The sequence below is a fragment of the Delphinus delphis genome, chromosome 3 (genome assembly GCF_949987515.2).
Source record: "Delphinus delphis chromosome 3, mDelDel1.2, whole genome shotgun sequence".
Lineage (NCBI taxonomy): Eukaryota > Metazoa > Chordata > Mammalia > Artiodactyla > Delphinidae > Delphinus > Delphinus delphis.
In genome coordinates, this window is record NC_082685.1 from 87,576,251 (window position 1) to 87,720,429 (window position 144,179).

Consider the following 144,179-nt stretch of genomic DNA (forward strand, 5'->3'; position numbering starts at 1 on the left):
AATCTGGACATTGTTGGTTTATGGGAATAAACATTTATTAACTAAACTACATACATAGTTTTTTTTACATGAACTTTATCAAAATGTGAAATAATTTAATTAATGAAAACAAAACTTTATTTATAAGAAATATGGTAAGCCTTCCCCTAGTGTTTTCTTTAAACTGAGCAAACTATCTCAAAGTGATATGTACAAAGCTATAGAAATTTTAAATTTAGTTTTCCTTTAAAATCTTTTCAACATGTTAGAGAAAGCACAAGGTTGAAATTATTTAAATGTGATATTTTATCACAAACTGTATTTTTAAAAATTTACTATACTTCTCTTTTAATTTTTTCTTATATCTTAGCTCTTTGTTAGAGGACAAAGTCCAAATAACTCCTTTCCTTTAGCCATTCTTTTCCTGTTTAAGATAGACTGGAAATATTCCGTGAAAAGTGTCTGCAGCTGTGCCTGAGGAGGTCTGGGACTTGCTCAAACCTCTACTTTCCAAGTGATGTTGAGCACCTTTTTCGTGATTATATGCCATTCCTAGATCTATATCTTATTTTCTGACACATTTATTCAAATCTTTTGCTCAATAAATATGTCTTATCTGGTTGCTTTTATTACTGTGGAATTATAAAAGGTCTTTATATATCCTAGATGCATGTCCTTTATCATATACATATGCATATATAGTGCAAATATTTTCTTCCAGTGGTTTGCCTTTTTATTTTCTTAAGAGTGTATTTCAGAAAGCATTTTTATTGTACTAAAGGCAAATTTATCATTTTATTCTTATTGCGACTTATTTAAGAAATTTATGCCTAATTCAAGATCATAAAGAATTTCTTATTTTTTTTCAAAAGTTCTACACACCTATACACAAGTTCTGTACATTCTGTATACAGGTGCTTACATTTAGGTTTATGATGCACTTCATGTTAATTTGGGATTTCAGTTAGTAATGTTAGAAGTTAGAAGTTCACATTTTTGTTTGTTTGTATATGCATATCTAATTGTTCTAGTATAATTCATTGAAAAAACCATCTTTTACCCAATGAATTACCTTGGGACCTTTTTGAAAAATCAATTGACCATATATGTGTTCATCTATTTCTGGACTCCCTAATCTATTCCAGTGATCTATTTGTTCATCCTTATACAATACTACACTCTCTAAATTTTTGTGGCTTTATTGTAAGTCTTGATAGCAGATAGTATGAATCATCTATCTTTCTTCCTTTCCAAAGTTGTTCGGCTCTCTGAGATCCTCTGTCTTTTCATAAAAATTTTAGAAGCAGTTTGTCAATTTTATAGAAAAGAGCCTGCTGGGATTTTGATTGAGATTTCATCCTGTCTGATCTATGAGCATAATATTTCTCTCCATTTATTTGGGTCCTCTATAATATTTCTGAGCAATATTTTATAGTCTTCAATATACAGGTTATATTCATATTTCATTACATTCATCCCTAAGTACTTGGTGTTTTTGATGCTCTTATAAATGCTCCTTTTAGAATTTCAATTTCCAAGTATTCATTTCTAGAAATGGAAATACAACTAATCTTTGCACATTGACTGTGAATCCTGCAACTTTCCTAAATGCACTTCTAAGTTACAGTAGTTTTTCTAGATTCTTTAGGACTTTCTAAATAGGTGATCATGTTGTTGGAAAGTCAACAATGTTTATTTCTTCTGCACAATCTGTATGCATTTGTTTATTTCTTATCTATTGTACTGACTAGTACCTCCATTACAAGGTGAGTAGAAATAGTGAGAGCAAGCTTCCTACTCTCATTCCTGAGTGTATAGAAAAGTGTACAGTCTTTCATTTCTTAAAGTTAAGGTTAAATGTAGGCTTTACAAAGATGCCTTTTATCAATTTGAGTCATTTTCTTCTAAATTATGGAGATTTTGAAAAATCATGAATGGTCACTGAATTTTGTTGAAGGTTTTTTTTCTTATTTATTAAAAATTGTCACATGAATTCTCTTATTTAATCCATTTATATAATAATTTAATTTTTTCATATGTCAATGACAATTTTCCAACCTAAGATGAGCCTTAATTGCTGATGGGATATTATCTGTCTAATGTGTTGTGGGATTAAGGACATTTGCCCAGAGGGATATTAGTCAATAGTTATATTTTCTTGTAATGTCTTTGAAAGGTTTTGTTGTCAGGATAATGCTGGCATCATCAAAGTATTTTTTAGTGATCCTCTTTTATTCTATGGTCGAGTTTGTATAGAATTGGAATTTTTCTTTCTTAAATGTTTGATAAATTTGTACTATGAGGCAACTGGACATAAATAGCGTTGTTGTTTTAATGGGAAAGTTTCAGTTCCTTTAACAGATAACAGATACAGGCCCATTCTCGTTGTCTATTAGTTTTTTAATGAATGTTGGCAATTTGTGTTTTTCTTCAAAGATCTCAAATATATAGGCAATAATTTTTCATAATATTGACTTAGTATTCTAATGTCTATAGGCTTTGTAATTCTCTTATTCTTTTCTGACATTGGTAAGTTTTGTTCCCTTTTTTGTTTCATGATCAGTTTTCATGATGGAATTTATTAATTTTATTTGTCCTTTGAAAGAAGCTATTTTTGGTTTTATTGTTTTTCTCTATTTTTATTGTTTTTTATTTTCTTTAGTTTTCTTTATTCTCTCTATATATTTGTATATATTATATATAATGTAATATATACTTTATAAATATATGTAAGCTTAATATTTTTCTTAATTTCTAATTTCTTTAAATAAAAATTTGAGCATTTATTTGAATTCTTTCCTTTTTCTAACATAAGCATTTTATGTTATAATGTCATTCTAAGCATGACTTTAATGGCATTTCCCAAATTTTGACGTTATATTTTCAGTTTTCAGTTCAATTTTTTAAAAACAATTTTTCTTGCGACGTTATTTGACTCATGGCTTATTAAAATGTATAGTTTATTTCCAAATATATGGACAATTTTCAGATATCTTTCCATAATTGATTTTCAGTTTAATTCCATTGTGGCCAAAGAATAGACATATTTTTCCAAGTTTGAAACTTACTGAAGGTTTTTTATGTAAAATATTTTCTGTCTTAGAGAGTGATCTGTGTGTCATTGAAAAGAATGTATATTTTGTTATTTTCATGAGTGTTTTCTAAGTATCAATTAGTTGAAGTTAGTTGATAAAGTTCTTCAAGTCTTCTATATTCTTACTGATTTTCTACTTGTTATAATAATTATTCATACTGCAGTGCAGCAAAATCCAAGTATACCTGTAAATTTGTCTGTCTCTTTCATTTCTATCAGATTTTGCATATTGAAATTATTTATTTACCAAAATATTTAAGATTGTTATGTCCTCTTAATGAATAGAATTGATTATTGCTATGAAATTCCTTCTTTATCCTGGTAATATTTCTTTTTCTGACTTTTACATTGTCTTTTATTAAAAAGTCACCTCAGCATTCTTTGGACTAGTATTTGTATTATGTATTTTTATTCTATTTTATTTTTCAAGCACTTTTCAGGTAACGGATATTTTAATGTCTGTTTTAAATATGCCTTTCTATTGTCTTTTGGTTTGAATATTTTCTGACATTATGTACTTGGATCCATTTCTGGGTTATATATTTTGTTCCCACTGGTCTTGTGGCTATTCATGTGCCAATACTACACTATTTTAATTATAGAAGCTTAGTATGTTTTAAAGTTTGGCGGGGATAGTCTTTATTATTATTTTTTCTTTCTTTATAGTGGTTCCCCCTACCTCCACTCTACTCCCAGTAATTCCTTGGCCATTCTTTTTTTTTTTTGGCCATTCTTATATGTTTGTCTACCATATGAATTTTACAATCAATATGTCTAACTCCATAACAAAGTGTGGTAGTTTCTTTACTAGAATGATATTAAATTTACAAATTAACTCAAGGAGAACTGGCATCTTTATAATGTTGAACCATCCTATCCAAGAACAGGACATGTCTTTTCATTTGTCTAAGACTTTAGAGAGTTTTAAACTTTTAAAGTTTCCCTACATAGGTTTTACACATTTCTTATTAAAGGTTAAGAATTTTTTTGTGTGTAGTATTCGTTTAAATGGTATTTTTCATACACTTAGATTCTTTGATAATTTATTGTTTAATATAAGAAAGCTATTGGTATTTATTGACTTTATATGTTGGAACTTTACTGAATTATTTTATTGATTGAGCTAATTCTTTCATTGATGTCCTATATATTTCTAGGTGTACTATCATATCATGTATAAATAAAGATAATTTCTCTTCTGTGTTACAAATTTGTATGCCTTAGATTGATTTCTTTCACCAAATTGGATTAGCTAATACCTCTAGTACAATATTTGATAGTAACACAGTTAAGTGTGCATTCTTGCCTTGTCTCCCTGATCTTAGTGGATATATTTCTTGTTTCCCATTGTGCCTTGGAAGTTTAAATATGTATTTGTATAAATTTAATATATTTAACAAGTATATTTACATATTGTATTTATTTATATTTTTATATTTGCATTTATATATTAATTTAAGAAATTATCACTCAATTTCTCTCCTAATATCCAAATGGCTGTTGAATTTTTTTTGAAGGCTTAGCATCTATGGAGGTAACCATATAATATAGATGAAACTTGTTTTTTACATTTATTAACATTGTAATGATATGAATAAATTAGTCTTGGAATAAAATCCACTTGATCATATCATATTCTATTTTTAATGTATTGTTAGATTCTGTTTGCTGATATATATATATATTTTTTGTGGTACGCGGGCCTCTCACTGCTGTGGCCTCTCCCGCTGTGGAGCACAGGCTCCGGACGTGCAGGCTCAGCAGCCATGGCTCACGGGCCCAGCCGCTCCGCGGTATGTGGGATCTTCCCGGACCGGGGCACGAACTAGCGTCCCCTGCATCGGCAGGCGGACTCTCAACCACTGCACCACCAGGGAAGCCCTGCTGATATTTTATGTAATATTTTTGAATCAGTATTATTGAGTGATTTATATGTGTGTTTTTCTTTTTTCTCCTTTCTTTAGCAGATTTAGGTATAATGCTATTCCTATTTTATAAAAGTATTTAGGATGGTTTCTTTCATTTTCAGTGCTATGGAATAATTTATAGTACATTGGGACAGTACCATATTTGAAGACTTGGTAGAATCCCTGTTGAAAATATTTGAACCTGGTTGTTTTTTGTAGGGCAGTTTCTTCATACTTTCTCCATTGATAGTATAGCAGTTTCTCTGTTTAAGATGTCTAAATTTACCAGGATCAGTATGGTTATCTGTGTTTCTCTAGGAAAGTGTTCAGTTCCTAAATGTTTTCAAATGTATTTGCCTAGTTTTCTGCAGATTAACTTTTCTGATTTCCTCTGTTTTAGTGATTATTTGTGCCTGATAATTCTTATTTAGATCCAAATTTTTATCTTATATTATTTCTCTTCTACCTGAAGACATTCTCTTAAAAATTTCTTGTAGTGCATTTCTGCCAGTAATGAAGACTTTCAGCTCTTACATGTATCAAAACCTTTAATTTGCTTTTTTGAACTATTAACTATTTGTAATTATAAAATAGAAAAATAGGATAATTTCTTTTTATTTTGCCTTTTCAGTTTATGAAAGATATTTTATCTTCCAGATCATATTGTATTTGATGAGAATGCTATTGTTATTATAAGCTGTGTTCCTTTGTCATTTTTCTATGGCTGCTTTTAAAGTAATCTCTTATTGGTTTTTAATAATTTGATTGCATTGTAATTTGGGGTAACTTTCTGTTTGTACTACTTGGTGTTTGTTTAGCATCTTGAATCTGTGAAATAATAGTTTTTATTAAATTCAGAATTTTTTTACTATTATTTCTTCAAATATTGTATTCAACAACTTCTTCTGCCCATTCTTTGTTTTTAGGTCTTTATTCACAGATTTGTTAGACTTTTTGATATTTTTAAGTCTTTTCTCTATATATTGAATATGATTCTTTTTGGATAGTTTATACCACCATGTCTTCAAGTACACTTATCTTTTCTTATCTGTACTGTCTAATCAGCTGTTAATCCCAGTTTGTGCATTTTTTTCCTTAATATATTTTAATTTTTGTCTCTACAAGTCTTATGGTCTTCAAGAAATAGTTCCATTTTATATTTTCTATTTCCTATTTTTTTCGACACCTTTTCCTGGAATATTACTTTGCACCTCTTCACATTTCTCCAACATGAGGCTTTTTTTTTTTTTTCAGAAACATATTTGATCTTTGATTCTTATTTAGCTTTCCAAGTTCCTGTGCAGTCTTCCAAGATGCTTAGAATTGTTTAGATTCTTGTTGCCTAACTTACTTGCCTATCAGTCTTTTTCTCTGTGTACACTCGCCCTATAATCTTTTTACTTTCTTCTCTGTGATTCATGACAAATTTCCAGGTTTGTTCTCCAAATTATGATTAAAACTTCTATAATGTCAATATTACTCCTTATTGCCTTTTATTTAACTTTATTATTGTAATTTAAGTTCTTTACTTTTTGTATTTTATTCAATTTAATTCTATTATAATTAATTTTCTTAGGTTGCAAGACACTGTAGTTTGGTTAGAGTAATTTAAATTTCTACCCACCTTATGCTTTATGTGCTCTTACTATAGAAACTGGATAAGTTAGATTAATCTGTTTTCTTTGTAGCTAGATGTGACCATAGGGTACAATCTTAACCAGTGAGGTGATGGCAGAAGTCTATTGTTGCTTCTTGATGTGCAAGGAAAAATGAATCTGCATCAATCAGAGTGAGAAATTAATCAGGAAACAAAAATTACAGCACATATTTTAAAACATATAGAGAAGTAAAATTAATTTATTAACTAGATATAAGTCTTTGTTAACTGGTCATCAAAAAACAAAAAAAGCCAAAATGTTTTCATGGAGGTATTAGCCTAAAGCAAGTAGCTACCATCCCTATGGGTGAGGAAGTAAAGGGAATAACCTTGAAAAGCTGAAATTCAGCCTACTTGGGTGATTCTGTTGTCTCTAAGGGGACACAGGGAAGTTGGTTCTGTTTGTAAAGACAAAGTCTGCTCTCTTCACCCACTGCTACAGGAACAAATGGCTACTCTCAGATTAATAATAATAATAATTTTAAAAGATCTGAAGTAATGCTGAGAAGAAAGAGAAAATCTCTTCTTTCTCAGCCATTCAGTCTCTCTTTAATGCCCTCATTGGTAGATTATGATAGGGAACCAGTTGACAAATTAGAAATATGTTTTGCAGAGTTCTGGTCCAGCATCACAATGCTGACTAGATAAGTGAAGTTTTGGAGCTGTGAAAAAAAAAAAACACCTTATTAACTGGCACATCAATAAAAATTATTGAGAATGGCAGGGTGCTTGTTCTCATCCAGATGTAAAATTCAGAGCAAGTTTCTATGTAGTAACTAAATCTATATCTATATATGTACACATCTATATGTCTATCAATCTTAATTTCAAAGCAAAAACATGTAGTTAATATTTTTATATGAATTGGAAATAAAATAATACTTTTTTTCCTCATAGAATTTCAGTATAATATTGTTGATTTGTATGACAGTATTTACTGACTTTGCCAGTTAATTTTTATGGCAGATACTTTCTTTAACTTGAGTAAACTAAATCTGCAGAACTGAAGTTAGTTTTAATATAGGTATACACACACACATGTTTACAACATTTTCTAAATATATCAGGGTAAAAAAGTTGCCTTTAAGTGAAAGAGTAATAGAATCAATATATACTTGTTAAAAGCTTTTTTTGTTTGTTTCCAAAAACTCAGAAAATTAATGAATACAATGACTGGTAATAAATTGTTCTGAAAGTCAGTTTTCTTCCAATGGTTTAATTTTAACAGAATTGAAAGAGGATCTAATTGAGTTTGCAGCAGATATATTTGAGACTATTTTTTGGTCAGATAGGTCACTATGTGAATTTTGGGCTCTAACTTATTATGGCTTTAAAGAATTTTATGACAAAGATTTTTTTTATTCCACAAAACCACAATTTCCATCCAGTTATTACTGTGCAAGAATTCTTAGAACTTATACTTGTCACATGAAAAATTAAGGATCAAAAAATGGACTCTTATGGTGGTGCCAAACTCTGCTTGATGGTCAGTTTTATGTGTCCACTTGTTTAGGCTAGTCTCCTGTTATTCAAAAGCTAATTTGGGTTTTGCTGTGAAAGTGTTTTATAGATGTGTTTAAGGTCTATAATCAGTTAACCTTAAGTATGGGAAATTATCTAGATAGTCTGGGTGGACCTGATTCAATCAACTAAAAGGCTTTAAGAACAGAGCTGAGGGCCTCTCTGAAGAAGAAAATTTGCCCAGGATAGCAGCTTCAGCTCCTGTCTGAGTCCCAGGCTGTCTTTCCTGAGAGCCGGCCTTTCGGAATGGAATTCCCACTTGCCTAGTCAGTCCCCACGATCCTGAAACCAATTCCTTGCATTTAACCTCAATATATGTTGTCTGTTGTGCTTGTTTCTCTGGTTGAACACTAACTAACACATCCTATCTCCTTTGAAAAAGAAGTGATTTCACCCATGGATATAGAAATTCACTGAAAAAAAATAGCCACTTTTATCTCATTAAGAATTATTTTCCAATTAAGAAGTTACCATTATTTCAAAAATGTGTAATGTGTTTTTTATTATTATATTTTAATACTTATAAATATGACTAATAAATAAGACATTTTTACATTTGTTCAAGTTATAGGGAACATTGAAAAATTCAATATAAAAATACTTTATACGTATTTATCTATTAATACAACAGATAAAGAAACAAAGATCATGAAAGCACAACTTGCCAAAAATGAAATTAAATATGAGAATAAACTACCTTTTTAACTAAAATTAAAGATGCACAAATCAGTGCAATACATATATATTAAATTGATAAAAATATTTCCATTTCTGCAAAGTATGATAGTGAGGTATAAACATAATGGGCCTAGATAGGCTAATGGTATTTAGACATGTATTTCAATGGCCTAAAAAAACTCTGACCCTGCCAACACCTTGATCTTGCATCTCAGGCCTCCAGAACTGTGAGACAACACATTTCTATCATTTAATTTACCCAGTTTGTGGTACTTTGTGGTGGCACCTCTATCAAACTTATAAACCAATGAATGTGAAATGTTTATATTTTTTTGTGGATGGTCAGCAATGTATGGTTTAATCTAATTCCTGATTTTTGTTCAAATAGTAAAAAACTTTGATTACTTATTTATAATACTAATTAAAAACTGTTTATTAAGCTAAAACCATACTATTTTATATTTCAATACACAAGATACTGAACATAATATATAATACTGCAATATTTCAAATTCAGAATTGTTTACTGATAACCACATTGTCATGGATCAATTCAGAACACCAATAAATGGTCTTCCTATATTTTGTAATTGTTATTACTTGCACACTGAGATGCAGAAGTAATCAGAAAAAGAGTAGGCAAATTATGAATGATTGTGGTGTACTTAATCAATGAGTGAGAATAATTTGAATCTTTTGGAGTAGAAAACTGAATACATCTCTGGAGGAGACTAAGAGATATAGTTTAGGAAAAAATGTGAAAAGAATTCCTGTTTCAGGCGTTTGGAAACTAACTGCTTGGAGTCAGGCAAAGTTAAAGTGAATGGTTAATATCACGCAGTTTGTATGGAGTGCTTACAACTTAAAATCTAAAGTTCACATTTAGTATCAAATATATATAGTCATACTAAAATGCTGATGAGATGAAAATAATGCAATCAGTCTGTATTATCATAAAATATATCTGTTTAATTTAAAGGGAGGATACCATCCTTAAATGTGTATATGAAGGCCTTACAACTTAAATTAATGAAATAAGTATAGACAGATAATTTAGCACCTATATTTGATGAAGAATTGATGAAGTGTTATGGTAAATTACAAGTAAGAATTTAAGAAAATACTTAGCAATGTATTTGGAGGTAATGAAAATAGATGTGTAAATTTTAATTATATAAAGAAGTAACATTTAACATGAAGTTAAGCTTCTTAGCTATAATATTATACATTATTATAAAAGACAATTTTTGTTCATATTCCTGTTGATTTGCATAACAACATTTTCTTCAAGTTTGGAGCCAAATGAAATCCAAACATCTGTCTTATGGCAAAATTTGGTCTTACTGTGATTCCAACCAAACCACAAAGTTTCTGTTGATTTTTGCACCTAACCACAGAAGAGTTTTGAAAATGTCAGGTTCTATTGTAACCTGAACTAAGTTTATTCAAAAGGTGTATGAACTTTGGCCTAAATTTTTTCCAATTCGAGAATGGATTTTATATGGTACATTGCAAATCAAACAAGAATCCTTGTTCAAGACTCTCCATTATGCCTTCTTCTCATGAAAGTTTAGCATAGGGTTAAAAATTGGAAGAAAGGGACAAGTGTAACAGACATGACCTGTCATCTTCATCTCCAGTAAGTGACGTATTTCTCTTAGGTCAGAGCCCAGATGTCACCATTCATCATACAGTTATAGAGGCTATACCTTAAAAAAGTGCAGAAAATGACTCATGAGAATTCTACTGGCATGAGCATAAAAATAACCTACTCTCTAGAGTGGCAAAACAGTTGGGATTTTTAACTTCCACTTCCAACTTTAAAAAGGAATACAAAAGAGTTGAATGTGGAAATTTACATAAATTTAAAAAATCAGTATGTTTTTAAAAACATTAATAGTGCCACGAGAAGGAAAAAAAAGGCTAAAATGATGGCCCTTCAAGAATTCCAGTATCTTAAAGCAAATGCAAGTCTGAATGTAAAATAAACATCCATCCTTTTACTCTTCTTTTGTTACAATAGTAATCTGACACACAGTAAGGAATATACACTTGTTAAAAGTGGTTATATATTAGGCCTCTCACTCAACCTCATTACCATTAAATGGCCTTTGCTGATGTTCCATTCTAAAAAAGAAAATAGGAGTTAATTAAGGCAACAGATTCAAAACACCCCTGTTTTGTCTCCATGATGCCTCTTTTAATTAGTGAGACATTAAATTTACCATTGTGTACCCATTTTACTTCAAAATTACTCTGAATTTTATTTTTTAATTTTTTTTGATTATTTGCCCATGCATTTGTTCAATTTTTTTAGCCTTTGAAGACCATAACAATTCTCTACCTTTTGTTAAGAACTACTATTTACACATACTATTAGATAAGAAATTAATTTTATTTTTGTTTTACATTCTTCTCTCAAGAGTGAAATACAGAATCTTATTTTTAATTATATTAAATGATATTGAGAATTTTCTTTGGGGAGTGTAGAGTATGCAAAAGCAATTTATTGCAAAGTCTTGTGTTAATACAAACACATATTCATACAGTCACAAGTGCTCTGGTTAAAATTAGCATATAATGATTATATCATGCCTTATGATTCATAGCTTTCCTGTAGTTAATGATGAAATCATAAGGCTAAAACGAAACATTTTATGGAGAAATCAATCATCCTTAATCCAATGTGTTTTTATATCTTCTAGTTTGTAGTCTAATATACCTACAAAAAGCATCTTACTAGCTTCACTCCCATTATTGTAATAACAATAATAATCTATATGTGTATGAATTATTATTAGCAGACCATTAATCATACATAACCGTTTTATTTAATTCTTATAATAAACATGTTATAAGTGTTGTTATTTCCCTTTTTAAGGGGAGAACTGAAACATAAGGTAGTTAATTAATGGCCCCTTCTATGCCCTCCTCCTTCTATGACATTTTTAAATTCATGCATTCATCATTTGTTCAACAAAAATTGCTGAAGTATTTAGTATCTGCCAACCATTATTCTAAGTGTTTGGCATTTATGTCTGAATCATGTAGGTGTTCTTTCTGAAATGAAAAGGAGGTGAATGTGCTTGATAAAATGAAAAAGATCCTTGGTATTATAGTGCATTAAACAGTAAATTTATTTATTTATGGCTGTGTTGGGTCTTCGTTGTTGCATGCAGGCTTTCTCTAGTTGCAGTGAGTGGAGACTACTCTTTGTTGTGGTGCATGGGCTTCTCATTGCAGTGGCTTCTCTTGTTGCGGAGCAAGGGCTCTAGGTGCCTGGGCTTCAGTAGTTGTGGTGTACGAGCTCAGTGGTTGTGGTTCGCAGCCTCTAAAGCTCAGGCTTAGTAGCTGTGGCATGCGGGTTTAGTTGTTCTATGGCATGTGGGATCTTCCCAGACCAGGGATCAAACCTGTGTCCCCTGCAATGGCAGGCGTGTTCTTATCCACTGTGCCACCAGGGAAGTCCCATATAGTAGTTTTATACTCATATTTAATTTGCATAGTACTCATGAAACAACTGAGGGAAAATAAGAGTGAAGAGCAGAGGCTCTGTAGTCAAACCTTCTGGGTTGGAATCTCAGTCATTCTTTCAGTGATTTTGGATTCTGAGTCTCATTTTTGCCATGTTTCAAGAGCGAATAATGATAGTAGGTTTTATGAGGCTGAAAATTGCTTGACTATGCCTGGCTTTTCCTACACATTGGGAAAACCTGTACCTCATCCCCAAAAGAGACATTCTCCTTCTGTATTCCCTAATATATTAAATACGGCCTTCTTTATCCAGTTACTCAAGCTACATTGAACGTTTTCAGCCAACTTTTATCTCTCAGTCCTCCGTTAGGCAGTCAGTCATCAAGTCTGGCCAATCCTACTTTCTATGTTTCTCTTAAATAGAATCTTTACTTTATTTTCTCATGGCCATTGACTTAATATAGATCCTTGCCACTTTTAATTGGACAATTTATTTAAATTAACCAATCAATAAACATTTATTTAACATCAACTAAAAAACTTAGTCTCTAGGATTATATGGGAAAGGAAGAATTTGAAGCTACCATTTCTACTCTCTTGGAGCTTAACATAAAGTTGGAGAAACTTGATACAAATGTTTGAAGTTGCAAATAATAGTGTTTTAAAAATAATCTTCAATGTATTGCTGCATTAGATTTCACAAGACATGTATGATTAATTGACAAATAGACAATACAGACCATAATTAACACAGGAGTCTTGAAAATCAGAGATAACCATTGATTAAAGGATTTTACGAGGGCTTACAAGTTAGTAGAGATCCGATTTAGTTATCTTTTGATCAGCCAAGAAAGGTGAGCATGTTATTACTAATTGTAGAACTAAATGAATTAAAGTAGCATTGCTTGATATATTTAAAATTTACATCTTTTTGAGATCCTCTTCCTTCAACCCTAGGCAATGAGGGCTTCATTTCTTTGGCTTTGGTATTTTTTGTGTCCTCTGAAGCAGTTTCCAGGAAATACCCACAGTTTTGGCAGCTGGCATGATGCATAGCCTTCAAAGTCTAGCTTAATCCATTGTACAGGATAATGGACTGTACCAGAAGTTATTTGAAATCATCTATCTGTTTGTCCCCTGTGTAAACATATGTTTCAAATAACTGAGTTTAATAAGATTTGAAATATATATTTTGTGCACCTGATAAGTTAATTAAATAAAATTTGAAACTAAAAAATATATATATACTGATGCTGGAGAACAGAATACTAGACTGTCTTGATTGCTAATTAGTTCTGTGACTGAGTGAAACTGGGGAGCCAGCTCAGAAGTGTTATCTCACGGAGGTCTTTCCTATCACTTCCAAGGCACTGTTGGCCATTCCCTCTTACACGGTACACTATACCTAGAATATACCTAGTTTTCAGTCTTGACACTAAATAGTATATATTTGTTAATATGCCTGCCTTCCCAATTTAAAAAACAGGAGTGTAAAGTCAGCAGCACGTTTGTATTGTTTTATTTCAGTTTTATTGAGATATAATTGACATACAGCACTGTATAAGTTTAAGGTGTACAGCATAATGATTCGACTTACATACATCATGAAATGATTCTCACAGTAAGTTTAGTGAACATCCATGATCTCATATAGATACAAAATAATAGAAAAATTTGTTTCCTTGTGATGAGAAAAACTCTTAGGATTTACTCTTAACTTTCATATATAACATACAGCAGTGTTAATTATATTTATCATGCTGTACATTACATCCCTAGTTATATATAAGATAAATAACTTATATTTATCTTATAACTAGAAGTTTGTACCTTTTGACTACCTGCTAGTTTTGGTTTTAATTTAGCACCAGGTAGCATGCATTAGTAATCACTCAGTAAGAGACTTTGACCACATAACTTTACATTGTTCATCACTCATATTTGCTTTATCTAGATGACAATATAGCAAAAAATTGCCTTTTTTTTTTACTGGACTGATTTTTTTTTTATTGAATTGAATTGATGTGTGTGTATTTACTAGGTATAGCTCTATTTTGAGTAATAGCTATACTAAGTTGGTTTCAACTGATAGCTGTTTTCCATGTCCTATAAGCATTTTGATTGATTTTTACAATACTTGGGTTCTTTAAATTTGCCTGAACACAATTCTTTCTCTACACACATCAAAAAACACACACAAAGAACTAGCCTTAGTTCCTTTTAGTGAAAAAATATATTCAGAACTATGATCTGAATGCTAGGTATCCCTATTTCTTTTTTGGGGGCAGTGCTTCTATTACCTCTCAGTCTACATAGCTAGTAAATACATGCACACACAAAAAAATATACACATATATACATCTATATTTATTCATTTATCTATCATTCTGTTTAAAATAGATCTTACATAAAATTAACAAATTTCTTGAAATATACAACAAACTGAAGCTGTGAGAAGAAGAAATTGAAAAGCTGGATAGTTCCAAATCTATTAAAGAATATGCATTTATTATAAAAAATTTTCTATAAGGAGAACTCTAGATACAAATAGCATTCTTGGTGAAAGCTTCTTAAAATGTAATGAAAATAACTCAACTTAATCTTAAACTCTTTCAAATATAAAAGAATGGGACATTTTCCAATTTGCTTTTTGAGGCCAGAATAACCTTTACTCTATACTATAAAAGACCTAACAAAAAAAGATCAAGAATGCTGATAAACTTAAATAGTAATAAATTTAATAAAAGGAAAAGTTAAAATTTTGTATGTAAGTATATTGTCAAATCAAGTTTTATATATATTATATGTATGTAATATATATATAAAACTCAGAGTTCTCAAGAAGCACAAAATTACATGTAAAATCTATGCTCAAGGCTATTTTTTATAGAAATTCTAATTGGATTTTAGCCAACATGCTTGTTTTATTTATACAGCTCTGTTCCTTCAATATTGTTTGTCTTTCTGATTTTATGCCTTAAATAATTAAAATATATATTATTTTCAAAATGTCTATTTTTTCATTATTTAGTGTATCAATTAACTTTTTTGTTAAATTTGTTGATTCTCCCTCAAAGTAATGCTTTTGTTGGATGTCTACTGTTGTATTTCCTCTCTGTTGAAGTCCAGTGTGCTCTGGGCTCTGAAGATGTTGCTAGGTAACAGTTTTGAATTGGTTGGTACTTCTCTGGTTTCAGAATCTTTTTTTGTTTCTGGAACTTGGGAGTTTCTCCTTTTGTCTATTGAGATCTGTTTTCTATCTATCCATCCATCCATCCATCCATCCATCTATCAATAGATAGCCTCAGTATTTCTAACTAATTGTATTGGAAAGGGACTCATCTTTACCAGCCCAGCATACAATTTTGCATTTCCAATTTTGAAATTATAATTAGAATTTTAGAACCCATAAATTCTAGACACTATTCTAAGCACATTGTTTCTACTGATTTAATGTGACAAAAGTCCTACTTATGAGATACTTACCAATATTATCTCATATTTAAAAAAATTTCCTCCTTTGCTCAATAAGGAATCTGAAGCAAAGAGGGGTTTGATAACTTGTCCCATATGACATTACGTATTAGAAACAGAGACAGAATTTTGGACTTACATATTCAGATTATAGAGCTTATACCATTAATATACCATACGTGTTTTCTAATTCTTTTTTACCTTTCTTCCCTTCAATAAGATTAACTGATTCTTATGGATAGAATTTTAATTGGAATTTTAAAATACACGTTACGTTTAAAAGAACTGAAATTTGAAATTTTCACTTTGTCTTCTCGGATTTCTAGGAAGTCGTTGGTGATAGATTTTGAATATTTTTCTTGTTTATGTAAAGTAGTATGATTATCACCATCTTGGTGCTACAAAGTTCAGATTTTGTTGCCAAATAATTCTATTTGTCATTTGCCCCAATTTGCAAATGAACAAAAATTTATTTCATCTTCTTTCTTACAATGACACCTATTTCCTCCTTCACTGGACAGCTCTGACCACTATCTCTCACACAAGTAAGACTGTCTTATATCTGTTGATATTTTTAAAAATGTCTGAAGAGGAAAGCCTGTACTTAGCACTTTCTCATATATGTCTACCTTAAATACTTTTTTAAGTGTGAATTCTGAAAGTAAGTTTAAACAATATATTGAGTTTGTTATACAGAGTCATACATCCCTAAGTTGCTGAGAATGACTTAATCAACAGGAACAGGTTAATAGAACATTGCAGAGCATGTCCACAGAGGAAAGACATGCTTAAAAACAGCAACAAACACAAACTTATCCAGCATTTAAAAAGTTTATTAATCAACTATTTATTTTCCATCTATTCATTCATTTGCTAATTCATTTATATATAAACTACTACCTACTACTACATGCCAGGGAATATTTTAAGCAGTAGGGATACAACGATGATCAAGAACCATAGAACATAGAATCTGGGCACACACGTTGTAAACATTTCTAGGAAGAAAACCAAATAAATGAAAAGTATATTTATAAACGATCACTACTAGAAAATTCTCCATGGATTTCTTGGCTTTGTGTACAGATCAAGTCTGAGCAGAAGATAACTTGGAAGAGCAATCAGCCTTTGAAGCTAGAGGGGATGTTTCCCTCTGGAGAGATTTAGAGATATACTTGCATGGAGATGTCCATGGTAGTAAAAATAAAGCTCTCTCTGTCTTCTTCCCCGAGACATTTGCTTATATTCCAGAATAGTAAATCTAGAGTGCTTTTCCTCTCCCTCCAGAATATATGTATATATCCCTGTGTGTGTTTGTGTGTGTGTATCTGTATCTGTAACATTCTGGCTGGCTAACTAGTTAGCAAGTAGGTTAAAAACTCAGGTCCTTTATGGTTGCTGATTTAACGATCATATGTGCTAGATAGAAATGATATAGGGTAAGATAAAGGAAATATATGGCTATTTGGGTGGGGATGGACATATTTAAAGGAGGTAAGAATACAGAAATACTGAGTGGGTTCAATTCCTTGGAAGTTTTTTTTTTTCCTATGAAAAGGTGCAAAGAGAGAAGTTGAGTGATATATAAGTTCAAGTGATTTCCTTCACATATTACTTTTTTTCAAGTTAGGGTTGTTAAAGAGGAGAAGGGACAATCATTGGGTGGTAATCTTTGACTGTTAAAAATCTTCTGGCTGTTAAAGGAGATGTAAATCTATGCGGTGGAAAAACACTGAACAATATGTCCAGAGTCCTAAACTTAGTTCTGGATCTTCTACTCATTAGCAGTGTTACCTTGGACTAATTATGACCTATCTAATACTCAATTTCTTCATCTGTGACATCAGAAAATATTTTGTACCTGCATAGATACTTGTTGTAAGATTAAAATGTGTTTAATGATGAAAACACATTTTCAAAACCAGTAGAATCTATATAAATATAAAGATTTATTTCACCAGTTTATGCAAAAACAAAAGAAAAAGTAAAACTACTTGATATAATTAATAATGCATCAAATAAAACCATAATATGCAATAGAATGTGCTTATTGAAGTTTTTAAAATATAATTCATTATCTTATTTTAGTATAGAAAAACGCAAAAATTATATAAGAATAAGGGCAATGCTATCAGCTCTTAGCCCATCTTCATTGTGTCTCCATGTTTGTGTATCTCCATGTTTGTCCAAGAAATTGGACGAAATACTGATTTAGCAACTATAATCTCTCTTAGATATGAAACATCAGAGATTCATAGTAGTTAAAATAGTTGAGAAAAGTGTAATGAATTGTGTTATATTTTTATACTAGGATAGAAAGGGTACTATTATTTTGATATTCAAACAAACAACTTTCTAGGCTACAAGTGTGCTTTATGAAAACCTGATGTTATATTTTACCTAAGTTTTTAAATGGCTTGCCATCCCTTTAAAGTGAATAAATTGCAAAGCATTTTAGAGAAAATGATACGAAGTACTTTTGGTAAAGCTGACTCTAACAAAAATAAATGACGACAGGAATCCATAGATTTGGAAATGTCTAAATATTTAACTATGTCTTTCAATATTGTTTAGTATTTTCTAGATGTAGGCATCATCTAGAAAATTGTAGCAACCAAGAGCTTCTCAAATTTCGTTGTGGGGTTATTGGTTCTTGAGCTTATCAAATTCAATCACATATGTTAATGAGAAGTTCCCAAACAAAAAGTAAAGAGAAAATATTTTTCTCTCTTTTTCCAATTTCAGATTACTGTCCTTTCCCAGTTAATTCTGGACATAGAGCACTGGTTTGGGATGAGTGGGAAAGGAGATTTTTCATATTTCCAAACTCTTTGGGCATATTTTGTTTCGTATCCATACAGAAAAAGGGCACAAATGTTCTTCCTCCATGAATTTATTCAAATGTCACCATTCTTTTCTTACTAATTTATAAAATCTTATTATTTTACAGTTTTTAAAGATGTGGGGTTAAGTCATACATTTTGCATATCTGTAAGGACAATATATCAACTCGCCTTTGGCATTGCTTTTCTCTCTCTTGCTATCAGTCTGCCCCTCCCCACTTTACTCTTTCTAAGATTTCTAAGATTCCTCCATAGTAGTGATAATAGCTGCAAAGTTTTCCCTTCAGAGACTCTATAATCAACACCCTTCCCCACTGCTCACTGAACAAGAAAAAGGGAAAAGTAAAGGACCTATTACAAGAAGAGATTTTAGGCATCTAATGTAAGTCATGCAGTTGTGTATTTTTTAAAAATACTTTGAAATCATTGATTGAATTGTTATAGTTCTAATCATGTATATGACAGAATATTTTGTTTCATTCTTCTACACAAAAATTAGGTAGCCCAAGCTAAACCTCAGGTTTTTACTCTGTCAGAATTTTCAGAATCTATTACGTCTATATTCACTGGTTTAAGGATAATACATTGGTCCCTATGGCCTGCTAGTCATCAAATTGTTCTTTTTTTTATTTCTGTCACACTTCTTCTGAGATATTAGATATTATATATTTGATTAAATACAGTTTTGGAGAAATAGAATATCTATTTGATGGAACTAAGAGACAGCTGTTAAATGTTTCCTCTCATATAGCTACTCTAACTTCTTTACTTAGTACTCAAAATTTTATACATGGAATACAACAGAATTTATTAAGGGTCCAGTTTGTGATTATAAAAAAAAAATTTTCCCAATTGAAGGATATTAAGTGTCTAACATAAACATGGAAGGTTTACATCTTTTATCTGCCATTAATTTTACTGCTGGTATAAATGGAAGTATGTTTTTCTTTAAATTCATGAATGTACTTGGCAAGGAAGGAGTTAAAGTGTCTGACCTGAGATCCATTTATTCACTTCACCAGCATACAACCCCAGGGGAAAAGAAAAGAAAAGATGGCAGGTGACCTGGCCTAATCTCCTTGTCAACTGGACTTCTGGGTAAATAGACTAATGATATTTGCTAGGAGGAAGAGGCCTTATCTATAGAACCCCTTAGCAGAATGTCCCCAGCTGAAGGATTACTTATAGTAAATAAAATTGCAATCACCAGATTTATGAGGAATCGTTCCTGGAGAATATCATCTAAGTCATGCAACTCTGTGGGAATAAAATAGAGATGCTATTTAACTTATATGCCTCCTGCTATGTTAGGTAAAACCACAAAAACTCCTTTGGAAACCTCATCTATTATTCTGGGTTAAAGAGTGTGTCTAATACTGGAAGAAAGGATCTAGTTGGGTTGCCAGATTTAGCAAATACAAATAGAGATGCCCAGTTAAATTTGAATTGGAGAAAAACAGTGTGTGTTTGAAAGTATGTCCCATGCAGTATTGGGGAGTTATTTATACTAAAAAATGTGTTTGTGTCTCTGCAACTTAAAACATGGGATGCCCAGTTTAATTTAATTTGTAACCCCATTCTGGAGAAACAGTTGGGATGTCTCAGACATTTAATGTTTATCTTCTTCTTTATCTTTGTTCCTGAATTACCTACACATTTTTGAAATCGTTAGTAAGTTTGATTCTGGGTGACATCTCTGATTCATGTCTTATTTGACAATTTGATCCTATGTATAAGCACAGCAGAATATATATACAGATACATATAAATCAGTTTTAGTCAGTGCATCACTACTATTTTTTGCGTACACGTGCCTTTCACTGTTGTGGCCTCTCCCGTTGTGGAGCACAGGCTCCGGACGCGCAGGCTCAGCGGCCATGGCTCACGGGCCCAGCCGCTCCGCGGCATGTGGTATCCCCCTGGACCGGGGCACGAACCCACGTCCCCTGCACCGGCAGGCGGACCCTCAACCACTGCGCCACCAGGGAAGCCCCCCATCACTACTATTTTAAATTTGCTGACATAATTGTTCATGAACCACTAACACATTACTCTGCTTACATATCAACCAGGAGCCATACTTGTGCTTATGTTCCTGCTACACAGATTTACAAAATTTGCATCCATATCGACTCACATGTTATTTTCACTTACGGAAATAAAAATATGTCCACATAGAAAAATATTATCTAACACTTAGAGAAAAATATGAATGCCTATTTCTTCACTGTCACACTGGAATATTATTATTAACATCTTTATTGAAGTGTAATTGCTTAACAATTGTGTGTTAGTTTCTGCTTTATAATAAAGTGAATCACCTATGCATATACATATATCCCCATATCTCCTCCCTCTTGAGTTTCCCTCCCACCCTCCCTATCCCACCCCTCTAAGTGGTCACAAAACACCCAGCTGATCTCCCTGTGCTATGTGGCTGCTTCCCACTAGCTATCTATTTTACAGTTGGTAGTGTATATAAGTCCATGCCACTCTCTCACTTCATCCCAGCTTACCATTCCCCCCTCCCCGTGTCCTTAAGTCCATTGTCTATGTCTGCATCTTTATTCCTGCCTGCCCTGAGGTTCTTCATAACCATTTTTTTTCTTAGATTGCATATATATGTGTTAGCATGTGGTATTTGTTTTTCTCTTTCTGACTTACTTCACTCTGTATGGCAGTCTCTGGATCCATCCATGCCTCTACAAATGACTCAATTTCATTCCTTTTTATGGCTGAGTAATATTCCATTGTATATATGTACCACATCTTCTTTATCCATTCATCTGTTGATGGGTATTTAGTTGCTTTCATGACCTGGCTATTGTAAGTAGTGCTGCAATGAACATTGGGGTGCATGTGTCCTTTTGAATTATGGTTTTCTCTGGGCATATGCCCAGTAGAGGGATTGCTGGGTCATATGGTAATTCTACTTTAAGCTTTTTAAGGAACCTCCATTATGTTCTCCATAGTGGCTGTATCAATTTACATTCCCACCAAGAGTGCAAGATGGTTCCCTTTTCTCCACATGCTCTCCAGCATTTGTTGTTTGTAGATTTTTTCATGATGCCCATTCTAACTGGTGTGAGGTGACACCTCATTGTAGTTTTGATTTGCATTTCTCTAATAATTAGTGATGTTGAGCAGCTTTTTGTGTGCTTCTTGGCCATCTGTATGTCTTCTTTGGAGAAATGTCTATTTAGGTCTTCTGCCCATTCTTGCATTGGGTTGTTTGTTGTTTTAATATTGAGCTGTATGTGCTGTTTATATATTTTGGAGATTAACCCTTGGTCCGTTGATTTGTTTGCAAATATTTTCTTCCATTTTGAGGGTTGTCTTTTCATCTTGTTTGGAGTTTCCTTTGCTGTGCAAAAGCTTTTAAGTTTCCTTAGGTCCCATTTGTTTATTTTTGGTTTTATTTCCATTACCCTAGGAGGTGGATCAAAAAAGATCTTGTTGTGATTTATGTCAAAGAGTGTTCTTCATATGTTTTCCCCTAAGAGTTTTATAGTGTCCAGTCTTAGATTTAGGTCTCTAATCCATTTTGAGTTTATTTCTATGTTAGGGAGTGTTCTAATTTCATTCATTTACATGTAGTTGTCCAGTTTTCCCAGCACCACTTATTGAAGAGACTGTCTTTTCTCCATTGTATATCCTTGCCTCCTTTGTCCTAGATTAGTTGACCATAGGTGTGTGGGTTTGTCTCTGGGCTTTCTGTCCTATTCCATTGATGTATATTTCTGTTTTTGTGCCAGTACCTTATTGTCTTGATTACTGTAGCTGTGTAGAGTAGTCTGAAGTCAGCGAGTCTGATTCCTCCAGCTCTGTTTTTTTCCCTCAAGACCGCCTTGTCTATTTGGGGTCTTTTGTGTCTCCATACAAATTTTAAGATTTTTTGTTCTAGTTCTGTGAAAAATACCATTGGTAATTTGACAGGGATTGCATTGAATCTGTAGATTGCTTTGGGTAGTATAATCATTTTCACAATGTTGATTCTTCCAATCCAAGAACATGGTATATCTCTCCATCTGTTGGTATCATCTTTAATTTCTTTCAGAAGTGTCTTATAGTTTTCTGCATACAGATCTTCTGTCTCCTTAAGTAGGTTTATTCCTAGGTATTTGATTCTTTTTGTTGCAGTGGTAAATGGGAGTGTTTCCTTAATTACTCTTTCAGATTTTTCATCATTAGTGTATAGGAATGCAAGAGATTTCTGTGCATTAATTTTGTATCCTGCTACTTTAACAAATTCATTGATTAGCTCTTGTAGTTCTCTGGTAGAGTCCTTAGGATTCTCTATGTATAGTATCCTGTCATCTGAAAACAGTGATAACATTACTTCCTCTTTTCCGATTTGGATTCTTCATTTCTTTTTCTTTTCTGATTGCTGTGGCTAACACTTCCAAACCTTGTTGAATAATAGTGGTGAGAGTGGGCAACCTTGTCTTGTTCCTGATCTTAGCGGAAATGGTTTCAGTTTTTCACCATTGAGAACAATGTTGGCTGTGGGTTTGTCATATATGGCCTTTATTATGTTGAGGTAAGTTCCCTCTATGCCTACTTTCTGGAGGGCTTTTATCATAAATCGTTGTTGAATTTTGTCAAAAGCTTTTTCTGCATCTGTTGAGATGACCATATGGTTTTTATCCTTCAATCTGTTAATATGGTTTATCACATTGATTGATTTGCATATATTGAAGAATCCTTGCATTCCTAGGATAAACCCCACTTGATCCTGGTGTATGATCCTTTAAATGTGCTGTCGGATTCTGTTTACTAGTATTCTGTTGAGGATTTTTACATCTACGTTCAACAGTGATATTGGCCTATAGTTTTCTTTTTTGTGACATCTCTGTCTGCTTTTGGTGTCAGGGTGATAGTGGCCTCGTAAAATGAGTTTGGGAGTGTTCTTCCCTTTGCTATATTTTGGAAGAGTTTGAGGGGATAGGTGTTAGCTTTTCTCTAAATGTTTCATAGAATTTGCCTGTGAAGCCATCTGGTCCTGGGCTTTTGTTTGTTGGAAGATTTTTAATCCCAGTCTCAATTTCAGTGCTTGTGATTGGTCTGTTTACATTTTCTCTTTCTTATTGCTTCAGTCTTGGAAAGTTGTGCATTTCTAAGAATTTCTCCATTTCTTCCAGGTTGTCCATTTTATTGGCATATAGCTGCTTGTAGTAATTTCTCATGATCCTTTGTATTTCTGCAGTGTCAGTTATTACTTTACCTTTTGCATTTGTAGTTCTATTGATTTGAGTCTTCTCCCTTTTTTTCTTGATGAGTCTGGCTAATGGTTTACAAATTTTGTTTATCTTCTCAAAGAACAAGCTTTTAGTTTTATTGATCTTTGCTATTGTTTCCTTCATTTCTTTTTCACTTATTTCTGATCTGATCTTTATGATTTCAATTTCTTTCCTTCTGCTAACTTTGGGGTTTTTTTCTTCTTTCTCTAATTGCTTTAGGTGTAAGGTTAGGTTGTTTATTTGAGATGTTTCTTGTTTCTTGAGGTAGGATTGTATTGCTCTAAACTTTCCTCTTAGAACTGCTTTTGCTGTATCCCATAGGTTTTGGGTCATCGTGTTTTCATTATCATTTGTTTCTAGGTATTTTTTGGTTTCCTCTTTGATTTCTTCAGCGATCTCTTGGTTATTAAGTAGTGTATTGTTTAGCCTCCATGTGTTTGTATTTTTTACAGTTTTTTTTCCTGTATTTGATATCTAGTCTCATAGCATTGGCTCGGTAAAGATATTCGATATGATTTCAATTTTCTTAAATTTACCGAGGCTTGATTTGTGACCCCAAGATATGATCTATCCTGGAGAATGTTCCATGAGCACTTGAGAAGAATGTGTATTCTGTTGTTTTTGGATGGAATGTCCTATAAATATCAATTAAGTCCATCTTGTTTAATGTATCATTTAACGCTTGTGTTTCCTTATTTATTTTCATTTTGGATGATCTGTCCATTGGTGAAAGTGGGGTGTTAAAGTCCTCCACTATGACTGTGTTACTGTCGATTTCCCCTTTTATGGCTGTTAGTATTTGCCTTATGTATTGAGGTGCTCCTATGTTGGGTGCATAAATATTTATAATTGTTATATCTTCTTCTTGGATTGTTCCCTTGATCATTATGTAGTGTCCTTCTTTGTCTCTTGTGACAGTCTTTATTTTAATGTATATTTTGTCTGATATGAGAATTGCAACTCCAGCTTTCTTTTGATATCCATTAGCATGGAATCTTTTTCCATCCCCTCACTTTCAGTGTGTATATGTCCCTAGGTCTAAAGTGCGTCTGTTGTAGACAGCATATATACGGGTCTTGTTTTTATATCCATTCAGCCAGTCTATGTCTTTTGGTTGGAGCATTTAATCCATTTACATTTAAGGTAATTATTGACATGTATGTTCCTATTCCCATTTTCTTAATTGTTTTGGGTTTGTTATTGTAAGTCTTTTCCTTGTCTTATGTTTCCTGCCTAGAGAAATTCCTTTAGCATTTGTTGTAAAGCTGGTTTGGTGATGCTGAATTCTCTTAGGTTTTGCTTGTCTGTAAAGGTTTTAATTTCTCCATCGAATCTAAATGAGATCCTTGCTGGGTAGAGTAATCTTGGTTGTACATTTTTCCCTTCCATCACTTTAAATATGTCCTGCCACTCCCTTTTGTCTTGCAGAGTTTCTGCTGAAAGTTCAGCTGTTAACCTTATGGGGATTCTCTTGTATGCTATTTGTTGTTTTTCCCTTGTTGCTTTTAATATTTTTTCTTTGCATTGAATTTTTGTTAGTTTAATTAATATGTGTCTTGGTATGTTTCTCCTTGTATATTTCCTGTATGGGACTCTCTGTGCTTCCTGGACTTGATTAACTATTTCCTTTCTCATATTAGGGAAGTTTTCAACTATAATCTCTTCAAATATTTTCTCAGTCCCTTTCTTTTTCTCCTCTTCTTCTGGGACCCCTATCATTCAAATGTTGGTGTATTTAATATTGTCCCAGAGGTCTCTGAGACTGTCCTCAATTCTTTTCATTCTTTTTTCTTTATTCTGCTCTGCAGTAGTTATTTCCACTATTTTATCTTCCAGGTTACTTATTTGTTCTTCTGCCTTAGTTATTCTGTTATTGATTCCTTCTAGAGAGTTTTTAGTTTCATTTATTATGTTGTTCATCATTGTTTGTTTGCTCCTTCGTTCTTCTAGGTCCTTAAACTTTTCTTGTTTTTTCTCCATTCTGTTTCCAAGATTTTGGATCATCTTTACTATCATTATTCTGAATTATTTTTCAGGTAGACTGCCTATTTCCACTTCATTCATTTGGTGAGGTGGGTTTTTACCTTGCTCCTTCATCTGCTGTGTGTTTCTCTGTCTTCTCATTTTGCTTAACTTACTGTGTTTGGGGTCTCCTTTTTGTAGGCTGCAGGTTTGTAGTTCTCGTTTTTTCTGGTGTCTGCCCCCAGTGGCTAAGGTAGGTTCAGTGGGTTGTGTAGGCTTCCTGGTGGAGGGGACTAGTGCCTGTGTTCTGGTGGATGAGTCTGGATCTTGTCTTTCAGGTGGGCAGGACTGAGTCCAGTGGTGTGTTTTGGAGTGTCTGGGAACTTATTATGATTTTAGGCAGCCTCTCTTCTAATGGGTGGGGTTGTGTTCCCATCTTGCTAGTTGTTTGGCATAGGGTATCCAGCACTGCAGCTTGCTGGTTGTTGAGTGAAGCTGGATGTTATCATTGAGATGGAGATCTCTGGGATAGCTTTCACCGTTTGATATTATGTGGAGCTGGGAGGTCTGTGGTGTACCAGTGTTCTGAACTCGGCTTTCCCACCTCAGAGGCACGGGCCTAACACCTGTTTAGAGCACCAAGACCCTGTCAGCCACACGCCTCAGAAAAAAAATGGGAAAAGAAAGCAAGCAAGAAAGAAAAAATTAAAATAAAATTATTAAAATAAAAAATAATTATTAAAAATTAAAAAGTAATAAAAAAAGAAAAAAGGGAAAGAAAGAAGAGAGCAACCAAACCAAAAAAGAAACTCACCAATGATAACAAGCACTAAAAACTATACTAAAAAAAAAAAAAAAAAAAATGGACAGACAGAACCCTAGGACAAATGGTAAAACGAAGCTATACAGACAAAATCACACAAAGAAGCATATTCATACACACTCACAAAAAGAGAAAAAGGAAAAAAAATACATATCGTTGCTCCCAAAGTCTACCATCTCAATTTTGGGATGGTTCGTTGTCTGTTCAGATATTCCATTGATGTAGGGTACATCAAGCTGATTGTGAAGTTCTCATTCCTCGCTCCTGAGGCTGCCGTGAGAGATTTCCCTTTCTCTTCTTTGTTCACACAGCTCCTCGGGTTCAGCTTTGGATCTGGCCCCACCTCTGCATATAGGTCGCCTGAGGGCATCTGTTCTTCGCTCAGACAGGACGGGGTTAAAGGAGCCGCTGATTCATGGGCTCTGGCTCACTCAGGCCGGGGGCAGGGAGGGGTACAGAGTTTGGGGTAAGCCTGCAGTGGCAGAGGCTGGCCTGACGTTACAACAGCCTGAGCACGCCGTGTGTTCTCCCAGGGAAGTTGTCCCTGGATCACGGGATCCTGGCAGTGGCGGGCTGCACAGGCTTCCAGGAGGGGAGGTGTGGAGAGTGACCTGTGCTCGTACACAGGCTTCTTGCTGGCTGCAGCAGCAGCCTTAGTGTCTCATGCTCATCTCTGGTGTCAGTGCTGATTGCCGCTGCTCGGGCCCATCTCCAGTGCTCGTTTAGGCAGTACTCTGAATCCCTTCTCCTCACACCCTGAAACAGTGGTCTCTTGCCTCTTAGGCAGGTCCAGACTTTTTCCCAGACTCCCTCCCGGCTAGCTGTGGCACACCAGCCCCCTTCAGGCTGTGTTCACGCCGCCAACCCCAGTCCTCTCCCTGCGGTCCGACCTCCGAAGCGCGAGCCTCAGCTCCCAGCCCCCGCCCGCCCCGGTGGGTGAGCAGACAAGCCTCTCGGGCTGGTGAGTGCTGGTCGGCCCTGATCCTCTGTGCGGGAATCTCTCTGCTTTGCCCTCTGCACCCCTGTTGCTGCGCTCTCCTCCGTGGCGCCGAAGCTGCCCCCCTGCCACCCCCTGTCTCTGCCAGTGAAGGGGCTTCCTAGTGTGTGGAAACTTTTCCTCCTTCACAGCTCCCTCCCACTGGTGTAGGTCCCATCCCTATTCTTTTGTCTCTGTTGTTCCTTTTTTCTTTTGCCCTACCCCGGTATATGGGGAGTTTCTTGCCTTTTGGGAAGTCTGAGGTCTTCTGCCAGCATTCAGTATTTGTTCTGTAGGAATTGTTCCACATGTAGATATATTTCTGATGTATTTGTGGGGAGGAAGGTGATCTCAACGTCTTACTCCTCCACCATCTTGAAGGTCCCCTCCTGGAATATTATTTCATAGATACACCAAGGGGTTATCTAACTCTCTACATGAAAGTATGTTTGACTTCCTACTTATACTTGAATAGAACCCAGACCCTATGGAGTTTCATGTTAACTTGTAGATGTTTTCCTGTAGAAATGAAAATAATATCTGTCTTATAGAAAAGGTAATCTTAAACTCTGTGTTATTACTGTCCTGTAGGAGAATAACTTGTTTTGTATTTGACCTAGACATCTTATAACTGCATTCTTTCTTTCAGGTGCATATATACTCACTCTCTCAAGTTCTCCTTTGAACCAGCTTTATCATCCTGCCTTTTCTCTCATCAGTGTGATAAATAACACATTGACCCAAGTTCATTCTATGTCTGTATGAAAATCACATTCTAAACTTTTTTGAAAATAATACTTTGACATATCTGAAACTAAAGAGATTATAGTTGTTGGGGAGACTTACAACTAAATAGATTCATTGTAATATTATGTTCTTCTGGCATTACTAGTTTATGTACTTCTTTCATTAGACAAGATGTTTGAGGACAGTGACTGCATTCAATTGTTTTTGCATTTAGGAAGTGACTGATCAAATCCAGCCAGTTAAACTTATCGTTCAGTGTGGTGTAGATGGTAGATGATTAATAAGTCAGTCTTCAATTGAAATATTTGGTGGTTAAATGATATGTTCCTCAACATACTGTATACAGCTAAAAGAGGACTGTGACACCAATAAATTCTGATAGCATCCAAAGATGCTCTGAGATGTGATATGTTAGATCAGTTCTTTAAAAAGGAAGAATGAATAATGACCTGTCTTTTTGTCTCAGACTACCTCTGTCCTACACAGCTTTGATTTTACCTTCTAGATCTACTCCTCACACTTCATTCTAGCCTTTGTCCCTTAAGGCTGGCCTGTATAGAATTCTTCAACCAGTTCACTTGTCCTCTGGATTTAGTTTGCTCTCAGCAAATGCTGGAAGGAACCGAGAAAGAAACCCTTTGCACTACCAGTGGCAGTAGGTCACGACATTATTCTTATGTGTATTAGAGTTAGTTCAGCACAGAACTGCCATTATATAAGATGATTTAGAAAAGATCTTAATTCCTTTAATGTCATATAATTAACTGATTGATTTATACCCTATTGTTTTCCAGAAGGATATCAGATTTTGTACTTAAGAAACATTAAAAAATTACAAAATTATACAATATAAAAGAGGTATATGAAAGAAAAGATAAAAATTAGAGTGAGGGAAAGTGATGTGAGTTTTGGGATAAAGATAAAGTACATATCATGATGATCTTCACCTATACAATTTTGGGGAGTCACAAATTTGTGTAAAAAGAATCTTGAAGAGGAAAATTGTATCCATTGCAATTCATTGTGTCTAAATATTCCTTGAAGAAATTCAACTGCTCATAGGACAAGAAATTAATAGAAAAATTTTCTCTAAAGCCTTCATCAAAATCTGTAATGTTAGATAACACATTTAACAAATCATTTTATATAAGTACAAGTTTAATAATGCTTTTGTTTTATAAGGGCTTTATTTTGTTTTGCTTTTGTGGTAGGTGCTTTTTGTGTTTGTTTATAACAATAGTACTGTTATAAGATGGACAATTTATATACAAGTGCAATTCCTTTGTAAGTACAAACATTTTGAGAGAAAGACTGAAAGTGAGAGAAGGAAGTGTAATAGAATGCAATGTTGTCACCCAGGGGAATATTTTAGAATAGGCGAACTGAATTTAACTGGATTTTAGGTAACTCTTGAGCTATGCTAAGCATGAGATTTAACTCTGTCAAATGCCTCACTCACCAAAGTTGCAGTTTGCCAGTGGAGAAGAGACTCTCAGGTATAGATGTACTACCGTCACTGTGGGAGAAGAGTGAAGATCTTTTTTGAGGAGGTTCAGAGGCTAATGATGACTTGTGCCTGCAGAGAACTCCTTCTCAGTCTGCCCTGAACTGAGTGCTGGCAAGGCCATGTTTCCTCTTAGAAAATTATTTTAAAACAACTTCACCACACAGTCAAATGGATAAGAAGGGCAGAAAAGTTTGACCCTTAGAGCCAAGAAGTTGTAACTTTGTAATTTGAACATAGCTCTATCAAACTACTCAGCCTCTGCTTTTTCTAACGCATCATTAATAACCTTTATTATTAGCTATTAGCATTAATATTAATATGAACATTATTATTGCTAAGGCATGCTTGTAAATACTGATGTTTCAAATAATGATGTGACAACCTTAATAAATAATGATGCTTTTCAATATTGCTCCAAAATGAAGTGGCTCTTGAAAATTAGATGTTTTCACATTCCCTACTAAGTGTCCAACTGCTCATTAAGAATGAAAATGTGTTTCACATATGCTGGTCTTTGACCTTTCTATTTGTAGAGGATTTTACACTTATGATTTCATTACATTCTCCAAATCCCTGGCAATGTTTGGCAAGCTTTACAAAATTGTAACATGATCAGCTTGCCTTAAGGCCACCCAGCAAGTCAAGAGCAGTCAAATAAGGGCAAGACCCCAGGAATTGTGACTCTCTATTTTCTCCTACATTGTATAACAATATTTACATATCAAAAATGTACTTTTTCCTTAGAAATATATTTCATATATATATGGATAAGCTAGTGTTATTAAGAAATTATATGAAGAAAATTTGAGAAAGTAAAACAAGTTTATAATGCTACAGATTCTGTTACTAAATATTTTAGCTATTAGTACCAGTAAAGTAGAATTTTCTTCCTCACAGTTACAGACTGAAACTCATGATTGATAAGCAGCTGCCAGAAATACTCAGTTGTAGAGGAAATATTTTACAACTTTTCCACTAAAAGTAATCTTTAGTACATATCTTCTTAAATGAATATTTACTTTTTCTGAAAATTACCCTGAAAAAGCTGAGGCTTATTAAATTAACTCCATAATTCATATGAGATTATTTGCATAACCATTGCAATGAAGCTTTCATTCCTCATGCTAAATCCATTCCAGAGATAATTGTAGAATAAAATCATAGAGCTTTACAAGCAAAGTGCCCATAGAGGTAATTGCTGTCCTTGCTTTGTGTGGAAAGAAGTTGAGGTCAAAAAGATTAAGTGACTTGTTCAAGGTCACACAACTAATGGGTGAGTAGAATTTAGAGATCCTGACATACACTCCATAATGTTGTGTTTATGATCTATTTAATAGCTTTCTGTGCAAGAGCAGTAAATAGCTTAATCACTTGATCACAAGGGTACATTGACTTGGCAAGTCAAATATGGCACAGCTTAAAAGGTTCATTTTATGAAAGATGTTTACCTTATCCTTGTTTACATAACAAGGAACTTTGAGGAGTTAATTTCAAAACTGTAAGCTGCATGAATCAACTCTGATGAAAAATACAGAAAACCAAAACAACCTCTAAATATTCTAAGTAGATAAACTTAATAATATAATTTAGAAACATGCCATATTATATTTGCAGCCCAATGAAAGCGAAGTTGATTTGAAATTCTTTTTTTTTAACAGCTTTATTGGAGTATAATTGTTTTACAATATTGTGTTAGTTTCTGCTGTATAACAAAGTGAATCAGCTATACGTATAAATATATCCCCATGACCCCTCCCTTTTGCATCTCCCTCCCATCCACCATATCCCACCCCTCTAGCTGGACACAAAGCACTGAGCTGATCTCCCTGTGCTATGTGGCTGCTTCCACTAGCTATCTATTTTACATTTGGTAGTATATATGTGTCCATGCCACTCTCTCACTTCGTCCCAGGTTGCCCTTCCCCCTCCCCATGTCCTCAAGTCCATTCTCTATGTCTGCATCTTTATTCCTGTCCTGCCCCTAGGTTCTTCAGAACCTTTTTTTCTTTTTTTAGATTCCATATATATGTGTTAGCATACAGTATTTGTTTTTCTCTTTCTGACTGACTGCACTCTGTATGACAGTCTCTAGGTCCATCCACCTCACTACAAATAACTCAATTTCATTTATTTTTATGGCCGAGTAATATTCCATTGTATATATGTGCCACACCTTCTTTATCCATTCATCTGTTGATGGACACTTAGTTCAAAATTCTTAATGTCAAATCAGCTTACCAAAAAAATCAAGAAAGTAGAAAATCCAAAAGTTTTTATCCAACTAACAACAACAAAAAAACCCCACTGTTGTCACTCTAAATAAAATTATATTTTTTTCAACTCTTTTTTTTCAAGGAGAGTAGTAAGGGAATAAAGTGAAAGATATGTGATCTAGGATAAAAGACAAATATTCTCATTTTACAAAGAGAGAAGTCAAGAAGTGCTGTCTATAGTTGATAGAAAAGGAAATAAAAGTTTAGATTATTATTCCATGTCAGATATTTGATCTATGGAACTAAATAGAATGATGAAAATATATAAATGAAAAGGACAGTTCAAGTGTGTAGTTAAGACAAATTCTCTTGAGCTACAGTATGTATTCAACAGCTAATGTTTAAACTTCATAAATTAATAAAGAAAAGCATAGTATATTGTTAGAAATAAAAATTGGCCACCAACAAAAGAAGAAACACTTTAAAATAGTTGCTAATAAGAATATGCTGGGGAATGGGCAAAATAGTTTTCCGTTATATCCTTTTATTTTGTAAATCATATCTATATGTTAATAATTTTAGGTTTGGTTGTGAGTTCTCCATTAAAATAATAATTATATAATCACTAGCTGTGACTTGTTGTTACTAAGATAGTATCTAATCTGTCACGAAATTTCACTAAAACTAATTAAAAGTATATGACCATTTCAAACTACATCCAGCTAATATATTGCTGCAAAAATAGCCTGGGCCTTGGCATAAACTTTATTGTGGAATTGATAGTCTTTAGTAATATTTCAAATTAAGTCAAATAGTTCACAGAGTACCATGGTTATTGGGAGCAAACAGCTTAAGTGCAAACTTAGTGGATGTTTGACTATATTGTTGAATTAAATTCCACTCTGCATTCTGTTAGAAAAGTCGTTCAGAATTGAAAGACAACATATTTCAAATCTAGTTGTAGACTATGCCTATATTTAAAGTTGATAAAAATGTTAGACATATTGGGAAAATAGTTTTATGTACTCTAATAATTATAATCTTATAAATCTTTATTAGTCCCTCACTGGGAATATTTAGTATTAGGAATGATATTTTTAAACCAATGAAAACAAATGAGAACCATATATTCTAAGCAATTAAAATTAACCATGTATTATTTTAACATTATTAATGGTATAATATGTCAGTATGCTATAGTCAGCATATTTAATGTATTTTTGAAAGGTAGGTATAGTTCAGTTTTGATTAATGGTTTTAGTAATGATAATATAAAGTTGTAGAATACATTTTAAGCCAGATTTTAAAATCAGAAATGATACCGCATTATAAAACCATCTTAGATTATTGGAGAATTCAAACAATGCATGTGGATTATTTTGTACTGTAGGTAATATAATCATACAAATATTTACATGGGAGGTACAAGTTATTACTTGAGCATCAGATACATTTCCTAAGCTGTGTTGGTTGTAAGAAATCTTAAATTTAATCTCAGCCAGCAGGTTATGCAACTGTTGGTGAGTCAGTAATTTCTCTGAGCTACAGGTTCTCATGAAGCTTACATTGCGAAATTCTGAAGAATGAATTATTTTTACCTTTTTAAGTTATCTCTTAGAAATCTTATTATCCTTCAACTTACAAATACAAGCAACTAAATTACAAAAGTAAAACAAATGATTATGTAATATTAGTTCTATTTTAGTGAAGATGACAGTAGGCTAAAGGATTCTCTAAAAAATTACAAGGGCTAAGTGAGCAGAAACATACTATAAATGAGTTGAGTAGGAAGAATGTGAAACAGTAACAGTTAGTGGGCTTTGTTGAGCTACAGAGAGCATTTTTCATCAAAAACGGCAGTCACCACATAGATTAACACATTGATTTTAATGTTTACATTACTTTCTCTTAGAATATTTCCTTTTTTCTTTTTTTTTTTTTTTTTTTTTTTTGCGGTACGTGGGCCTCTCACTGTTGTGGCCTCTCCCGTTGCGGAGCACAGGCTTTGGACGCGCAGGCTCAGCGGCTATGGCTCACGGGCCCAGCCGCTCCGTGGCATGTGGGATCTTCCCGGACCGGGGCACGAACCCGTGTCCCCTGCATCAGCAGGTGGACTCTCAACCACTGCACCACAAGGGAAGCCCAGAATATTTCCTTTTAATATTAAAATTAAAAGAAGTTATTCTTTAAAACATATTTAATGATTTGTCTTGCCTTAAATTAAGGTAATGTGTGATTGAGGCCCATCACCAGATTCTTGAATTTATAACTGCATTTTATTCCAAAGACTTTCACATACATTAGCTTTTAGCATGATCAGAAACCATATCATCTTTGAATCCTAAGGGAACAGAAAATTAAGTATAGAGTTAGTGAGGTAAATATGTTTTTAAAGTAGTTCTATAGGGCAAATGAAGAGTTGTAATGTAGCATAATGGAGTATGGAAGGTTTCCTGTAGTTCCATTTGAATATATTTGAAGTAGGAAAAATGAATGTATCCTACAATTTCTCATATTAAGGAATAAAAATGTAATATTTATAATGTTATTCAAATTTCCAAAAGCTAAGTTACTCTAAGCACACATACACACACACACACACACACACACACACACACACACACACATACTCATGCTAAATCTAAACATTAAACTAAGTTTGTAATGAGAAAATTTCGCTGGAAGCCACCACTGTCTTGGCCTCTGATACTGATAGACCCCTGTGGGTAGTGTGTGTGTGTGTGTGTGTGTGTGTGTGTGTGTGTGTGTTTATGTATATGTGGGCAGGGTGGGGTGTGGTTGTGACCCACTGTTATACCTAGTGCCTACAATATTGACTGATACATGATATGTTCTCAAGAAATATTTGTTTAATAATTAAATTATGTTGATGGGTTCTTCCTGGAACATTTTTCACAAATGTGGTTTTGTCTCCCATACAAGCATACATGTAAAATAGCAATATTAAAGAAATTATTTAGAATTGTAGTAGAAAAACTGCTCCCAGAAGCATAAGCACTGTGGTAGGGCAACAGCAGAAAAGATGGTCTCATAGGCCATCTGCACAGAAGGATCTGAAGGTGAAAGGAGTACACTATTTATATAAAAAGAATGAACCAAACAGGTCATGTGAATTATCTACACTAGAGAAATAGAACAGCTTTTCTATCAGTGAGCTTACTGTGTCTTCTATGTTTGTTTTGAACTAAAAGATTGAAAGAGTACTGTGTTATTCAGGTTCAAACCCTTCACTGACCTCTAAACTTTTACAAGATGCCTTAACAACTTTAGACTTTTTGTTATTGGTTCAAATATAAAATGTATGGGTGTGCACAGGGTTTGTCCCCTCAGTTGCAAATAAATTGAAGCAAAACTAAATTCAATTTAATTTTCCTCTGGCACAGTGGGTGATCATTGAGAATGGCCATCTGCAGTTCAAAGAAACTGAACTATGCTGTCTTTCTGTATAAAAATGTTTCTAGCCATATGTCTTCTATATGATGAACTTGTACCATGATTAAATTATATTTCTTCTTACTTCTAGTAGGATAAGGATTATAACTTCAGTATGATTTTGATATTCATGAATGAAAATGGTTATTTTCAGTACGATTTTTCAAATAAGATTGCAACATATCTTAACTCCTGCAAAGCTAGTGGTATCCACATTTCCACAGCTTTTTTTGTAGTTGTTAAAAATGCTAAATCCTTTCTTATCTACATTTTATTGTATTAAAATAGCCTCAATTTATCAGTTTTATCTTAAACTCTGGAAAAAGTAAAAATATTTTTAGTTAATAAAACAAGTTCACTGTCTAATTTACAAAAATCAATATTTCTCTATATAGAGTCCATAGTGTAAAATGTGTCTCTTGATTTCTCATCATTTCCTACTTTTGTCCCATACAGTGGATAATTGCCATATAACTTATCACAAAACAGGCATAGCAGTCATTAGAAAAAAGTTTGAATTCTAATTCAGGGAGTACAGAAATTACATTCTGTTACTTGCTATGTCAAACACCCAACTCATAGACCCTTATATCTGGCCAGAGACCTTGCATAGCATTTTGGATCAACTCATCATTTACATATTATAAATTTACCAAACCAATTCCTGGCTCATTTTATGAGGCCAGCATTAGCTTGATATCAATGCCAGACAGAGACTACAGGAAAATAAAACTATGGACCAATATTGCTAATAAGTATGAACACAAAAATCTTTTATCCATATTAGTAAGTACAATTCAGCAGTGTATTAAAAAGATACTGGGTTGGCCAAAAAATTCGTTTGGGTTTTTCTGTTACATCTTATGGAAAAACCTGAAAAACTTTTTGACCAACTCAATAATAAACCTTGACAATATGGAAGTTATTCCAGGAATGCAAAATTAATTTGACATTTAAAAACCAGTCATTATAAATCAGCCTATTAGGCTAAAAGTTAATGATTAGCTGCATAGATGAAGACAGATATTTGACGAAATTCAACATATGTACATTATACAAACTTTCAGCATCTAGTAATGGAGGAAAACTTTCTCAACCTAATAAAGGTAATTTATGGGAAATATACTTATTGATACATCGTACCTAATGGTGAGAGACTGAATACTTCTCCCCTAAAATCTCAAGGCAATGATGTTCACTTTCATTGCTTCTATTTAACAATGGACTGGAGGTCCTAGCTGGTGAAATAATGTCAAAAAAACAAATAAAATAATAAAGGTTGAAAACAAGAGCTAACACTGTGATTATGTGTGTGTGTGTGTGTGTGTGTGTGTGTGTGTGTGTGTATGTGGGTATGTGTGTGTGTGTCAGAAAGAGGGAGAAACACAACATGAACAACTACATAGAAAATCCTAAATAATCTGGGGGAAAAACGCAACTCACATACACTAGTAAATGGGCTCATGCAGGTTTCAGAATGAAAGATCAATAAAAAGTCAAATGTGTTCTAGTTATTAGCAATAATAATTAAAAGCAGTAGAAAAAAACAATATTATTGATAATGGTATTAATAAAATAGACTTAGATATAAATCTAAAGAAAATATGCAAAAGAATTGTATGCTTAAAATATAAAACATTGATGAAATCATAGTGAATCCAAACAAATAGATATTTACTGAGTTTATGGAGTTAAAAATTCAATGCAATTACACTTAAAATATCAGCAGGGTTGTTGTAGACATTGATAAGCCAATTTGAAATTTTATATGGAAGTGTAGAGGAGCTACATTAACCAAACCATTTTTAAAAAACTTACTATAAACTGCAATAATCAAGTTAGCAGAGACTTAGCAAATAAATAGACATCTAGATCAATAAAACAGAATACAGTGTCCAGGAATAAATCTATATAAATATTTTTTTTTACAAAGAGAAGGATGCTAGGAAAAATCTTTTCAACAAGCAAATGATGCTGGATCAATTAAATATTCATATGAAAATATACCTCAACTCATATGTTACCTCATATATAAAATTCAATTTCAGATGGATAATAGACCTAACTGTGAAACTTAAAACTATAAAGTTTCTTTAAGAAAATATGGAAGAAAATCTTTGTGACATTTGATTAGGAATTGATTTCTTCCATATGAAACAAATAGCGTAAAAATTTTTTTAAAAGTAATCAAATGGACTATGTCAAAATTTAATACTTCTCTTCTAAAAACATCAAGAAAATGAAAAGACAAGTCATAGACTTGGAGAAAATAATTGCTAAATATATTTTTGAAAAAGAAATTTTATCCTGAATATATGCAGAACATTTACAACTTAATTAAAAATTAATCCAAATAAAAATGAAGATATCTGAATAGACAAAGAAGCGATGATTGGCAAGTAATAATGTAAAAGTTGTTCATCATTAGTTATTTGGAAAATGCAAACTAAAACTATTGTGAGATATTATGCTATACCTATTAGAATGGCTAATATTCAAAAAACGGAAAGTGTAAAATTTGGCAAGGATTCAGATCAGCTAGAAATATTGTTCATTGCTAATGGAAATGCAAAATGGGACAACCATTATGGAAGAGAGCATGGCAGTATCTATCAGCTTACGCATATCAGAAGATCCTAAAATCCTACTTCTAGTTATTTACCTAATAGAAAGGAAAACATGTTCACACAAAGGCTTGTATGTGAATGTTTATAACAGCTTTATTGACAATAATCCTAGACCAAAAAAACCTCAGATGTTTATTAATTTCATATTGGATTAAAAACATTGCAGTCACTGCATACTCATTACAAGTGAGAAATTAAAAAGTAATAATGCTTTACTGGCATAAGCAACAACAGTGCTGAATATCAAAAACATGCTAAGTTAAATAAGCTAGACAGAAAGGTCTACACATTGCAGTTACATGACTTTCTAGAGAAGGCAAATTGTAGGGACAGAAATCAGTCAGTGATTGCCAGGTCCTGGCTGAGGCAATGATGGGGAGTTGATTGCAAAGTGGTGTTTGGGATGATGAAAATGTATGTCTCAATTGGGGTGGTGGTTATACCACTGTATAAATTTGTTGAAACAAATTGTAGTATACACCAATAGATGGTGAGTTTTATTGTGTGTAAGTTAAACCTCATGAAACCTTAGAAAAAGTAAATGGAGTCTCCTTAGAGATGTAAAAGTCATACATATTGCTGAATAATCCTATGGAAAGTTGGAAGTATTAGAGAGTCTGTGACAGAAGTTGGATTCTCTTCCTCAGCAATCTACTTCTTCTATAATTAACATGACTAAGAGATCTTTTAATTTTGACCTTGAGCATAAATATTACACTTACTTAAATTAGAATAATTAATTTATATATAAAGAAGTAGAAAATAATATTCTCTTCCTAGATTCAAGGAATGTAGCATAGATAGCTCAAAGAAACATATCTTCTTTTTGTTATTTACTTTGTTTTAATGACAAAATTAATATTAGTTAAAAATTAAACAAAATAATATAAATTAAAAATGAAATACTCCCCAATATCCCTTTACTATAGTCCTTCTGCCACTGCTTCTTAAAGGTATTTGTTGTGGAGACATGTAAACAGCAATTTTGGACATCTAACTCCATGTCTGCTCTCTACAGATATAATATGTTAGGTGTACCTTGTAAAGTCAACTATGTTAAATGTACTGTGTTCAGATTGAGTTGGTATCCTTGTTAAATGCACCTACACCTATCAAACCTGGAGTGATAAAGAGTGGCTTGACAAAGTTAGGCATCCATCTCTCTGACCACTTAGAGTTCATATGGGCTTTGAGACTCTCCAGATGTTAAACACTTCTTCCATGCCCATTGGTCACTCTTCTGTACCTACCTCCTTCATATCAAGTAGACCATTGATCCTGCGTATTTGAACTTAATTTATTGTATGTAATCCAGAAACCTAACATTACTTGTATATTAAAATAATAGCCCTCAGAGTTAACCATAGTTAATTAGACTTCAAGATATTTGGGGGGACAAACAACTATTAAGAAATCTGAAATATTTGAATAAAATTGAACTAAAGGTAAATTTTAATCTGGTATGTCTGGAAACAAATCACTGGCCCACACATTGAAATGCTAATGAAAACCAAAACATTTTCAAAAGGTCTTTTAATATTGAGGAAGTGATTTTTCTATATGTATAGAGATTTTGTTCATGCCTAACAATTGTAATTAATCATCTAAACTTTCATTTATCTTAAACAGTTTGAACTTGACCACAGTATTTTGCCAAAACAATTATTTTCTAAACATAATGAAATAATATGTATTTGACTCCAAAATATGGACTATTTTAAATAATTTTATGCATTAGATATATGGAAACTTCATATATCTAGATATTTAATGCACTTCTAAATTAGATATTTCATAATACGTTTATTATGAGAAATCCTTTCTGTTTATGAGAGAGTATTGATATTTTACTTTAATTATAGTTTGTTTTTTCTCTTCACTATGAATAACACTTCAGCAATGCTGTACCAAGTAGTATTTCATCTGATGTATGAGAAATTAATATATTCACTTCCAGATGTGTATGTATGGAGATGCCTTATTTTTCACTCAGACTTCTGGAAGTATGGCCTCATTCTCTCATTATACCAGGAAAAGCCATCCAGGTCACAAGCTGACATGCAGTTGTAGCTTTTTCACAGCCTTCTTGGCTCTGGGAAGGTTCAACAGCTTTCTTTGCTTACCTGAATCCATCACCAGGCCCGATCTCTTTCTAACACCCCACATAGCCATTTTACTCTACTGTTCCCACACTATTTGTAGTGAGACGGATTATCTTGAATTTGTCAATTCCCAGAATCCCACACAAAGTGTGGGCACAAGTCTTTTCTCCTAGAGTCTTAAATTTATTTGGAGATCCTACCACCTCAACTTCAAATTTGGAACAGAGTACAGAGAAGTATGCAGGTCCATGGGTGGGTAGGTGTCCAACATTCTTGGGGCATTCCCTTCAAACCTCTCCTTTAAAGAGTAGTGGTAGTGGCAGGGGGGTTGTGAGGTAACTGCTTATGCCTGATCTTGTCTTCCTTGCATATTTTATTTTTATTTTATTTAAGCTATATCTTTTGTGGAGAAAGTCTATTTTTCAAACATAAAGCTGTGACTTTGGCATTTTGATCCAATATTTACCCTAAGACCACTCCCTTCCCTCAGGCAATGCCATGGTCATATCTCATAAGCCCAAATAAGGAAATAAAAGAGTTAATATGGAAATTGGGAAGGAAATTAATACAACTGGCATTTGTTAGTACTTCACAAATTGTCCTACCATGCACTATTCTTTTCTTAGACATTTCTGTGGAAGTCATTATTGAGACTTTCCACTTCATGTTTTAGGTCAAACCTCCTTCTTAGTGTAGCCTTATTCATTACACAAAACACTTTTATTAAGCCATGAAGCTAAAATTATAACATGTCATTAATATGATAATGCTTCTTGAAAATGTAATGAGACTCTAAATACATACTGAAATAATATTTTCATTTTATTTGAAGAAAGCCTTAATCTAGCACTCTACAGTGTGAAGGATTTAAATCACACATATATGTGAGAAGTGGTAAAATATTAAAATATTGAACACTGTTCTGTAAATTATTTGGGCATGATTATTTTTATGTCAAACATGCAAAAGTGCCCCATGTTGTACTTGAGTTCACTCTACAGAAGACTTTTTATTTCTCAGTAGGTTCATTGATGGATTGGCACTGAGAATTAAAGAAAAAGGTGAAAAAGGCAAATTTCAGAAAAATAATACTTTTTTTGGTTAAATAATTATTAAATCACTAGGGATGAGATTAGCTAACAGCATGAAACTTTCCAGAAGAAGCTTGCCTAAAATGGATTTGGAAACATTCAAGGTGCCTCCCTGGATGCTATTATGAAGTAGTCAGATTAAAACGTACTAAAAAACAATTTGTCAGATATGTTATTAAATAACACTTACATTATGTAGCATGATTTTGTGATGACAGATGCAACAGTCTCTAAGCTATTGAAGCTGTAGGGAGAACTGATGATTTCTAGATCAATAAGCTTTTTTAGATAAAGGAAACTGAATCATCATTAACTACCTTAAAAGCTTAGAAAAAGAGGAAACTAAGAGGATCTCAGAATAATAGGATAAATGGTAAATAATTGTAACTATAACATTATAAAATCACCACATTTTTCTCTAGTCAATCATCAGGTGAGTAGAATCAGGATAGATTTTTGAAAATTTTTCCATTTATTCTTTTTAGAATTACTCCTTTCAGCAGGTGTTTACTGTATCATTTTACTTTTCACATTGGATCTTGGTTCGAAGGTAATGAGTCAGAAACTGGGGAAAAGAAAAAAAAATAAGAATTAATAGTTTGGGTGACATCTTTCCACATTATTCCAAGACTTTATTGACATGAAACCTTTTTTTTTCCTATTTAGATTGCTCTATTTTGTCAGCATTTGGGAGATGTAATAAAATTTTTTGGATATACCAACTTACTGTGCTAGAAAAATCAAATTTTAACATTAAGACTCATCAACCTTAAATAGACTGAAGAGCAATTTTTAAAATCTGTTCACAGTATATTTTTGGATTCATACTACCTTAAGGTGTATGAACTATAATAGATTGCTAAATTACTTAAAGTAGTCAGTCATTTAGTTTAATTGGTATTGTTGTTACTTAAGAGAGACTTGTCTTATAAGAATGTCTATCTATATAAAAACCTCTGCAACAACTGTACACATTTATATCTGTCTATATATAGACATACATATATATGTATATGTATGTCTATATATATCTGTGTGTGTATAACATAGAAAAAATTGGAACAAAGAGACAAATGGTTGGAAAGATAATTTATCTTTCTTTATAGAGTGTTTATTTAAAATTCACTTTGTAGTCAAGCCACATAAGAAGCTTTGATTTGAAAAGGTTTCCTTTTGAAGGTGACAAGTTAGCTTTCACTAAAACATTAATCCTCTGGCTATTTATCAGAAATGAGAGACTGTAAGGACATTGGAGACTAGAAATGTTATACTCAGAGAATAAAGAAAATCCTAGTACTTCTTGACCTTAAGGATTTTTTCACATTACACAAAGTCATTTAGAAAGTATATATTTGGAATTAAAATGGAAGTGTGAGCCTTCAATCATTTATAATGAATAGATTACAGAAAACTATCATTTAGTGGATTTCTCTTTAAATGTTTTTTAAAGCTCAAGAAACTGCACACACACACACAAGTGCAAAGAACAGCTTTAATAGCTATGACAAAAGAAAAGATGATTTAAAAGTTTTAATCATTATTTCTTTCTGATATCACTAAGTTAGTCCCTGGGGCAAAATAAAGAGAATAAGCATAGTACACAGAAGAGATGCTCTCCTGGGAAAGCCAGTCAAGGACGTTAAGAATAGATGAGTGTACAGCAGTAGTCAGATATGTTTCACAAATCTTGAGTCCTCCCTATTTATGTGCCCAGAGCTATAAGAGATTTCAAGAGAACAGACAAAATGTCATATCAGGAAGTCAGTATATTCATGAGGAAATAAAATCGTCCCTATGAAACAGATTTTCAAAATTGTTGCTTTTAGGTTTTTGAAAGTAGGGATTGTCAAATTCAGCTGTATCATCTACTATGTCTGCTAGTGAGAATGCTGAAATCCAGAATGGTGCATTATACAAGGTAACACAGATGCAAATGGAAGTGGCTGCTATGTTGTGGAAGAGGTACTGGCCACACAGTAAAAGGAACTGAATATTAATTCACTAAGTTAGCCTTATTAAATAAAATACTTTTCTCACCTTTCATTTTTGTAGTTGTGAAATTAAAATGGTTGGACTAAAAGGTAACAATTAAAAGGAATAAACAAAACATGTATCAACATGTCAAATCTTGAGAAAAAAGTTTTCAGAACAGCACACACAGTCTAATAGTATTTATTTACATTTAAAACCCTCAACACACTATTATATATGTTTATGGATAGACATATGAATGTAAAAATTAAAAATTAAATAGATGAATATACACCAAACTCATGCTAGTGGTTGCTTCTGAGATAAGGATAAGAGAAATGTGATTGGAGTATGTGGTCAAGAGAAACTTCACCAATATCTAGGCTTCTGTTTTTCTAACTATAAAGTGTGTATAATGATAGTAGGTACCTCATAAGGTTGCTGTGAGTATTAAATGAGCTAACATAGTAAAGTGTTATAGTAATATATATATATTTCAATAGCCAGCTATTTTCCAATAAAATATATATTATAGTTATCTTGAAAGAAAATTCTCCACTTCTATAATTTTAATGAATTATGAATGATGTTTATTTGAAATATGATTTTTAAATTCACTACTTCACTCTTCCATCCTCTTATATTTTCACTATACTTGCTCAGTTTTATGTTTATAACAGATATATTCATTAGAAGTAGGTGAAAATATATACTCTAAAGAAGCTTATTTCAATGTTGTAATAATTTAAAATCCTAGTCTATCAGTAAATAAATGAAAATATTATTTGCATTTCCTAGTTATAATTTAGAGATGTGTTTAATCAAATGAAAGCATTTTCACATTAATTTTTAAGATTAAGTTTAAGACTAATCAAGCAATGGTATCTTGATTCCTCAACAAGTGATATTATGGACTCCAGAGCAATTATTTAAATGTGGCACACAAATTGACAGTAGTTTAAATAATATATGCACCATTGCACATAGTGAAAAAGCAATAATTTTACTTTATAACTCCAAGGAATTGAATTTTAATGATCACTAAACTTTTAAGCAATTATTGTCTCATAATAAAAGATCGAGTATTTTTCCTGTTATTGATTTGAACAATAGTAGAGATTTTCTGGTTTTAGTCAAATTTTATATATAAAAGAGTGGTTCTGGATCTCAGCTTTTTGTACAAATTTAGAAACTTATAAAAAATACTTAAATTTTTCTATAATCCTCATTGCTGTGATTCATTAATTTAAAGGACCATGTGGTCCCTGTAGGCAGAGATAATTTAGGGATGTGTCTTGGTACACTGAAAGCACTAAACAAAAGTCTGTTATATTTTAATTAATGAAAAAATTAATTGCTTTATATATGTGTAGATTTGATCTATGTCTCTGAATTGTTATTGCTTTAAATGGAGAATTTAAAAGGAGAGAGAAAACACCTCTCCACATTTAAAAGGGGGCAAAAGAAATGATGGAATTGGACAATCAGATCCACGTTTGATCCAATTATACTCTACTATTCTCTGCATAAATCCTGAAGTTTTCTTTATAGTTGGCAACATATGAAACATGATGGGTGACAGAAAAGAAATGGAAGATGATATTCTGTTTCTGGTTAATATGAACCCTTCTTATTTTAGATATTCATGTATGTGGAAATTTAAATATTTATTGCTTGTAGAATAAAACCCAAGCTACTCAAACTATGCCAAAGTTCACAGTAATTAGCATCATGGATCCCATATCTTTTAAACAAGAAGAACATATTATTTGACTTAGATTAGTCATAAAAGACAAACTTTTTAAATGCAATATATTTTATGTACGTGGTAGACCAACAGAGAAACATCTTCCCCCAAACCCCTACCTACTCCTGGATGCACTGAAATATTGCTCTTATCACAAAAAATTCTCCAATTTATAAGAAATCAAATCTCATTGTATCTCTAGAAAGAATAAATGTTGTCTAGAAAAAATAACTCTATAATCTCAATTATAGAGGAGAAACCTCCTTTTTTAGAAAGTCCCTGTCATGTTGATTCTTAGAAACATGAAAATTCCTCCAAATGGTTTTTAGAACAGCAAGGATTAGGTCTGTGAGCAGAAACCACATACGTTTTTCATCTTTTTGGCAATAAAATAAATAACATATATGTGTCTAGAGGAAAAAAAAACTAAATATACTTGCAAATCTATTTTTAGTACCATGTTTGCTATATATTCATGGTGGGATTGGTCAGTGTTTCCCCAGAGACAACGGAGACTGCATCATTTCCACGAATCATGGCTTAATTTGGGAAATATCAGAAAACTTTGACTTACTAAATATAGAGCTGTCACACCTGGACCATCTATTTATATAACTGAATCACTTTGCTGTACACTTGAAACTAACACAACATTGTAAATTAACTACAACTTCAATTTAAAAATGGTTAAAAAATAATAAGAATATAGAAAAATACATACAATGCTAACACCAATAAAAGCAGCTGAAGTGGCTATATTAATAAGAGACAAGGTAGAATTTAAAGTAAGAAATATTATCAGGGATGAAGACAATTTTATAATGATAAAGCAATTTGTCAAGTTGCTATAATAATCCTATCAAGAGAGGTATTATAATCATAATAAACCTAATAAGAGAACTTCAGGATATATGAAGCAAACAATAAATAAAGCTAAAAGGAGAAATAGAAAAAGACACAATTATAGTTAAAGATTTCAAACCTCCTCTCTCAAAAAATGATGATAATTAATAGAAAGTAACTAAAAAAAAAGTGTAAACCACCCTAACCTAATTGACATTTATAGAAAACCCAACCCAACAGTAGTTCTCTTCAAGTACACATGGAATGCATACCAACGATAAACATTATTCTTTGACAAAAACAAAACAAAAAACTATCATGGCTCAATAGGTCTAAATGAAATAAAATGCATACAGATTGGGAAGGAAGAAAAAAACTCTCTTACAGAGTTCATGATCGTCTACGTAGAAAATCCTATGGAATCTACTCCAGCAAAAAAAAAAAACTATCAGAACTAATAACTGAAACACTATATCAATATACAAAACCCCCCCCCAATTTTTCATATATTAGCATCGAACAATCAAAAAGTAAAATCATAAGTACAATATTATTTAAAATACCATCAAAATATAAAATAAGGGATAAATTGAATAATAGATGTACGAGATCCACACAGTGAAAATCACAAAGTATTCCTAAAAGAGACTGAAGAACTAAAATGGAGAGAGACACTGTATCAACATGTTATGCAAGAATTAAAATCTGAGTAGGGCTTCCCTGCTGGTGCAGTGGTTAAGAATCCACCTGCCAATGCAGGGGACACAGGTTTGATCCCTTGTCCAGGAAGATCCCACATGCCACGGAACAACTAAGCCCGTGAGCCACACTACTGAGCCTGTGCTCTAGAGCCTGCTAACCACAACAGCTGAAGCCCATGAGCCTAGCCACAACTACTGAAGCCACCGCACTGCAATTAGAGAAAGCCCATGAATAGCAGCGAAGACCCAACGCAGCCTAAAATAAATAAATTTATTAAAAAAATAAAAAATAAAATCTGAGTAAATGTGATTAATTATACCTCAATAAAGTTTATTTTTATTGAGATATAATTTAGATACTTTAACATAACCCTTTTCAAGTGCAACTCAGTGATTTTTTTGCTATATTTAGAGAGGTTGTAAACCATCACCATTTTCTAATTCAAAAATATTTTCATCACCCTAAAAAGAAATCACAACTTATTAGCCATTCTCTCATTCTCCTCTCCCTCCAGTCTCTGAAAATTAATAATAAACTTCCTGTCTCCAGAGAGCTGCCTATTCTGGACATTTCATATATTAATACATGGAATCATATAATATGTGGCCTTTTGCATCTGGCTACTTTTACTTGTCATAATTACAATGTTCATCTATTTTTTTTTTGGACTTGAAAATGTATATTTAATCATGGATGCTGAGCACATAATACAGTGATATTAAAATATTTAAACTTTCAAATCAGCTCAATGCTGGGGCTGTATGTTCTAAATCTAAATGAAAACATTAAATACATGCCCAGACCTATATTATTCTTCTAGTTCAAATACCATAAATCTTGAAGAATTGAAATGTAAACAGTAAAGTTTATTTTTACAGTGCTATACACTTCCTCCAGATTCACAACTAGTAATCCATCACTGAATCATTCCCAGACTCTCCTTTTGACTTCTGGGTTCCTCTGGAACAGTCAGAACAGTAGCTCTGCGAGATCCTTGAAGACGTTAGAGGCAGATCAACCCCCCAATTTCAGGCAGGTGTCTCTTAGAATGTCCCAGTGGCTCAGTGGAAAAGTTCCAGATTTACAATCAGATGACTTGTTTGAGATGTGCTTCAGTCAGCTATGGGCTGGAAAGCCTTCGAAAAGCTACATAATCTCTCAGAACCTCAATTTATTCATCTGTAAAATGGAAAAGTTAGAAAGTCACTCTTTCTTTGCCAGGAGTATTTTATGCATACTTATAATAATAATTGTTTTATACTTTTGGATAGTTTTTGCTATATGTTCATTGTAGAAAATTTTGCAAATGCAGAATATTATATCAGGGAAAATTTCACCCTTAACACCATCCCCAAAGATAATACTGTTAATAAGTTGAACATTTTCTTCCTGACAAATTTTTTTTTGCATATCTGTATATATAGTTAAGAACACATATGTACAGGTTTATATAATTTAACATTGTACTGTTAACATTTTACCACATTATTTGAAATTATTTATAGATTCTTTAAGTGATTAAATAATATTACTTTGAAATGATGTACCATACTTTATTTAAAATCTCCTAGTATTTATAGTTGAGATGGTTCTAAATTGTCATCATTTTAAATAGCATGACAGTGAATTATCACATCATTTTGTAACTACAGAAGCATCACCCTTCTAAATTTTTTTTTTTTACATCTTTATTGGAGTATAATTGCTTTACAATGGTGTGTTAGTTTCTGCTTTATAGCAAAGTGAATCAGTTATACATATACATATGTTCCCATATCTCTTCCCTCTTGCGTCTCCCTCCCTCCCACCCTCCCTATCCCACTCCTCTAGGTGGTCACAAAGCACCAAGCTGATCTCCCTGTGCTATGCGGCTGCTTCCCACTAGCTATCTATTTTACGTTTGGTAGTGTATATATGTCCATGCCACTCTCTCGCTTTGTCACAGTTTACCCTTCCCCCTCCCCATATCCTCAAGTCCATTCTCTAGTTGGTCTGTGTCCTTATTCCTGTCTTACCCCTAAGTTCTTCATGACATTTTTTTTTCTTAAATTCCATATATATGTGTTAGCATACGGTATTTGTCTTTCTCTTTCTGACTTACTTCACTCTGTATGACAGACTCTAGGTCTATCCACCTCATTACAAATAGCTCAATTTCGTTTCTTTTTATGGCTGAGTAATATTCCATTGTATATATGTGCCACATCTTCTTTATCCATTCATCCGATGATGGACACTTAGGTTGTTTCCATCTCTGGGCTATTGTAGAGCTGCAATGAACATTTTGGTACATGACTCTTTTTGAATTATGGTTTTCTCAGGATCTATGCCCAGTAGTGGGATTGCCGGGTCATATGGTAGTTCTATTTCTGATTTTTTAAGGAACCTCCATACTGTTCTCCATAGTGGCTGTATCAATTCACATTCCCACCAGCAGTGCAAGAGTGTTCCCTTTTCTCCACACCCTCTCCAGCATTTATTGTTTCTGGATTTTTTGATGATGGCCATTCTGACTGATGTGAGATGATACCTCATTGTAGTTTTGATTTGCATTTCTCTAATGATTTGCATTTCTCTAAATGATTTGCATTTCTCTAAATTTTTAAGTATCAATGAAACCTTACTGATTTCTCTAAATTCAGTGCCCAGTATGGTACCTGGAATAAAGCAAGACCTCTAAAAACATGTGTTGAATAAATGAATAAGTGAATGAGTGAGGAAACACCAGTGAGTGTCCATTCTTCTATAACACTGTCTTCTCAGGGAGTGAGGGGCAAGTTCTCTAGCCAGACCAGACAGAGATAGGGTAGTGGTGGGATTCTCTTTCAAGGGAAATGGTTACCATCCTCCTCTCAAGTCCACCTCCTATACTTCTTTTTTTTTTCCCCACATGAAAACACTTTATTACCATATTAAATAACAAGTTTATCCTTTCTTTTTAATACCCACCCACCCACCCACCCCCACTTTCTCCCCTTGGTGTCCATATGTTTGTTCTCTACATCTGTGTCTCTATTTCTGCCCTGCAAACTGGTTCATCTGTACCATTTTTCTAGATTCCACATATATGAGTTAATATACGGTATTTGTTTTTCTCTTTCTGACTTACTTCTCTCTGTATGACAGTCTCTAGGTCCATCCACATCTCTAAAAATGACCCAATTTCATTCCTTTTTATGGCTGAGTAATATCATCTATGTTTTAGCATGTATTTTATTCCCTTCATAGCTAAATAATACTGCATTATATGGACATACTACGATTTTGTTTATCCAGTTATCAGTTGATGGATGTTTGAGTTGCTTTCACTTTGGGCTCTTATATGAATATTGCTTTGCATATTTGTGTGCAAATTTTGTTATGAACATATGTTTTCAATTCTTGTGGGAAGGAAAGGAATTTCTGCATATGATAACTATGTTTAAAATTCAATCTATTTACTTGCTATAGGTACACTATACTTGTTATTATTCTGTTCATGTCATTTCTGCTTGAGTTGGGTTTGGTAGTATGCATTTTTAGAGTAATTTGTCCATTTCATCCAGGTTGTTTAATTGTTTGCTTTGCGATTGTTCTTAGTATTCCCTTATAATCTATTTTATTTTTGTAGGGTCTGTATTCCTTCTTGCATTCCTGAGTTTAGTACCTTGAGTTTGTCTTGTTCTCTTGTGTGATCAAGCTAACAGTTTGTCAATTTTTTTCAACTTTTCAAAGAATAAAAATTTTGTTGATTTTCTTTATTGCTTTTGTATTTTTATCATTTATTTCTGCTCTAATCTTTTAAAATTGCCTATGCTTGATTTTCGTTTAGCTTGCTCTTATTTTCTAGTTTCTTGGTTGAAAAGTTAGGTTATTGATTTGCTCATTTTTCTCTTTTGAATAAGGCACTTATAGATATAGAGTTCCCTCTAAACGCTACATTGCTTTAGTTTCATTCCATAAATTTTGGAATGTTTTATTAATCTCAAAGTATTTTTAAATTCCATTCTGATTTTTTTGTGTATTGCTAAATTTATGTGTTTGCTGTTTAAATTCCACATATTTGTAAATTTCTCAAGTTACCTTCTGTTACTGACTTCTGATTTAATACTGTTTTCATCAGAGGAGATATCTTGTATTATTTCATCATTTAAAATGTATTGAGATTTATTTTGTTAATGGCTGCCCTGTAGATTACAATTAACATCTTAATATATAACAATTAGGTTAATTCCAACTTAATTCCAATAATGTACAAAATATTTTCCCTGCATAGCTCTGTTTGCACCTTCTCCTTTGTACTACTGTTATAAAAATTACATCATTATACATTGCATACCCTAAAATATAGAATTATAAGTATTGCTTTAGGCAATTGTCTTTTAAATGATATAGGAGGAAAAGAGTGTTACAAACAAAAAAACATTTATATCTTTTATTTTTATCAATGTAGTTACCTTTACTGGTTCTTTTTATTTCTTCATATAGTTTCAAGTTTCGTATTCACTAAACTGTAGTGAATTCAGGATTCACTGTTTAGTATTCTTTCATTTCAATCTGAAGGACAGTATTTGCTGAGAAGCTCTTTGTTCATGTTGGGAGCACACCTTCAACCTCACCAAGTCTGTTGACATCTGTGTCTTAGCCCTCACTTCCTGCACGTGAGAGCCTCAAGATTAGCCAGAGGTGAGAGTTTAGGGCATCCTCAGGTCTTTCTTGAGCATACACACCACCCTGGGTGTGTGCAGCCCCATATGCATGTGAGTGGCCTTCCAGGCTCCCAGGGATATGTCAGAGTTTTCCAAAGCATCCTATCTCATTCCCCAGGTTTTCATTTGAAGATTTTATTTAGCCTGTTTTTTTGCTTCAACTGCCATCCAGTGCCTCAAGTAACTCCAAAATGAAATAACTCCCTCTGTTTGTTTTCAACAACACCCAAAGGGAAAATGCTTTTCCTCTCACACCTTCTTTTTCAGAACTCCTTTATTCCTTTGTGAAACCTTCATGACTCTCACCTATTCCTCTTTATGACACTTCACTGCCCAAGAGATCCCTGGTGGAGAGAACTTCTATGGGTGTGATCTGTCTTCCATGAAGCACCAGGCTTACACATGTCTCTTTCGGCAACTTCACTCCTGTCCGTACCTTGGACCTCAAAGAATTAGTACCTGATATGGCTTTGTGGCAAGAAAGTTTTGGTTTTCCCCAGATTTTATCCCACTTCATTTTCAGCAACTCGTCTCCATTTCTTACGTCCCAGTCAGGGATGGATTTTCTTGGGAAAATTTTAAATTTTAAAAATCATTTGTATGTTCTTCCTCAGGGTTATTTACTTCTTATAAGATTGACTTTAAAATGAGGCAAATCAGAGTTCCAAAAAAATTCAAAGGAAGTTTTCTATTTATTGTTGCCAAAATTGATGTATGTTCTCTTTTGACAGGAAAATATTCTCAGAATCCCCAAGCCAAAGTCAATTTTAGTGGCCAGTGTACTTATATTCTCTGCACAGTTCTCTGCCGTCATTAAATAATTTCAATAGTAGCACAAACTCTTCCTTCATTTATAACTAAAAAAAAAAAGATTTTGGTTTTATTGTATCTTCATCTTTCAAATAATCTTTGGAAATAAGATACATTATACAACAAACACCATGTAATATTTCTCTTTTTTAAGCAGATATGTCTCAAGCACCTACTACATATTAAATGCCTGTTTAGGTACTAGAGATGAAGAAACAAATGGTAGTTTTTAAGAAATACATTTTATGGTTTGAATTTTAAAATACACATTGAGATTTCTGAAATGGAATCAAAAAGAGCTGGAGCAGTCTGGAAAAACAACATGAGTGAGTGAGAGAAGGAAATGAACTGAGCATTAAAGAAAAAGTAGGATTTAAGAAAACAGAGGGAATTCAGAAGAGTAATCATGCCCCAGAGTCAAATCATGAAGTCAGTCAAATAAATCCCAGACTACCAAGCCTGACAGACCCAATGTTTCTTTCTAAAATAAATGTTGAGAATGTGTAACTGCTGCTTCAGGCTGGCTATAAGGCTTTGTGGACTGGTATTCTATCATCTCTCTGAAATGGATGGTAAATTGCCCAACATCAAAGTCTTTTCTTGATCAAAAAGAAAAGAAGAATCCTTTCCTCTTCTCTCAAATGTATTCTGCCTTCCACAGCTGGCTGGATGAGTTTTTCCAGGTGTTTTATAAATACTTATCCTGTTCCCTGCTCCTGACTCCCAGGTCTCTAAGTACTCCAGAAAATATTTCATTAACTGGAGTGCTTTGAGAAAAAAAGATTTCTACCAAATCCAAAAAGATTTTTAAAAAGGAAAACTCAGTCCTGCTCTGGCCCATAAGATGATAGCGAATGTGACATAAGCAGAAGCTTGAGAAATGCTTGAAGAGAGGTTGGTTCTTATCTTGCTCCTCCCTTTTTCAGGAGAACTTGCTCAATGTAATCTGTTGGAAGATAAGAGATGCGAAAGAGCTGACCTGCCCCAATCAACCCAGCTGAGATCATCTTAGACGAGCAGATCACCTGTCAAGCCCCAGGTATATGTAAGTGAGCCCTGTCAATATTAGCATTGCTAACTGGGAAGACTCTTCAAAGAGCAACCTACCTCAGAGAGGCTTGAGCAATAACAGCCAAGCCCCATGTAAAGCAGTGGCAACCACAAGACCTGCCGGACTTCAGTGTTTATTGTTATGTGCCTCTGAGTTGTGGGTGGTATGTCAGGCAATGCTAATGTGTCAAGAGATAACTGATATACTCAGCTCATGACTAAAGGTACAGCCTTTCTACGTTCAGGAAAGGAAATGCCTTTTAGTCATTTCCTCAGGGTAGCTTGATTAAGCAAAAACTAGATCTTTCTGCTTGCTCAAAGCTGCTGCTCCCCTGTGACCCACTAACAGAAGCATTTTTCCCACCTGACCAGGGGAAAATGTCCAGGAATTTCCCTGAAAGTAGCAGGATTCCTCCTGAAATTAGCAGGCAGCCAAAAGATACGGCAAATTTTCTTGAGCAGGAACTGATTATTACTGGTTTGCTGAGGTTTGATCGTCTGTTTGCTTTTGTTGTTGTTGTCATTTCCTTCTTTTCAAATTGAAATGAAAGGAGGAAATAAAATTACTGCCACCTCCCTGTTTAATTTGAAGAAATAGTAGAACTCACCATTTTAAATACTGGAATAAAATGTTTTGTTTTCTTAAGCCTGGCATAATTCACTCATTCATGATATTTGGCAGGATCCTAAAGGCATGTGAACTTTTAAAGTATATTCATCAGAACTATCATGGAATGTCCACCACGTGTAATCACATTTTTATGATAGTGAAGTAGTAAGACAATTGCCTAGATTTTTCCACTTTTTACAATCTTGGAATCAGATTCCGTGTGTGTGTACAGGTACAAGTTATGCTCAGTTTTACAAATTAGTACAAACTAAACTTCCACCAAGAGGAAGGAGGTAGAGAAGGGATAGAATTTCCTACCATTAGGTAGAAATATTCTAAGTGGTCTGTTCATCCTGGTAAAGCTTTCATTGAAGCCTTTTCTGTTACTCTTTTCTGTCTTCTAAATCTACTCTCCACACTTCTTCATGTTTCTCTCTACCAGAGGCCATCCTGTCCTGACTACATCAGTGTATCTAGTGCCTTCAGGTATTCAGCCAATAGGGTAGCTCTGGCAGGAGATCATAAAGAATGGTACTTATAACCCACACCCTCTCTGCAAGATTTCCTTGGGTTGCCAAAGGTCACTTTTCTCTCAAGCAAGAAGACCCTATCCTACTTTTTCTGATCCTGTTTTCTGGTAACACACGCCTTACCTATATCCATTAGGGCATCAGGGCGGTGAACTCCTGGCCGCTGAACCATTCCTTGCTTCTCCTTACCCCACATCTTTGCAAATTATTGTAAATAAATCCTTCTAGAATTGTAAGCATCCTATATTGCCATCTGTTTCCTGTGGGGACACTAACAGGTAAACTCTTTAATCACATTCTTCAAAATTTTCTTTTTTCATGAAGCAGTTAACTTTTTGCAAGAGGTATGAATGTGTGTCTGAGATCTTGGGTAGATTAGAACTTGCTTGGCTATCGGAAGGGCATGTTGCAAGAAGAAAATAGAAAAAGTGTCTATATCACCATCCTGTGACTCACAGTAGAGAAAACAAACTTTACTGCCCAATATGCTATGGTATTGAAGTTACAGTAGATAAAATGAAAGGCCGAACCATGTTCTTACTGTATAATCTTGCTGTTAACCTAAGTCTCAGTTTTTCCATTTTGAGATAAACATTTGACTACTCTCTCTGTTCACCTTCAGCAGGATTATTGAGAGAATCAAATGAGGTAACAAATAAAGATATCTCCGTTAGAGGAGAAATTCAATTAAGCAGAAAGTTTTCTAAGACTAATTTCACTAAAGGCATCTAATGTCTGCAACATCATATTTTGGTAAATCCAGGTCACTTCCATGAGTAAATATGTAGAAGTCATCTAGATATTATTTAAAGTTGCTCACTGACTGTTTCATGGAACTAAATATCTGGAAAGCACTTTGATTATTTATCACTCACCTATTTATCTATCTATTTCTCCAGATTATTCAAGTAAACATAGCACATAGCATGGAGCATTATGTGTGGTCTATTGGTTATCATCCACTGCCAATGAAACCTTAAAAAGCAAGTCTTGCACTACTGCTCTTGCTTGGTACAGTGGTTGAGTCAGTGATTCTTATCATGTCTGAAGAAACACCACCCATCAGGGGTCACATTTACATGCTCTGTTGAAAAAGAACTTTAGCTGAAAGTGTTCTAATAGTTCAGATCCTGCTGTGAAACATATGTGAAGAGACATTAACCACCTACATGTGTTAGGAATGTAAGAAACAGAAAAACTGTGCAGTTTTACAAACTGGCAAAATAATTGAAACTTAATGAGGACGTTCTCTGGGCAGAAAATGAGCTCTTGTTGCAGTGTCACTGAGTTTCCACTTTGTATCTGGTGGCTGGAAAAATGAATGAATAAGACTATAAAGAGCAGTCTAGATCCCACTGAGCCCATTTTTTTCTCAACACTGATTACCTTCTAGGTGTTCTTTTTGCCACTTAGGTTTTCAAAACAATTTTTTTGCTTGACTGATTTGGATTTTTTTAAAGTTTATAAAAAGGCAAAGGAGAGAAACTTTCTTCTAGTGTTAAAAGAAGCCTAGTGTTTAGAGATTCCTGCTAATCCTGACTCAATTTTAGTGACACAGTTACGATTCTAAATCTGTTGAATTTGAACTGCTGGGCTCATCATTGTAACCTTCAAAACAATCCGCCTTTTTAGATAACATTTTTCTTCCACTAAGAAACCAAAAGATTTAGCTCTGTATTTCTCCAGAGAAAAAAAGGCTGTCTTTGGTTCTTTGTATCATGCTGTCCAGTCATCCAGGGTGTGTAGCCTGTCTCCAGACTCCCCAGGGTCCTCCACTCCTCAGAGCTCTCCTCCAGCCGTGAATTTTCTGGTTACCATGTGCTAAGTCTTCTTTCTAAGAAAATTTTTTGTAAAATCTAGTTACCCAACATTTTCTCTCATTTCTCATTTAGATAAAATTCCTTATTCCAGCTATAAACATATCTTATCATTTACCATAGTAATGCAAGTATTATATTAATGGAAGAATCTCAAGTTTATGTCCATTTGACTAGTATGCTTTTAAAAATTATTATTATTTTCCTACTTTCTGGTCTTATCTTTGAGATCTCCCTGATCTTGTTGGATTTTGCAACTTCCGGTGTTAGAAGTATAGTATAGTTCTCTCTTTTAATGGGCTAACATGCTGCCTCTAACCCCAAATTTCCAGAATTAGTAAATTGTAACTGTTGGAGAAAGTGATCAGGGTCATGCTTTATTTCAGATTACGTAAAGTGGAGCAACAGAAACTCTTAAAGCACTCCAAATGGAAAGTAAAATTATACAGTCATTTTGGATATCAGATTGCCTAGTTTTTTAATGATGTTAAGTGTACACATACTATATGAACCAGCCATTTGACTCTTAGGCGTTTACTGAAGAGAAGTGAAAGTATATGTTAGTACAAAATTGTACATGCATGTTATAGAAGCTATATTTGAAATCAGCAAAACCTTAATTAGAAACATTAATTGTTCAGAAATAGATGAATGGATAAAAAAGTCATGGTATATCTATACAAAAGAATACTACTCAGCAGTAGAAAGAATGAACTATTGTTACATACAACATATATAAATCTCAAAAAAATGATGCTGAGTGAAGAAATCAGAGAAAATGGTGCTTATATGATCTCATATATTTATATTTCTAGAAAATGAAAACGAATATATCATACAGAAAATAGATCGTTGCTTACCTGGGGTTGTGGCCAGATGTGGTTTAGTTGAAGAGATTATAAAGGGAATCAAGGAAACTTTTGGGAGAGATGTTTATGTTTATTGTCTTGATAGGAGTGATGGTTTCACAGTTGAATACGTAAGTCAAAACTTGAAATTTTATATGCTTTACACTGTATATTTCATTAAATATCCTCTATACTTCGACAAATCTATTACAAAAAGCAATACAAAGAAAACAAAATGGAATTCATACTTGGAAATATTAAGTTGTTGAAAGATTAGTGATTATGTTTTCAGAACTTGGCAAGCTTTTTGTGGAAAGGTACTTAAAAACCTGAGAAAAATGGAAGAAACAAACATTTTCAAGTTAATGGTTACAAAACAATGCACATTCCAGATATATTTCTGTTTATTCATAACATAATATCAATTTCAATGTGATTAGGGTAATAGTAGGTTGCTGTTGTCTCACACAACCAAAGGTCGTCTCCTTAATATCTTTAGGGAGAGTCTGTCCCTTCCTAGGCACTAAAAAGATAACCTGTTGAAGACATCACTCAAAAAAGTTTAGTGGGATTGAGGCAGGGTGAATGGAGAAGCTGTGATTAGATTTTCTCATATGTCATAACCCTGCCCTCTCAGATCCCAGAAATTTTATTCATCCAAATCAGGAAATCGTCCCCTTACCGGACTAGACAGTTTGCCTGGAAATTGCAGACACTCATCTTTCCATAAGCCACCTCCGTGAATGAGCAGTGATGGTGGGCTGGGGTTCTGAACCAATTGGACACTCAATATTTTTAACCTGTAGGCAGATACTAGCCAAGTATGTTGTGAGTATTTATTAATATTTTAATAAGAGTTTAAACTGAAAGTGAACCCTATGATAGACTTCTCTTTTTGGTGTCTTAAAATTTCCTTTTAATTGGAATTAAAATAATGCTTTAACCCAAAGTAAAAGAGCACACTTAACTTTGGGCTGTTGTAAAATTAACCAGATAATAGTATTTTTTGCTACACAAACTTCCTCAGAGGAAATTAGGGACAAATAGATTTTGCTCCAGTAACTTTTGAGTATCAGATAGAGGAGGTTTTGTTTACTCTGCAGAAAGCAGAGTTATTAAGCAAAAGATACGAGGCATTGTTCTTAAATTTCAAAATGAGTTAATAGCAAACCCATAGCTGTAATATAGCTTTCTGTGTCTAACCAGGAATGTTGCCAGTGATCTTTTATGATGTTATTGACTTGAACTGTGGACTGAACTGCTCAGCTGCAACTTCTGAGAAGTTCCTGGCTGAAATTTAAAGGAATTACCGCAACTTAATAACAGTACCACATTTATTTAGAAAATCCAGGGCACAAAATCAGATCATCTAAAAATTACTATAATTAGAGAAATAAGAGAGAGAGAGCTTGGAATTTTAAAAAGTAATCATTATATACTTAGAATCTTCGTAGACTTAAAATAACTATAAATAGCACTTAATAAGAAAAGAGACTCATTCTCATGTTTTTATAGTTATTAATACTAACAATGGAATGTATCTTTATTATCAACTAATTCCAGGGGTTTTATTTCCAGAAATTATAAAAATAACAACTACTAAACTAGTTTAAGCATCTAAATTTTCAAGATGAAGAAGAAAGTTCCCAAGAGTTGAGTTGGACAATGTCACAGACCTATCAGGGACTTAGACTATTCTTGACTATAGGTTCTCTGGCTCCTAGGTCATGCCTCTTTTACAACACACTCTAAATATTTACTCTTATTTGTTAGCACATGTGAGCAAATGGTAGTTTGTGCCCCAATCAAAAATTAACTTGAAGCTTGCTGCATTTCTTTCAAGATAGTCTTCAGCAGTTCCTTGACCTCTTAGGCAATAGTGCTTGGAAAAATAGGAGTTTCAGGATTTCTGTAAGCTCAAAATTTTGAACTCATGGTGTCTTAAGGGCTTGAAGACTGTTTCATATATTTTCTTACTTCTTCAATCCCCTAACATCAGCCTACTCTCCTCACTCTCAGCTGGTGACCTTGCTTTCTACTTTCCTGAAGAAATTAAGCAATAGAGGAGAACTCCGTCCACAGCTATCCATCTCCTGGCACCTGTAACCACATACTCCTGCACATAATGATGCCCAGAGATAGCACTTACAGTTGTGTTGGTTCCTTACCACATTTTGACAACTCAAAGCCATCACTACTCAATTCTATCCTCTCCTTCGCATATCATTTTTCTTCTCTACCTAATCGTTTTTTATCTAGTGCATTATGCCACTTTTTTTTCTATCTGAAAACAAAACATTTCATTGATCCCACTTCCCTGCCAGTTACTGCCCTATTTCTTTGCTATCCTTTGCAACATATTTCCTCAGACTTTTGTTATGCCAGTATTTTAGGTTATTTTCTCCCAACAACAAATTTATTTCCATTCCAAAGAGTCTTCTGTCCAAAATATGACTCTCATGTCAACATGACTAACCATCTCCTCAGTGGTAAATCCTTTGGCCATTATACAATTTTAATCTTTCAGAAACCATCAGCAGCTTTTTATCCAGTTGATTACTTATCTCTTCTTAATATATAAACCAGTCAGAATAAGCTGGGCTATGGAACAGTAAAAAAAAAAAAAACCAAACCCCAAGGCACACTGTGTTAAAAATCATCCATGTCTTTCCTTCATTCTATACATTTATCCCAGGTGGCTTGGTGTCTCCTCTTTCCCGGGCCTTCACTTGGCAACGAACACTGATGGAGCAACCACTATTTGGAAAAAGAGCTACTAAATGCTTAAGTCAAGAAATGACACATGCCACAGCTCATTGCCCAGGCCTCCCATGGCCTCACCTACCCTTCTCTCACAACCATTATCCAATCTGTCAACAACATTTTTCTTATCTACAAATATACCATCTGGTCACTTCTCTGTCTTTACTGCTAACATCCAAGCCAACATAATTTCTTTCTTGAATTATGGTAATGTGTTCATAACAAAAATGTCTTCTTACTTGCACCCCAAGAGTTTATTTTCAACACAGTAGCCTGAGAAATTCTCTTATGCAATAAAATGTTAAGCAACACTATTATGTAGCCTTAAAAAGAAGAAAATTCTGACACATGCTATAACATGGATGAATCTTGAAAACATTATGCTAAGAGAAATTAGCCAGTTGCAAAAGTACAAATATTGTATGATTTCACTTACATAAGGTACAGAGAATAGTCAAATTTGTAAAGACAGAAAGTGGAATGGTAATTTCCAGGGACTGAGGGCATACAGAGGGTGGGGAGTTATTGATTAATGGGCAGTTTCAGTTTGGGAAGATGAAAAGCATTCTGGAGAGCGCTGGTGTTGATGGTGGTACAACAATGTCAATGTACTCAGTGCTACTGAACTGTACACTTTAATATGCTTAAAATGGTAACATTTATAAGTAACATCATGTCACTCTACTGCATTCTTTTCTGAAGATTCCCAATTTCACTTAGAGAAACATATCAAAATGTTTACCTTGGCCTACATGGCCATGCATGATCTATCTGCTCCCAATAACCTCTGTGATTACCTCACCTACTATCTTTCCCTCGTTTACTTTGTTCCAGCTATACTGACCTTTCTATAAAACTAACACCTTAGGCTCTTTGCTCTAGCTATGACTAATTTTCTCTCCACCTTGTAATCTTAGGTAAATCCTATCTACTCAAAGAGTTACCTCAATCACACCGTGAAATGTCATAGCATCCAGACTTCTACTAACCATTAACCTACTATACATTTTGTGTAGTACCTAACATTTTCTAAAATATTATGTAATTTGCTTAGTTAGTATGTTTGTTTATTACTCACTGCCTCCACCTGCTAGAATGTAAGTTCCCTAGGGAAAAAACCTTGCTGTTTAGCTTGTTGTTATATTAAAAGTGCAATGGACAGTGTAAGACTCATAGAAGGTGCTTAATAAATATTTGTTGAATGTTGAATATATAAATGCCATTTTGCTACCCCAAACCAATATTCATATTTGATCTATGGGGCTTTCTAATCTCAATAATCCTTAAAAAATGTATTTGCTCTCTTTTTCTAGATAATTTTGATAGACCATAGTTATTTCAGTTTTCTTCCAGGCCCTCATATTCACACCAAGTAGTTGACAATTATTTGAGTTAGACTTTGCTTTTATTGTTCAATTGCTTGCTTTTTATTAGTGTATCTGCAAGAGTGAGAACAGTAATCTAAAAGAGTTAACTTTTACAATGCTTTCTCTTTTTTTCTTTTTTGCTCTTATTAATTGTTCTGAGAGTTATAAATTATTTTAGAGACAGCTATTCTTTATTTGTGGGGGATTTAACATTACTAGTAGAAATAGTATATGACTATCATCTGAAATTTTATTCTTCAATTCATTCCAATTAGATGTGTCATCAGTATTTGGTAACAACGCCAGGCACAAATTTTCATCATGTGTTTGAAGTTTGAATATGAATATCATGGACACTTAAAGTTAAAACAGAGAATTAATCATTAGAAACAACAGTAATAGTTTTCCATTTAAGGCTCTCCAATTGTTTTAGAAACATAGACTTTTTATGATTCAAAAATAATATATAAATTATCCTTCATGATTTAACATTTAAGACATTCTGTAAGAAAACTCATTGTTCTACCAATTGAGGTAAGTGCAATAATAATTCTACCTTGGATTTGGTGGCCATTTTAAGATTGTTGATAAAAAACAACAGAAACAAATATATGCCTATATATCAAGCATAAAAATCAATTAAAAAGTATTTGTTGAATGTTTTCAGTGTGTCCAACTCTATACACAAAACTGTATACAGAATACTCATTTGATTCTGTTTTGTATTTTTTGAATTATTGCATCTAAATAATTCCACAAATCCACTTGAACACCTGAAATTTGTATATAGACAGACTTTTTACACAATAAAATCAGATTAAATGTTAAAGATTTGGCCTTGCAATTATGTTTGCACTTTGCAATAATGGGCTTTTGAGCAGTGGTTTACCCATTTAACTTCCTCCTCCCTGCCCCATACATGGGCAAGTGTTGGCTCCCCTGCATGCTATTGCAATCATTTCCTTTGAGTAACCACAGGAGTAATTACTTGCAGCCCCTACATTTGTACCAGCAATCAATTTAGATTCCACAGAAAAAATTCTTATCTGAATTATACCAATTAATGATACTGTGCTGTAGCTTAAAAAATAATGCAGTCAGCTATATTTGAAAGCCCTGAATATTTTACAACATGCAAACATATACATGGTCCAATTCTCCAAATTCCATTCTTTCTATCATCCTTTTTCAAAATAAGGCCCATGATTTGAATGGGGGACTAGTGTTGGCAGTAGCTTTCTCTACCATTCTGATGATTCCAGGGCAAAGTCTCATACTTTTTGAGTATCAAACTCAAGGTTTATACTTTCGGTTTGTTTGTTTACTCGGTGGTATGCTAGCAAATGTTTAACAATGGCTTCTTCAAAAAGTATATGTATGTAACTGTGTAACCAAGTTTATTGGGACTTTTATAATGGATGTGTAGCACATAGTTAAGAAATAATTATAATATGTATTCTTATAAATTCTGTATAGTCAGTTGATTCTCACAAAAGCTCTCACTGATTTTTTCCAATTTTTGTAAACATATGAAACATGATTACACTGTTTAATGAGTGTAGTTCTAACATGAATAATGGTTGATATTTTGTTTACATTAATATCTAAGAAAATGACCAACTGTATGTTGGAACTTCACTTGTTCTTCGATGAGATGAGACATTTCTGCTGAGTCAGAGGATCAATTTTGAGTACTGGAAGAATATTTCCTGAATTTATTATGCCTTTTACAATGTAATAGCTATATACAAGGCAAACTTGTGTTTAATCTGCATTATTAACATTTTCTCCATCTCTTTCTTAAGCGTGGATATTCAAAAAAGTGATAAATGAAACCTTGATTTGTAGCATTTCTTATTCCCATTATAAAATCCACTAAGTGTGGCCAATTTCAAGATACTGATTTGACATCACTGAACAAAACTCTCCACCTTACAGATAGGATACACACATTATGCTATCTATTAGATCGTCAAACTCCCATCTTTAAAATTCTACTTGACTATTTCAGAGTTTTTTCACAGACTCAGCAACATTTGAAATTTTACCTTAGTCCACTAATGAAAATTCTAATTAGCTTATTCCCCTGCATTTTCCAATCTTTAACATACCACTCATTGAGATTTGCTAAAGGTGGTAATGCTATCCAGCTGGTCTCAGTGGGTTTCCTAGAATGGTATAATAAGCATGCTTTGATATTCAGGGTGTGTAGGTTGTTTAGGCCCATAATTGCTTTTAATGGGCTTTTCTCTTCAAAATCATAGTTGGCTACTAAACGCAGCAAACCAGAGTGAGGCCAATGAAAATCAGTGGACTTATAGGTTTACAATAAATGAAACTTGATTAAATATAAATAATCACTAGAATTTCTTTTTAAATATTGCAGCATACTATATAACATTTACTATCCTACGTATCTTTCAGTAATGGTTTGGAATACTGTCTGACAATAGCTGCCAGAATAATGCAACAATAAAATGCTCTTTTGTTTAATGATTCATTTAGGCAAAGGATTGTTTACACACACAAAGTGACTTCTGTTTAAAGCAGTCAATAAGGAAGGCTTTTCTATTTATGACAGGAATGATCTGGCTTGTGCTTGGCTGGTACTTGCTGTGTATTTCATGCACTTTGATAATCAGCTTCCCAGGAAACCCAATCTGGTTGGGCATACATAGAAAATAAGCATGTTGAAGCAACTCTTTTAAGAATTTTCAAGAAAATTAACTGGTAAAATGGAAAACAAATTACTTTAGGGTTAAATTAGGAGAAGTTTTGTCTTTTTTTTTTTCATTTAATGCATATATCTTAATACTGGGTATGTTCATTTGTCTGTATGGAAATAAAATGTAAACTTAGGACTTTTGGGGTGAGGTAAATAAGGAGGGAAATCATTGAAAAGCTCAAAAATTTGAGATGGGGAATCAATATTTTAGAAGTCCAAAGCTTGGCATTTACTATGATCATGTTACTCCTCCTTTCCTTTACAAATCTTTACCTTGGGTATGTAAGGAGAAATGCTGCCAGGTTTTGAGAAGGTTCAATGATAATCTGAAACTAAGTTTAATGTGTCTGAATTCATTTAAAATGAATCTGCTTTTCTAAGGATGTTTTTCCTAAAACTCTAAGCCTGTCTGTATTTTAAGAGGAAAATCCTTGCATGTGTTTCTAATTCTTTTATAAACATGCTATTAAAGTATACTATTGCAAAGTCCAGTAGATAGCCAAAAAGTGTGTAAACTCTTTTTCCTTAGAAACAAAAAGGTTTTCGGGCCAAGAATAAAGAAATGTGATTCCAAAATATTTGGATAGTTACAAAAAGAAAAAAAAAACTACATTCAATCTGTTCAGACTTTTTATTATACATCTTACTTTGCCCTTTCCAGCTATTTCTTTTGACTTCTCTGTATTTATTTTTTCTTTCTTTTTTTCTTTATTTTTTGCTGTACGTGGGCCTCTCACTGTTGTGGCCTCTCCCGTTGCGGAGCACAGGCTCCGGACGAACAGGCCCAGCGGCCATGGCTCACGGGCTCAGCCGCTCCACGGCATGTGAGATCTTCCCAGACCGCGGCGGCACGAACCCACGTCCCCTGCATCGGCAGGCGGACTCTCAACCACTGTGCCACCAGGGAAGCCCTGTATTTATCCTTTAAATATTTCTTCTTAAACCTCTTTTAAAAAAAGCAGTTGCCTCTTTCAGTCTTTTGTAAAACAAATGCTATGTAACCAACTTGGTCAGGAGAAGCAGAAAACTATAGGAAAAATAATACTACAATCACAGAGCTCATTATATATTTAGGTCATTATTTTAAAAAGGAAATACAGAGATAACACTATTTGAACTTAAAGTACAGAATGAATATTTGTGTAAAGTTATGCTGTGTCTAAAATGTTACTTCAGTAATTAAGATGAAATGTTTTGTGAGAAAGGGTATATTTTTCCTTAATGAAACTGAATTTGTTTCTTTAGCAGCCTGATGACATTAAATAAGTTTGTCTTTTACTTTTTTGTCATTCTCTGAATAGTACGAATTTGAGACCCAGAATGTTTCTGTTGGCTACTTGTGTGATGTGAATTAATCAGTTACTTGTCATACCTTTCCTTTGCTGTATGCTGCCAATTGCTGAACATGGGAACAATGGTGGATGTGAAACTTTTCAGGAACACAGAAGCCAGGACCATATCTATGTGTCCTCCGGACCTCAGCCATGAAGAGACAGAAATAATCAATGCAGTTTTCCAAGGCTATCAGCTTGATTTACTCAGAAGCACCACTGATGAATAAACTAGGTGGTGATCTGTCTGTGAACTGCACTGACCATTCAGTTTCTCCATGGTCCCTTAAGCTAGTTACAGACCTGTGTCTATGATGCAAAGTCAAATGGACAGTTGAGGCAATTATCTGCACAAATCTGGTGAAAAGAAAGCTTGTTACTAAGGAAAAAGTGAGTTGGGGGGGGTGCCTTAGTTATCCATATTGAATTTCTGTATTGATCACATTCATGAGACAATTGCTTGACTCACCACTTCATTTTGCTTGGGTAGACACGGGCTAAGATAATTGAAAGCAATTAAACAGCAATATCCGGGGAACCATAAGGGACAGCTTAGGTCAGATATTGTGGTGCAGGGTAGCTTCATCAACAAGTGTTTATCATGCCCCTAATGTGCTGGACACTGGGAAGATTACCAGTTAAACAGAAAAGAAAATTACTATCCACAAACTAATGGAAACAAGACATGTATCCCTGAAAAAATTACGTGGAGTGGGAGCCAATTCAACTGTGAGTTTCAAAATAAAAGAGCTGTGTTTTAAGTAATATGTTGGTCTCTTTCCAAGGCCTAGTGGAACTCACAAAGCTTGCAGTTGGACATCAAGTTGGATTTCTAAAAAGGCATGCCATTATTTGAGGAAGAGTGGGGAGATTTCTACTGAAATCTTTGAATAAATGAAACAAAATCACCCTGGCCATCCTTCTTTAGAAGACAAATATATCTTAAGTGTACTAAATCCCTGGACATTTCCTTAAGGAAAGTGAGTTGTTGCTTTCCTCCAGGGTGGCAGGTGAGAACAGCAGCATAAGACCATTGGGTGCCTGTGGGAAATAACTGAATGGGAAGAAGGGATAAGTAAAGACAGAAAATAGATTCTGCACCTATGTAGCAATTTTGCCTTGAGCCAGCTAAGTAGACTAGAAGGCCCTTTAGGACCAAATGATTATTGCAGTGAAAGTGACAACAAGGTTAACCAATCTTCACCTAGAATACTGAGGCAAGACTTAACCAATACATGTTTATCTGAACATTTTCTTTTTTAATAGGAACAATATTATTGGTAGGTCTATAGTAACTTTATCTAAAACCACATTTGTCTCTTGGAATACACACACACACACACACACACACACACACACACACACACACACACACAGAGTACCCGAGTCCTATATTATTGCAGAAAGGATTCATTCATTTTTATCATGTAGCTTTTTTAACTCTTTAGAATCCTAAATAAGATGCCTTTCTCTTTGTAATTTTAATGAATCTATGCAGACATATATAAGTAATTATGTAAGATAAAACTATTATATTTAATCATAGTATTGTGATATTAATAGAATGTTAAAATATAAATAGTTTCTGGACTAAATTACTTTGCCATCACATAACAATTGAGATTTCACTTAAAAAATAAAATGAGTTATATTTAAATCAGCAATTAACATTAAGACAAATAACATGCAAAATAAATGTGGATACTTTGTGGTAATCTTTGAATGATTTTTAAAGAGGAGATCAGTTTGTCATTAGAATCAAACCCTCCAATGACACCTATCTTTTCATGTTCATCTTTGTCACTGAAGTTTAGGACTGGTGCTGGAAAGGACAGTGACAGAAACATGTTCTAGTTTTCTTGGAAGCTACTTGTGCCAGTTTTACACCCACCCCCAGTACACACGCACACACTTGCTTAGTGTGTGCACTCATCACTCACTCCCGCAAACAGACTCACTCCTATTTAGAGCAATCACAAAATACTAGGATTCAGAGGCAACTTACAATAAACTAATTTCCTGCTTCAGACTTTCCTTATTAAGAAATTGATCTATTCCATTTGTCTCTCTGATTTAATCTATGACATCAATCAAATGAAAGATTTGTACAAATATACATAGAGGCTAGTGATTCTACTCAGCTCTTAAGATAAAACAATTGTTACCCTTTACCATAATTGTATTTCACCCTGAATCAACCTAAATTATAAATGAGAAACTGGAAAAGTTACAACTGGCTTTCCTTGCTCATTCAGCTGTTACTCTTCTAAAAGATCTGAACCTTCCCGCAAATCCTCAGAGACAATACAATTCTCTATTTTAATGAATTCACTTGCACCCCATTGAGAATTAATTGCTTTGGATGCAACCCAATGGTCTGACATGCTGAGAGGCCCACTGGTAGTTGTGTTTTGTTTGTTTGTTTTCCTAATAAAGAGCTCTAAGGAATTAACCAACCTCCTGACCAGGTATAATATCTACTTCTATTATCCCTTTCTACCTCTGTCTCTCTGCTCTGCCTTTATTTACACACACACACACACACACACACACACACACACACACACACACACACACACACGAGAGGATTGTGAGAACCCTGGTATTATTGACAAAACTTAAATTCTTTGTTGTATAAATACCACTGGGGGTGTTTGTGGTATGTAAATCTACATGTCAACACTCTACGGTCACTCTGTGTTTGTGAAGAAAACCAGCAACAAATTGTTCTTTGTGAGGATTTCTTGGGTGTTAAAACCTACAACAAAAATAGAATTTGCTATGCTTGTATATGATAGAATGTGCCATTCTGTGATTCCAATATGGGGCTATAATCTCTAATTGAATTACTTCACTAATTCATTAATCCAACAGATATTTATACAGCAACTATTGTATGTCAGTATTTGCCCCCAGATTCGAAGCTGTAATGGGAGGTTTGCTCCAGGAGGGTAATACATAGTAGTGCATAGAGCTATTCAGATACACAGGTAACTCAGATGACACACAGGACCTGGAGTATAGACTGCAAGAAACAGAACTAAAATATTGGTTGAATTCTATGCAAATACTACTTAAAAAATTATTATCTATACTTCCTAAGTTCCTTAAGTGTCTTAACAAAGAGGACAGATACAGCAGAACTATTGAAGCAAAGTGAATGTATGTAAGGCACAGATAAAAAATAGGGAGCAATCAGAAAGAGATATAACTGAAATAGGGCTCTAAGTTATAGTCTTGGCATTTCACCATAAAATTCACATCTCTATTCTTTGCAGCCCAGCCAGAAAAGGGAGAAAAGGAATGAATTGACAAATTATTGTCATGGAATTAAGAAAAGCAAAATAGTTTATCATAAATAATAGTTTTGTATTATGGAATTCTAAAAGATATTTATCACATAGCTTTTTAGTAAAGAACTTTAAAAGATAAAAAGACCCAATACGTTCCTAATGAGAATAATGCATTCTTAAATTCTTAATGCATTCTTAAAATGAGAGGAAATATTCTTCAGAGACTTCTAGCCAAGATGGAGTAACAAACCAGATTTACTCTCCTCCTTGTAAAAAATTTAAAAAAGGAAAAAAAATCACACAAAATAAAAGATTTCACTGGGCAACAGGCAACAAAGGATAGTGATTTTTGAAAGATGTGAAACAGATGAAGAGAGTTGTATGATTGTCCCATCTTACTGCCTGAGCAGTTTCAGCCTGAGGTATGGGAAGAGGGAATTCAGGTAGGATATGCCAGAATTGAGGGGATAGATCTGGGAATCTAGGGAGGTCAAGGTGGCTAGAGTAGTCGGGACTAAATTCTGGAGAGGAGAGTGCTGGAGGGAGGGAGAGAGAGAGAGAGACAGAGAGACAGAGAGACAGAGAGAGACAGAGACGGGGGAGGGGGAGGGGAGGCGGAGGGGGAGAGGGAGAGAGGGAGAGGGAGGGAGGGAGAGGGAGAGGGAGGGAGGGAGCGAGAGAGGGAGGGAGGGAGGGAGAGGGAGAGGGAGGGAGGGAGCGAGAGAGGGAGGGAGGGAGGGAGAGGGAGAGGGAGGGAGAGAGAGAGAGAGAGATCCAAAGATCAGAGGACGGACTCTGTCAAACCTTCAGGCCTTCAGATAACTACTGATCAGGACCACAGGAGGAAAATACCTGAGGCTGGGGAGTCACATGAAAAGATTTAAAAGAACAATGCTCACATCTCATACAGGGCAAGGTAGAATGTGTCTTTGGAACAGCAGAGGTAAATAAAATACTCATATTTTCTAGTCCATCAGGTAGAGCATTCTGAATAGCTTTGTTAGAGTAGTGGGGCAAACTTGACCCAAACTAAATACTGTTCTGGTCCTGACTTAAAATTCTTACATCAAGAACAAAAAGGATCGGGTTTCCCTGGTGGCGCAGTGGTTGAGAGTCCACCTGCCGATGCAGGGGACACGGGTTCGTGCCCTGGTCCAGGAGGATCCCACATGCCGCGGAGCGGCTGGGCCCGTGAGCCATGGCCGCTGAGCCTGTGCATCAAGTGCCTGTGCTCCGCAACAGAAGAGTACTGCAAAAAAAAAAAAAAAAAAAAAAGGACCAAAAGGATCAAATTGTTTTAGGTAACATGACTGCTTTTCTGATTAAAGCTCATGAATATTTATAGGAACATACCCAGCAAGGTAAAGTTTTAATATCTGACATTTGATAAAAAAAAAAAAAAATTAACAGGTATGCAAACTGTGGTGGTAAATCAGACTTCAGTTGTGGAAAAGGTTCATAGGAGCCAAAATAACAATGCTTGAGCATTTCAAGTTTATTGCAAGAAAAGTATAGAATACAACCAGAACATTAAAATGAGTACACATCACAGCTAAAAGCTGGTTCCCAACAGTTGTGCAGAAGCAAGATCCAGTTGTCCTTCCCTACAGAGGGGTATAGAATATGTTTTCTCTCTCTGTGGGAACCACCACCATGTTCACAGGACACCTCAGATCCAAGGAGCTCAAAATAAAATGTTAGCTTGGACTTCACACACCCTCCTGGCCACATTCTTGCTATGTGACCAGTTTTGACCCTCTGAGGATCTTGCCAAAACCAAACACAAACCATCAACCATGATTTTATCAGCAAACAATGCTGCCATGCTGGTTAAGAGACAAACAAACAAGCAAAACCACTCTGAATCTTGAGTCTGACCTAGAGGTATAAAACAATACCATTAATCAGTACATTTCATTGCCCTGTCCAGGAATTACTGTTAGACCAATACACTTCTTCAGGCTGTTTCCAGGTCTTCTAGAGTAAACTACGTTAACATTTCAGTCATGCAAAGAAAGGGAATCACTATTGATAATGAGAAGGAAAATCAATCAATATGAAAATGACTCAAATCAAACTTCTGAAGATGAAAACTGCAAAGCTTAGATTAAAAATATACTGGATGGGTTTACTAATAGAATAGATATTACAGATGAAAAGATTGGTAAATTTAAAGACCTAGTAATAAAAATGATCTAAAACTAAACACATAGAAGAAAAAACAAAAACAACTCAGAATAATCAATGGATAAAACAGTTGGGTATTCATGGACCTTCATCTAAATCTCATACCATGTACAAAATGTAACCCAAAATAAATCACAGATTTAAACATAAAATATGTAACTATAAAACTTTTAGAAGAAAACATAGGAGAACATTTTTAAGACCTGGGGCTTGGTGAGGAATGTTTGGACATGAAGTAAAACTTAATGCATATAAGAAAAAGTCAATAAACTGGACTTCATTAATATTAAAAAAGTTTGCTCTGGAAATACCTTGTTATGGGGATAGAAAGACAAGATACAGATTTTGATAAAACATTTGCAAACTACAAATATAACAAAAGAAACATGTAGAATATATCATCTAGAATATATCTAGACTCATCTAGAGTATACAAGAAATTCTTGAAACTCAACAGTAAAAAACCCGAACAGTTCAATTATGAAATGGGCAAAAGGCATTAGGAAAATGCAAATTAAGACCACAATGAGATACCACTGCATATCTATTAGTATAGCTTGAAATAAAAAAATGGTGACAATACCAAACATTGATGAGAATGTGGAGAAACTGGATCACTCATATATTGCTGGTGGGGATGTAAAATGTTACAGTCACACTGGAAAAAATTTTGGTAGTTTCTTAAAAACTAAATAAATACATACTTACCACATGACCCAGGAATTGCACTCCTGGGCATTTATCCCATAGAAATGAAGGCTATATCCACTCAAAAACCTATCCGCAATTGTTCAGGATAGCAGATTTATTCATAATAGTGCTAAACTGGAAATGAACAAAAACAATGTCCTACAATAAGTGATTGGTCAAACAATCTGACACATCCACTAATGTCTCATCTCTTCCATTCCAAAGACCTTTCTATCATATCCTGCGATACCAATATTATTGGGGAAAAGACTGTTGATTTGAAAAAATATGAAATCTTCTTTGAAAGTGCCAGCTACATGATTTATCTCTAATTTGGGAGAGATAACCATGTTATAAATAGAACAGATGACAAGAAGCACAGATGTTGGTAAATATACAGACCTGTGGCTAGAAGACCTGTGTTCATTACATGGTTCTGCTATGAGCTTAGCTGTACAAATGGCTTAATCTCTCCCAGATTCATATTCCTCACCTAGAAGATGGTAATAAGGACAGCTCCTGGAAAGGTTTTTGTGAAATGAAACCAGTGTAAATTGCCTACTATACAAGCATTTAATTAAGATTTTTTCCCTACCCAAACATGTATTTTTTTAAATTTTATTTATTTTATTATTATTATTTTTGGCTGTGTTGGATCTTCATTGCTGTATGCGGGCTTTTCTCTAGTTGTGGTGAGCAGGGGCTACTCTTCGTTGCAGTGCGCAGCCTTCTCATTGTGGTGGCTTCTCTTGTTGTGGAGCATGGGCTCTAGGCGTGAGAGCTACAGTGGTTGTGGCACGTGGGCTCAGTAGTTGTGGCTTGTGGGCTGTAGAGCGCAGGCTCGGTAGTTGTGGCGCATGGGCTTAGTTGCTCCACAGCATGTGGGATCCTCCCGGACCAGGGCTCGAACCCGTGTCCCCCGCATTAGCAGGCAGATTCTTAACCACTGCACCACCAGGGAAGCCCAAAACATGCATTCTTTTTATGGATGTTATGTAATGCATAGTTCAGAGCACAAAGTCAGATTTAAAAGAAACTTGGGTTTCTTTGTGTGAATTTGGGATATTTACTTTGAGCCTCAATATTTTCATCTCTGGAAAAAAGTAATAATATTGCACCACAAAGTTTTGTACTCAGTTAATGATAAGGTGATATATTATATGCATACTTTAAACACTGAATCTTCAATGTCTTTACCAAGTCTATTCACTTAGATATGTGGCAGTTTGGATTAAAAGTCAATTGATCTTTGTTGTTTTTGGATTAGAAATAATGACTTCATCAAATTCTAAGCAGTGTAAAGGAATTGAAATCACTAGAAGTGGGAAATAATTTTCATTTCTTGAATGGAGATAAGAAACAATCTTAGTCTAGGTGAAATCTAGATCTAACTATCTCCAAGATTTACACTCTCAATTTGTATTTGACATATGTATGTAAATAAACATAACTCTTGTGTGAAGATTCTGAAGACACCTGTCCTGAAGTTATAAATCATAGGGAAATAATTCATGATCCAAGGCTTCTAAAATACATTCTAAGGAAAGTACTGGAAGCCTAAGCACAGTATTTACATTTTCTAAAATTGCTATCAGTTAAGTTTTCTCAGAGTAATCGAATTAAAAAAAATTAGAATTGAATATGAAAGCCATCCAAGTATCCACTTGTATCTTGACAGAGGCAAAAGTGATTTTTCAATGAGTTAGCATAAATATAAAATACTATATAATACGTGTATATATGTATATTCTTTAGTCCTAATTGAGATTGATCATCTTTACCTCCATTAGTATTATGTTACTGAGTTGCTGCATGAAAGACAAAATTAATAAAGGGTAAAACATAAAGAGATTATTTTTCAAATATACTCCTCCAGTATACAAATAACATTAAAGAGAAGAAAACCATTTTTAATTTGTTTTATGTAACTAGATTTTCATACTGAGAAATTCCATGTTGAAAGTTTTAATGCCTATGTGGAATGTTAAAGTCCCCAGATCAAAGAAAGCACAATAGTTTTTCTCTTTATTAATTCAATATTTATATTTCTATAGTTGCTTTTAAAATAACCTAAACAGGATAGGGTTCATTTGTTTCCCATATTTATATTCTCATTTTTTTGAATTGGAAGAATCTATACACTTCTTCAGTTGGTCCATCTAAATAAGGGAAGATAACATGACAAAGAAGCAAAAATATCAGAAAAAATATAGTAAAATTTTATGTTGAGTTTAAACTAAAAATAACACTACATTTTTAATCTCTGACAAAGATGGAGTGACTTTTTTTTTTTTTTTTTTTTTTTTTTTTTGTGGTACACGGGCCTCTCACTGTTGTGGCCTCTCCCGTTGTGGAGCACAGGCTCCGGACACGCAGGCTCATCGGCCATGGCTCACGGGCCCAGCCGCTCCGCGGCATGTGGGATCTTCCCGGACTGGGGCACGAACCCGTGTCCCCTGCATCCGCAGGCGGGCTCTCAACCACTGCGCCACCAGGGAAGACCTGGAGTGACTTCTGAAAAGTAAAATTAACCCTATTTAAAATTTGGATTATTTTTTGTTTGTTTTTTGGTTTTCAGCTCTTTTTAAAGAGTAAATTCAATTTAAGTGTATTATTCGTGTTACTTATAAAGAACTTATAAAGATATTACATCATCTTTACATCGTGTTACTTATAAAGATGATATTACAACATTTAATTAAAGTGTTTATTTCAACAGTTTTATTGCTGAAATTATGTTTGGATATCAAGACCCTCAAGGGGACCTTCTGTTTTGTAACTTTCTGTTTCACCATAGCTTGATGTAGCTACAGTATCAAGAATGCTTCCCACACATAGGAAAATCTCAATACGCTTGCTTGGTGGTATGGGAGACAGTGAGGGGGATATATACACACACGCACACACGCATATACATACACATAAAACTGTTGTCATGTCCAACAATCTAAAATGAATTGAAATAAAAGCATAAAGTGTCTATTCAGCATCTAAAATAGAAATGCAATTGATAAGCATACTAAAGATTCATTCTCATTTCAAAATTCATAACAGCAACCTTTGGAAACTAATATATAGGAAATTAGGAAAGATCATGGCAAAGGATGATGAGAATTCTTTTTATTGGGGGAACAAGGAAAGACCAGTTCTTAAAGAGGTTCATAGACAACATATTTATTAAAATCTTCCCAGTACTTAGAGGTGGTTTTTGGTTAATATCATGAACATATAACTATAAGGAAATAAGACAAATATTACAAGTATGTCAACATGAATTTTTAATGATTTCAGACTGTATATGTTATGTTTCTATTAATTTTATCAGGCATAACCATCTTCTAGTTATAAATTCTATTTCATTTTAAAATAAACCCCAGATATTCTCATGCAATATCGACTATAAGACAAATTTCTGTGATTTCCCAGCAATGCAAAAATAAAGAGACACAAAGTGTCATTTATTGCCTGAGCACTGAAATAGCTCCAGTTTCTTCAAGTTAATGAGAGAAATAAAAACTCTAGAGGCATGGAAAGGAGATGTGGTAGATTCATTATTGATCTCCACTCTTTAATCCCCCTGGAATCTACAACTTTCGTCCTGTTATTACTTTGCACTAAAGCGTGGGTTTAATTTCCCACTCTTTGACTTTGGTCTGGCCATGTGACTTGCATCAGCAGACAGTTCTGATAATAAGATTTAAAACATCATACACATTTCTGCATGCTCTCTTGCAGCTCCACCATTATTATAAAAATAACATGTTCCAGTGACACAGCCTGCTAGTCCAAAAAGGAGGAGAAATGTGGGAAGCAGAGCTGCCATAGCCTATCCACCAAACTTCCCAAGACGAGAGCTTTGCAACAAACCCAGCACAAAACAGACAAACCCAGTAGACTTGCATATATGCAAAAATAAATACTTTAGTTGTTGTATCCACAAAGATTTTGTGGTTGTTTTTAAGTGACATTATTTTGACAGACTTAATTGGCACAACAAACTAAATGCAAAAGATGAAAAGTTCACAGGCATGTAGTTAAAGAAGGAGGGAAGCCAAACCAGAGCGAAGTTAGATACAAGAGCCTATGTCCCGATAGAGGAGGGGAGTGGCATTCCTCCCCTGATGTAATGGTCCCAAAAGAGTAATTTCTCTATGGCTAGTAAAACATTTTATACAAAGGTATCATGAGAAATGATTAATGTCAGTGATTATATTGGCAGATACACATGGGGAAGATTCTCCAAGAGTAATGTTTGTATATGAGCTTGTCCCATGTACCAAGGTAGAGAACACCACTCCCCACCTCAAAACATCTCAAACTCACACCTTTGTTATTAAAACCTGGCTATGCCTTTGTGTTGAAACAAAGATTTACAAGAATCACTCAATAAATTAATCCAAAGGGCTGTTTTTAATGTAAAGAAAGCTGATATAAATATAGTCCTATTAGAGAAGATCAATTTTAATGCAATTAATAAATGATATACATAATGATAAATGGTCAGTCATCTATAATTATTTAACAGGTATGTGTGTGTATTTAATAACATGCCTTCAATATGTAAAAAGCAGAAACTGACATAACTAAAAAGAGTTTAGAAAGACAGTGCATACTCACGAAAGTAGATATGAGTACATACTCTCTTGGGCTCGAGAGATCTTGGGATCTGGATTTAGTAATCTAGCAGAAGCATAGATATGAATATATTAAGAGGTAGACAGAGGATTCTATATGTATCCCTTCCTTTTAAAATATAATACTTTGCATAGAATTACCACCATGGAGGAATCACTGGATTAAAAAATTTATTAGTTATTAAGTGATACACAATGCTTAACTCTCTTCAACACAGAATTGAAAACCTTAAGTGTCACCTCATCTATCTCATACCTCCAGTCTTTTCTGTCAGTATCTTTTCATAGATGAAGCAAATAATAGCATTGGAAAACAATCACAGGTTAACTTTTGGCTTCTTGGACAACATGGTAACTGAAGTAGGTTTGATTACAGGAATATAATTCTATTATTGGATTTGTTTTGAATGTTTACCAAGATGAGTGAGTCAATGTCATATATCGGGTTATTCAATGTGGGATAATAGACTTTCTTTGTGGAAAAGTAAGAGTGGCAAAACAGAGAGCAAGAAGTATTTTTTTAATACTATCAATCTTACAGAATTGAAGACATTGAAAATTGTGTGCTTTGTTTTTTTTTTTTTGGTACACGGGCCTCTCACTGTTGTGGCCTCTCCCGTTGTGGAGCACAGGCTCTGGACGCGCAGGCTCAGCAGCCATGGCTCACGGGCCCAGCCGCTCCACGGCATGTAGGATCCTCCCAGACCGGGGCATGAACCCGTGTCCCCTGCATCGGCAGGCGGATTCTCAACCACTGCGCCACCAGGGAAACCCCATTTGGTTATTTTAGGATCAAAAAACTTGCATCATGTAGTAATGTGTTACATCATGTGATGTATTTCTTTTACAGCCATAGAGATAATGTAGCTCAATATTATTTTGGTTATGAAAGTCAAAGTTGCAAAGTAATTTGATTTCTCATGTTAATGAAACAGAGCGTATCTCTGGCTCTGTCCAAACAAGGGAAGTTGCTACATCTCCCCACCTGCCAAGTCTATGTTCATGGACATTTAAAAATGGCACCTTCTGTAAAGAACAATTTAATCTATGTGCTAATAGCTAAATTGTCTTATATTTAAGCAAGTTAGCTTGCGTCTGTTCTTTTAAATTTAAAATCACTTATTTAGGGCTTCCCTGGTGGCGCAGTGGTTGAGAGTCCGCCTGCCGATGCAGGGGAAGCGGGTTCGTACTCCGGTCCGGGAAGATCCCACATGCTCCGGAACGGCTGGGCCCGTGAGCCATGGCGCCTGGGCCTGCGCGTCCGGAGCCTGTGCTCCAACGCGGGAGAGGCCGCAGCGGTGACAGGCCCGCGTACCGCAAAATAAATAAATAAATAAATAAATAAATAAAATAAATTATTCAACTCGAGAAAATTACACGAAAAGTTAGGTACTAGTATCACGCAGTAAAGCTGTATAGAAAAATATGGCAATATGGTAGTAAAAATTATGAATAAACATTTTTCTAAACTATAAAATCTTATGGCTCATTTTCCGCTTCTCTAATTTGCAAATATATACCCATAATGTTTTCTGTAGGTGCCTAATAGTTACCTAAAGTGACAAGTTCATATTTCTGAGAACTTTCACAGGAACTGAAAGGCAATAGAATTATGTTTACACACTTCTTCATAGTAATAAGAACCATATATATGATAGGAAGGCTGTATGATATTTGACTATACAAACTTTCTGAAGGAGGCATCATCTTACATAGGGAGGGCAGAAACCACTGCAAATGACTTTACTCTGGTGCTTGGCAAAACCAGTTATTTTTCTGGATTCCAAAGATTAACATGGTTTGTCTTATAAACTCCTTTACCCCCACACACTGCCACAATTTAGCATCCATGTGTGGGTAAGCATGGGCTATGTGAATGGAGACATTATCTAAGCATAACATGCAGTATAATTGTGGATTTAGCTTTTCAATTGAATTGCTTTAAGCAATGTTAAAAAAAGATATTATTCTCTAACAAAGGAGTAATTTGCATTAGCAATATGTTTGGTTTTTGATGTTTCTCTGATTTTTACAGGTTTATTTCATTTAATAGAGATTCATGCAATTATGAAAATGTTATTTTTCAAGTGCTTATCAGTACCAGACAGTATGGCTAGTTTCAGCCTAGGGCCATTATCAGTTAATTTGGCATCTATCTAGTAGATTGGTTCCCAAATCACCAGGCTTTTGAGGCTAAATAGCATTTATTTCATGAGTTGTTCACAAGTGCTCATCTGCATGTATGAAATTTCCCCTCTGATTCTGGTTTCTGAATGTGCATGTTAAGCAAAATTATAGGGCTGAATCTGTTTAATGTTGCAGGTTCTGACTAACTTATTGTTTTCTGAACTCATTTAAAAAATTTTTAACTCCCCCAATTACTGCTTAATTATTTTGTAAGGATTCATATCTCTGACTCACTGCACTGTGCCTCAGTTGTGAAGCCTAAACCATGAATGAAAATGTAGGGATATTCTACTAAAAATTCTAGTTCATTTACACACAAACTCACATGTAAGGAAATAAAAGCAAAACAAAATAAAACAAAAGACCACCAGCAGTTGGTTTCTACAAGTTAAGAAAACATATATAGTTTAGCTGTCACTTTATATGATATGCTGAAGCCCAGAGAGCAGAGAGGTCTAAAAACGGAAGTACCACATATACATTCATATATTTATATACTATACTTTTCAAATTGTAAGTGCAGCAACTGAATTCACTCTAAGATTGTATATAATATTTTGTTCTTTAGCCACACCTTGGCAAAGCACATTAATAATTCATGGTAATCTAAAAAAATATGATACATGTTTCTTTTAATGGTAATAAAGATATTTAATATGTGTATGCATTTGTGTATGTCCATGGTTCTTAATATTTAATGAAAAATCAATCTGAGGTGTTCTCATTAGTTTACTAGTTTTTGTTTGTTCATCATAATTGTATAACCTGTAACATTGCTTTCTTTATATCAGTTTCACCCAAAGCAGTGGAAAATTTACTTAAGCAACACTGCCACCTTCATATATTATTCTTCATTTGTGTTACATATACAAGTATAGTTTCTACAAAATATAGTTTTCAAACTTATCAGTATTTTCCAAAAAGTCATAATGATTATGGAATGTACTTTTAATCAAAACACAATAAAGCAACACAAAAATTCTTCCACTTTGCCAGTAACCAGAGGAAAATTACTTTGAGTTTGATTCATCTTTTTATTCAGATTTTTAATAGATTTAAGGTGATTTGTCCATTTATTCTGCTTATTGACCATTGTAGTCAAAAGTGAGTATTTTTAGAATATTGAACAAGGGAGTATAGAGGTACTTAGTATGGTATAGTGGATCTTGAGAGAACTAACTTAACTACCTTGGAGTCTAACCATTTGCTTTGGCATTATTAGCTGAGGCTCAAAGTATATACTAAGCCACGTAACTAACAGTTAGGTGAAGAATTCATTTTGATTTTGGCACACAATGGGAGTGCAAGCATTTCCTTACTGGATCCAACTGAACTGGTTATCTACTGGTACACACAAGTACAGTCATTGTGGTTGTTGTGTTGTGTATACTCAGCATCATTTCTGATCGGCAAGGTCTTGTGCTACAGTGACTATAGATCCACTATTCATGCACTTTTAATATTCTCATTAAAAAGTGTTTTTAAGTGTTTCAATTCACATTTGTTTCATATTTAATATACTGTTTTTTGTACTATCTTGAAGAATATAGTACATCTATATGACAGAATTTCCAAGTTTTTGATTCATTCATATACCCATTGATTGATCAAACTTTTACTAGGCAGCTATTACACTGAACAATAGACACTCTCAGCTGGACAGTGGACACTTACAGACTAGTGGAAGACAGAGGCATAAGCAAATTTATTAAATGCAAAAATATGTGATAATAAATTATACACACTGCTCTATTGGCATATTGGAGTTTTTTTGTACTAACATCACTACAAATATTGGGTGAACTATTATATTTTCAAGGTTACATAATCCCTTCGCAGTTAATAATTTTCAAAGTTTACTGCCTATTTTGTGAAGTGTATCTTCCTTTTATTTGTATTATATTTACTATTCATTATTTTGAACAGGTTCACACACAGTTCAAAGTTTAAATAATTTATTGTATCTATTCACTAATTCAATTCTAGGTAGAGTAATAATAATTGTAGTTTCATTCAATGCATTACTGTTAATCACTTGTTTTAAAGTTGATTTGTTTCATTCCCTGATATTTATGGATTATCTCAAGATCTTCTTACAGTCTATTACTATTCATTTGGTATTGCACTGACCCAAAAACCTGAGGATCAACAGCCACTTCAGTATTTTGTTTGTGCCCATCTTTTTCAGTGTCATGTGTATATAGTTTTTTTGTGTGTGTGTGTGTGTATATACAATTGTACTATAATCTTTTCCAGAACAACCCACCATTTTATGCTTAGGAAGTTTCTTTTGTATCTTACGTATAAAAAGACCCTTTGTTCCATCGTTATTGTTATTATCAATATTATTATTATTATAATATCTAAACCAGTCTTCTCTTCATAATAGTTTCCTCTCTATTTCCCCACCTTGCCCTGGTGATTTAATTTTACTAAACTAATTAACCTTGCTGTAAGTTTTTCTTCATGTATCTAGCCCTCCTAAGTATAAGAGATTAGTTTCAATTAACATATTTTTCTTTACAGAAGTGAGGTTTCCTCTCATAAGTGTGCAGATCACAGCTATAACATATAGATGGTGTATGTAAACCAATCTCTCTGTGTCACTTAAAATATACAAATTCAATGGATAGCTAATACTTAAAGACCTGATACATATAAGGAGTTATGGAAGCTGGTGCTGTATCATGAATGGGGTACCAGTACACTGTTATTGGGTTTTAAAAGAATAAAAAAAAAATAATAGTTTTTCCTTAGTAGGAACAGATAGGAAAATTTAAATTATAAGGGCAACATTAACAATGTACTTTGAAAGTTGACTACTTGACATTCAGAGACCCTCAAAGACCAGATAAAAGAGAACAGCACAAAGACACTGGGGCATTATGCAGAGTGGCATTCTAAAGTATGAGGAAAATTCATTTTGGGCAGAGTGTGAAGTAAGACAAAACTTTCCTTTGGAAACTATGTAGAAGGTTAATTTGGAGGCATATTGCAGAAAATCTTTTATGTAAGGGTAACAGGATTTTAATTTTTTATCTGGTCAATTGGAAACCAATGAAAAATTGGAATCATAATAATAAAACATTGTAAATCATGTATTTTATAAATTTATATTAAAATATGATTTTATAAAAGGAAATAAAATACTAAGTATTTCTTACATAATTACATGTATGAAGTCATATCTAAACATGAAGTCATACCTAAACACGTAGCAGTATTCTGAGACCAAACAAAAATAGAGACAATGGATATGCATATGCATGGCCAAGACTTAATAGCAGAAGAAAAAAATGCATTGTCTTAAAATATTATGCACAAAACCAAGAAAATAGCAGTTGTTTGACTATTTTATACAATGTAGTGGGAAACCACAGAGCACAGGGGACAAATAGACAATTATAAATATTCAAGATAAAAAGATGGAAAGATAGATGTTAGAGATTTCATGAAGAGATTTTGATGTGTTAAATAGTGAGTCTAGTTAGAGTTGGAAGGTGTAACAGGAGACAACTTCATTTCATATTTTGACTTGCTTATTGAGTGAATTCAAGTAGTTCTGACTTAGAATGAAAACTGCCAGTTGAAAACCTTCCAAGATGTCTGTAGCTTCCCAACTGTGGATTCACTCAGAAGCAATAGCAGGGGCAATCTCATTGTATGAGAAAACAAGATAGAAAGATGGTACCAAGATAACAAGAAATTCTTCATTATTCACTGAAGTTTGTAGTAATTATGCTTGAAGAGAGAGGCTTTTATTCTACAGAATCACCTTTCTTGGCGTAGCCCTGTCCTTTTCTTAGATCTAAGGCCCTTGAGACTAACAGAGACGGATGTGCTCCCGTTTTGAAACTTCACTGATGTTCATTCTGCTTAGAAGTTTTATAGAGTCTGAGAAATCTTATTTCTTACAATCTGACTTACTTTAACATATATCATTTTATTTCATCTACATTTGACAGAAGTTTTGTTTTTAAGTGTTCATTCCTTAATTGGCATAAAGCCCAAATACATTTTATGAAAAAATAATACAGAGGCTCTTCAGAGTTTTTAATTAGGTCAAGTCAATTTTCTCTTCTTCTTAAGCCAAGGGCATCATTATTAGAAAGTGCCTAATGTGACACAGGATTTCAAAAGCAGCACAATCGATGGCTTTTCCGTTGTCAGGGAATAATAGAGCTGAAGCTTAATTACGTTTCAAAAATGAACAGCAAAAAATCTCGAGGTACAGTAGCCTTTTATCACAGTTTTTCTGAGACCAAAATTTATAAAAATAGAGATAAAAAATTGTTGATTTTCTCTGAATGTTTAGTATATATTGTAGACTCATCAGTCTTTTGCTGAGAAGGACTATAATGTTGTGATAGTTCAATGCTGTGAAGTCATTATGGCTTCAAACAGGTAGATGTTATTTGATTTTAAATAACAGTTTTTTCTGTTTCTTTATACACATAGAAAGCTCGGTTCACCTAAAACATTTTATTGCACTTTGTGCATTCCTTTTACTGCAGAAAACTTAAAACAATGTACTATAAAATCTTCTATGTGTGTTAACTGGATTCAACCACAGTTTTTTAAAAAAAAGGCTATACCTGGCTAAAATTCAGTTCACTTAAGATAATTTTCTAAATTGATCTAACTTAAAGCTCTAGTGATAAACTGCTGCCTTTTAATATTTGTAGTATTACTACTAGTAAAATCCTATATAGAAATCCTCTTAGTGTTTAAATGCACTCTCACCTACAGTATCTCACTTGCTACGTATATAACAGATTTTAGAGCCAGTGTAGTTATTCCTATTGTGTAGATAAGGGAATTGAAGCCAAGGATATTGAATGCCTTGCCCGTAATTATACAACATGATTAGTAAGACTGTGTCTTTGTGTGTGTATGTGTGTGCTTAATAGGAGAGATGAGAGAGATGCCTTAATAATTGAACTCAGTTATACTCCAATAAAGATGTTAAAAAAAAAAAAAGAATTGAACTCAGTCCCTGAGATACCAGCCTGTGGACATTTCAATCCAGATAGAATTTAGTGGCACCTTGGGGGGAAATGAAAACAAAAAACCCAAAAAAACCCAGAGGAGACTCTGTCTCTGATCTAAATGGAGAGACCTGCTCAGAACTTCCTATAAAGAACAGAGACAAGCCTTCCTGCTAAATAATGCCACAGCTAGAGCTGATTCTTCCAAATGGTGGTGTTTCTCAAGGTACAGAGGTAAACCAGGAGTTTGTACTTCTGCTTTATTGCAAAGATTTAAGTGTGGCTACTTAAAAAAAAAATAAAGAGACTTGGGTGAGCATCAGACTCTACCTGCCTTGCCATCCAACTTACTTCTTCTTCCCCTATTGTTTCCTTCTGACCCTTCTCAATTTCTCTAGCTTTTCTAGAAACACAGGCAGCAGAGATCCCCTTCCTTACATTATTAGAATCATAAAGTTATGTCTTAAAAATGGATTATAGTTTTCCAAAGGAAAGCTGTTAAAATTAAAATCATTTTCCTTAAGATTTTGAAATAATTATGTTTTTATGTTATTTTTTTAAGTTGACCCAAATCTTTTAATACATTTATAAAAGTATTATTTTCTTTTTTTAATTTTTTAATTTTATATTGCAGTATAGTTGATTAGCAATGTTGTGTTAGTTTCAGGTGTAAAGCAAGGTGATTCAGTTATACATATACATGTATCTATTCTTTTTCAAATTCTTTTCCCATTTAGGTTATTACAGAATATTAAGCAGAGTTTTCTGTAATGTACAGTAGGGCTTTGTTGGTTATCAATTTCAAATATAGCAGTGTGAACATGTAAATCCCAAACTCCCAATCTATCCCTCTTCTCCACCCTTCCCCCCGGTAACTATAAGTTTGTTTTCTAAGTCTCTGAATCTGTTTCTGTTTTGTAAATATGTTTGTTTGTATCTTTTTTTTTTTAGATTCCACCTATAAGCAATATCATATGACAGTAATCTTTCTCTGTCTGACTTACTTCACTTAGTATGATCATCTATGGGTGTGTCCATAATAATTTTAAATGTTAATGATTCAAGTTCAGAAAAATAGGCATATATACACACTTACTTTGAAGGATCCAAAATAAAATTGCTTACTTATTTTTATAATATATTTTATATGGTCCTACCCATGCAATTATTTAAAAACTAATTACACAAAATTCAGAGAAATAAGCAAAAATGTCTGCATAGAAATTGCAATCCTTAACATCTATGTTTATGGAAAAGACCTGTCAAACCAATGATCATAAGACACAATAAGAAATATTTTAGTCTCACATTGCCCTTTATAAAGCTAAATGTATCCTTCATCTTAAATCATAACATGTGTAGGCCTCTTGTGTTTTTTTTATCACTCTAAGGTAATATAAATTTCTATGGTCACTTTAAGAAGCAAAATTGTCCCAATTCAATAAAAATGCTTAGCGTCACGTAGTAACCAGAATTTAAAACTAATTTAACGTTAAATCATCTTGTCTTCCCCAGATGAAGCTAAATATTGGCTGAAATCTCTCTTGCAAAAGCTTCTTTGATCAGAATCACTTCACTCTTAAATGACCCCTGGCTGCAAGTCCTTCTGTGGGTTCCATATCTTGTCCCACAAGTTGTACATACTTAGCACATCATCAGAGAGGTGTGCAGCCATTTCCTAAATAAGCCTCTCCTTTTCTGTTACTCTGGTGCTTTAGCCAGTCTCTCCTCTTTTAGCTTGCTTAAATGTGGTCACACCTCAGAGTACTGTGTCCACTAACTGCAGCGAACACATATCAAGTTCCCATAGAAACCCCACTCTGAGGTGAAGGGCAGCCAGCTCCCTTCCACTCTCCAAAGCAATCCACAAAACTTTCCCAACAAACTTTCCTCAAAACCCCAAAGCTCGCCAGTCTCTCAAAAATCCTATCCTTATATTTTCTCCATGTTAGTGAGTTGCTTTAAGAGGTTTATGACCACTTGCTACAAAATCTTTCATTGTGGACTGTTTCATCAGTCACTTTGGAATGTAGTAGCATCTGTTGCTTCCATGACTCAACTGAAACTGGGTTGGAAGAATTCCATGTTAACTTGATATGCACATATATACAAATAGAATTACAGGAAATGTGTTTAAAATAGATTGCAGCATCTATTGAATTATAAATAAAACATATAAAAAGGCAACATTTAAATGTTAAAAAAAAAGAAATGTTATAGACTCACCCTGTATAGCTCCTATATTTTCAAGAACCCTTTTTTTAGTTTTTTCTTTTGTGAAACTTCTTCAAATTTTACTTTCATCACTTTTGTTTCTCAGAAGTAATGCTTTATTATTTTTTCAACTTTGATTTATGAAAATTTTCCAATATAGAAAATCTGAATGTTAGTGTGTTTGCATATGTGTATCTTCTAGAGTCAACAGTTGTTACTATTTTGCCATATTTGCTTTAATCCCTCTATTGTTATTTTTTCTGAATCATTAGAAAGTAAGTTGCAGATCTCTACCAGACCCAGGTTATGGAACATCCCAGAACTTCTCATCCTGTCTTTCTCAGGCCTCAGCTTTTTGCTGTGTTTCCCAATCAGAACAGCTGTAGCAAAAGACAATGCCATTTCTGTTTGTAAAATTGTGGACACTGGCGCTACCATAGACCTAAGAGCCCCGTGCATAGTACCTGTGTGGCAAAGCTCCTATGCTTGCTCCATGGCCAGATTGGACTGCAAAGACTCTGGCTTCACCAGATGCTGCCTGTTGGTCAGGTGATACAACCTGGAAGTTAGGTGGAGTTCGGACTGGTACGATTGACTTTGATAATGAGACACGGGGCTGGGAGGTAAAAGCAACTGATAATTTGTTTTTCTCCCCCTCTTTCTCTGTTCCCAGACTATTTCAAGAGACAGTAGATTTGCACAGGCTCTCTGGAGGAGACCAGTGAAGCCAAACAACCATTTGTAAGACTGTGTTCAGTTCAATAATGCAGCCCCTCCTAACAACTGTCCCTCTTGTCTTGCCTCACCTTCCCGTTTCTTTTAACCCTGCTTCTCTGAAATTGCACCTCCTGCCTCCATGAAGTGTTAGCACATATACTTTTTTCCCAGGCTTTATTTTCCAGGGAGTTAAGAATTGGTACAATTGGCACCAGCAATGGCGCTTTAAAGTAGACCCCTGGGGGCCGGATTTTGGAGTTGGATTTCTTTCCAGTCTGAAAGCAATAGAAACCACATTGCTATTGGTGAAGGAATGGTGATAATCCCTTGTATGTGGTGACATCATGGTGGTGTAGATGTCAAAAACATGTAGTGGGGGATCAAGTGCCTGCTACACATGACTGACTGTTCTGACACAATTATAACTACAAAGATATTACTGTGGCTTGACTGTTTCCGAAGGCAGCGAAAGTCTGGACAAGACTGACAGATGAATGGTGGCGGATGGATTGTCAACTTAAAGGCAGATGGTGAAAACCAGAGGGCTTCTATGGCAGGTTTAACGGAGACTCATCTTCCTCTAGTCTTGGATCAGTTTCTGCTCTTGGTGTACTTCTTGGCCCTAACAGAGTCTGAGCAACTAAACTTGAGACATCAAGGGACTGTGGGGAAGAGCAGCCAATGATGAGCTGACAGATATCAGATCAACTGACTCACATGTTTTGCAAGAGCAAAAGCAGCAACAATCCACTGAAAAATAGAAATGGTAGATGAGGAGGGCTCAGGCTCAAACCTTTCCAGATGGTATGAAAAAATTAAGTGAATCAGTGGTCTGCTTTCCCTTGTCACTTACTTATCTTGCTTCCTGAACACACACTGGTCTCCTAGTACATTCTCTATGATCAACTGTAGAGGATGAAAGGACTTAGGTATGGCTTACAGATGAACAAATGTGATATGTCAGCACTAGCCAGAAACAGACTGCTGCTGTATTACAGCTCCTCTCACGGATTGTCATGAAGGGCGACAGCAAGAGAAAATGATTCAGGGTGCAGACCCAGAGTGGTACACTTGATTGACCATTTAATGAGAGAGAGAGGTGGCCTGAGATAGAAATAAGAACTGACTCCTCGGCTGTAATACATGATTGGGACACTGGTCAAAAGCCTGGAAAAACAACTCCAAGTGGCCAGGAAATGCTCTATGAGACATATATATGTGAATGGACTTGGGAATGGGGAATACCTACACAGATATTTGTCTCACTTTACTGACTACCAGAGAGCATTTACTCAAGTAGGATCTTGCAAACAGGATGGCACATCCTATGGAGGTTAAACATCCTCCTCCCTTGACTACCCAATGCATTCATGGACACAGAGGGAGCCTTCTCTAAGCAAGGTGGAGATAAGTTGCTTCCACTACTGAATATCAAAATGTCTAGCATCAGAAGCTCACCTTGCATCCCTGATGATTTCTCAGCAAAACCAGCTACCCAGATTGGGGCATGACAGTTACTTTGAATTCCTTCCAGTCTGGAGGGGGCAGCAGTGCATCCTTATTGAAATGAACATATACTCCAGATTTGGGCTTTCCTTCTCTGACTTTGAAACTTTAAGTGTCACCACCATTTGAGGGCTTATAGAATGACAGACACATCCATATTGTATCCTACAGAGCATTGCTTCAGATAAAAGGGCTTGTTCATGGTCAAGAAAATATAACAATTGGCTTATAATCATGGAATTTACTGATTTTACCATTTTATTCCAAATCCCAGAAACTGCTGGCTTGAAAAAAGTGCAAAATAGCCTGTTGGTTGTAAAACTAAGGTACTAATCTCAGGCAACACTTTGCACATTTTTGGTGTAGTCTTATAGGCTGTGATATAGGCACTTAATAAATGGGAAATGTACAGTGATGTGTCCTCAAGAGCTGGAATACATTAGTTCAAGAATCCAGAGGTAGAAATAGGATTGTTCCTTTTTATCACCACTCCCTTTACTTGTTGCTTCTCTTCCTTGGAAAGAAGTCTCTGCTGGGTTAGAAGTCCTGATACACAGGTTGGAAAGTGTGCCAAGAGACACAGCAAGAATTACACTAATTGGAAAGTTTCATTACTAACTGACCATTTATGAATTTTTTGTCCTATTGAATTATTAGACAATGACAAGAGTACTGTTATTGCCGAGGAAAATCAACCTTGATTATCTTGAAAAGTTGGTTGTCACTGAAAATTCGATCAGGGAAGAGTATGCTTTTGAATCCAATGGATTTACTTGGATTACAGGCAGTGATAGATCTAAATGGGAAGTTACAAAAACTATGGATCAACTGAGATAAAGTAATTAATGGTTTAGAATACCATTCTTTCATTGGGAAAGAAACTCTGGAACAACTTACCAGGCAAGTAACCTAGAATATCTGAAGAGCTGGCCAAGTGTGATGAAAATCTAGAATGAGAGATGCAGATAGGAAATGAAAAATATCAATTTTGACCCAGAACTACCTGCACATGAGGGCAATAACTTGGTTTGCTAACAGCCCTTATCCAATCTCATATTCAGAGATTGCAGCTACCCCTCCCTTGAAAAATTGGACAGCATCTCTATTCTTAGAAGAGTGAGAGGATCTTGATCTCATATGATATATAGATATGGTAAAATGGTGCATGTGGCTCTCAGAGGCACAAACAGTGAGCCATACCATGCACAAATTGTGTACTACTCCAGATCTGCTTGGCTTCTCCCACTATCTGCACGCCCAGCACGGCTGCTTGTCTTGCTTCCTGGCCAGAGTGGAGTTTACAAGTTTCATCACTATTTCAGTGATATTAAAGTACCAACCTATGTTTTTGACATGTTTGTAACACAGACCAAAGAATCCCATGTATGTCATCTACGGACTGGAGAAACCCATGACCAGGCCCTGGCTGGACTGTATGCACTAGGAATTTTGCTTCACCATGGGTTCTCTGGTGGGACCAAGGGACACAACCTTATTGGTCAGGAGAGAACTTTCTGTTGGATAGACTTTGACCAATAAGAAATAAAAGATGGGAAGAAGTAACAGATGAATATCTTGCCATCTCATGCTTAAAGGTACCGTTCAAAGAAACAGTAACTTCATACAGTCTCTGGAGATCAACCAGTTGTGGTTTGTTCTTTTGTTTTGTTTTGTTTTGTTTTGTTGCAAAGCTATGTCTCAGATATTTAATTCACTCCCTTTTTGCCTGTCCTCTCTGCCTCACTTCCATTTCCTGTCATGTTTTCTTCCCTGGGATTACACTCCAATAAAGCTTTAGCTCATCTGTATTTGTCTCAGCCCCTGTTTTCTAGGTAACATGAACTAAAACAAGATGTTGTGATTCCTCAGCATTCATCTTTAAAAATAAAGACATTCTTCTGCATAACCACTATACCATTAGTACAGCAAGGAAAATTAATAACAATTCCATGATATAATTACATTATCTCCTAGAATATCTTTCCTAGCTATTCATTTCAAAACAGTATAGAACCAATATTCACACACTGCATTTGTTGTTGTCCCTATTTAAATTTTTTTACTCTAAAACACTCCCTTCCCCTTTTTCATGACATTGATTTTTTTTTTTTTTTTTTTGCAGTACACGGGCCTCTCACTGTTGTGGCCTCTCCCGTTGTGGAGCACAGGCTCCGGACACACAGGCTCAGTGGCCATGGCTCACGGGCCCAGCCGCTCCGCAGCATGTAGGATCTTCCCGGACCGGGGCATGAACCTGTGTCCCCTGCATTGGCAGGCAGACTCTGAACCACTGCGCCACCAGGGAAGCCCTCATGACATTGATTTTTGAAGTGTTCAGGCTAGTATTTTTGAATACTTCCTCACAGTGTTATTTACTTTGTGCTACTGTCTTCTTTTGACTAAAGCAAGCTGAATAGGTAAGGGGCTTCCAAAATACCAGAATATTCAGATCCTTATTCCGATATAACAGTATCCACTGCCTAATTTTCCACAAACCACTCAGTAAATTTATTTAGAGATGGACCTTTAATTCTTGCCTCCTGTTACTAGGCTTACTTTCAGGAATTTCACAATTCTTTATAAGGTAATTATTTCTCTTTTACTCTGTCATATTTGTCACTCCTTTTATAAAGAGGTTTAATCTGGAGCACTTCCTAGTCTTCTGTGGCAAATTTACTGTCTTTTTCACAGTACTAAACTCAAGCTATGTTATGCGCAGTAGCTTTTTAAATTGCATGATCTATTTATTGGTTAATATACTTTTATCTTTCTCCTATATTGCAGAAGTTCATTGAAAACTCTTTTATATTGAGAGATCAACTTCTATTCTCTCCATACCTTAATTTCAATTAATCTACTGCCATCTAATGAGCTCTCAAAAAGGAAAGGTTAAAAATATCATTTATAAAAACGTGACCAGAAAGTTGTGTATCTCACATCTGCTTGCATCCTTTGGCACACACTTAGTCAGTGGTCACACATAGCTACAGCAGACCTTGGGAAGGGCATTCTCCAGCTGGATAACACTGTGCAAGAAAAGCCAGATTGCTCTATTGCAAGATGGAAGGATGAATCATGGAATAATTAGCACTCTCGGTAACACAGTTCCTCCTAAATTTCAGAGAACTTCATGGCATGTTTAGGGATTCTAAAAAGAGGTTATCATCTGAGTTTTCTGTATGCTGATTGTCCTAAACTGTGATCATTTATTTGTTCTATTACATTCTTTATAATTATTTAAATCATGTCATCTTTTATTTCTTCACATTGAATATTTCAAACTTTTATTGCAGAAGTGAATAGTGCTACTATGGGCTGAATTATATTCCTTTCCCCCAAATTTCTCATGTTGAAGTCCTAATCCCCAATACTCAGAATGTGACTGTGTTTGGAGATATGGTCCTTAAAAAGGAAATTAAGTTAAAATGAAGGCATACTCACATGGTCCATAATCCAACATGACTGGTGTCCTTATAAGAAGAGATTAGGACATAGGCACACAGATAGAAGACCATGTAAAGACACAGGGAGAAGACAGGGATCTACTGGCCAAGGAGAGAAGCTTAGAAGAAACCAACCCTGTAACACCTTGATCTCAGACTTCTAGCCTCCAGAACTGTGAGGAAAAAAATTCAGTTGTTTAAGTCAGCAGTCTGTGATACTTTGTTTTGGCAGCCTAGCAAACTGGTACAAATGCTTTCTGCTTTCTCTTCTGAGATTGTGTCAAATATCCTATGCATTTTTCAATCAACCATACTGTGTGTATTATCTTCCTATAAATGTGTACAGTCTTGTGGTTTAGAAATTCAGCTCAGTTCACTATGGAGAAATGAAACAGTGATTTCTCTTGCCTCTGCTAAAATGCTCAGATACTATCATAGGGACATCTAATACAAAAGATATTTTGATTCCTTCTTGACCTGCCAGCTCTTTCATTCTGCATGCTTGTGTTTCTATTACAAAGTATTTGTTCTAGCTTTCAGAATTTTGAGAGTTAAATTTTGTTGTGTTTTGGTGAGGGTCCTCCTGCTGGTTCATAGCTGGTTCCATACTCACATGGTGGAAGGGGTTAGATTTCTGTGGAACCTCTTTTTTTTTTTGGCGGTACACAGGCCTCTCGCTGTTGTGGCCTCTCCCGTTGGCTCTGGACACGCAGGCTCAGCGGCCATGGCTCACGGGCCCAGCCACTCCGCAGCATGTGGGATCTTCCTGGACTGGGGCACAAACCCGTGTCCCCTGCATCGGCAGGTGGACTCTCAACCACTGCGCCACCAGGGAAGCCCCTGGAACCTCTTTTTTAAGGGCACTGATCTCATTCATTAGGGCTCTACCCTTGTGACCTAAGCATGTTCCAAATGCCCCGCCAACTATACCATTATGTTGGGAGTTAGGATTTCAACATATGAATTTGGGGGGACACAAACATTCAGACCAGAGCAATTATTATGCTTATATTTTAAATGATAGAAGCAGGGACTTATTGTAGAATTCAACAATAAATAAGCTACATATAGCATTTAAAATACAACTTTATTGCATCATAATCTTTATGTAAAATTATTAGATATTAGATATCATAATTAATATCAAATATTAAGTTGAATTTAGTCTTGCCTTCCTAGAAATTTGATATGAATGGGACATGATGGAGTAGGTACTGTGTCTTTCAAATTTCTCCAGAGAGTGAACTAATACTTTTTTTTCCCTCCAGGAAACAGAGATGTTTAAAATCATTCTACTGACCTTAGAATTACACTTACACAAGTGTGTTTAATAAATGTTTTTCTGTTGTCAGTACTGATGATAGTGTTTCTCCCAGTGAAAGTCATTTTTTACAGTAAGGGCTGACCCAACATCCTTTCTCTTTATCACGTTCCGCCTCCACAGCTTATTCAAAGTTACAGACACTACTTCTCAGTTTCTGGTGAAAGCAGCTCCACCAGGACACAGTACATCCTGTTAAATCACTCTTTCTCAGTCATTGCTTCTGCAGGCGTCCTGCTCCCCAAGTGTTTGCAATTCCACTAAAATGACATAGAAAGCCTTGTCATGTGATCAGCATGGAATCTTTACAAAAGGATCTTCAAACACCCCTCACAGGCTCCTCTTAACTAGTAAAGGGCAACATCTTCGCTGCACATCTTGCCTCAGGTGGTACTCAGATGTTGGTGAAATATCTTTTGAAAGAGAATTCTTGAGTTGTGATGAAAACCGGAGATTTTGACCCTGTTTGTGTGAGCAGGTGATTTTCTCTTTGTTATTACTTAAAGGCAGAGTATTTGGAAGTATTTTGGTCAATAGAGCAAGTCTAGAATATCTGAGAGGAATTGCACACATTTTTTCATAGATTAGATAAGAAATAAATGCAAGCACTCATACTTTCACCCAATTCACATGATTTTATACTGGTACTTAAAACATAAAAATAATTGTCAAAATTACACAGAAAAGGATCATATTTTGTTGGTAACTTTAAAAACTGCAAAACTTGAATTGGGAATATTGGTAGAAATAACAACCATGATTCCTGGCAGTAAGTCTAATTACTGAAATTTAAAATGGACAAGTATCTAAACAGTGATAGAAACCTTCATTGCAAAATTTGTAATAAAGTTGTCCTTATTAACTCATTATATTAACATAAAAGGAAACTAGAAAAAGGGAAATGTTTTAACTGTGTGGTTTATAAGTGTCTATAAATTAAAGAAATTTAATTTGACTTGAAAAATGTTTTCTAAATAAACTGAAAATTCTGATTAAAATATTTTTACTAAGAAGAGACAAAATGGCCTTAAAGTCAAACTGGAAAGATCAAAATATTCATCACATAAAAGTAAAAGTTAAAATTATCTTGTATCTCCAGCTCCATATGTGTAATAAAGTTGGAGGATAATTACATAAATCAGGATGTGTGCAGATTAGCTTTATTATGGTAAAAGAAAGAAACTGAAACTCCTGGCTCTTCTATGTGATTAGCTTTCAATCAGTTGTGTAGTTTATGGCAAATCACATTACTACCTTGGTCACAGGTTACTAATCTTTTAAATGACATTGTTACTAAATCTTTTGGTTAGCTTTATTTCCATTCAGTCGTGAATTTCATTTGTCCTTCACTTTGGTTTTACTTGCCCCTCTCTTGAGCTGCATCATTCATGTATTCTGTACAGTTGAAGGAACTTAGATGATATGATTTCATGAGGGGGGATACTGCCTGAGATAAGGTAAAGAACTGGAGGATTGAAACCTCAGACATTGAGGGGCAGAAAGTAGGAGTAACTGAGCCTTGAGAGGAAGCTCTTATGATTTAAGTCTCTTTTAGAAGGTGCCATCCTAAGTAAAAATATTTTATTGTAAAATCAAAAGCCTTTCAAAATAGCGTTTTTGTGTTCCTGTGAACACCTGTTCATCGTAAGTTATAAGAAACTATATGTATACACATTTTATGTCTACTTTTTAATATCTACCTAAAATAAGGCCAAGTACCATTTTGAGTCCTTTCCATGTATTAAGAAGTATATTACATGTTTTTATATAAATAATACAGTTAAGAAAAGAGGTAAATTGGGAGTTTGGGATTACTATATCCACATTACTATATATGCAATAGGTAAACAAAAAGGACCTAATGTATAGCACAGGGAACTATACTCAATATCTTGTAATAACCTATAATGAAAAAGAATCTCTCTATATGTATAACTGAATCACTTTGCTGTATATTTGAAACTAACACAACATTTTTATTTTTTATTTTTTTGGTTTTTTTTTGCGGTACGTGGGCCTCTCACTCTTGTGGCCTCTCCCGTTGCGGAGCACAGGCTCCGAACGCACAGGCTCAGCGGCCATGGCTCACGGGCCCAGCCGCCCCACGGCATGTGGGATCTTCCCAGACCGGGGCACGAACCTGTGTCCTCTGCATCAGCAGGCAGACTCTCAACCACTGCGTCACCAGGGAAGCCCCTAACACAACATTTTTAATTAACTATACTTCAATTTAAAAAAGAGAAAAAGAAAGGAACTTTCCCCAACTTATTTGCCACTTTTTAAATTGCTGATATGGAAAATGTTCAATGAAATTTTAAAAATTTCTATTGTGGTAAAATACAAATAACATAAAATTTACTATCTTAACTAATGTTAAGTGTACAGTTTAGCACTGTTAAGTAAACTCACATTTTTGTGCAACAAATCCCCAGAATGCTTCATCTTGCAAAACTGAAACTCTATATCTATTAAACAAGTCTCTATTCCCCTTTCCTCCAGGCCACTGGCAATCACCATTCTACTTTCTGTCCCTATGAACTTGACTATTCTGTGTACCTATATCTAGGTATCAAGAGTACCTATACTTAGATATCAAGTGGAATCTTACTGTATTCGTGTGTGTGTGTGTGTGTGATTGGCTTATTTTCACTTCGCATAGTGTCCTTAAGTTTCATCCATGTTGTAGAACATATCAGAAAGCTTATGTCAAAATATTCTTCCTTTTTGAGGCTGAATAACTTTCCAGTGTAGGTATATACCACATTTTATTTATCCATTAATCCACTGATGGATATTTAGGTAGCTTCTACCTTTTGGCTATTTGTAAACAATACTGCTATGAATATGGGTATACAAATATCTCTTCAAAACCCTGCTTTCAATTCTTCTGAAGGTGGAATTTCTGGATCATATGGTAATCCATTTTTAAATATTTTGAAGAACCACCATACCGTTTTCCATAATGGTACCATCATTCTACACTCCTAAAAACAGTGTGTAAGAGTTCTAATTTCCCCAAATCCATACCAACCTTTGTTATTTTCTGGAGTTTGTTGTTTGTTTCTGCTTATTTTTGATTTTTTGCATTGTTACTGTCCTAATGGGGGAAGGATGGCATTTCATTGTGGTATTTCATTGCAGTCAATGATTAGTGATGTTGAACATCTTTTCATTTGCTTATTAGCTATTTTTATATCTCCTTTGAAAAAATATCTATTCAAGTTTGTTGCCTAGTTTTTAGTCAGGTTGTTTTGTTTTTGTTGTTGAATTGTAGGAATTCTTTATATAGTCTTTATATTATCCTTATCAGATGTACAGTTTGGAAACTTTTTCTCCCGTCCATAGATTGCCTTTTCACTCTGTTGACTGTGTCCCTGGATGCATAGTAATTTTAAACTTTGATATCGTCCAATTTCATCTATTTTACTAAACTGTCATAAGAATTTTGAATTATTAGAGTTGTGATAGAAACTCTAGACTTATTCTTACTACCAAGGTATTCAATAAGAACAAAGACTGATTCAATGAGAGCATTTGTGTTATAAATATAGCAGTTAATTTGAAGATATATGTGTCTAGAACATGAGCTCAAAGAAATCTGGACCATTCATAGATACTAATAGAGATAAATCATAGATACAAATTCATAGATAGATACAAACCATTAGATTTCATAGATATAAATCATTCATAGATACAGATCATTGGTTAGTTGAGTAAATTGTTGAATAGCAGGAAGGTGAGACTATTTTAATCAATATTCGGCATTTGCTTCTCCTACACATTTACATGTTGATGTTATCAGATTACCTTGTCTGTTTATTTAGCTTGCTACTATAGTATTTATTTGGCATGTTGTGGTTTGTAAACTGGATTAGATTTTCCCAGGTATGGGCCAGGGCAGCATGACATCAGCTCATTAAAATTTTCAGTCAGACTAAATCTAGGTTTACACATTTTTCCATTCAGGTTAATCATCTGACTATTGGGAAATTTTGCTAACTTTGACTAATAAAATAAAAATGTACTTGCTAAAACACTGGTTTACTTAATGCTACATGATATAGTGTCCTTTAAAATATTTTGTTCACTACATATTTAAATGAATTATAATGCCTTAAAGAACGTTGGTACCTTGTCTTTGTCAGAGTTAATAGTCAACAGAGAGATCCTTGGGTTAAATGAAGACTAATGTTCAAATAAATGAAGTGTAATGCAACAATTTTTCATTCTGTTAATTATTTCCATAGCAATTTCAGATACTGAAATGTGACAACTTAGACTTAGAGTGTTCAAGGTTTTCTGTTAATACCTGTGACAATCACTTGTCTGACTTGTAATGACATCCTGCAGACCTTTTAGTATGAGCTGTAAATCATTGCATAAGGCTCATTTACTCAAATGACCTTTTTTATATGATACTTTCATTTGTTCTAACAATCTTAAAGTGAAATTCTGTACTAAACTGCTTAAATAATATTTTACTAGTCCAATAGCATTTCAATTATTTTATAAATTCACATAAGAAAAATGTTAAAATGTTTGAGATTCAAGGCAAAATATCACAAAGTATTGTGATTTGCAATTAAGGAGGGAGAAGATTGAAATGAAATGAAAATAGGACAGTTAGTATTGATTTAGTATTTTCTCCCATTAGGCTGGTACTAACACTAAATAAACTGCTGATGAAGTGTTATTGTTTAGAATATAATTAATAACAAATAGTCCTGTTCTCTATATCAGTAAATCAGGTTAACTAGCATAGCTTTGGGAGATGGAAAACAAACAACTCTTAAAAACAAACATAGTTTTAATGAACTGTACTGAATAGGGCAATCAAATCTTTCTATCAAATGTAATCCAACTCTACTTGGGTGTAAAACATCTGAGCATAATTGATGAAAACATGGTAAATCTTAAGATACAATTTGATACTTGAATGAAAAAAACAGCATATTTTAAAGGAAATTATATAAATATAATTTATATTATATAATATATATTATATTAATTATATATATATAACCAAATAGCTGAGAAAACATTAAATGTGTTGTGTTGATCTGGGTCCTCCGAGGAGTAGACACTGAGATGAGAATAAATGTTCAAAAATTTATTAGTAGAAATGCTTATAAGAGAAAATGGAAGTAGACAGCTGAGGCTGCGAGAGCTGTCAGATACAAGTATGACCTAGAGTGAGAGAAAGAGAAGGAAGAAAGGAAGATTATGGGGAAGCATTGTAGACTAGTGCAAATCTGAGAAATGTACAGCAAAATTGTTAGGAAGAACTCAAGCTAAAGTTACACATCAGTGGATCCCTGTGTCGGCCAGGAATGGGCCTGCCTTAGTATCCCTGCCACATTCAATCACTAGCTGAGTGCAGTCCACGGGAAGCATGGTCTTGGTAGAACTATAGCAACGGATTTCAGGGTGCAGCAGCTGGGACCCTCAGTCAGTTATGCTTCCTTGTGGTAGGAAATCTCAAATGTATCTTCATAGCAAACATTTAAAAATAGGGTACTGATTAAATAAATGATCTATAATCCATATAAAGGACCAATTGTAGTAATTTTTTAAAAAATTGGGTAAATCTGTACATATTATGGATAAAACCAACATTTTTTTTAGTTAGAGAAACAGATTTCAGGAAAGAATTTAGAATGTTATCCCACTTGTACAAAGATAACACCTCTTTAAATATATCTGTCCATATACTTATATATGCATAAATGGTTTCTGGAAGATCAAATATAAAGTCAATGACATTGGTATTTCTAAGGGAATGGAGAATGAGGATTGGAACTTGCACATACTTGTGAGAATGCATGTTTTTAGTCTAATCTGACTCCTCCCATCTTTAAAGAATGCATACTGTACTTACTATAGCAACTAATATAATTGACTTTATTCTTTTGATGTTTCCTACTGTTTATTATGTGTTTAACTTTGTTATTTTATAATTTCTCTTCTTGTTTTTGCTAGTGTGAACAAAATACCGTTGTAGTTTCTTAATTCTAAACTTACCTTGGGTCACCTATTTTACTTATTCAGTCAATTAACGATTATCTCCCTTTCCTCAGGACACATGAGAAAACTTTTTAAAAATTATACAACAATAGAAAATATTTCATGTCAATCAATCAAATATTTCATGTCAATATTTCATGTCAATATTTCATGTCATATCATGTCTACCTCTGATTTTTTTTTTAGTTCTCTCAAATATAATGACACATTTGAATACTTAAAGTCCCCAACTGCATTCTTTTCCCCTATTAGCAAATGAAACTTTTGGAGCTCTTTTCCTTTCCTCTCCCTCCATATGTACAATTTCTTGTGTCATCTAATATAAATATTTTACTTCCAAAATATTATTAAAATTTCCTTATATCATTACTCTTCTATTTCAAGAATCCTTATGAAATACTTATGCAATACGTCCCCATACTATTTCATTATCTAAAGGTATATAGCATTTCATTGTATTATCAATTGTAAGACCCAACATTAAGTACAACATTATTTATTTCCTCTGGAAAGGAATAAAACCTTTCTCATACAATTATAACACAGTCCTCCCATTCACTAGATTTTGTTTTAATTTTGTAAACCCTGAGAGAGCATTTTTAAAACTATTTAATTAAAAATATTTTTAATATATCACCCCTTAATATATCAAAAATTTTATAAGCATGATTTAAGGTGTTACTAAAAATTCTTCATTTTCAAGTCAATTGCTGTTAATACCTTCATGGGTTGTTTAAGTTTTCCCACAAGATGTCATCATCCTCTGTGAGATTAAGAGCTCTGGTGATGCAGACGTCTCAAAAGAGGAGTCTATGCTTGTATTCGGTGTGATGGTAGTTTCCTGTCACATCAAAGTCTGCTCTTCAGTCTCTTCATATTTTTCTAGCTGCAGATTTGGAAAGGATTCAGTCAGTCTCTTTGATTCCACATCAGCTGAAGGTGTTTAGAAATCTTCATGCACAATTATTACACACTTCTCCCGGGGAGTCCACAATCTCAGTGGGCCAAATTTGACCTAGGATCCACTTTGTTCTGATTCTTAACACAGGACTGTCAGCCTTGGGATCACAGGCTCTCATCTAACAGAGGAAAATAATACTGCACCAGCTTTCTTCTTCAGGTTTCAGTCTGAGTTCTCACTTGCCTATTGGAACCAGATGTTAATTGGCTCAGGAAAGGCATCTCAGGACTTGGAAGTAAAAATGAACGAGATGCATTAAGGTTGTCATTTTCCTGGAGTCCTTTGTTTGTATATTTACATATTTATATTTTATGTATTCTTTAGCTTATATATCCTTTAGTGTACTTTTATTATGTCCTTTTATTGTGCTGGTTTTAATTCCTTATTCCCTTCTCAAGCATTTATTCTTCATGTAAATAAGAATATTTTTACATTTTCATGAAATATAAAGATCCCATTCAAATCTCACTCAGTTATTGAACTTCAGTATGTCCTATAAATGCTATAGAGATTCCCTTGATATTTATGAGCTATTTTGTGTTCTGACTGTGACGAGCCAATCTTCTACCCCAGATACAATCAAAGGCAGCAAGCAGATCTCTGAACAGAACTCACCCAAAACTCCCCCACCTCCACTGCAGGCCCTTCTCTTGCCAACACGGATTCAAAAATCCTTCAGAATAAATATATTTTAATAATACTTCGCATTTTATATATCTCTACTATCTAAAAATCACACTTATAAAGCACAAGCTACTCTCCCTCTCTTCTCTCATTCTTTTCTCCAGTCAAAAAACTTCCAATCATTCCACCATGCTTGTCAAGCACACAATTGATACCAAGTTTAGAAAAATGCTTTTACTTTTGCAAATAATGGAAGTTCTTTCAGCCTATTTAGCAAGGTAACAATTGAGTCTATTACCTAAAGTATACCTGCTATACGATTCACTTCTTTGAAATAAACTTCCCAGTTTCAACTCACTGATATTTTCCTTGCAGTACAATTTCTACATAATTTCCTCCTCTCCTTTCAAACTGTGCTATTGTTGCTCCTGTTTACAAAAGCTGGAGTGACTTTACAGTTTTGTTGGTTTGTTTGTTTTGTTTTATTTAAATCCCGAACGTTGGTTTGCAGAGCATTTTTTCCCTGTAGATTTCCTGTTTTCTTCAGTTATCAAGAAGATATTTTTCAGTTATTTTGTAGAGGAATTTTCATATTTTCTCCATTACCACTTCTGAATTTTAAGCTATAAAGACATTGTGGTTTTAAATCAATTAACTCTCGATTTCTGTGAAGAAAATCACCTCTGCCTTTCTTTTTACCGAGTGCTGTTTCTTTCGTCTTTTCCCACTCTTGTGTTATATAATTCTAGTAAATTCAAGCCCTCTGAATCTTGAAATACAAAGTTGAATAAATTGTAACTTATTCCTCTAGAATAATCCTATCTGTTAGGACAGGAGATATGTAAAAACGTTATAAAACCAATCACGTGATGTCCTTCAATGGTGCGCTTACCAAAATCACGGGATAAACAAGGAAAAGATGATAAATGCCTGGAGTGGAGGGGGGATGGGGAACTATCATAGGCAAGGAGTTACTGGGAGTTTGGGATTGACATGTACATACTGCTATATTTAAAATAGATAACCAACAAGGACCTACTGTATAGCACAGGGAACTCTGCTTGGTATTCTGTAATAACCTAAATGGGAAAAGAATTTAAAAAAGAATAGATACATGTATAACTGAATCATTTTGCTGTACACATGAAACTAACACAACACTATTAATCAACTATACTCCAATATAAGATATAAAATTTAAAAAATAAAAGTGCTTTTTAATATGTAAAAAAGGAATAAATAGCATAGAGTCTGATATAGATATAGGCTAAAAAACAGAACTAACTTCAAATGTATAGTTGCTTTAAAGGTCTAATGACTATTAACTAAAAAGGAAGAGGGGGGAATAATAAACAAAAACCAGAATGCTTATTCATGAGGTACTTTCATTCCCTAGTCTCTGAGGAAAAAAACATTAGAATGATAAAAAGGAAAAAATAATAAATGTTAAGTGGGAGGATATTTACCTTTCCCACTAATGTTACTATTTTTTAAAATGTTTTCTAAACATTTCTGCAGAAATATTTTCAGAACCAATTTTTGAACATAATGAGGAAACTGCACTTAGTACTCGATCAACTTGCCTTTTTACTTGTAAAAGTATTACATAAGTTGATATATTTATTCACTAAACAGTGTTCTAAATAAAATATGACTATTTTAAGAATTCATATCTAAAAGCTAAAAATGTTTCACCATTGAAAACAAGCCAAAATTTCAGAAAGTTCTGAAGAAAGTCTCCAGTGAGGAGTTTTAAAAGATGGGTAGGACAAGATTTTAAGACTGGAATCATGTTAGACTGGCGGGATCTTGTACACGTTTGGAAAGATTTGCTATTTTCTAAAAGTATACACTTCATAACCTAGCAACTCACTTCATTATTTTAGAGTTCCTTTGCCATCACAAAAGAAACAGAGTTTGATTAAAGAACTATTGATACATGTGGAATTTTCCCAAAAAATCTAGGGTGCTTAAATTCCAGTAGATCAGAGAATCACTAGTGGATTTTTTAAATGTCAGTTTCCTAAATTTTCTCTGTGCACTCCTCTTTGAATTGTAGCTGTTTGCAAATCCTTTAATGCTACCCTAGAAATCTGTTTTTATTTATTGAGTAATAATAATTTTGAGTGCCTTAAACTTTAACAACACACTAAAGTTGAGGTCTTTGCATCTTATTGACATTGATTGCTTGAGGCCTTGATACAGATAAACCATCATCCTGTTGGTAGCTTACTACCTGAAGTCCTTTGATTAAAGTAATAACCATATTCTAAATTCCACTCTATCAAAAAATACATGTTTTATTAATGATCCAGATTACTTTCTACTACACAAATTCAATTTTTTGCTACTCCTAATAAAAGTAATATATTTACTGAAGATAAACTAACATCTACATATGTACCATTTATTGACTAACTAGCAAAGATGTTGCTATTTTGTCTGTAATTTGAGCAGTTTGACTCCTATATCTGCTGTAACCCTCTTCTGGTATATGGTGATAGAGGGGTGTAAAAAAGCAAGGGGAATCCATCTTAATACCTCTGCATTTTGATATCTTCAGCAAGCTACCTGTTGCCCACATTCATGTCTGTCTTTGATCAGAAGAAGGTTCACTTTTCCCTCTCCTGGTTTCTGCATCAACTACCATTTCCTGGACACGAAGCACATGAAAATCTGAAAAGATGATCTTTATGTAAAGTTTTTCATAATTATATCGAGACTGTGTTGGAGAATATAAGTTGAAATAAAGATACACAGACTCACACAATGACTCACACTCATATCCCACAGGCTTTATTTTCCCCAATTTAACTAACTTTGATCTTTGTTGTCTTATGAAAGTTTGAGACCTCTCTGGCCAAATTACCAACGATTCCTACATGTTCTCTATATGAGATTGGTTTACAAAAAGAAAAGACCACTCCATCTGGACCTGAATTTCTTCTCTTTATTACTCTAAATGAGAATCTAAATTCTTATCTATTTTGTATTATAAAACAAAAAAGCACCTTTCAATTAATTTGATGTCCAAGGACATTGGTGCTAATAACTCCTTTCACTTTCCTAACCACATCCTTCCCTGGGTAAGTAGGAATAGGGTGGGCATGAGCAATGGCAGGGCTGTAGTCCTTCCCCAGGTCTTTTTGGTGGCTATCTGTTTTCAGAATAGCAGTATACCCTGTACTCTTTAATAGTGTAGTATAACAATAGTGAATTAAATCATCGTGCAATGTAGTTTTATTATGGTCTTATGTTTTAATTCCACTTACCCTCATAAGGAAAAATGTAATATATGTGGAACTGACCAGGTTTTTTTTCAGTTTATTATTATTAATATAATTTTTAAGGCTACTTTCCATTTACAGTTATTACAAAATATTGGCTACATTCCCTGTGTTGTGCAATACATCCTTAAGTCTATCTTATACTCGATAGTTTGTACCTCCCACTCCCCTGCCCCTAGATTGCCCCCCCGCCCCTAGATTGCCACCTCTGCACTGGTAACCAATAGTTTGTTCTCTATATCTGTGAGTCTGCTTTTTAATTTTTTTGTTATATTCACCAGTTTGTTGTATATTTTACATTCCACATATAAGTGATATCATACAGTGTTTGTCTTTCTCTGTCTGACTTATTTCACTTAGCATAATGCTCTCCAAGTCCATTCATGTTGCTGCAAATGGCAAAATTCCATTCTTTTTATGGCTGAGTAGTATTCCATTGTATATATACCACCTCTTCTTTATCCATTCATCTGCTGATGGATACTTAGGTTGCTTCCATATTTTGGCAATTGTAAATAATGCTGCTATGAACATTGGGGTGCATTTATCTTTCTGAGTCAGTGTTTTTGGTTTTTTTTTTTTTTTTTTTTTGGATATAAACCCAGGAGTGAGAATTGCTGGGTTATATGGTAGTTCTATTTTTAGTTTTTTGAGAAACCTCCATACAGTTTTTCACAATGCCTGCACCAACTTACATTCCCACCAACATGTGCAAGGGTTCCCTTTTCTCCACATACTCACCAACATTTATTTGTGTTCTTTTTGATGATTGCCATTCTGAGAGGTGTGAGGTGATATTTCACTGTGGTTTTGATTTGCATTTCCCTGACGATTAGCAATATTGAGCATCCTTGCATGTGCCTGTTGGCCATGTACATTTCCTCTTTGGAAAAATATCTGCCCTGGGTCTTGGAGTGTGTGAGATTTTGTGTGTGCCTTTTAAGAGAGGCATCTCCATTTCCTACAGCTCCCTGGTTCTCCCGAAATCAAACACTGTTGGTCTTCAAAGCCACACATTCTAGGGGTTCTTCTTCCTGGTGAAGGATCCCTGGGATGGGTAGCCCAGTGAAGGACTAGGACCCCCTTGCTCTTTGGGGAGAACCTCTGCAATTGTGATTATCCTCCCATTTGTGGGTCACCTACCTGGGATGTGGGTCTTTTTTTTTTTAACATAATGTCTTTTTTTAACATTTTATTTTATATTGGAGTATAGTTGATTAACAATATTATGTTACTTTCATGTGTACAGCAAAGTGATTCAGTTATACATATACATGTATCTTTTTTCTTTTTTCAAATTCTTTTCCCATTTAGGTGGTTACATAATTTTGAGCAGAGTTTCCTGTGCTATATAGTAGGTTCTTGTTGGAGGTTTTGTTTTGGTTTTTGGTTTTGGTTTTTGTTTTAGCAGTACCCTCAATAGCTACACTTAAATTAAAAGTGTTGCTTGATATTACAGTTCAGTGTTTCCTCTGATCTTCATCTGATATTTGCTACCTCTTAGAGCTGCTTTTACTAGTGCCTTACACACTCTCCTCTCAGTCCTCATTATCAACTGGATTTTGACTCTTCACATTAAGGACCTTTCCATAATTCTACCACAGCAGGGTTTTTGTTTATTTTTATGCTATATCTGAAGTTATTAATACACACTTTGATTAAGTAATATTAACAGCATGGTCAGTTGGTTTTCAGTTCTCACTGTTTTTGTTGGTTAATTATTCTTTGTTTTAGGAAGGTTGCTGTAAAATAGAGTATTCCTTATAAATAGAGTTATTATCTCTTTTGTCTAATTCAATCCAATTTATATATGGAATTCATTCCATGGTTTGAAGGTATTTTTGAACTTTCTCTGATCATTTTTGAAGACCTCCAAATCCCTGTTGTCAGATTCCTTAAACCTTGACCATGTTTTTGGAGCTACAAAAATTGACCTTAGGCTTTCATTTTTCTTTCAAAATTTACTAAATTCTTGACAGCCTCACTTTTACCCTGTTGATAACTGTTTGCAAATCTATAATTTAGGGAAACTATGTATCTCTCTGCCTCTCCTTTACTCATGGAATAGAAAAGTTCCAAATAGTATAAGTATATACTCAGTTGAAAAAGTGTCAGTTTTCATCAGTACTTTTCCTAGCAGTCAATAGCTATTAGTATACTATACACTTATTTTAAAACCCCATATTAACTAAAAAAGGGAGAAATACTATATGTTTTCCTTATAAATATGTATATTAATTGTGATGTGAAAGTAGGACTTTGCTGAGCCCTTTCTTCTTAAGATGACTACACCATAGCTTCCATTTAATATGAGAAAATGATACATACAGCAGGCAAGATTTATAACTTACAAAGAAGTAAAACAACAGTTCTCTTTTCTTATTTTAAAATTATTTTAAAAAGAATTAACAAAAATATCAAACATTGAAATAATAACTAGGGATAAGTTAGATACACCTACATTATCACAAATAATTCAAGGGGAAAATAACATGGTTTTGAGTAAAATGTTAATTGTTTTTACTTCATGACAACAATTAAATACATTTGAAAAGTCAGCCCCAAACCAGACAAAGATACTACAAAAAAAGAAAATTACAGACCAATATCACTGATGAATATAGATGCAAAAATCCTCAAAAATACTAGCAAACAGAATCCAACAACACATTAAAAGGATCATACACCATGATCAAGTGGGATTTATCCCAGGGATGCAAGGATTCTTCAGTATACACAAATCAATCAATGTGATACACCATATTAACAAATTGAAGAATAAAAACCATATGATCATCTAATAGATGTAGAAAAAGCTTTTGACCAAATTCACCGATTTATGATAAAAATTCTCCAGAAAGTGGGCATAGAGGCAGCCTACCTCAACATAATAAAGGCCATATATGACAAACCCACAGCATCATTCTCAATGGTGAAAAACTGAAAGCATTTCCTCTAAGATCAGGAACAAGACAGGGATGTCCACTCTTGCCACTATTATTCAACATAGTTTTGGAAGTCCTAGCCATGGCAATCAGAGAAGAAAAAAGAAATAAAAGGAATACAAATTGGAAAAGAAGTAAAATTGTCACTGTTTGCAGATGACATGATACCATACATAGAGAATCCTAAAGATGCCGCCAGAAAACTACTACACCTGATCAATGAATTTGGTAAATTTGCAGGTTAGAGAATTAATGCACAGAAATCTCTTGCATTCCTATACACTAATGATGAAAGATCAGACATATATATTAAGGAAACAATCTCAATCACCACTACCACAAAAAGAACAAAATACCTAGGAATAAACCTACCTAAGGAAGTAAAAGACCTGTACTCAGAAAACTATAAGACACTGATGAAAGAAATCAAAGATGACACAAAGAGATGGAGAGATATACCATGATTTGGATCGGAAAAAACAATATTATGAAAATGACTATACTTCCCAAAGCAATCTACAGATTCAATGCAATCCCTATCAAATTACCAATGGCAGTTTTTACAGAACTTGAACAAAAAAATCTTAAAGTTTGTATGGAGACAAAAAAGACCATGAATAGCCAAAGCAGTCTTGAGGGAAAAAAACGGAGCTGAAGGAATCAGGCTTCCTGACTTCAGACTATGTTACAAAGCTACAGTAATCAAGACAATATGGTACTGTCAAAAAACAAATATAGATCAATGGAACAGGATAGAAAGCCCAGAGACAAACCCACACACCTATGGTCAACTAATTTATGACAAAGGAGGCAAGGACATAAAATGGAGAAAAAACAGTCTGTTCGATAAGTGGTGCTGGGAAAACTGGACAGCTACATGTAAAGAATGAAATTAGAACATTCCCTAGCACCATTACACAAAAATAAACTCAAAATGGATTAGAGACCTAAATGTAAGACCGAACACTCTAAAACTCTTAGAGGAAAACATAGGAAGAACTCTTTGACATAAATCACAGCAAGATCTTTTTTGATCCACCTCCTAGAGTAATGGAAATAAAAACAAAAATAAACAAATGGACCTAATGAAAATTAAAAGCTTTTGCACAGCAAAGGAAACTCCAAACAAGATGAAAAGACAGCCCTCAGAATGGGAGAAAATATTTGCAAATGAATCAACAAAGGATTAATCTCCAAAATATATAAACAGCTCATAGAGCTCATTATTTAAAAAACAACCCAATCCAAAAATGGGCAGAAGACCTAAATAGACATTTCTCTAAAGAAGACATATAGATGGCCATGAAGCACATGAAAACCTGCTCAACATCATTAATTATTAGAGAAATGTAATTGAAAGCTACAATGAGGTATCACCTCACACCAGTTAGAATGGGCATCATCAGAAAACCTACAAACAACAAATGCTGGAGAGGGTGTGGAGAAAAGTGAACCCTCTTGCACTGTTGGTAGGAATGTAAATTGGTACAGCCACTATGGAGAACAGTATGGAGTTTCCTTAAAAAACTGAAAATAGAACTGCCGTATGACCCAGCAATCCCACCACTGGGCATATACCCAGAGAAACCCATAATTCAAAAAGACACATGCACCCCAATGTTCATTGCAGCACTATTTACAATAGCCAGGTCATGGAAGCTACCTAAATGCCCATCGACGGATGAACGGATAAAGAAGATATGGTACATATATACAGTGGAATATTACTCAGCCATAAAAAGGAATGAAATTGGGTCATTTGTAGAGATGTGGTTGGATCTAGAGACTGTCATACAGGGTGAAGTAAGTCAAAAAAGAAACACAAATATCATATACTAATGCATATTCATGGAACCTAGAAAAATGGTACAGATGAACAGGTTTGCAGGGCAGAAATTGAGACACAGGTGTAGAGAACAAACATATGGACACCAAGAGGGGAAAGTGGCAGAGGGGGTGGTGGTGGCAGGATGAATTGGGAGATTGGGATTGACGTATATACACTAATATGTATAAAGTAGATAACTAATAAGAACCTGCCATATAAAAAAATAAAATAAAATTCAAAATTGAAAAAGAAACGAAAAAACAAATAAAAATCACCAAAAACCCAATATTGTCTTTGTAAAACAGATTTGTACAAAGGACTAAAATTACTCAAAAGATATAAACCAGAGAATCATTTTATTTCTAAGGATTCAGATAGAATGATTAAAGGAGACTTTAATTTTAAAGTTATATTTACAAGACAATCAGCATTACTTACATTTTTTTAAAATTGTATACTTGTTAAAAACTGAAATAAATACACTAATCAGTTTCTAGCATTTGGATTATTTTTCACTGTTATTTCATTCCTGACATTTTTTGTATTTTTTAAATATCAAAAGTAAAGTAAAATTAGCATAAACGTTATATTTAAAATCCATGATCCTTTCTTTTTTTAATTGAGCAGTGTTGATTTACAATGCTGTGCCAATCTCTGCTGTACAGTAAAGTGACTCAGACATATATACATTCTTTAAAAATTTTTTTTCCATTATGGTTTATCCCAGGAGACTGGATATAATTCCCTTTGCTATACAGTAGGGCCTTGCTGTTTACCCATTCTAAATGTAATAGTTTGCATCTACCAATCAGTGAGGTCCTTAATCGATGTCTAAACAGAAGCAAAATTGAAGCTTATATTTTTATTTAAATTAAAATTTGAATGTGCCATTGAGATGAGCATTAAATGCAAAAGTGCAGGTACATAAAGTTAAAATTTGAAAACATAAACAATGTAAATTGACATGAATTAGGTTCTACATTGAAATACACCAGTACGTAGTACATGGAGGTAAGTGATAAAGGTTTGCTAAAGGAAACCAGATCCTTAAGGTAGTTTTCTGGAAACGAGTAAATTCAAAAGAAATTATAACAAATTTAACTGAACGGTTAATTAGTGCAAATAAAACAAAATCTTAGTGTATTCCTATGCAGTGCACGGGAGAAATGTGTGTGTTTACATGTGTGTTATAACTCTGAAATTTAACCCACTCTTTTGCAAGTCATCAGTTTCCTTCTTTGTTGCTTTAAGTTATTACTGAACTTTTATTAAAATACCTGAAATTTTGAATAACTTGGTAAATTTATCTTTGTAGACAATTCTGTCTTTATATTCACTGGTATGATTGAGTTCTAGTTGCAACATTGCATTTGTATGTGGAAAAGGCTGAATAAGTGCCACCATATTACAGGTTTCCCTTGCTATCAAAAAGTAGGGCATGCCTCTCAAACCTTTTGTAAGCTGAAAGGGTGTAAGGTGAAGAAGCAATTACCTTAGGACACATCTTGCTAATGGATGTACAAAATAAATCAAGTTAAAGCACAGATCCTCAGAAACACAGTTCAAAGCTATGGCTGCTCAATGCTGAGGTGCTTAATGTAGTTCCCAGGAAAAGCTTGGCCCTGCACTCTCACTGCTGGAGTTGAGTGCTGCCCCTATAATGGCTCACTGCAAAACAAACATTTAACGTGACTTTCACTTTTTGCCATTTTTGTAAAAGTGAAAATCCTCTTTGGATTTTTTTTTTTGGTTAACGAAAACGGGTACTAATGTAGGTCTTTCATAAAAGCTAAGTGGCATAAAGTGAACTTTCAAAAAGCACGTGATACCTGTTTATTTAAGTCCATAAAAATATACCTACCTCTTGTAGAACCAGACAAAAATTATATCAGTAAAAAAATCAGTGAAATTATCAACTTCCTTTATAGGTGGAAAACCATGAGTGGCTTTTAGCAAATGGTTATTTCAACTTCATGTTTTTACCATGCCTGTGTCAAAAGGCTTTTAAGCCTGATCGTCCAGTGAATCATAAAAAAACCCAAATAGTCCCAGGAGAACAGTGCTTGTGTATTATATGTTTCCAATTCACCACTGAAACTAAACCTGAAAATTTGATTTATTCTTCTTGAATTTCTTGGGAAATATATAGAAAGTGAGTGTAGATAGAAATCCCAGATCTTTGCAATTTTTGAACATGAGGTTAATGAGAGTCTTCTAAGAGATATAATGTGGTTTAATTTTAGATAAATCTTTACAAAATTAGATCAAAATGGAATCTTGTATTTTGCCAATAACATAACGTACTTAAATTAAAAACCTAACGATTCAGGTTTGCAAATACCCACTTGTCAAAATGAGTAATAATTTGTTTTCAGAATCATAAGGAAAGCTAACTTTACCTTAGTATATCTGTAAGTTAAATAAATATACACTAAAAACACTAAGGAAACACTTAATGGAGACTATAGATGGTAAACCTACAAACATTAACAAAGAAACCATATGTAAATTACATAAATCTATTTACCTTGATTTTTTCTAAATACAATCTTAGGTTCTGCACTTAAAATTATCCCCTTTTATATAGCTTCAAACAGGATTTAATTTCCATCGTTATGTGCTACCTGTGAAAGTGTGCCACTTTAGTGGAGTTCACAAGTCTGGCTGGTGCTTGCATTATCTTCTGTTAGTTTGGAATAAATTTTTCTGTTTGGTTTTGGTTTAAAAAAAATAATTGGGGTAAATTACATAGTTATGTTTTGTCAAGACAAGTATTGCCATTTACTGTTAGAAAAGTAAGCATAACATGAGCAGAGTGTTTTGCACATATGTTTTAGTGTATTCAAATATAATCTCCAAGGTTTCCCATTTTACACATGGGAAAACAGAAACAGATTTCAGTGATTTGCCTAAGGTCATGCAATAAATCAATGATAGTGTACAAGTCAAAAATTATCCCTCTGGAAGTTTAAAATGAGATTCATTAGTAATGAAAGCAAAGGACACAAGAAGAGGTGAATAAATATTAAAAATTATAAGTGTTAGTTGGTAAGGTTTTATAAGATGGGAAAAGGAATTTGAAACTTGCTTTAAATGTATTTAGTGTCGAGTATGAATAGCATATCAGTAATAGAAACATTTCAGGAGTAACTGTATAATGAGTATAGAGCTTTAGAAATCAGACTAGAGGAAAATTGTGGGTGGCATGGACTTTTCTTTCAAAAAGGAGATATGGAGAAAATACTCCAAAGGATTAAAGTGAATAGAATATTGCAAAAGTGTTTCAGAAAACACAGACAACATTTTCGAAAAATATTTTTCAGGCTTGATTTATGCTATTTAGACAATTACTTCTTAAAATTTCAGTTTCATAAATTTTGTATCTAACTTGTCAATAATAAATCTGGAAATGTCTCACAATACTCAATAATATGTATTTTTTCTATAATGTAATTTATTTCAAAGTAAAATGCTTACAGGAAATAATACAGAGTTCTTACGTTAGTATTTACCAGGAGGTGAAAAAAATTGAAAGAAAAGTGATTCATAATATGGGACAAACATTTTTGTCCAAAGGAAGCCAAAAGTTTATTTGTGAATCTTTAATATTTATTTATGTGGTTTTTATGTCATTGAAAATGCAGTCACTTAGCCTAATGAGTGAGCCATTCAGCTTTCTAAATTTCCATGAGAATGAGAAAAATGTATCCTGCTATACCAATTCTTAATAAGCCCTTAAAAATCATGATATAGTTTCATAAGAAGTACTCAGCAGTAACTGTAGTTTTCCATAGAATGCTCATACCTCTTTTTCAAGTATGAAAGACTAAAAGGGGATTTTTATCCCATGGTACGTAAGTTAATATATGACACATTCAAAATATATGTTGATAATGAGCTTGAATGTTTCCTGAGACAATTTGTACCTTCTTAAATTATACATCTTCAGAAAATTACCAGTTTTGTTATGTTGCAAGATTGTTTCCTAAGAATAATATGTATTATATTCTAGTGGATCATATGTATCTTTTGAAAATATTGTTTCCAAAATTAGCTTTTTTAGACTAATTTTTAATGCAAAATACAACTCTTTTTTGCTCATTAAATGGCAAAATTCTAATTGCCAGGACCAAAGGTTAATCTCATACCAGCACACAAGACCCTTAGAGTTTAAATATTTTTATTGTTGTATTATTATTGAAAAATAACATGGAAAGCTAAAATGAATGAAGAAATGAATAAATTGCTCTAGTGATGCAAATAACTTCTCACTAAGTTTTTTGCTTTACTGTTGTTTATTTAATTCTAAAGTTACTAATTAGTAAATGTGGATTTAATGATATTTCAAAATGCTTAATTTGGATAAATAAATAGTTTTCCTTGAGAATATCTAAACTCTTACACAGGACATTTTTACTGCTTTAACACATTACTTATATTTTATGCAGAAAATTTTTCTATTTTCCTATTGCTATTAAATGTAAATTCTCAGTACAGTTTTATTTTGGAATAGAAATTATATGCCTGTAGTAATTTTCATTAAGTCATATGATTAGGTGCTAGCTATGCCGACATAAAGATACATGACTATAGAGACTCTTGGAGTGCTGAACCCTGAATTATAGAACATTTTATCCCCTAGAATTTGACAACTCTTCCAGTGGCTGACTCCTCTTGGCTTCCTTGAGGTCTTAGGTTAAATACTGTCTTCTCATTTAAGGTCTTCCTCAACCCTTCAAAATAAATCCAAGCCACCTGTCTTGTTATAATTTCATTCTACTGTTATTTTCCTTCATAGAACTTACAACCCATATACTTATTGTGTATGAATATCATTTTTATTATCATTCAATAAGTTTCTATTTTATCATTGGACACCTTATGCCTAGTACAACTCTCCATATATATTTTGAATGAAAAATTTAATAAATGAGCATAAATTCTTTCTCACATTTATAGGGTTACATAATATTGTGTTTGAAAAGGATATGTGCAAGAGGTCTTGTATATGATGGTTGATTCTGCTCTAAAACATCTCTGACAAAGATGTGGTCAACTAGTCTCTGTTTGAAAACCTCCTGTGATTGGATATATATTAAGCCTGGCTGCTCCCATTTCATTATTACACAGATTTCACAGTGTAGTCATTTCTATTTCAAGCTTAATCCGTCTCCATTGAATGTCCACACATTTGCCTCAATTTTATGCTTTTAACTATACAGAAAAAAAGCATTCTGTCTTCCACATGAAAACTTTCAAATACAGTATTTGAAGCCTTCTATATTTCCCTCAAGTATAATTATATCTAGACATAACATTGGCATTTTCTTCAATCAGAATTGGTTCCATGATCATCCATATCCAGGTTACTTTTATTTAATGAGTTCTACTTTGACTGAATTCCTCTTAGTAAACTGAGGCTTCTGAGGATAGCAATCATATGTTGACTGAATAGTACAGTATTGTAGAAAAGATAAGTGTAGTAGACACTTGTGATGCACCAGCCATATCCCTTCAGCCTATTTGATTTAGTACAGCTGTGGTGAAAAATCCCTGATTCTCTTTTCAGTATGCCACACTAAATAAATATAGTAGGGTATTTCTGTTTTGCTTCCTCAGAGGATCAAGGCCAACCAGCTACGTGCAAGCATAACCCAGAAGTTCAGAGGAGTAAATCAACATGGAATGAGGGTGCATGGATCAATGCTGCATTCTCCCCTTTCTCTGATACAAGAATTCTGAGGATTCTCTAGTTGCCCATCATTGTAACAAGCTCATTATCAGAATTTGATTGGTGTGTTTCCTCTATCTTGTTCTCAATTTCCTCAGTATTTTTCTTTTGCTACTGAATTCATGAATGATCTGCCAAATAAACAATGGCGTCCAAGTCCTTGTTTCATGGTCTGCTTTCAAAGGAATATAAGAACTATGCAATTCTAAATAACTATACTTGTTTTATTACAACTTGATATATTCTGATATTTTTTTGTGAAAGCAAAAAAATATTGAAATACCATTGACTATCTTAAAATATTTGTTTATTTTTCATATGCTCTATTCAGTTATACACTAAAGTTTTTTTTAATTTACATTTTTTAATGCAAAGACTATACTTTTATATTTATCTCTTTCAAATACCTTATTGTTGGCTCAAGCCCAATTCAATAACATGTCAACATGTTTTAAGGCATGTGACATATCTTTCTGCCTTTGTGTACAACACAGATGATCTAAGCGCTGCTATTATAGTTTTCAAAACTGATGAAATGAAGCATTAAAGACAAAATAATCAAGGACAGAAAATGTTTTCAACCCTCATTGTGGTGGTTCTAAATTTAATCCACTCACTGTGCTTCTAATGTCTTTCTGGAATAATTTTTAAAAATCTTTACCTATATTTCCTTTTGTTTCAAAAATCAAAAAGTATAAATATTAAGTATTATCTAATCTTTTATTTAAAATCAGTATCATGATACAATATAGATATATAACTTTTCTATTATAGGTTACTACAAGATATTGAATATAGTTCCCTCTGTTATACAATAAATCCTTGTTGTTTAACTATTTTATATATAATGATGTGCATCTGTTAATCCCAAACTCCTTATTTATCCCTCCCACTTTTCCCCTTTATGACCATAAGTTTGTTTTGTATGTCTGTGAGTCTGTTTCTGTTTTGTAAATAAGTTCATTTGTATTATTTTTTATATTTCACATATAAGTGATATCATATGATATTTGTCTTTCTCTGTCTTCACTTAGTATAATAATCTCTAGGTCCATTCATGTGGCTGCAAATGGCAATATTTCATTATTTTTTATGGCTGAGTAGTATTTCATTGTATATATATATATCACGTCTTCTTTTTCCATTCATCTGCTGATGAACATTTAGGTGGCTACCATGTTTTGGCTATTGTAAATAGTGCTACTATGAACATTGGGATGCATGTATCTTTTTGAATTAGAGTTTTCTTTTCCAGATATATGCCCAGGAGTGGGATTCCTGGATCATATGTTAATGCTATTTTTAGTTTTTAAAGGAAACTCCATACTGTTTCCATGGTGTCTGCACCAATTTACATTCCCAAAAACAGTGTAGGAGAGTTCCCTTTTCTCCATATACTCCTTAACATTTATTATTTGTAGATTTTTGGATGATGGCCATTCTGACCATCATCAGTCATAGTGTGAGGTGATACCTTACTGTAGTTTTGATTTTCATTTCTCTAATAATGAAATATATTGAGCATCTTTACATGTGCCCATTGGCCATCTGCATGTCTTCTTTGGAGCAATGTCTCTTTAGATCTTCTGCCCATTTTTTGATTGGGTTGTTTGTTTTTCTGATATTGAGTTGTATGAGCTCTGTATATTTTGGAAATTAAGCCCTTGTCAGTTGCATCATTTGCAAATATTTTCTCCCAGTCTGTAGATTGACTTTTGTTTAATTTATGGTTTCCTTCCTTTGATGTGCAAAAGCTTATAAGTTTGATTAGGTCCTAATTGTTTAGTTTTGCTTTTATTTAATTTGCCTTGGGAGACTGACCTAAGAAAATATTGCTATAATTTATGTCAGAGAATGTTTTGCCTATGTTCTCTTCTAGGAGTTTTATGGCTAATGTCTTATATTTAAGTCTTTAAGCCATCATGAGTTTATTTGTGTGTATGGTGTGAGGGAGTGTTCTAACTTCACTGATTTACATGAGGCTGTCCAGCTTTCCCAGCACCACTTGCTGAAGAGACTGTCTTTTCTCCATTGTTTATTCTTGCCTCCTTTTTCAAAGATTAATTGACCATAGGTGTGTGGATTTATTTCTGAATTCTCTATTCTGTTCCATTGATCTATATGTCTGTTTTTCTGCCAATACCACACTGTTTTGTTTACTGTAGCTTTGTAGTATTGTCTGAAGTCTTGGGGTAGTCTTGCCTCCAGCTTTACTCTTTTTCCTCAAGACTGCTTGGTAATCCTGGGTCTTTTGTGGTTCCATATAAATTTTAGGATTATTTGTTCCAGTTCTGTGAAAAAGATCATGGGGAATTTGATAAGGATAGCATTAAATCGGTAGATTGCTTTGAGTATTAAGTCCATTTTAACAATATTAATTCTTCTAATTTGAGAGCATGGGATATCTTTCCATTTCTTTGAATCATCTTCAATTTCCTTTATCAATATTTTATTAACACAATAGTTATGCTCAGAATTACATTTTTAAATCAAATAATTTTTTTTAGCATTCTGTGTTTGATATTTCACTCTGCTGAAGGGGAAACTATAGATTGCCTACTAAAACATCCAATTTAAAGAAGAAGATATCACAAAGTAACAGGGATTGTATATTAAATATTCCCTTTTTAAAAAAATATATAGTTTCTGCAGCAATATCCATAAAAATGATTTTTGGAAACAAATTTTAAAAGGAACTCTTGTTTAACAGTGCAATCTTTCAACAAAACAGAAGCAGACTCACAGATATAGAGAATAAACTAGTGGTTACCACATGGGAGAGGGGAAGGAGAAGGGAAAAAAATAGGTGAAGGGGATTAAGAGCTCAAACTACCATTTTTTTAAGTAAATAAGTCACAGGAATGTAATGTACAGCACAGGGAATATAGTCAATATTTTATAATAACTTTGGTGTGTAATCTTTAAAAACATTGATTCATACAGTTTTACACCTGAAATTAATATCATAAGCCAACTATACTGCAATATTTCCACTAGTGGCTTAGGTCTAATTAAGAAGTTATTTATTCTTTTCCATATCTATCAACATAACCAGGAAGAAGTATGAATGTATTTGCTAATCTTTTCTCTCAAATTATTTCTATGGCTGGTACCTTCTAGTCCTAGATCATTTCCCAACATTTATTCATTCAAGTAATACATGATGACAAATTTGAACACAAGTTGTACTGACCATGTGTGAATATATTATACATTAAATTAGTAGATCAAATAAACAACATACAAATTTTTTATTAATTGCTAGATATCACCAAATTGCCTTCTGTTGAGTTTTCAAACCTAGTATTCTGCCATCAAAGCATACCAGTTTATTAGTGTCTTTACAATAAATTATTTACCTAGGGCTCACAATATCTATTCTTAATGTATCTAAGTCTACTTTGATTCAATATGGTGCCATTCACATATCATACTTCACAGTACATCTCCCTTCACAATGAATACTTCTTCATACCAACAAATCACACTTTCACATTACAATTCATGCTTCCAAATTCTAGCATCAAAATTCTATTTTTCTAATTACAATAACCATAAAATATATAATTTAATTTACTTTCCACTAGCATGCTTTGAACTATTGGTGTTATATTTTATGCACACACATATACTCAGAAAATATTTCTTATGTTATCCCTTTCCCATACTGATCAGTGTTTTCATCTAGTGTTATTTCCCTTCAGCCAGAAGGAAATCTTTTGTTATCTCCTGCGGATCAGGTTTGCTAAAGACAAATTCTTGCAGTTTTTCTTTATATTCAAATGTCTTTCATCAAATTCATCAAATTTCACTCTCATTTTTGAAGAAAATTTTCACTGTGTATGAAATTCTAGGTTAATATTTACAGTTCAAGAATGCCATTCCATTGCCTTTTGTTCTCTGTTGTTTCTATCAAGAAATCAGCCATAATCTGTTTTGGTGATCTTTACATGAAATGTCTTATATCCCTGATTGCATTCCAATTTTATACTTTCTTTTACATCAGTTTTCAGCAGTTAAATTCTGATGTACTTAGGTGTGACTTTCTTTGTGTTTATCCTCTTGGATTTCACTGAGCTTTTCATATTGTATGTTGAAAATCTTTTAAAGTCACATTTGAAAAAAATGTCCAGTTTTTCTTCACAGGTCTTATACTGTAATCTTTCTCAAATTCCCTGAGTCTCTTTCATTTTTATTTTCATGTGCTGTTCTTTAAATTAGTTAATGGTCTATTGTAAAAAAAAGAAAAACACTGATTTTTTTTGTTTGTTTGTTATCTCCAAGGTATTTTTTTAAAATTATTTATTTATTTATTTTTGACTGCATTGGATCTTTGTTGCCGTGGGCGGGATTTCTCTAGTTGTGGCAAGCGAGGGCTACTCTTCGTTGTGGTGCACGGACTTCTCATTGTGGTGGCTTCTCTTGTTGTGGATCATGGGCTCTAGGTGCACAGGTCTCAGTAGTTGTGTCACGCGAACTCAGTAGGTGTGGCTCTCAGGCTGTAGAGTGCAAGCTCAGTAGTTTTAGCACAGGGGCTTAGTTGCTCCGTGGCATGTGGGATCTTCCCAGACCAGGGCTCAAACCCATGTCCCCTGCATTGGCAGGCAGATTCTTAACCACTGCACCACGAGGGAAGCCCCCAACCTGCTTTTAAGGTCATCCAATGATATTTTAAATTGCATACATATTATTTTTCTTTTCCATAAATTCTAGTGTATTCTGTTATAGTTTCCATTTCTCTGCTAACATTTGGTTTCTGATCATTCCTTACCATCACAATTTCCTCTAATTCTTTGCACACATACCCTTTACTTCTTGTAATATATTTATAATATCTGCTTTCAAAATTTTACTCACTGAATCTAAAATTTGGGTCATCTTATGTTGAGCTTCTTTTGAATGTCTTTTATTTTTCTATGTGTTAAAATTCACTTATTTATTTTCACTTCTTATAATGGGACATCATGAGTAATAGATTGAAGAGGATCTTGATTTTGCTATGTTCCTCTAAAAAGTTAGTTTTTGTTCTAGTATGCACTTAATTGCAGATTGATCACATTTCAACTTGTTTAGCCTTCATTTTATGCTTTTGTAGAGTAGATTTTATAAGCTCAAGGATTTTCCTAAGCCCCTCTAATTTAGTGGGACTCAAACTCCAAACTCTAATTTTAGGTTTTGTTTGGAGGAATCTAGAGTAGAATACTTCTAAGGAATAGCTTTCCTTGTGTCTCCACTTAGTTTTAACAAGGTAGTAATAAAGACAGTGCACAATAATTAAACTAGTTTTCTAGTATCTCTCTCACTGCTTCACATCTGGTATTTCTATTCTGTTCTCAAACCCATCAAAGCTGCTCTCTGGTAAGCCTCAGGTAGTTGCCCTAAGAAATAGGTGGCCCAGTCTTCATTCAAGGACTGTTGAGGATCTTCACCTAACTGTTGCTACACACACACACACACAGACGCACACACACACACAAACACACAAACAAACTCTGCAAAGCTCTCTTCAGTACGTCACTGTGTTCTATTTGGCATCCAGCACACTTCATTATATTTGGAAAATTGTCCCAGTCAGAGAATTGGGGAATTATGGGACTCACCTCATAAGATTTCCTTTTCTTGGTGATTATAGTCTTGCATTGCTTGATGTCCAAATCCTGAAAGCAGTTACCGAATATATACTATTCAGTTTTATTGTTTACTGTAGGAGCACCAGCTGAATACTAGTTATTTATTCATAGCTAGAATTCAGGGTAAAGTATTAATTTACATAAATAGGGATTTTTAAAGAATGTGTTGGGGACTTCCCTGGTGGTGCAGTCGTTAAGAATCTTCTGCCAATGCAGGGGACATGGGTTTGGGCCCTAGTCCAGGAAAATCCCACATGCCACGGAGCAACTAAGCCCATGTGCCACAAGTACTGAGCCTGCACTCTAGAGCCCGTGAGCCACAACTACTGAGCCCCTGTGCCCCAACTACTGATGCCCGCATACATAGATCCCATGCTCCACAACAAAAGAAGCCACTGCAATGAGAAGCCCATGCACTGCAGAGAAGAATAGCCCTCGCTTGCCACAACTAGAGGAAGCCCATGCATGGCAACAAAGACCCAACATAGCCAAAAATAAATAAATTTATTACAAAAAAAATGTGTTTATGCATCCATTTTGAATTATATCCTTTGGTTTTAGAAGCATAACAATAGCATTCATTAAAAATACTTAGTGAAGCAAACAAAACAATTAGTAGTAGATTTTAATTCTCATTATCCATGACACATGAAGTTAAAAAATATTCATGAAAATAAAGCATATTTCAATGACATAAGTTACATAAATAACATATAAGTTGTGTTAATTGATAGTGAATTCTAAAACAGACTTCTTTTTAAAAAATATACATGTAACATTTACATAAAACTGAATATATGTTAGTCTTAAACTTTTATAACTTTCTCAAGGTAGAATATAGGAATTATATGTAAATTTTCTGATCACATGGTCTTAAACTAGAAATTCATAAGAAACATATCAAAGGCTCTACCACATGGAATGTGATATTAGTATTTAATAAACTATTGAATCAAAAACCAGATACAATCAGAAATGGAATGTAATGGTTATAAAAACTTTATTATACTTTACTTTATATAATTAACTTATTATTCAGATAAATAAATATGACCTAAATACTTGTCAGTTTCTGCAATACTGCTTTCAACAGTATAGCATGCTTGGGGTTCTATAAGTACCTTATTTCCACAGATTTATTATTTTACCTGTGATAATTTAAAATTATTTGATTGTATCTATTTTATGTTATTTACTTTATCATTTATGGCTTCTGTGTTTCTTTCTGGGTTTTTTTATTGTGTTTCTTTAAATTCTGCTCTCATGTTATGTGATTATTTTGTATTTTTTCTTCAATTTTTTAGATTAAACTCAGCCAGCTCACATTTTCTCTCCTTATGTTTTCTTACCACCTCTTTCTTAAGCTCTTGTAACTCCAATTATGTCTCTGATTTTATTGGTAGAAACAATTTCTTGAACAAGATTTTTTAAAAAAGAATTGGAATGCTAACACAGTTTTCATTTATGCTGCTGTAACAGTTTTCTGGTGAGTATTCTTATTTGCCATTTTGTTTTTCTATGCTTTTTTTGAATATACTATTATGTTATCTTTGCATGTATTCTGTATGGTGCCTTTGATGATTTATTATTGAAGGAGCTATGTTCTCTTGACAATTCTCTTGTCAGCAGATTAGTATAAAGGAAGCACCAAGGCCCTGTGGTAGGCTTTCAGTTGATCTAGAGTTTTTTTGTGTGTGAATTTATTTAGCTTATATTTTTTACCAGTAAACAGAAATAGGTAGCTATGAGCTGTGATCAAATTAGTATGCATCTCTTCTCACTTGTAGGCACAGAGAGAGAGAAAGTGAGAGAGACAGAGACAGGGAGACAGAGAGAGACTGCTTTCTGGAAATCCTCACCTGTCTGATTCCTCTTTAAGTACAGGTTTCTCTGTTCTTCATTTCTAATTTGAGCCCTGGAAGCTCCTGCTGCCAGCTGGTGCATCCCATTTCGATTGTTGTAGGTAAACAGTTTAGGTTTTACTTCTTAGAATGTGCCTTTATCCTAAAGAAATGAAACTGGTTGACTCTTTCCTGAGATTTTCAGTGATATTACCTCCTCTAAAGACTTCCTACTCTGTCTCCATACTTTTGAAAGCTGTTCTACGTATGTTAAGTTTTAGTGTTTCAAGTTTTAAGAGGTTTGTTGAAGAGTTTGTATGTTTCTCATTCCCCTTGTTCTTTACTGATTTCTACGAGGGAATTGTCTTCTGCTGTACTCAATCTGGCAGGCATGCTCTAGTGACTTACACATGTAATGGATAATTTTGTATTATAGTAGTATGTTTTAAAAATAAATAATGCAGTATGCATTATCCTAATGATGTAAATCTGTGAAGAAACTTCATCAAGGTAATCCTCTCATATCATACGGGGACGTTAGACCCTAATCTTCTCATTTCAATTTTCATACTTTGTTTAAAATCTTTGATTTTTTAATCTAGTTTCCTTTATTACATTATTATTTTAAAGTTATTTATCTATCTTTGTAAAAGTTCATGTTGACATTTCCCTTATGTTTTCTAGCCATACTGAGAAAACAAATTTGTATCTTTTACACATGAACAACACCGACTTGACTCTGAAAGCTTTTTTTTTTTCCCCTGTATTACTAAAGTCAAAAAGTTGTCTGATAGTTAAGCTAGCATTAATTTCTTTTTGTTTTTTCATAATGTGTGATAAGCCCCCTTTTTTTAATATTAAAGATTTTGTTTATTTTTGTAAAATTCCTTTCATTATTAATTAATGTACACTCATCGATAATCAGAAAAAAAGAAGAGATTCATAACACAATAATAAAAGCAACAAAACCATATTAAAAGTATCCATGCTCTTACAATGTACATACCAACAATTTTAAAATTAAAATTTTGAAAAGTGACAAAAGGGCATTAGGACAATCAAAGGGATAAATTGCCAATAATTTCCAAGACAGCAACTGAAGTTATTCATAACCAAACTGTCACTTTGACAAGATCATCTTTGTCTGTGCTCACGTTTGGCAGTGCCGTACAAGTACAGCGCCTCCTGGTGCACTGACAGAACAGGCCACCAAGAAAGTTCCAGGGTCCTCTCCCTATAAATGCACTGCATTCTTAGTCTAGTTAACTTTTTTTTTCTCTCTTTTGTCTCCTGACCTTTCTTTTTGTAAGTGCTATTGCTATTACTCTTTAAAACCTAGCTCACATATCTCTTTCTAAGACGTTGCTAAGTTATCTGCCGTTACGCTGTTTTTGCTAAATCCTTTCTCTTTTCCTGAAATTATCATACTGCAAAATGATTTATTTTACTTATGTATGATTCTTCAGAGGATAGTATATTCTATTTTTGTATTTAAAGATCTGAGCATATTTTCTGGAACCTAGAAATCACTCAATAAGTAGTTGAAAAATTGATCATGTGACAGAATTACACTAATTGTTGATCTGCTATCTGAAAGAATAGATTATCTTCTATGATAAGTTATCTAAGAGTTGAGAATGTTTTAAGATGTTTCTAAAATAATCAATTTACATTGGGTTTCCATCTTTTAGGGCACACACCCATGTAAACTAAACATGTCATAGAGTTTATTTAATCTCATCATTATTTCTTAATATCTGTCTGAATTTTAATATGATATGTATTCTTTTCTCCCCTAGTTTTTGACCAAAATAATGAAAATTGAATTGCCTTGTGGTACACTATACATAGTATTATATTATATAAATACATTAAAAGTAAATTATAAGTCAAAAGGAATTAGCTGAGTACTTAAATCACTGCTGTAGATGCTTTCATATACTTTATTTCATTGAATTCCATCTGACCCTTATTTAATCTCTGACAGGTATTAAAATATATATATTTTTAGGGCTTCCCTGGTGGCACAGTGGTTGAGAGTCCGCCTGCTGATGCAGGGGGCGCAGGTTCGTGCCCCGGTCCGGGAAGATCCCACGTGCCGCGGAGCGGCTGGGCCCGTGAGCCATGGCCACTGAGCCTGCGCGTCCGGAGCCTGTGCACCGCAACGGGAGAGGCCACAACAGTGAGAGGCCCGCGTACCACACACACACACACAAAAGTATATATATATATATATATATATATATATATATATATATATTTTAAACATCTTTATTGGAGTATAATTGCTTTACAATGTTGTGTTAGTCTATGCTGTGTAACAAAGTGAATCAGCTATACGTATGCAAAAAACCAACACATAATAATTATTAAAAATATGGACTGCAATGAACAAGAAAATGGAAGATAAAAACCCCAATAAATAACACCATCCATGGACAGCTGCTCTTTATGATTGGTGGATTTTCTACTAGCTTTTCTCCTTTAAATAAAAATAATTTAGTACTTATAAAAGTAAGATAATATAGTATTTAAAATGTGTAATGATTTTCCCCATAATGTTACATAGAAGTGTTTTATTTGTATTTTGGATTGAAGGTTGTGTGGTCCTTGCCCCACAAATTCACATAGTGAAGCCTTAACACTGAGAGTTATATTTGGAAATGGGGCATCTTAGGAAGTAGTTAAGGTTAAATGGGGTCATAAGGGCAGGACTCTGATCTTATAGGAATAGTGTTCTTATACTAAGAGATATCAGAGAGCTTTCTCTCACTCTCTCTCTCTCAGAATGCATGAAGAGGCCATATGAGCACACAGTGAGATGGTGATTGCCTCTCCAGGTCAAGAGAAATGGCCTCAGAGCCAAACCTGTCTTGCCACCCTTGATTTTGTACTTGCGAGACTTCAGAACTCTGAGAAATAAATTTCTGTTCTTATAGCCACCCAGCCTGTGGTATTTTATTATGGCATCTGGAGAAGACTGTGACATCACATCATACAATATACTGTTAAACACAAGCTAATTAGCTTTATGCTATTTCATCTTATAGATGTGTTATATTTTATTTTATTATAAATTTATTTGTTTATTTGTTTTTATATTTGGCTGTGTTGGGTCTTCATTGCTGGGCTTTCTCTAGTTGCGGCAAGCGGGGGCTACTCTGTGGTGTGCGGGCTTCTCATTGCGGTGGCTTCTTCTGGTGCAGAGCACGAGCTCTAGGCGCGCAGGCTTCAGTAGTTGTGGCACGCAGGCTCAGTAGCTGTGGCTGGCGGGGTCTAGAGCACAGGCTCAGTAGTTGTGGCACACGGGCTTACTTGCTCCAGGCCATGTGGAATCTTCTCGGACCAGGGCTCGGACCAGTGCTCGAACCCATGTTCCCTGCATTGACAGGCAGATTCTTAACCACTGAGCCACCAGGGAAGCCCAGATGTGTTATATTTTAAATTATCATTTCCCTAGTATGTAATTTCTGAATTTTAAATATTTGAAAATTTCCTATAATAATACCCCATATATAATTTTTTTTAACCTCATCTTAAGATAGATCCTTAGAGAAGGAAATACTTGGTCAAAGAATGTAAACATTCTAAGGAATTTGATACACATTGCATTGGATGAAGATTCAAAATTATCTTTTCAAATATAACTTAATACTTTACAAGTTTAATACACAGAGAAAACCACAAGTTAAACTTTAAATGGCAGTGTCCTTGGTAAATGAAGCATTGGCTGCTGTTGTGTTCATTGTACAAAACAATCTTTTCCAAAGCAGTTTTACCTGTCTTTGAGTTGGCCTAGACATGCATTCAACCAGACATTTTTTTTTCTTGTTTTGCAATCAAACACTGGTTGAGAATTTCTTAACCATTATTTTGGCTTTTAGCAATTTGCAAATTATTGTGTCTTCATCAAATAACTTCATTGTAAAAATACCAAACAAGAACCAAGAAATGGTCATGGAAATAATGTCCATATTTTATCCAACTCTAAGTTAAACAACTGTCTGTGCTTCAGTCTTTCAGTTTTTCCAGAGATCCTTTGAACACATTAAAATTCTTTAGTTGAGGATTCCAAAAAAGGCATTTCTGGGGTCAGATTAGTTACTTTTCTTGGAATCAAAATATATTCAGCCATTGCTACAGTGAGAATTCATCTAATTCTCTCCATTACCAAGATCTTCCCATGTAAAAGACATCTAGATACAATTACAAAGGAATTTGAAATTGCCAAGCTGTATACCTGCAAGTATATACACAGCTCTACATAGTTATATATAACTATAAAATATAAAATATTGTTCAGTCACTGACAGAGGAATAGTCATTACTATTAGTTTTTAACCAAAAAAAATCCCACCAAAAACCTATGTTTAGGCTTAGTTACATACCCACAACTCTAAAATTCATATTTAACATAAATATGCTGTACAAGTTTTAGATTGATTGCTGATGTTTCCTAATCATTTTCTGGATCCAACTGGAGCTTAAAAAAATCTAAGCAGTTATATTGGAATAATTAACTTTCTCCACAGCAAGTAGTCCATTCTCTATAATGAGAATGTCATATTAATATAAGCTAATATAGGTTTTCCTACTTACACAGAGGGCACATTTTATAGTAATGTATATCACACAAAAAATATTTCTCTTTTCACATTAGATTGTCTAACATGGAAAATCAAGATTCAAGATATTTTCTTAAATATCTGAGGAAAATTGAGATCCAGAAAAATCACTATATTTTTCCTATGCCTTCATTATACCTAATATTTATTATTGGTTCTTATTGGGGGGGGATATTTTTATACATATGTAAGTTTGAGAAACAAAGCTGCATATACTGCTGCTTGATTGATATTTCCACTGTTATGATTTCTTACTAAAATGCAATAGCAAGCACTGACATTGTTAGGTAATCTGTAATGTTTATACATTACAACATTATTATAAATTACATTTTTATAGAAATTTTAACTTTACATTACAAAAATTTTAGATTCAAATGAGACTTCTAACCCAGAAGTTATTTCGGTTTTATTTTATATTTTGTTTAAGCAAAGAGTGAGCTACTTTTAAAAGCTACATGTGTTTGATTTTACATTTAGAATTTTGGGGACTTAAGCACCATAAGTGTAGGAACGTTGGTGCTACAGGCCCTGAACATTTTCCCAGCACATATGCATTGAAGGATGAGGGCATATGTGGGACTCAGTGTACTCGCTACCCCAGATCGGGGCTCTTGCCTGGCTTTCCAACTGGGGCTGCACTAGCAACAATTTGCATATGGCCCCACTATGGTCATGGAGACAGGTCATGCTACCTGCTACTGGCTCTGATACAGACGCAGAGATTACCTACAGTGACAGTTTTTATGTCACCTGTGAGTGTAAACTGATAGTGCCTTGCTTCAGTTCTCTGTGTAGGCACTTTTCTCCTAATCTAAGTCTTCCCGGTTACCACTGAATTTCTAAAAAGTGAAACATCTGCTCAGACCCCCAGCATGTGCAATGAAGAAAGTAGAAGAATTTGAAGGTTTTGAGGCAAACTTTAGCCACTAGAAATGAAAGTCTGTAGAAGTCTATAGATAAATTATTTTTCATCTTGTCACCTCCTCTATGATTTTTATACACTACCTAATAGCTTCATAAACCCTCCATAAAAGTCTCCATTGAGACCTTAATAGTCAGCCTGCTGTGATGCTCTAACCATCTTGGTAATATACTTACTTGTATTTGTTCTCCCTTCTTCTTTTACTCACTTTCCTTTTTCTACACTCTGCTTCCCTGGAAGTACGCTGCCTGATAATCTGTTGTCACACAAGCATTTCCTTAGGCTCTGCTTTCTAAGAAACTCAAACTAAGATAGGGAGATGGGAAGCAGAATGAAATTGAATGCAGGTATTTTTTCTGGTCAATCATATTAAAGGGCAAGTTGTAGACCCTAGCTGATTTTATGTATGGAAAACATATAAAACACGGGTGAGCTTTAAGCAATAAAATAGTTCTGCCACATTTAAGAATGCCTTTATTATTGGTATGTGTCAGAGAAGAGATGATAAGTAATAAGTGGACTCTGACACCAAATGTTGTCAAATGTACCTTCCCTATGAAATGATACTTAGGTATTGAAAATTTACATATTAATAGGTTTCTAAAATTTTCCAGTCATTTTCTCCTAATATAAATTCATTCATTCACTTAACTAATATTTAATGAGTACCTATTATACAACTGTGTGGAACTTACTATATACTATGTATTCTAGCCACCAATGTGCAAGACATATCCTTGTTTTTGTGTAGCAAACATCCTAACAAGATGAAAAAGAAAACATGGAATGTGGTAGATGATAAGCAATAAGAAGAAAAATAAAGCAGGATAAGGGTTTTGAGAAGAAAAGAGAAAAAGTAGGCAAGCCCTTAGTGGTGAGACCTCTGAGAGAACCTCTGTTAGTAGCCCAGTAGATTTGTCATTGGTGGACACAATGATGCGAGTGAGTACAGACATTTTATAATTATAATAAAAGAAATTTAGAGGATACTATATGGAGTAGAAGGAATTGGGACTCTTCCTCTGACTGTAATAAAACTAACAATTATTTATAGCTTTAATATTGTTCTTGATTCTTAACTTGAATAAAGATATAAAATGAAAATTTATTGAGTGCTCATAAAACATGCCAGGCCCTCTTCTAAGCACTCAACATGTATTTGATCATTTAACCTTCCCTGGAACCCTGTGTCTAGATAGGTGCTGTTATTATCAACATTGTGCAGATGAGAAAACTGAGGTTTTGAAAACTTAAGTAACTACCCTAAAGCCAGTAAGATAGCTATTGCATAAAGGAACCAAAATTCTGAGCAGAGGCTAGATACCTAACCACTATCTTATGCCTTATAAAGTTCTTTTCCTTTAGAAAACGTCTGGTTGATGTTCTGTTGCAATTTTAAAGGCAAAGAAAAAAGAAGTAGTGAGAGAGAAGTAATTGTCTTAATTTTATTCTGAGAATTTGTCAAGGTATAGGGAAAAGGAAAACAAAATAAGTTCATATGTTTAGACTGAATAAAATAAACTTTGATCATCTGAATCAAAACTGGTGAACTTTACAATTGTTGTGTTGGGACTTCAAATCTCAACTAACTTCTATAGTCCGTTTACATTTCTATTGCTCCAGCAATCATCTTAATGTGAGAAATATCTGGAAATACATTTAATGGATCTTAATTAAAGCAAAATTTCATTTAGCAAAAATCATCAAAAATGTTTGATCTGTATTCATGTTTATTTTCCTTAATTATAAAATATCAATTTCACAGTTTAGAATAATAAAGGTTTGACAACAAATTGCTCTAAATAAAAATAAGTTTAGAAGATTGTTTTTAAAAACAATTTTCAAAACAAATAAAAAATGTTTATATTTCAAAACCTCTCAGCAGAATAGTATCTTGAGTACATAATGTAACCTTTGATGAATATTAAGTACAACCCATTTCTTACGTGAAGCTTTGTACAGTAAGCACATTCTTAATTTTTTTGAAAAACATAATTGAATTGAACAATTAGAAGTGAATACTTATTTTGTCCCATTGTTAAACTGAATTGAGGTAGACATACCGTAATTAACCTCTGTGTAGTAGTTTCTTTTAGTTAGCAGGTCAACTATTTTCTCATTAATGCATTTTAATTCAAATGAAATTTGAATTGAATGCACTGTTGAAAATATATTATGCATTAGGAGAGAAGAAATCATCTTTCTCTATATTCTCAAAATAATATTTCCTCCAGCCAAAGGGAGAATTTTTTTTAAACTTCCTCTCTTCCTCAGTCATCCTCACACAATCATACTACAGAGAGTTTCTTATGACATTTCTTTAAATGAAATTGCAAAAAATGTATTTTATTATTAGGTCAGTAATTGCAGATCTTTTGTTATTTCCACAGGATACAGCGAAAGGCAGGAAAATGTAACTGTCACTATTTTAATGTTTCTATGTTTTTCTTAAAGATTTAAATATATTATTCTTCAGAAATTATAAGCAGTCTATTTGTTCTAAAAGTGAAGGCTTCATTTAAAAGTCATAATTCAAGTGAGCCTACAAATTATTGCAAGTGAAATTTAAAAAAAAAATCTATCTACCGATCTATCTAGTAAAATGATATCCCCATTATACAAGGGGCAGATATTCTTTCTTTTTTTTTTTCTTTATTGGAGTATAATTGCTTTACAATGGTGTGTTAGTTTCTGCTTTAACAAAGTGAATCAGTTATATATATATATACGTTCCCATATCTCTTCCCGCTTGCATCTCCCTCCCTCCCACCCTCGCTATCCCACCCCTCTAGGTGGTCACAAAGCACCAAGCTGATCTCCCTGTGTTATGTGGCTGCTTCCCACTAGCTATCTATTTTACGTTTGGTAGTGTATATATGTCCATGCCTCTCTCGCTTTGTCACAGCTTACCCTTCCCCCTCCCCATATCCTCAAGTCCATTCTCTAGTAGGTCTGTGGTTTTATTCCTCTCTTACCCCTAGGTTCTTCATGACATTTTTTTTTTCTTAAATTCCATATATATGTGTTAGCATACGGTATTTGTCTTTCTCTTTCTGACTTACTTCACTCTGTATGACAGACTCTAGGTCTATCCACCTCATTACAAATAGCTCAATTTCGTTTCTTTTTATGGCTGAGTAATATTCCATGGTATATATATATGCCACATCTTCTTTATCCATTCATCCGATGATGGACATTTAGGTTGCTTCCATCTCCGGGCTTTTGTAAATAGAGCTGCAATGAACATTTTGATACATGCCTCTTTTTGAATTATGGTTTTCTCAGGATATATGCCCAGTAGTGGGATTGCTGGGTCATATGGTAGTTCTATTTGTAGCTTTTTAAGGAACCTCCATACTATTCTCCATAGTGGCTGTACCAATTCACATTCCCACCAGCAGTGCAAGAGTGTTCCCTTTCCTCCACACCCTCTCCAGCATTTATTGTTTCTAGATTTTTTGATGATGGCCATTCTGACTGGTGTGAGATGATATCTCATTGTAGTTTTGATTTGCATTTCTCTAATGATTAATGATGTTGAGCATTCTTTCATGTGTTTGTTGGCAGTCTGTATATCTTCTTTGGAAAAATGTCTATTTAGGTCTTCTTCCCGTTTTTGGATTGGGTTGTTTGTTTTTTTTGTTATTGAGCTGCATGAGCTGCTTATAAATTTTGGAGATTAATCCTTTGTCAGTTGCTTCATTTGCAAATATTTTCTCCCATTCTGAGGGTTGTCTTTTGGTCTTGTTTATGGTTTCCTTTGCTGTGCAAACGCTTTGAAGTTTCATTAGGTCCCATTTGTGTATTTTTGTTTTTATTTCCATTTCTCTAGGAGGTGGGTCAAAAAGGATCTTGCTGTTATTTACATTATAGAGTGTTCTGCCTATGTTTTCCTCTAATAGTTTGATAGTTTCTGGCCTTACATTTAGGTATTTAATCCATTTTGAGCTTATTTTTGTGTATGGTGTTAGGGAGTGATCTAAGCTCATACTTTTACAAGTACCTGTCCAGTTTTTGCAGCACCACTTATTGACGAGGCTGTCCTTTCTCCACTGTACATTCCTGCTTCCTTTATCAAAGATAAGGTGACCATATGTGCATGGCTTTATCTCTGGGCTTTCTATCCTGTTCCATTGATCTTTCTGTTTTTGTGCCAGTACCATACTGTCTTGATCACTGTAGCTTTGTAGTATAGTCTGAAGTCAGGGAGCCTGATTCCTCCAGCTCCGATTTTCGTTCTCAAGTTTGCTTTGGCTATTCGGGGTCTTTTGTGTTTCCATACAAATTGTGAAATTTTTTGTTCTAGTTCTGTAAAAAATGCCAGTGATAGATAGGGATTGCAGTGACTCTGTACATTGCTTTGGGTAGTAGAGTCATTTTCACAATGTTGATTCTTCCAATCCAAGAACATGGTATATCTCTCCATCTATTTGTATCATCTTTAATTTCTTTCATCAGTGTCTTACAGTTTTCTGCATACAGGTCTTTTGTCTCCTTAGGTAAGTTTATTCCTAGATATTTTATTCTTTTTGTTGCAATGGTAAATGGGAGTGTTTTCTTGATTTCACTTTCAGATTTTTCATCCTTAGTGTATAGGAATGCCAGAGATTTCTGTGCATTAATTTTGTATCCTGCTACTTTACCAAATTCATTGATTGGCTCTAGTAGTTTTCTGGTAGCATCTTTTGGATTCTCTATGTATAGTATCATGTCATCTGCAAATAGTGACAGCTTTACTTCTTCTTTTCCAATTTGGATTCCTTTTATTTCCTTTTCTTCTCTGATTGCTGTGGCTAAAACTTCCAAAACTCTGTTGAATAAGAGTGGTGAGAGTGGACAACCTTGTCTTGTTCCTGATCTTAGTGGAAATGCTTTCAGTTTTCACCAATGAGGACGATGTTGGCTGTGGGTTTGTCATATATGGCCTTTATTATGTTGAGGAAAGTTCCCTCTATGCCGACTTTCTGCAGGGTTTTTATCATAAATGGGTGTTGAATTTTGTTGAAAGTTTTCTCTGCATCTATTGAGATGATCATATGTTTTTTTCTCCTTCAATTTGTTAATATAGTGTATCACGTTAATTGATTTGCATATATTGAAGAATCCTTGCATGCCTGGAATAAAACCCACTTGATCATGGTGTATGATCCGTTTAATGTGCTGTTGGATTCTGTTTGCTAGTATTTTGTTGAGGATTTTTGCATCTATGTTCATCAGTGATATTGGCCTGTAGTTTTCTTTCTTTGTGACATCCTTGTCTGGTTTTGGTATCAGGGTGATGGTGGCCTCATAGAATGAGTTTGGGAGTGTTCCTCCCTCTGTTATATTTTGGAAGAGTTTGAGAAGGATAGGTGTTAGCTCTTCTCTAAATGTTTGACAGAATTTGCCTGTGAAGCCATCTGGTCCTGGGCTTTTGTTTGTTGGAAGATTTTAAATGAAAGTTTCAATTTCAGTGCTTGTGATTGGTCTGTTCATATTTTCTATTTCTTCCTGATTCAGTCTTGGCAGATTGGGCATTTCTAAGAATTTGTCCATTTCTTCCAGGTTGTCCATTTTATTGGCATAGAGTTGCTTGTTATCTCTTATGATCTTTTTTATTTCTGCAGTGTCAGTTGTTACTTCTCCTTTTTCATTTCTAGTTCTATTGATTTGAGTCTTCTCCCTTTTTTTCTTGATGAGTCTGGCTAATGGTTTATCAATTTTGTTTATCTTCTCAAAGAACCAGCTTTTAGTTTTATTGATCTTTGCTATTGTTTCCTTCATTTTTTTTCATTTATTTCTGATGTGATTTTTATGATTTCTTTCCTTCTGCTAACTTTGGGTTTTTTTTTTGTTTGTTTGTTCTTTTCTCTAATTGCTTTAGGTGCAAGATTAGGTTGTTTATTTGAGATGTTTCCTGTTTCTTAAGGTAAGATTGTATTGCTATAAACTTCCGTCTTAGAACTGCTTTTCCTGCATCCCATAGGTTTTGGGTCTACGTGTCTCCATTGTCATTTGTTTCTAGGTATTTTTTAATTTCCTCTTTGATTTCTTCAGTGATCAATTCGTTATTAAGTTGTGTATTGTTTAGCCTCCATGTGTTTGTTTTATTTACACATCTTTTCCTGTAATGGATATCTAGTCTCATAGTGTTGTGGTCAGAAAAGATACTTGGTACAATTTTAATTTTCTTAAATTTACCAAGGCTTGCTTTGTGACCCAAGATATGATCTATCCTGGACAATGTTCCATGAGCACTTGAGAAAAATGTGTATTCTGTTGTTTTTGGATGGATTGTCCTACAAATATCAATTAAGTCCATTTTGTTTAATGTATCATTTAAAGCTTGTGTTTCCTTATTATTTTCATTTTGGATGATCTGTCCATTGGTGAAACTGGGTTGTTAATGTCCCCTACTATGAATGTGTTACTGTTGATTCCCCCCCCCCCTTTTTTTTTTTGCAGTACACGGGCCTCTCACCGCTGCGGTCTCTCCCACTGCGGAGCACAGGCTCTGGACGCGCAGGCTCAGTGGCCATTGCTCACAGGCCCAGCTGCTATGCGGCACGTGGTACCCTCCCGGATTGGGGCCCAAACCCTTGTCCCCTGCATCGGCAGGTGGACTCTCAACCACTGCACCACCAGGGAAGCCCTGATTTCCCCTTTTATGGCTGTTAGTATTTGCCTTATGTATTGAGGTGCTCCTATGTTGGGTGCATAAATATTTACAATTGTTATATCTTCTTCTTGGATTGAACATTATGTAGGGTCCTGCTTGGTCTCTTCTAATAGACTTTATTTTAAAGCCTATTTTGTATGATATGAGAATTGCTACTCCAGCTTTCTTTTGGTTTCCATTTGCATGGAATATCTTTTTCTGTCCCCTTACTTTCAGTCTGTATGTGTCTCTAGGTCTGAAGTGGGTTTCTTGTAGACAGCACATATATGGGTCCTGTTTCTGTATCCATTCAGCCAGTCTGTGTCTTTTGGTGGGAGCATTTAGTCCATTTACCTTTAAGGTAATTATTGATATGTAAGTTCCTATTCCCATTTTCTTAATTGTTTTGGGTTCGTTATTGTAGGTCTTTTTCTTCTCTTGTGTTTCTTGCCTAGAGAAGTTCCTTTAGCATTTGTTGTAAAGCTGGTTTGGCGGTGCTGAACCCTCTCAGCTTTTGCTTGTCTGTAAAGGTTTTAATTTCTTCATCAAATTTGAATGAGATCCTTGCTGGGTAGAGTAATTTTGGTTTCAGGTTTTTCTCCTTCATCACTTTAAATATGTCCTGCCAGTCCCTTCTGGCTTGCTTTATTTCTGCTGAAAGATCAGCTGTTACCCTTATGGGGATTCCCTTTTGTGTTATTTGTTGTTTTTCCCTTGCTGATTTTAATATGTTTTCTTTGTATTTAATTTTGACAGTTTGATTAATATGTGTCTTGGCGTATTTCTCCTTGGATTTATCCTGTATGGGACTCTCTGTGCTTCCTGGACTTGATTAACTATTTCCTTTCCCATATTAAGGAAGTTTTCAACTATAATCTCTTCAAATATTTTCTCAGTCCCTTTCTTTTCCTCTTCTTCTTCTGGAACCCCTATAATTCGAATGTTGATGCGTTTAATGTTGTCCCAGAGGTCTCTGAGACTGTCCTCAGTTCTTTTCATTCTTTTTTCTTTATTCTGCTCTGCAGTAGTTATTTCCACTATTTTATCTTCTAGGTCACTTATCTGTTCTTCTGCCTCAGTTATTCTGCTATTGATCCCATCTAGAGTATTTTTAATTTCATTTATTGTGTTGTTCATCATTGCTTGTTTCATCTTTAGTTCTTCTAGGTCCTTGTTAAATGTTTCTTGCATTTTCTCTATTCTATTTCCAAGATTATGGATCATCTTTACTATCATTATTCTGAATTCTTTTTCAGGTAGTCTGCCTATTTCCTCTTCATTTTTTAGGTCTGGTGGGTTTTTATCTTGTTTCTTCATCTGCGGTGTGTTTCTCTGTCTTCTCATTTTGCTTATCTTACTGTTTTTGGGGTCTCCTTTTTGCAGCCTGCAGGTTCATAGTTCCCGTTGTTTTTGGTGTCTGTCCCCAGTGGCTAAATTTGGTTCAGTGGGTTGGGTAGGCTTCCTGGTGGAGGGGACTAGTGCCTGTGTTCTGGTGGATGAGGCTGGATCTTGTCTTTCTGGTGGGCAGGTCCACGTCTGGTGGTGTGTTTTGGGGTGCCTGTGGACTTATGATTTTTGCAGCCTCTCTGCTAATGGGTGGGGTTGTGTTCCTGTCTTGCTAGTTGTTTGGCATAGGATGTCCAGCACTGTAGCTTGCTGGTCGTTGAGTGAAGCTGGGTGCTGGTGTTGAGATGGAGATTTCTGGGAGATTTTCACCGTTTGATATTATGTGGAGCTGGGAGGTCTCTTGTGGACCAGTGTTCTGAAGTTGGCTCTCCCACCTCAGAGGCACAGCACTGACTCCTGGCTGCAGCACCAAGAGCCTTTCATTCACATGCCTCAGAATAAAAGGGAGAAAAAGAAGAAAGAAAGAAAGAAAGAGAGAAAGAGAGAGAGAGAGAGAGAGAGAGAAAGAAAGAAAGAAAGAAAGAAAGAAGGGAGGGAGGGAGGAAGGAAGGAAGATAAGATAAAATAAGATAAAATAAAGTTATTAAAATAAAAAATAATTATTAAGAAAAAAATTTTTAAAGAAAAAAAAAAGTGGGCAGATAGAACCCTAGGACAAGGGGTGAAAGCAAAGCTATACAGACAAAATCTCACACGGAAGCATACACATACACACTCACAAAAAGAGGAAAAGGGGAAAAAATCATAAATCTTGCTCTCACAGTCCACCTCCTTAATTTGGGATGATTGGTTGTCTATTCAGGTATTCCACAGATGCAGGGTACATCAAGTTGATTGTGGAGCTTTAATCCGCTGCTTCTGAGGATGCTGGGAGGGATTTCCCTTTCTCTTCTTTGTTCTCACAGCTCCCGGGGCTCAGCTTTGGATTTGGCCCCGCCTCTGCATCTAAGTTGCCGGAGGGTGACTGTTCTTCGCTCAGACAGGGCGGGGTTAAAGGAGCAGCTGCTTCGGGGACTCTGGCTCACTCAGGCCGGGGGGAGGGAGGGGTACGGAGTGTGGGGCGAGCCTGCGGCAGCAGAGGCTGCCATGACATTGCACCAGCCTGAGGTACACTCTGCGTTCTCCCGGGGCAGTTGTCCCTGGATCCCGAGACCCTGTCAGTGGCGGGCTGCACAGCCTCCCCAGAAGGGGGGTGTGGATAGTGACCTGTGCTCGCACACAGGCTTCTTGGTGGCTGCACCAGCAGCCTTAGCGCCTCATGCCCGTCTCTGGGGTCTGCGCTTTTAGCCGCGGCTCCTGCCCGTCTCTGGCGCTCCTTTAAGCAGCGCTCTTAATCCCCTCTCCTCGCACACCAGGAAACAAAGAGGGAAGAAAAAGTCTCTTGCCTCTTCGGCAGGTCCAGACGTTTCCCCGGACTCCCGGCTAGCCATGGCGCACTAACCCTCTGCAGGCTGTGTTCACGCCGCCAACCCCAGTCCTCTCCCGGAGCTCCGACTGAAGCCTGAGCTTCAGCTCCCAGCCTCGCCCGCCCCGGCGGGTGAGCAGACAAGCCTCTTGGGCTGGTGAGTGCCGGTCGGCACCGATCTTCTGTGCTGGAATCTCCCCGCATTGACCTCCGCACCCCTGTTGCTGTGCTCTCCTCCGCTGCTCCGAAGCTTTCCCCCTCCGCCACCCACAGTCTCCGCCCGCGAAGGGGCTTCCTAGTGTGTGGAAACCTTTCCTCCTTCACAGCTGTCTCCCCCTGGTGCACGTCCCGTCCCTATCCTTTTGCGTCTGTTTGTTCTTTTTTCTTTTGCCCTACCCAGGTACATGGGGACTTTCTTGCCTTTTTGGAGGTCTGAGGTCTTCTGCCAGCATTCAGTAGGTGTTCTGTAGGAGTTATTCCACGTGTAGATGTATTTCTGTTGTATCTGTGGGGAGGAAGGTGATTTCCGCGTTTTACTCTTCCGCCATCTTCCCCTCGTCCCCCAAGGGGCAGATTTTCAGTAAGCAATGTGTTTTGAAATATAGCTTTTGTGCTTAAGTTTCATATTTGACATTCTATTTTAAAGCAATATCCAGAAATACACACAAAGTTTCTCAGAGAAGCAAATTTACCTTCAGGTTCACTAGGAAACCTATGTAAAATGGGACAGCTATTTTACAGACCTTTGGCATTCTTCATTCATAGGTAAATAATTGCAAATCACTAAAGTGGACTTGAAGGAATTAAAAATTGATGTTTATGATCCTAAACTTTAGTCAACCATAGAAATTTAGAATATATTTAGAACACTAAATATTAATAAAAAGTTTTATAAAAAGTTTATGTAAAATACAAATTTCTGTTGTCTAGAATATCAGTATTTTTTCAAATGGTGCCAGATAAGTAAAATACCTCTACATATTTAAAGTTATATTCTAGACAGAATACTTAGTTGCAAAATGTTTATAAGTTCATCTAGTTTATATAGAATTTGGTGACATGAGTTTTTCAATGCCCCACGACCTGGATGAAAAACAACTCTGCTTAGTGTTAGTTTTTAACCAAAACTTTCTTAAACTTGCTGAAAGTGTGTTAATTTTTGGAATGTTCCCTTAGATATTAGGATGTCTATTTGGCTGACCAGAACTTTCTATCTCAATTCAATCTGACAATATACATAGACTCAGCCAACTTATAGTATTTTGTTTAATTTTAAAAAGTTACCCTGGGACTGCTGTGGTTTTACAGTAAATGAAATGAAAATACAGTGATATGTGAGACAATGTAATTTAAAATTTAGTCCTTTGTGATATAGAGGAAAACAAGTTGTCAGTGAGTTTCATGTGTATTTTCCTTCCCCAGAATTATGTGTGATTTACAATTCATAAAAAAGTGTTTTAGGGGAGAATAATAATGCCTACAATGTGATCTCCATGTCTCTCTGGGATAGTTTTAGGAGACTGTACATTTTACTTACTAAGGTTGCATAGCAAGAGAGTACTTAGAAATCTCATCTCTCCTTGAAGTTGAAGGAATAGTGTATGTGCATAAAACAATATTTACTACAGTGCTGGGAGGTCTATAAATATCACTGTTAGGATGGCTGATTAGGTGGTCTCACTGCACTTTCTCTGCCTCCATGTATTTGTAGCTTTTTGCTTAAGTTATTTTGTCTTTTGATTCCATCTCCTTCAGAGGCTTTCCATAGTATGACTGCTCAGCACTTAAGGTTACCTCAGTGATAGGAAAGAGTTAATGTGATTGCATCCATGTTTAAATTACTTCCAGAGAATAACTCCAGCTTTGGAAAGACTAAATCCAACTTTGGAGATGCTAGAACCCAAGATGTAGGGTGAAGTTTTGAACTATTAAAAAGTAATGAACAATTGGATATTACCTTGATAAAAAAGAATAAGGAAGATTTCCCAAATCCTAGTTTCCCTCACAGTGTCCTATTACTCTAGTTTGAAATGACACTATTATAGAACTCATTCCCCATGAATGAAAGAATTATCCCTTATTAAAATGTAAATGCCTCGGAAAAGACAGTACAAGAATTGGTCAATCATTTATACCTTAATGAGAAATAGTCACTCAAACCCTTTCCAGCACTACAGTTATCTGAAATTGAACATTGATAGGCTGGAGATGAGGCAGAAGCACTTTGGGAACCAGGAGTAAGGAGGAAAAAAATAAAAGGGAAATGAGAGAATGCTGAGACTAAATGGCATGATTTACAATGTTACAAATACATTGAATCACAGTTGACAAACAATTATTGGACGTAGTGTGCTGAGCTCATAAAAGACTGCTATTGGAAAACTTTTCAGTGGCATACTTGCACTTGAGGAAAAACATTTTATTCTCTCTGTCCTCTTCTTTGCCTAGAGGACTACCATTCATGGCGAAGGGTGCTGACATATCACTCCCATATGGGCATGGATCTGTATTTATGCAGTCAGTTTAGGTGTACCTGCTTTGAGAATACAAATATAAACACATCTTCTGAACTTATCAGCGTAACACAAGAGACAATAGTCTTCACTTTTTAAATGTGCTCTGTATATGATTTAAATAGAATGGTTTTTAGATCATGCAAAATGTCTGTGGTTTACAAATATTTGGTGTAAATGTAAATTTTTGGAAAAATGTCTATTTAGTAGGGCAACACACTTTCCAATCTTCTGCATTTATAATCTTTCTTATGTAAATTGCATGATACCGTGCTTTGCATATCACTTTATATAGTTTATCAGTCTATCATTGTCATCATCATCATTATTATTATTTGTGTGTGTGTGTGTGTGTCCAGAGTTATATAGGAAAGTCACACATGAGCAAACAGGTGGTTCTCTGGCTTTAAGGACAATTCTTGAAGGTACTTTAAGAAGAATTCTCTCTCTTCTTTCAGGATAATCTGTTATATTCCCACACAATCATGAAAGGCAGACTAAGATAATTATATTACGATTATTAAATATATATATATATACACAATATCATATGCAACATATTATGCATTGTATATATTGTATGTGAATCTATATAATATATATTATATATGAACACATATGTTACTGGATTGCCACCAACCATAACAAATTACAATAAAATGAATACATATATGAGAATATTATTAAGAAACTCTCTTAAGTCTGAGGCTTCAGAAACATGATTTTGATATTATAATAATAAAGTTCATAATAAAATTCATCTAATGATTTAATTTGAAGCAATTCAATTAGTACATTTTCACCCACAAATACTTTAAAAAGTTTATAATTAGTGTGACTACCAGAATGGCAATGCATATCTGGTTGTGTACTTGAATGTTCATGAGTAAGATCTTATCTTTATTTTGTCATATCTTATTAAAGCTATTTTCAAATAGAGTTTTTTATTAGCTATGTACATTTATTAAGCCAACTAAGTAATATTCTTATAGGTATTTTGTTATAATTTTCTGATTAGCCATTTGTTGGATTGTTAGTCATTTTGTAATCTTCTTTACATTTTGTTTTTGACTCTGTATTATTTTTATTTAGCTTATTCTTGGGGTAAAACTGTAAGATAATAGGGCTCATGAGCAAATTAAGTATATTTATCTGATGGTGAGAAATCATCTATTATCCCTGTCAATAAGTATGCAAAATTTTAAAAACTCATCAGTTAGCTTTGTAATGTCAAACCAGATTTAAATTAAGAGCAGAGAGAAGTAATACATTAATTATATGCTCATATTCTTCTGTTTCTTTTGTAAATCTGTCATCTATTGTTTTACTCCATTACTCAGAAACAAGAAACACCATCATGAATTTATGCTTTTTATTAAAGATAAAATTTCATGTAACTGTAAATCTGAAAATCTCACTATACAAAGTTCTTACTGATGTAATTTGGAGCTTTATCTCCAAAAAAAAATTGTAGTTTTATTCATAACTGAAAACAATCAAAAGAAAACCTGAAAAGACAAATCACAACTGTCCAAATTTTACAGAATTTTTCTCTTTTCAACAGTCAGCATCAAAACTATGAAGTAAATTGCTTTTGAATACTTCTGTACCAGATGTCAGCCACCTTGCTTATCACTGAACAAGCCACATTTGAACTAAACAGCTCAGCATCGCATTGAGGGATGTGGTTGCTGATTGAACACAGGTGTAATGGTTGATATACTGTCACACAGTCTGACATTAACCTAAGATCTTTGTTGAAATAGCTATTACTGATGGCACGAAATGTAATTGCTAATTTTCTGCCTGAGTGGTTACATATTTTCTCTACATCTTAAGAGTTATTCATCCTTTTCCCACTGCCCATTCCTCAGAGTTTAAGGCAGATGTGTCAGTGCCATGGACCAGTAATTGAACCTGTCACTTGCAATCTACTGATTTCATTCTTCAGAAATGTGACTAATGTTTTATTCACTCTCCTGCTTATTTTTCTCTGGTATCAAACGTCTTACTTGAACCTAAGCTAACCAATATTCATAGTTTACCTTTAAGGGACTTTTTGGTCACCGAGCAAAGGGATTGTGAATGACTCAAATCTGACTGTATTTTAGTATTTCCAGTTTTAGATGCCTGGCTTTCAAATGAATTGTTTTTTTTATGAGCCTAATTCTAATCAATCAATCAATTGTACTGTGGGTATAGAAGTTGTGGAGTTATAGTGGAGAAAGGGCTAGGAAGCTGAGATAGATTTACCATTCCTATATGAATGAAAACCTTCTTAGAATGACTTACCATAACTCAGTCTACTTATACATCTTTCCAGAATTTTACTGAGTGCTAGTGCTTAGTGACTAAAGATCAACCAGTTGTTAGTTGTGTTGACAATAAATATGCCAAAATAAATTTAGTCATAATACATTTTCTACTTTAAATTTTAGTTTCTACTAAAATAATTAAGTCATGGTCCACAGTAAAATAAAAGGGAGATAATATACAGCAAGCTTATGCTTAAATAGAGGATTTTCCATAAACAGAAATTGTGAGTTTTGTCAAAATCCTTTCAAAATTAACTCAGACTCAAAAGAACTATATGTTTCATAACACCTTACTTTAAATACTTATTTTATTTGTCAAAGATAGGAAAAATTTTCCTAAAGCTATGCGTGACTAACGAATAGACATGACTGTAAAGCTATTGGTTGAAATTTTAGGTGGTGGATCTTGTCTCTTTAAGTGAAAAAATTTTTGATAAAATGATCAGTTTGGCTTAGTGGAAAAAAAAACAGACTCTGGTTTAAAATTCTGCCTTTACTGTTTCGTTACCTAGGGTATATCACCTTCATCTTAGTGTCTCTATCTTTAAAAGGGGTAAAATAATCCTTGTTTTATGAGTTGACATCAGTATTAGAAATATGTAGATAAATTACCTCAGGCAGCATCTGTCACATAACAGAGACTTGACACTATTGTCATGGGATCTGCTCTGAATCCTGAAGTTCTAGTAATAATGAGACAATTTACTAATGGAAGAGTCAGCTGCCAGCATTAGGATCAAGGAGAATGCTTTCAAGATGAGATGAAAAAAGAAATGCAGAGCTCTGGGATGTAATTCTGATTGAGGAAATATAAGGCCAGGTATGCTTCTTATTGTGGTTTCAGTCATCTGGGGCTGCTTGACCGTGGAAGGAGGTAGTGTGCATATACATGAGAGGTGCACTAAAATGCAATGTTTAGTGCATATGTTAAGATGCTCATTGACTGATTTTATACAAATGCTACATTATGAAGCAGAATTATTATTTGGTGCCACAGTAATGGGGAAAGTGGCGAGCCTTAAGTTATAATCCACTTTAGTTTTTCAAAGTTGCATATTTATAAGATAAAATTTCTAAGTTAAAACTATAACTAATTTGCTTCAATTGAGTTTTCTTTGTATGTGATTTATGAAGCATTTTAATCTGGCCTCTAGATGTCATGTTCCAGGTTATAGAAGCAAAGGACATACAATGGATGGGTACACTTTGAAAAAGGATGGGCATTAAAGAACCCAGTCTGAGAGATGGAATATGGTTAAAATTGAAATTAAGAAGTAGAAATCATGAGCATTTGGGAAAGATAAGTTACAGCGCAAGCAAGCTGCAGGAACAGGGGTGTAATGCAGTTTTCTTTTTTATAAATGCTGTCTTGACCCAGTTTTTAGGTCCCGGTTAGAGGCTGGTCTGTTTCCCTTTGTGAGCAGCTGAGTAAATGCACATCCCAACCACTTCCCTTCTCACACTCTCTTTTCTAGGACCACTCTCTTTTCTCTTGTCTAAATATCAGACAAGGTGGGACAGTTCCTCCCTAACTCTTGGTCATTCAAATTAGCCAGTCCACAGGGAGTCTGCTAGAGCTAGCTTACTCCACCTGGCTTGCCATACAGAAGCTGCCCCCTTTAACTCCAGCTTGCTATTACTCTGTCCTCAGGTGCAACCCTCTGTGTGGCTCTGACTGGCAGGCTTCTCTGGTTTGGAGCTTTGCCTTTCATCTACCTGAATGGCATTGTGTTGTGTTCTGCCATCAAAAGAATCTTTAAGTCATATAGAATAAGGAATGTCAGGTAATAATGTGAGAGATAACAGATATCAAAGGTCAAGATGTCAAGAATCCATCAGTTAAAACAAGAGCAAAGGAAAACAATTTTCAGAGTTTGATTTCCAGGAGAAGGTATGGTCTTACTTAGGTTGATCATGCCATAGAGTTTTATTTCTTTGCTTAGTAAAGAACTCATGATTCAAACTGCCAAACATTTAAATCTTATAAAATGAGTCATATTTTATGGCAAGACAAGAAAAATTTAAACATAAAAATTTGTTCTTTGCCCTTTGGCCTCCTCTCTCCCCACATTGTGCATTGTGTGTATCTGCATTATGCGTCGACGAAACCTCCCCTATCAGCAAAAATATCTGTAAAGAACAACATTCTCCTAGCATCAATAAGAAAACTCCTTAAAATTAACTTAAAATTGAATCTGGTTAAAATGGACTGAGGACTCAGACTGGATTGTGTAAACTGTCAAAAATACATCGTTTAATATATAGCCCTCTGTCTCAAAAACTTATATAACTGTGCCTTGACTTCTGATGCAAGGAACAGTTCTCAGAGCTTTCTGAGATGCTCTTCCCAGGTTATAATCCTCAAATTTGGCTCGAATAAAATTTTCCATTGCTTTCTTGGATTTACTGATGAATTTTTAGTCTACAGTCTCATCTCAGAAACTGCCAACATAATCCACTCACTGGCTGAAGGCAAAAAATAGGCATTTTTTTCTTAACAGCATACTTAATATAGAATAAACTGGGCATGTAGAAAGTGTACAATTTGACAAGTTTTGGCATATGGCTTTACCTTCAAATTCATCACCACAACCAAGATAATAAATACATGCATCACCCCAAAATCCTCTTAATTCCCCCTTCAGAGTCTCTCTCCCACTCTTTTTTCAACCTTTCTCCCCCAACCCTAATCCCTGCCTCCAGGCAACCTCTGAACTACTTCTGTCACTATAAATTGATTTGCATTTTCTAGAATCTTACATAAATAATACAGTATAAACTTTTATGTTGGACATCATTTATACAATATTATTATTTTAAAATGTATGCATATTGTTGCATGCATCAATTGTTCATATTTTGTTTTGATGAGTAGTAGTATTTTATGCGGCATAGCACAATTTTTTTATACATTCACCTTATGATGAATATTTAAGTTGTTTAGAATTTGGGGTTACTACCAAAAAAAAAAGCTGCTGTGAACATTTGTGTATACATCTTTGTATGGACATAAATTTTCATTCTTTCATTTTAGGGTTAATACTTTAGCATAAAATAGTTGGAGCATATGAAAGCTGTATTTTCAAATTTTTAAGAAACTGTAAAACTCTTCCAAAGTGGTTCTA